This window comes from Emys orbicularis, chromosome 22 (assembly GCF_028017835.1).
Source record: "Emys orbicularis isolate rEmyOrb1 chromosome 22, rEmyOrb1.hap1, whole genome shotgun sequence".
Lineage (NCBI taxonomy): Eukaryota > Metazoa > Chordata > Testudines > Emydidae > Emys > Emys orbicularis.
In genome coordinates, this window is record NC_088704.1 from 17,504,439 (window position 1) to 17,648,617 (window position 144,179).

General features: G+C 41.4%; 1 protein-coding gene across 2 annotated transcripts; it reads right to left on the bottom strand.

Moving 5' to 3' along the window:
• Positions 1-5,731: 5,731 nt before the first annotated feature.
• GNB1 (G protein subunit beta 1) lies at positions 5,732-95,724 on the bottom strand. Of its 2 annotated transcripts, none has more exons than XM_065421172.1 (11): positions 95,646-95,724; positions 48,377-48,484; positions 36,519-36,557; positions 34,669-34,775; positions 29,439-29,502; positions 27,202-27,364; positions 18,891-18,957; positions 15,331-15,532; positions 14,516-14,732; positions 6,594-6,705; positions 5,732-5,921 (listed from the first exon to the last, which is right to left on the bottom strand). In XM_065421172.1, the coding sequence occupies exons 2-10, from the start codon at positions 48,431-48,433 to the stop codon at positions 6,599-6,601; spliced, it is 1,023 nt and encodes a 340-aa protein (XP_065277244.1). In that variant the 5' UTR covers positions 48,434-48,484; positions 95,646-95,724; the 3' UTR covers positions 5,732-5,921; positions 6,594-6,598. The 2 variants fall into 2 exon arrangements, with proteins under 2 accessions (XP_065277244.1, XP_065277245.1); XM_065421173.1 differs by having other exon boundaries at positions 6,590-6,705.
• Between the last annotated feature and the right edge of the window lie 48,455 nt (positions 95,725-144,179).

The following is a 144,179-nucleotide window of genomic DNA, read 5'->3' on the forward strand; positions in this document are numbered from 1 at the left end:
AAAAAAAAAAAAGTAAGTAAGCTCCTAAACTAAAATCCATATTCCCCAAATGAGAAGTGGGTAAATTCAATTTACCCAAGTTTATCCTTGACTACACTAGTGGCTATCAGAATAACTTAATATTATGCTGCAGGCATGTTTCCTTTAAGAAAGGGTCCATTGCCTGGCACAGCCTTTGCTAAGCAGAGAAACCAAGAAGCCCTCTTTAATGGGTGTGGTGCTGGCAGCCAGAGATAGGGCAGAATTTGATGGTCTGATATCAGAATGCCAGGGATCTGCCAATCACATGCAGCCCGCTAAAGCAACATGCTACCCCACCTCCTACCAGGCACCAGGGGAATTGTGGATTATCTGAACATCTGTTCCCGAGGAGCTGGCCTACCTTCATCAGTAAAGCCTAACAATGCCTCATCACATCAGAATAAATTACACAACAGAATTATTAAGGCTTTGGGTTTGTTTTAATTCAATTGAAATATACTTGCTCAGAGTCAGTTTTGATTTACTGCTAAAATAGTTTTAACTAGAGAGATCAACAATTTGGGGATGCTCTGTGTACTTTTACAGAGATATTTAGGAGAGGAATGCATGAGGGGAGTGGAGTATGGTACCTTTGGAACCTTCTAAAAAAATCTCCAGGCTCACTGGAACAGAATAAATTTAACTAACAGATAAATGAAATGTTTTTACTGTTAGCGTTATCTTCAGGTGATTAGGTAGTGCTCCAGCATTTCAGCTACCTTATGGGTGACAGAACAGAGACAGACACTAAGCTGGAGACCTTCAAACCCTTAACACACTATATTCTATACAGGCTCTGTACAAGCACTATTGTTTGGTTAGAGAACTGTTCACTCTTCTCCGTGCAGAGCAGTAAAGAACGGTCGTTGGGGGGCATTTGGACCTTATTTCAGTGATGTGAGGCTTATTACAAACTAATCAATTTCACCCAGCCCATTAGGCTGGACTAATGTTTAGAACGTGATTAATCATCTGAAACAGAGGGGAGGAAAACAATCAAAGTGCTGTAAGATGGAAGTTATCAGTCACTTAGGATGGAAAAAAAACAGTCCCTCCATCTCCTCCCAGCCCCAAACCAGAAAAATGCAGGAAACTACTGATGTTACCTACCTTAAGAACAGCACGGAATCCTTCTGTAAACCTTACAGATCATAATGCAATACATAGATTTGAATTTCAAACATTTACTCAAAATTCAGTCAGGATTTTGCAATTTAGTGGTTCTGTGTTATTCACTGTGCAAGCTCCTGGAGACAAGGGCCATACTGTTTCTATCTTGTACAGCACTAAGCACACTGTCAACACTTTACGTCAGTTTGACTGTTGATATTTAGTGAATCTAGACTGTGGTTTAACTATGCACAAAACGTAGGATGCCACATTCTGCTCCACTGCTTAGATTTCAGCGTGACATTAGGACAGCTAAACTACTTGGCAAAGGGATATTTTCTCAATTATTTCTCTCAATTTCAGGAGATGTTGCTTTCTTGTAGAGTTAAATCCTTTAAAAAGGCACTTGCATGGGGCATGGAGAAGACAATGCGAGAAGCAGCATTCAGGCAAACAAAACCATTGACTTTCCCTCTAGTATTGTGTTCCCTATGCCATTATTGCAGGTAACTGGTTTGAACAGCCCTACTTCTGCAGACTAGCCTGAGCTTGTTATGAAGTAAAGGCCCTATTTTTAGGACAGGGTTTGATTAGAGCCCAGAGAAAACAGCTGCAGTGTCATGCCTTCTTTGTAATATCAGTGTAGGATAAAGAAAGAGGAAGGGATGTTACAGATGCAACCTCTGTTTGAATCCAGATCCAAACTTAGTCCAACTTCGAGAATGTTCAAATGTGAGGGGTTTGGCCCACTACAGAGATGAGGACAAGCTATACAAGAGCTAAGTATTAGTTTCAAGTTGTACATTATTCTCCCCCCTTCCCCCAAGTTATAGTATTCAGAACAAATATATTTGCTAAACAGGAGGAAAATGGCCATGCTATGAAACATGAATCTTATTTAAGCATACATCTATTTTTTCAAGTAAAAGTTTGGAAAGGAAGATTGTCTGTTATATTTGTTACATCTTAGAGGGATCTAAAAATAAGTTGAGATTTCCGATAAAAGGTACTGTGTGTTCACTAACCTCCTGACACTGGGAGTCAGTGAGTCTTGGCAGATATCCCCTTGCCTGCAAAGGGGTTCCCAGCAGCTGCTAGATGCAAAAAGTGAACATATGGGTAGGAGCATGGTAAGGTACATTTGGGCACATGGTGAGGAAGAATGATTGAATTGGTTCCATTATAGACAAACTCACAACTGAAACATCTGCTGCAATAAGAAAATATATCAAGGAAATGGAAAGTAGCTTCAGAATCACTTGGAACTAGAGAGATATTTGGAATTAAATTTAAAGCATTTCTGGCCATAAGCTCATTTTAAAGTGCTCTAGGTGTTCTATGTTTGTTTTAAACATAAGGAAGTACTTCTTCACACAACTTACAGTCAACCTATGGACTTGCTGTTAGGGGATTTTGTGAAGGCCAAAAGTATAACTGGGTTAAAAAAAGAATGAGAGAAGTTCATAGAGGAAAGGTCCACCATGCTCTCGGATGCGACTAAACCTCCGACTGCCAGAAGCTGAGACTGGATGACCAGGGCGGATCACACAGTAATTGCCCTAATCTGTTAATTCCTTCTGAAGTATCTGGCACTTGACACTGTCGGAGACAGGCTACTGGGCTAGATGGACCATTGGTTTGATCCATTATGGCCATTCTTACTTTCTTATGTAATGTTCACAGGCATAGAAGCTCACACTAAAGCTACAATTTAACAATAATTACAGAACCATCATCTTTTCCACACTTGCAGCTTTTTGGGGGGGAAAAAGCAAAAAACAAAACAAAAAAATCCCAAAACTTATTTTGGGCTGAAACATATACTGTTTGGTCTCAGCCCAAGCAATGTTTTGGCTGAGTGGGAGCAGATGAAAGATTTGAGGAAAATCCAGTCAGCTGTTTCTGAGTCAGAAAAGAGCAGAAACACCCTTTTTCCATTTAAAAAAATAACTATGACTTACATTTTGTGCACTGATCATTCAAAACCAACTGTTTAAAAAAATTTTTTTTTAAAGTAATAAACCCAACATCCATCAGGATACAGATTTTTTTTTTTTTTTTAAACAAATGTGAAAGGAAAAGTTTCCCACAGCTTTGGTAGGTACAAAATGTATTTTATATATAGAAATTCAGCCAGGATTTTTTTTATTTTTTCCTGCTGAGCCTTATGTTGATACCTACCTACCCATCTTAATGCCAAATACAGAAATTCAACAGTGTAACTAACAAACAAATCTAGTAGGCCAGATCCTCAGCTGGGGTAAGTTCATAGAGCACTCTACTGAAGTTGAGGAAAGGTACACACTAAGCAATTTTAAAAAAGTTATTAAACTCTTGACTGTTTCCAACCTCAGCAGTTGTATATTTAGATAAATGTAGCATCTTCCACACAAGAATACCAAGTGATCCATGTGCCATAGTGACCTTCACTTGGGAATCTGTGCATAGACAGCTCCCAGCATTTTTTGATTAAGCTCTTGACTGGTTCTCAGAATCAAATAGATAAATGTCTGTCTTAAATATTTAACAATGTAGAAAAATATGTCTGCAGCTGCTGAGCTCCAGATACTTATTATGTCCTTAGAAAACCCTATGTTAGCACATATTTCACATTCCACGTGATGGCTAGACACTAATGGTAACTGTACAAACACTAGTGTTTCTGTTAGCACCCACACGGCACAAAGATTGTAAAACAGTTTAAGTCAGCTCTGCACATTTGTCACTCTACAACACTCAAGAAGAATCCATTAGTGTGTATGCTACTTAATCAGACATGCCATTTTTCCAAGCATCTTGTGTACCGGCTTATACCTGGTTTGCCAATTAGTACTGTGTGCAATAGGGTGGATAAATCAAACCACTTGAAAATGCTGAACTTAATCCAAAAGATCCATCAGAAGCGCCCAGAGCACAGACTCCAATTTTTCTGATGGGCTTGTTTGAATTCACCACTCGTGATCTGTTAGGTGAGGGAGTTTTGTTCTTTAGGCAAAGCAATAAACTGGAGAACAAATCAGTCAGACCAAACTCATGTCAAACTGCTTTATTACATCTTAAATAACAGTACATTTTAATATAGTATCTATCTTGCATCCAGCTTTCTTGAAGTACACTGACTTTAAAATTAAATACAAAAAGGTGAAGAAGAGGGATACAGGGTGCGGAGAAAGCTCTACAGAGTAGTTTCATGAAAGAGAGGGAATTCATCTTTTTTATGCCAAATCCAGGCCTGACGCACAATTACAGCACATTTTTGTACAGAATGTTGCAGAAAAAACAGAATGGAGAAAGCCACTACTGCTGCTAGGGAGGCGCATTTCCGGATTCAGTGAAGATAGGAGAATTTAAGAGAACAATCTGCTGTCCAAACGCTGCTGCTTTTAACATTTTATTTGAAAAGAAAGCCAGGAAAACCTGTGCATTACAAAAATGATTCTAATCAGATGCAAAGAACTCATTTTACAAGAGGAACTGGCTGTGAAGAATTAATTTATAAAGAAGATGGTCTGGGTTACCCCACCCCCATCCACACCCCCAGAATCTTTGACAGCGATCGTTTGAACAGACTGTCTTAAAAAAAAAAAAAAGAAAAAAAAAAAAAAAGAAAAAAGAAGTGACTTCTCACGCTACTCCAAAACGTGCATAGCTTTGTACTTGAAGTCTTCATAGATTTATGCACAGAGTAGCAACAATAAATGAATACAGCGGCAATGGTTACAGTTTTTAAACAGGTTATTTCTTTAAAGAAAAAAACATTGAAGGACTTAGTCCCATATGCACTTTTTAGCATTTCTACAGCATGCGATTCTAAGAGTAAACCCACCCAATATGGCAAACAATCAAAAAAAATTTTTGTTTAACTTAGAAAGTTTAAGATCATTATTTTCAAAACATTGATTTGTACATCATTTCATACACAAAGAATTGACTTAATACCCAAGCGCAGGACAGGTCTCTTTTGAAAAAACAGAGATTCCTGGTTGTTGAGACTATGGGGTAGTGTTAGGGTATATAAACTGCCCTTCCAAGCGGGGACAAAGAAAAAAAAATTTTTTTTTTTTTTTTTTAAATCAGTGGGTTTGGGGGTGGGTGGGTGGGTAGGAACTGAGGATTTGCATTTGTTACCCATAAAAGGTGAAAGGTTCTTTAAACAAGCATTCAATACCATGTACAGCATGTGCTTGGTTACCTTACTTAACATTATTCTATAGATGCCATGTTTTGTGCAACAATTATTTGTGATACTAGACAGAAATAAAAAAAAGTAGGGACTAAATTTACAGCATTAACAACCCCAGATGCACTGGGCTAGGACTCCCTTGTTTTACTCAGTTATTGACCGTAAAGAAATGTATTTAAAAAGGAAATGTGAAAAAAAAAATTAAATCCTTCTACAAATGTGACTTGAAAATTTGAAACGGTGTGAGATAAAACAAAGTTCTCAACTTTAACTTGAAAACTACAGTGAAGTTAAGTTTATTTCACAATTATGCTCAAGTTTACTTTCTGGTCATGCTTTTATGATAGTGTTTCTTTTTTAAATTCTCAAGACAAAAAATGGTCCCAAAAGGAATGCACAATTTCATTTGCTTACAACTACAGAAATTCTTCTTTGAAAAGTAATTGTGCTCTTCATTTCAGCAATAGGAGACGGTAAAAGATCTTGCCCTTTGAAGTTTTGAGGAGAATGGGGGGGTCCAAGTTAGTATGGTTGGATTGGATATGCTATCATTTTAGTTTTCAACCGTTGGAAATGTCTTCCAGTCACGGTGGAGTCCGTCGCTTGTCTGACATACAAAAAGTTTTGTTAAAACTTATGTTCTGACACTAATATTAAGTTCTAAACTGGTTGAACTAACTTCTGTGTCTGGTATAACTGTTTATTCTTCCACACCCTCTACTATATCTTCCCACACTAACATTTACATCCATTATTTTTATTTCACCATTTTCAAAAGTTTTAATAATATTTATCAGCCCAGATGTGAAAGCCATTCACCCACCCCTTACCATGATAATGAAAAAAGTCAATGATACCTATAAAAAAAATTACTTCCCCTAGGCAAGTAGAATTTTACAAGGCTGAATTAAACTGTAAGAAGTTAATCTTATTTCTAGTGTTTTACTTTTCTAAACCAAACTGGAAGCTTGTAGCATAAAAGCAGTTGCAACGTACATTTGAAATTACAAAAAATAATGAAAAGAACAGGAGTACTTGTGGCACCTTAGACTAACAAATTTATTTGAGCATAAGCTTTCGTGGGCTACATCCCACTTCTTCGTATGTAGCCCACAAAAGCTTATGCTCAAATAAATTGTTAGTCTAAGGTGCCATAAGTACTCCTGTTCTTTTTGTGGATACAGACTAACACGGCTGCTACTCTGAAACCTGGAAAAAATAATGAGATTATAAACAAGGTAATTAAGGATGTTTTTCCCCACCCCCCTCAAATACCTACAGGCTTCAGTTCCAGATCTTGAGGAAGCTATCCCATGATCCTGTTGCTACTGCCATACCATCGTCAGTCACACCTAAGCAACTGACACGGTTATCGTGGCCAGCAAGGACACCTAGAAATTAAACAGAATACACATGCATATTACAGAGTCTTGATGAATACATACTTCATTACAAGCAATGCAATAAGGGCTCGTGTGTTTGTATTGGATACTCTAGCGATCAGAAGACTGGAACATTAACTTGGTTTAATATTTACACAAGTCTGATTTTGATAGTTTTCTTTACCCCAAACTTTTGGCACTATTCCCTTGGAAATGATTGAAGTAGTCAGTGAGGGACTCCCAAATGCAGAATATGACAACACGAAGTCTGTTAGCCACAAGATTTTCCACTTGATAGGAATAATCTTCAATAATCATACATCAATTACAAAGTCATCACCAGCTTATCAAAATACTTCTGACAGCACACCCCAAGCAGTTTTGAATTCTATATTTATTAGTGCATTGCTGCTAAATTCAATTACTTCCCCTCCTACAGTATTATAGGCTAATTCATCCTGTAAAAAACCCTAGACTATAAAAAACACAGAGTTAGGCTGGAGCATCTTAAACACATTTAATCTTGCTTGAGCCCTAACCCTCCTCTTAGGTTTACAAGCACACATATTACGAAAAGGCAAACAAAGATCGGCCACCTACCTTCATTAGATTTGCCACTATGGAAGATGCTTCCACTCAACCAATATGTCATTTTGAAAAATTAGACTCAGACTTTAAGGTCAGAAGGGACCATTATGATCATCTAGTCTGACCGCCTGCACAATGCAGGCCACAGAATCTCACCCATCCACTCCTGTAATAAACCTCTAACCTATGTCTGAGCTACTGAAGTCCTCAAATCATGGTTTAAAGACTTCAAGGTGCAGAGAATCCTCCAGCAATGACCCATGCCCCACACTGCAGAAGAAGGCGAAAACCCCCCAGGGCCTCTGCCAATCTGCCCCGGAGGAAAATTCCTTCCTGACCCCAAATATGGCGATCAGCTAAACCCTGAGCATGTGGGCAAGACTCACCAGCCAGACACCCAGGAAAGAATTCTCTGTAGTAACTCAGATCCCACCCCATCTAACATCCCATCACAGGCCATTGGGCATATTTACCACTAATAGTCAAAGATCAATTAATTGCCAAAATTAGGCTATCCCATCATACCACTCCCTCCATAAATTTATCAAGCTTAGTCTTGAAGCCAGGTATGTCTTTTGCCCCCACTGCTCCCCTTGGAAGGCTGTTCCGGAACTTCACTCCTCTGATGGTTAGAAACCTTGGTTTAATTTCAAGTCTAAACTTCCTGATGGCCAGTTTATATCCATTTGTTCTTGTGTCCACATTGGTACTGAGCTTAAATAATTCCTCTCCCTCCCTGGTATTTATCCCTCTGATATATTTATAGAGAGCAATTGTATCTCCCCTCAGCCTTTTTTTGGTTAGGCTAAACAAGCCAAGCTCTTTGAGTCTCCTTTCAGAAGACAGGTTTTCCATTCCTTGGATTATCCTAGTAGCCCTTCTCTGTACCTGTTCCAGTTTGAATTCATCCTTCTTAAACATGGGAGACCAGAACTGCACACAGTATTCCAGAGGACGTCTCACCAGTGCCTTGTATAACGGTACTAACACCTCCTTATCTTTACTGGAAATACCTTGCCTGATGCATCCCAAAACCGCATTAGCTTTTTGCACCGCCACATTACATTGGCAGCTCATAGTCATCCTGTGATCAACGAATACTCCGAGGTCCTTCTTCTCCTGTTGATGAGTCCCCAGTTTATAACAAAAATTCTTGTTATTAATCCCTAAATGCATGACCTTGCACTTTTCACTATTAAATTTAATCCTATTACTCCAGTTTACAAGGTCAACCAGATCTTCCTGTATGATATTCCGGTCCTTCTCTGTATTGGCAATATCTCCCAGCTTTGTGTCATCTGCAAACTTTATTAGCATACTCCCACTTTTTGTGCCAAGGTCAGTAATAAAAAGATTAAATAAGATTGGTCGCAAAACCGATACCTGAGGAACTCCACTAGTAACCTCCCTCCAGCCTGACAGTTCACCTTTCAGTATGACCCGTTGTAGTCTCCCCTTTAACCAGTTCCTTATCCACCTTTCAATTTTCATATTGATCCCCATCTTTTCCAATTTAAGTAATAATTCCCTATGTGGAACCATATCAAATGCCTTACTGAAATCGAAGTAAATTAGATCTACTGCGTTTCCTTTGTCTAAAAAATCTGTTACCTTCTCAAAGAAGGAGATCAGGTTGGTTTGGCATGATCTACCTTTTGTAAAACCATGTTGTATTTTGTCCCAATTACCATTGACCTCAATGTCCTTAACTACTTCCTCCTTCAAAATTTTTTCTAAGACCTTGCATATTACAGATGTCAAACTAACAGGCCTGTAGTTACCCGGATCACATTTTTTCCTTTCTTAAAAATAGGAACTATGTTAGCAATTCTCCAGTCATGCAGTACAACCCCTGAGTTTACAGATTCATTAAAAATTCTTGCTAATGGGCTTGCAATTTCATGTACCAGTTCCTTTAATATTCTTGGATGAAGATTATCTGGGCCCCCCAATTTAGTCCCATTAAGCTGTTCAAGTTTGGCTTCTACCTCGGATGTGGTAATATCTACCGCCATATCTTCATTCCCATTTTTCATCCTGCCATTATCCCTAAGCTCATTAGCCTCATTAAAGACTGAGGCAAAGTATTTGTTTAGATATTGGGCCATGCCTAGGTGATCCTTAACCTCCACTCCATCCTCAGTGTTTAGCGGTCCCACTTCTTTCTTTGTTTTCTTCTTATTTATATGGCTATAGAACCTTTTACTATTGGTTTTAATTCCCTTTGCAAGGTCCAACTCTACATGGCTTTTGGCCTTTCTCACTTTATCTGTACATGTTCTGACCTCAATAAGGTAGCTTTCCTTGCTGATCCCTCCCATCTTCCGCTCCTTGTAGGCTTTCTGCTTTTTCTTAATCACCTCTCTGAGATGCTTGCTCATCCAGCTTGGTCTACAACTCCTGCCTATGAATTTTTTCCCCTTTCTTAGGATGCAGGCTTCTGATACTTCAGGTCAAAGTTGCAGAAACTAATTCCAGGCCTCCTCCGCCTTTAGATCCACAAGTTCTTCAGTCCAATCCACTTCCCTAACTAATTTCCTTAATTTTTTTAAGTTAGCCCTTTTGAAATCAAACCCCTAGTCACAGATCTATTTTTGTTTATCCTTCCATTTAGTTTGTCAGGGGGAGGGATAGCTCAGTGGTTTGAGCATTGGCCTGCTAAACCCAGGGTTGTGAGTTCAATCCTTGAGGGGGCCACTTAGGGATCTGGGGCAAAAATCAGTACTTGGTCCTGCTAGTGAAGGCGGGGGACTGGACTCGACCTTTCAAGGTCCCTTCCAGTTCTATGAGATAGTATATCTCAATATATTAGTTTGAACTGAATTAGCTCATGATCGCTCGAACCAAGGTTGTCCCCTACAACCATTTCTTCTATGAGGTCTTCACTACTCACCAAAACCAATTCTAAAATGGCATCCCCTCTTGTTGGTTCAGCAACTACTTGGTGACAGTGGCGTAGCCGGGGGAGCAATTAAAAAAAGGCGCCACCCGCTGCGGCGCTTTTACTCACCCGGCGGCGCTCCAGGTCTTCGGCGGCGGCGGGCCCTTCACTCGCTCTGGGTGTCTTTGGCGGCCAAGTGCCGACAAAGACCCGGAGCGAGTGAAGGGCCCACCGCCGAAGTCCCAGAGCGCCGCCGGGTGAGTAAAATAAAAGCGCTGCAGCGGGTGGGTGAGTACAAAGGTACCAGGAAATTTACAAGGCACCACTTGTGCTCAGTGGGGGAGCGGCCACTCCCCCCGCTCCTCCTCTAGCTACGCTACTACTTGGTGAAGGAATCCATCAGCTATCGCATCCAGGAAAATCTGAGCCCTATTATTATTATTATTAGCACTTGTCCTCCAGTCTATATCTGGGACATTAAAGTCTCCCATGATCACACAATTCCCATTAGTATTTACTTCATTAAAAATATTAAAGAGGTCGCTATCCATATCCAAATCAAATCCCGGTGGTCTATAGCACACCCCAAGCACTATCCCAGGGGAGGCTCTAGTAGCTTTCTTCCCCAATGTGATTTTTGCCCAGACAGACTCGGTCTTATCCATTCTATCACTTCTTATTTCTTACTTATTAAATTGAATTGAGAGGGATTGAAAGAGACACCTACACTTAAAAAAAAAAGAAAAGTAAGGGAGCTGGTATGACTTTTTATATGGGCATTTAAAGGAAAGAAGGTAAAAAGCACCTATATTCAAGTCTTGCTCAGCTCATTACATTATCAAAATCCTGGCATGGAGAAGTTTTAGTGATGAAAGGACTTAATTAGCCTCTCTTTGCATCAGTAACATTGTTAACATGACTCCGCGCATTCATGCTGTTAATGTTTTCCCATCTAGTTCGCAGTTGTGACATGTTTAAAAGAATTTAGTGCTAGTACATGTTTTAGAATTTAAGTTTCCAAATATTGACTTGGTCATCCAAAGTTTGCTTGATCAATCAGAATTTGCTTAACTTACTGTACATAATATGTAAAAATATGTTGGGTAGTACTGCTGATCTCCACATTAAAACTGTAGAAGTACCAGAGTGTCTCCTATTTGCATCAATGAATTCTGCACTTCTGGAGCAGCAGACACATGATCAATGTACAAGTGGTTAATAGCATCTTTAAAAATTCATAGTGCCATATAGGAAGCCTACTGTCACAGCTGATGAAATGGCTCAGAACTATTCTATTGTAGAAGTAGTGTGGATACCATCATGATTATTAGAGTGTCCAGAAGTAAGATGTCTTGCAACTGGAAAAAGTGAAAGGAAAGAGATCCAGTATTGTGCATAAACTCTGGATATAAGAGGTAACACCAGTACCAGAAGTCAGGGAACTGATAGACTCAAACACTAGAAGTGTGTAAAACTGAGATTATAGTGGTGAGATTTAATGTAGCAGGACCCCAAGCAAAGTACCCGAGGAAGCAGAGTGCTTGAGCAGTTAATTTGTGACCGATGAGTCAACGCATGTTAGGATTCTAACAACTGATTATTAACACGTGACTTCACCATCTGCAGACTGTCCTCCCTTCCTCCTTATTAAGTATTGCTGCTCCTTGGGACTCTAACCACACTGGCGATCCCTTTTCCCATTCAACATCACTCTGCGGTGTGATTTATGCAGGGATCCAATAGGATTTCTGGGAGAGTGGGAGACAGATCAGTTGTGGTGGTGCATCTATTTTCACCCCCTCCCTTTTGCATGTCCCTGCAGGAGGGACATGCAAAAGTCACTGCCTCATATCACCCAAAAAACAACCCCAACAAACCAGGAAACTGCAGAATCCAGGACTCCCTAGATCAGGGGTCTCACGCGGGGTGATTTTCTGTGACCCGCGAGCCCCTCGCAGCCCCCCCGCCCTCCCCCAGTGTTTACCAGAGCAGCTCCGGCCGGACGTGCACCGGGAGCAGGGCATGCTCCCTGCCTGCCTGCCCTGCCCAGCTCCGGGAAGAGGCTGGAACATGGGGAAGGGGGGGGGGGGGGCGGAGGGGCTGTGTGTGGCTGTTGCTTCAGGCAGCGCCCCCAGCAACTCCAATTGGCCGGGAACGGGGAACTGCAGCCAATGGGAGCTGCTGGTGGTGGTGCCTCAAGCAACAGAAACACACAGCCCCTCCGCCCCCCCTTCCCCATGTTCCAGCCTCTTGCAGGGGCAGGGCAGACAGGGAGCCTGCCCTGCCCCCGGTACGCGCCGGGCCAGATCCTGCCCCCCAAACCCCTCCTGCATTAGCATAGTATAAAATCAAAGCAGGAAATGAAACTAGTATTAGTCATTTCAACAGGCCAGCAAGCTCATCACTTCCTCCTAATCAGCTTCAAAGTAAAGAATTGTCACCAGGGACCAAATATAGTTTTCCCCAACAGAAAAACTATAAAATGTAATATGTCACTAAGAGTTCCCTAATCTGCTTGGATCACCCACCTAATAGTTTATCACAAAGAATTATTGTAGTGTTGATCCCAACATTACCATGGAGTTACAAAATTTACGAACTGAAATCCTGGAGACAATCCAAAAGCAACAAGCAACACCTTATATTCATCTGCTCAATGGATTCTCTGGTGGAACAGCAAGTTATTTTATTTCTACAGCACTTGATTTAAAGCCAGTAGTAAGGAAGATAACATTTATGAAAGGAAAATTCTCTGGCTATCAATATATGCAATTTCAGACTACCAATTTGTTTTCATTTGCATGTCTATTTCTGGCCTCAAGTATCAAGATTACAGATTTCAACTGTAAATAACCACCGTGGGAAAACCTTGAATAAAGTGCATTTGGATAGCATAACCATATTATACTTATTTGAAAAATATGTTCCTGGTACAATTAAAATCATAAACAGCACTGAAAAGTGAAGTAACCTGCTCTACACATCAGATGAACTCTGAGCTACTACTGTGCCAATTTCTGCACTGCACTGACAGAAGGTATCAGATTTGTTGGAAAAAGGCAGGGGAAGCAAGCAAGCCATGGGAGCACTGCTTTTAGACTACAATGAAGGGACTAACGTCACATAGAAAGTCTCTGTTGCTGGTGTCTTCTCTATTCTGAGCACAGCCTCCCCCTCAGCAGTGATCAGGTTTGTACCAATTTTTGTTTATTACTTTCCTCCAGACGCTAAACAGAACCTAGTTTTTTAGCCTTGTGCTGGTTCCAAGAATTAGAAATACTTTCTCCATTAATCTATCTAGTTCCTCTTCTTTACATTCTATAATCATAAGCAGAAACTTTGTGGTCATTTATGATAATTTGTACTTTCCCTGTTCTAATATCATTAGTTTATATTTTAGGAACTGATAGTATCTATACTAGCTGGGTTGGTAAATTCAATACCCATTAATTATACCTCTAAATAAAGTTACATAACCTCTTTTCCCTTTTCTCGTTATGAATTTTATAAATACTGCCACAAATGCACATTATCCAGCTATGCCTTAGAGATAATGTATCACATTAGTGAAATAGGTACTGAAACCCATACTGAGATAAGGTGACAACAGCATAAGCTCCTCCCCCCCCTTTGACAGTTTCTTCTTCCAAAACATGCAAAGTCACATTTCATATTAAATACACAAATAAGGCAACTTTAGAAAATGTGGAAGATGAGGTAATAAAGGGTGAGTTTTTAAGAAGTACTATCCAGAACTGTTTGCTATGTGAAGAATTTTGAGGTAATAAATCAGTGGCTACAAATCTCTGTTTGACAGTTACACTACCTAAAAATCAGTGCAAATTCTCAGAGGAATACTAAACAGCTTCAAGCACTGCAGTGCAGCATAGCCACCAACTATTAACCTGAATTGTTTCAGTGAAATACTAATGACAATTATCTTCATATAAATATTACACGGTCGTAGACCCTCCATACATGAAGTGATTAATAGTAGGTGTTTCATAAAGTGTCAAATACTTTTAAACAGTCCAAGTGTAAAATAAGCTCTTTGAAGGTAAAAATATATTTACTTTTCCCAGATGTCATTCTTTTACTGAGTTCTGTTTGCAGAGGGTAGCTTTCTGTTCTCAGAAACCCCATATTCTTCACTAACATTTACAAATCTACCAGCATGTTGACAACACAGGTAAAATACCTTCACCTGGGGTGATCTCACAGCAGACCACATCATTGAGTTAATTACAGTAGGCTAACAGCACTGTGCTAATGTTTGATAAAGTACTGTCAATAGGTCACCCCTTTAGGTGCAGTTGATAGTATTTAAAACCTAATGCACAAACTATTTACCTGCTCTATCAGCTTTCAGCGTGTCCCAGACATTGCAGTTAAAATCATCATAACCAGCTAAGAGGAGACGTCCGCTTTTGGAGAATGCTACAGAGGTGATGCCGCAGATGATATTGTCATGTGAATAAACCATAAGCTCCTGGTCAGCACGAAGATCAAAGAGCCTGCATGTGGCATCATCTGAGCCTGTGGCAAATGCATTGCCATTTGGGAAGAACTTTAAAACAAAACAAAGATATTATAGTACAAGATAATGTGTGTTTTGCAGCTTTTGGGAACAGGGCTTTTTCCATTTGGACAACTACTATGAAATCTTAGATAGTACAAAACATGCTAGACCATTTTCATTTGGTACTTTGGAGTACTCATGTAGGCCAGTCGTCTTACGCCCAGAATTGAGAGCTAGGAACTAAAGATCTACTCCTAGCTTGGTTTGACGCCCTTTGTGTTCTTTGCCATATCCCTTTGCCTCTCTGTTTCCCTATCTGTAAAGAGGAGCTAAAAGTACCTTATTATCTCCATCACAACAGCACTAATGTTTTTAAAGCCTTCTGAAGATGAAATAATAAATATTACTATCAAAAAAACTTTAGTAACGTACTATTTAAGCACCTAACAAATTGCCATTTACTGCAATAAACTTTATGCAATACAACAAATTGAATGTAGTTTTGTCAACTGTGGAAAACATTTTGTTTTGGAAAAACTATGCTGTAATACTCTAGGATGCACTATGTGTTAAATTCTAACAGCTGACTGCAAAGTATATATCATGAACTTAAATCTCATCCCCCCAATTCAGAGTTCATACGCACACAGATGGCATTGATGTCTGACTCGTGGCCAGTGAATGTTTGCCGACACATTCCTTCTCTAACATCCCACAGTTTGGCAGAGGCATCACAGGCACCAGAAACAAAACACCTGGCATCAGGAGCCAAGGACAAACTCATGACATCCCCGGTGTGTCCAGTAAATGTGGTCGTCTGCTGGCCAGTTTCAATATCCCAAAGGGCGCTTGACGGAAGGGGGGAGAGATAAAATGACAAAAATTAGAACCATCAAATAAAATTGATTGTTTAAAACAAAGTCTTGCAGTACATTACTAGAAGTTCAGACAGGGCTGGTTAGCCCAGATTTGGCTGGTTTGTCACTTGTTTTCTCTGGTTTAATTTTTGTATTTAAGATAAAAAGGGAAAAAATTAATCCCAAAGTATATGGGAAGAAGATGCTCTCCTTTGAGACATTTTGGTATATCATATGCAGGCGCTCAGTCTTTGCCTTAAAAAGGCACCAGTACTTTCAGATGGAGCCACATGTTATTTCTGGTTACAGAGGATCAGCTTCTTGGCTGGGTTACCAGCAATATAAAGCGAGCAAAGTGACTAATGTTCATCATTGTTGATACATGGAGTTCTGTAACATGGCAGTGTTCGAACACTAGTGTAGAGCTGTTTTAGAGTAGCACCCACTATCGCTGCTATAGTTAAGGTTGAGTCAGTGTTTCCATTAATTTTAAAAAGCGGCTTTTTGAGGGTGTATAATTCAGCCAGAATAATTCACTGTTGCCTCATGGCTGTCAGTGCCCACACTTTTCCATTGACAGCAAGATCACTACAGTGACAATCACAGGATATAAAAAGGGGATGAAATACTGACTGCATCATCCACAAAAGCAGCAGACTTTCCAGAGATGTTTAGAAGAAAGCATTTAGCTTGTCTGGTCTCTTTCCCAGTAGGTGAGCACAATGTAGATTCTGCTTTGGCTTAGAGCCAGTGCAGAAGCCAATTTTGTGTTTTAGGGTTCCCCTGGCTATGTAAACCATACGTTCAGTAATTAATTCTGTATCAGCTTTCACTAGTCAGTTCCAACTATGATATGAAATTTTGCTTAGTGTTCCAGCACAAATCCATTTGCAGCTAGAAAACATCATGCCCTCCATGTCGGTCTCCTCTTTAGTTCCCCATTCTAGGAAAGCGCAGGCTTAGAGGAAGAAAACTACTGGCTTCCTCCTTCCATAAATGAAGGGAACCATCAGCACAAAAGCAGAAGTTTTTTCTTAATAGAACCAGCTTTCATTATGAACCACATGTGTTCCAGAAATGCATATGTAGAAAGAACAAGACAAAAAGGAATCCCTTGCCAGTGGCTAGGCCATAAGAGAAGGCCAGAATTTGTGTACTCAACACCCTACCAGGACTTTGAAATATTATTATATGCAACAGTCAAAACCTGCTAAAGCTATATAATCTTGTACAAAGAGCATCACTTTAGCAATTCTTGGTGTATTTAAAAAGGATAATTCATGTACAATCAACATCCATCTTAAGCAGCCACTCAAAAAGGCCGTTTAATAGGAGGGTCCTTATGGGACCAACACAACTGTAGTGAATGTCTTAGGAAGACTTCAAAATAATCACCTTAAGTACTGCTGCCTAGTGGATGTACTACTATTTTCCCTTCAAGATTTATTTATTCAACATGCAAATTTTTTGGTTTACATTTAATTTTTTGGTAAAATGAATATTTATTGGTTAAGCAGGTATTTAAACAGGCCGCACTACAAGCAGCACAGAAATGCTGTGCAAGTCGAGAAACAGAGCTAACTTTGGGGGAATCTAACATTACCTTTCCAGTTCTGATGGATTAAAATTAAATCCATCTTAAGTAACAATTCAGTGTAAGAACAGAACACAGACTGAATTTGCTGAATATCTTGAGTCTTGTTAAGCCTTATTCTATAGATCTGTAACCTAAAAGGGCTTTTTCTTTTGTTGGTTATGGCAGAAGAGCTAAAACTACATAAAGAGTATAGCCCACAAAAACTAGATTTCTTTGCTAGTGAGACTAGAGCAGGAGTTCTCAAACTGGGGGTCGGGACCCATCAGGGCATCATGAGGTTATTACATGGGGGGTCGTGAGCGGTCAACCTCCACCCCAAATCCCGCTTTGCCTCCAACATTTATAATGTTGTTAAATATATAAAAAAGTGTTTTTAATTTATATGGGGGGGGGGATTTCGCGCTCAGACGCTTGCTTTATGAAAGGGGTCACCAGTAAAAAAGTTTGAGAGCCACTGGACTAGAGCATAACAACCTCTAGAAGCAAATGCACTACAGACGACTCCTATAGGAGAAAGCACCGTAAGTGTTTTAGCTGATCTCTGAAAATGGACTATGGAGTATACAAATTACAACAGAACATGATGTTTATATTAAGCCAATGGATCACAAAATAAGAATATTTTTCAAAGACTGATAAATTTTTAGTTTTGGAACTAATGTTTTGTTAAATGTTCAGCGATACTCCTTTAAAATTCACTTCTGCTAACTTTTTAAGACGACTTTCTGAAAGCTATTCAGAATCTTACAGATTTAAATAAAATTTTTTACCAATGTGATTCAATATTTAATAACTTTTTTCTATAATGGTACTACAGAACTTAACGGAAAAAGGTCATTAATTCATTCAACCTATCCTTCCCCTGACAACCAAATATCTATGGTTCCATATTATCACCAATAAGAATTAATATCATGGACTTCAAAATTTGAAACAACTAATCAGTAACAGAGTGCAAAAAAGAAGTGCAAAATGTTGGGGGTTTATTAAATGGCACTGGCATAAAATTAACTATAAAACGTGCACTAATTGTGACTCTTTACTGCCTGTATACATCAAGTTCACTCCCCAATAATTTGATAATGGATTTTTAAGAAGTATACAAGACAACTAAACAGACATTACCATTCTGGGGGAGCTATTTCCTCTGTTCAGACACTGGTTCATAATTATCCGTTGTTACAGGAGACTTGTTTAAAGCTATAGCTCCAGAATGTGTCAAAATCCATATTTCTGAAACTTTAATTCTTTCCTCAGTGAGCCATAATTGCTCTGGATGAGCTCTTAGAGACCATATGTAAAGAGTTTTAAATTTTAAAAATATTGCATTATTTTTCTTAGAGATGTTAATAAAAAACATCAATGATGGAAATTACTTAGCACATGGGTCTATCAGTACCTAAATGGTAAGAGAAACCCACGGTCTGACAAATGCAAAGGAAAAAATTCAAAGTCTGGCTTTTCACACACCTAATGCATTTTATTTAAAAAGGGGATATTCAAAAGCATAGTTTGTAGAGCTTAACAGCAGTATTTCCATTTGTGTGTTATTTATCCTAAATTGCAAGCCATTAGGAGTTTTTATTTATGTGTCCTATGAGAATTCTATACCAAAGATTGCTTACATAGGATTCAAACTGCACTTCAACACTATTGCTATTACTAAGTGTTATGACAAGTTCCCCCATAATATATTATCTGTATTTTTGAATATGCAGCCATTAGTACAAACGTTACAGTTCGACTGCTTACCAAGTGGTGTCTCCAGAGCTCGTAACAATTTGATTATCATCCAGGAAACGGCAGCATGACAAGTAACCTGCAAAAAGTAACACATGGCTGAACAAAGCTGCAAATTCTTGTCTACTTTTCAGATTGAGTTGGGCATGTAGTGAAGCCTCCTCTCCTGCACATACTGGGCATGTCTACACTGCAGTCAGAGATGTGACTGCAGCACATGTAGACATAACTCAGATAGCACTGAAACTGCAGCAGCCTGGGATAGCCGCCCAAGACCATAACCTGGGCCCCAGGTGGGCTTGTATATAGCCTTTACTACTGTGGCTTCATGGACACTGGTACACGGCTAACTAGATGTTTAACACATGCTGCAGTCATGCCTCTGACTGCAGTGTAGATACACTCAGAAAGGAAACCATCAAGAATAGTCAGAAATTCCACAAGTAGTACTGATCAGAGTAATTGGTTAAGGACCACTTTAATTTACAGACTGAGTCTTACAGCAATCTAATGTTTGCTGAACTGCTTATCCAAGCAAAGAGTAAAACAACACTAGAAAACACAAAAGGTCCATTTGGTTGTTAAAGAAAAAAAGAGACCTAAACGAACAGATGATACTCTTTCACATAAGACTAGGGTTGAAAATTCTCATAGCTCTTATTTGGGACAACCTGGGCTGTGAGTGTCACAAGGATTCACAGTCCAAGCAGAAGAGAGTGTGAGAAAAGATCTATCTTGTACTAAGACAACATGAAGAAAGGAAACTGGTGGCCTTATACACAAGGGTAACAAGCCCTCATGACATTACTTGGATCAATCTAACTCTTCTCTAGGGGGAAGCTGCTCTCTTTGGGACCAGCTGTGACTAGAAGAGCCCCAGCAGAAAGAGGAAGAGCACTCCCTGAGGCATGCAGGGGTGGGCCCCTCCTCCAAGGGCTTTACCCATTCATTAACCAGCCAGAGGAGAAAGGGAGCTGACTCATCCCTTGCTCTCCCTTTTCATTAATTTAAATCATAGCTCAAACCACAGGGAGCCTCTTTTTGCTTTATTTCAGCAGCTCCCCACTCCTTCCCCGTGACTGTAGTTTTAAAAAAAATGGCTACTCACCTTCTCGTAACTGTTGTTCTTCGAGAGGTGTTGCTCATGTCCATTCCAATTAGGTGCATATGCGCCGCGTGCACAGTTATCGGAAGGCTTTTCCCCTAGCAGCACCCGTCCAGTCGGCTGTGGAGCCCCCTGGAGCGGTGCCTTCATGGCAGTGAATATAGGTTCCTGCCGATGCGCCACCTCTTCAGTTCCTTCTTGCTGGCTACTCTGACAGAGGGGAAGATGGGCGAATCTTGGAATGGACATGAGCAACACATCTTGAAGAACAGTTACGAGAAGGTGAGTAACCATTTTTTCTTCAAGTGCTTGCTCATATCGATTCCAATTAGATGACTCTCAAACCCTAACTAGGAGGTGGAGTCGGAATTAATGGAATTGCTGATTGAAGCACCACTCGGGTGTGCTGGGTAATAGCATAATGAGAGGTGAAAGCGTGAACCAAGGACCACGTCGCCACCCTGCAGATCTCCTGGATGGGGACCTGGGCCAGGAATGCTGCTGAGGAGGCCTGCGCTATTGTGGAATGTGCCGTTAGTGCTGGGACCAGAACCGTTGCCAGTTCGTAGCATGCCCGGATACAGGACGTGATTCACAATGAAATTCTACATGACGAGACTGGGAGGCCTTCCATTCTATCCGCAACTGCCATGAACAACTGGATTGACTTACGGAATGGCCTTATGCGTTCAATGGAAAAGGCCAGCGCTCTAACGTCCAAGGAGGGTAGCCTTTGTTCTCTACTATCTGCGTGAGGCTTAGGGACACAACCTTTGGGAGAAAGGCTGGATGAGGCCTAAGCTGCACCTTGTCCTTATAAAAATAATGGTATAAGGGGGATGGGAAGTCAGGGCTTTAAGCTCCGATAGTCTCCTTGCTGATGTAATGGTGACTAGGAAGGCCACCTTCCATGAAAGGTGGAGCAATGAACAAGTCACCAGGGGTTCAAACGGGGCTCCCATTAGTCTGGAGAGGACTAGGTTGAGATTCCATGCCGGGACTGGTTGCTTAACCTGCAGGTATAGCCTGTCCAGACCTTTCAGGTAACGACTGACCATCAGGTTGGTGAAGACTGAATGGCCAGCCGCTCTCAGGTGGATGGCCAAAATGGCTGCCAGGTGGACATTGAGCACTGATACAGAAAGGCCCTGCTGTTTTAAGTGCAGTAGGTAATCTAAGATGAGCAGTATGGGCGCCTGCATCGGGAGAGCGTGGCCCTGAGAACACCAAATTGCAAACCTTTTCCACTTGGCCAGGTAGGTAGTCCCAGTGGAAGGTTTCCTGCTGCCCAGTAGGACCTCCCTAACGGGCTCAGAACATATCAGCTCCATCGGGTTTAGCCATGAAGCTTTCAAGCGGTGAGGTGAAGAGACTCGAGATTGGGATGATGAAGATGACCATGGTCTTGGGTGATCAGGTCCGAAAGCAAGGGCAACGAGATTGGAGTATCCACAGACAGCTCCAGGAGTGTGGTATACCAGTGCTGGAGAGGCCAGGCTGGTGCTACCAGTATGACTGCAGCCTTGTCCCTGCAGATCTTGAGCAGAACGTTGTGGACAAGTAGAAATGGTGGGAACGCATACAACAGCTAGTCCATCCAGAGGAGGAGGAACACATCTGTGAGGGAGCCCGGACTGTGATACTGGAAGGAACAGAACTGAGGGCATTTTCTGTTGCTCTTTGTGGCAAACAGGTTGATTTGGGGAACTCCCCACCTCTGGAAAATGTTGTGTACTACATCCAGTTGGATAGACCACTCGTGATTGTGGAAGGATCTGCTGAGATAGTCCGCCAACTTGTTCTGGGAACCTGGGAGAAAGAAATGCTTCCAGGTGAATAGAGTGGGCTATGCAGAAGTCCCACAGCTTGAGGGCTTCCCGACATAGGGGAGAGGAACAAACTCCACCCTGCCTGTTTATATAAAAAAATCGCAGTTGGGTTGTCCATCAACACCCCTGTGCACTTCCCTTGCAAGTGGGCTTGGAAGATCTGGCATGCCAGGCGGACTGCTCTCAGCTCCTTGACATTGATGTGGAGTGAGAGCTCGTTTTGCAACCAGAGACCTTGGGCTTGAAGGTCTCCCAGGTGAGCACCCCATCCCAGCGCTGACACATCTGTCACTAGGGACATGGAGGGCTGGGGCTTGGCGAAGGGGACTCCCTTGCATCCCTCCTGTGTCTTGAGCCACCAGTGGCAAGAGTCAAGAACTGGCGCTGGGAGGGTGAACACCTTGTCCAGACTGTTGTGCCCTGGCCAATAGGCTGATGCCAGCCAGGCTCGAGCCTCAGCCTTGCATGCTGTACCACATATGTACATGCTGCCATGTGGCCGAGGAGCTTCAAGCAATTCCTTGCTGGGGTGGTGGGGTACCGCTTGAAGCTTTGCATAATTTCTGTCATTGTCCGAAACTGAGCCTTCAGCAGGGATGCCCCGACCTGGCCCGAGTCCAGCATTGCTCCGATAAACTCTATTCTCAGCATCAGGGATAGAGTTGATTTGCGCTTGTTGAGCATGAGACCCAGTCTGTCGAAGGTGGATCTTATGAAGGTGACCTGGCGCTCCACTTGGTCCCTGGACCGTCTCCTGAGCAGCCAATCGGCAAGGTACGGGAATACCTGTACCTGCCTCTGGCATAGGAAGGCAGCAGCTACGACTGACATACATTTGGTAAACACTCATGAGGCTGCTGACAGGCCAAAGGGGAGGACTGTAAATTGGTAATGGTTGCAGTTGACCACGAACCTGAGGAAACCTTCTGACAACTGTGCACATGGCGCGCACACACCTAATTGGAATCAACGTGAGCAAGCACAAAAAGAGCTGTTTTTGCAGATGCTGCAGGTCTTACTGATCGCTTGTTTTGGGGTCAGGAAGAAATGTTTTTCTTCCTGTTGTGGCCAAATTAGCATAGGCCTGGTGGATTTTTTCACCTTCCTCTGAGCATACTCCATGCATGGTCAGGTTAAACAGGAAGAGGATTTAGTAATTCATGATAGTACTTGGCAGGGATGTTAGTTTGTTGCAACTTTCAGCCAGTTTCCAGTGCAGTGAGAAGGCTAAAAGGAATGGCTCCCAGAAGTGAAATGCCTGGGATTTTGCTGAGGGGGCCTTGTGCTCATGGGATAGGGGGAGACCTGTGGCCTTTGTGAAGTAATGTCCCCCCTTTTAGTCCGATCTGTACCCTTCACAGGGTGTGGTGGTCAGATTCAGAAGAGCAAGCTGAGTCCTAGGGTAGGCCGAGGAAAGTCTACCCTGAGTTCTGGATTATATGGGAGGAGCCCTGTAACCTCTGCATTGGAACCATTTAAAATACAGGTGACTACGAAGGTAGTGTCCCTCCCCTCCGTTAAGTATAACGGAGTTGCAGCCTGCTGCTTAAAATCCATCCATGTCTGTCCTCATTCACCGCCAAGTCCAGAACTAGTTGTCACCCCCAATTACAGTTTTATTGCATCAGCCCTGCTTAACCCTGCACTAAAAGAGCAGTTAATTAAAACTGACCCTCTAAGATTTCACACTAACAAATGAAACCAATCACCTCTTTTGATGCACCCTTTCTAGGCCTCTACAATATAGTACAGTCTTTCACCCTCTGTAGAGACCACATTCACCCTGCCATGAACCCACATACTGCATTTTAGTGATCTTACTAATTTACAGGGCCATCTCTAAAGGAGGTCACTGAACAGCTAAGATATATTGAAAAGATATTCTTGGCTTTTTATTGCTCAAATCTTTTTTTAGGATTTTGACATGCACATAGGCTGCATCATGGATACCCAACAAAAATGTATGTGACAGCTAGTTCCATTTTCCTTTATAACGGATATTAAAGAAAAGTACTTTTTATGGATCATGGTTTGCTTGGTTATCACAACTACTAAGTATCTATTTTAGTGGTTAGTCAACATCTCTCTATTTCAGACAGAGTACACAACTCCAGTGAACCAGGTAACTAATCTATGCTTTGAAAGAAACACAAGAGATACAAAGAAGTTAAGTGCCATCTACAATATGGTTTAACGCATTTTAGTTATTCTTTTCATTAAACAGAAGCTTGGGAAGGTTTGCCTGATTATAACGATTCGTGTATGAATAACCTTGGTTTCCTTCAATGAACAGTTTTCAGAGGGTTCCCTTTACACTGTATAGGTAGAGGCTTGATCAGGCAGAAAACCAGCAAGACACATAGCCCGCCTGATGTTTCCTCTTAGAGCTGTTAAAGGTTTTTCCGGAGCCATGCTGGCAGCCTCTGGAGTAAGAGGCCTCTGTTTTGCTGCATCTTGGGATTTTGTTCTTTACAGAAACAAAGGCAGCATAAAGAGGACACACAGTTTCAGGGTTGCAACCTTGACAGATATGACTTATTACAAGCTGATTCCCTCCCTCAGGTTGCTGGGTGTATTATTACTGAATCTGCAAGTGAACAAAGGCCTTCTGATGTAGCACTGAGTATGTCACATACTAGGATTATAAACACATAGCTACTGAAGTGACTGGCACTATATAACATCTAAGATAAACAGAGTCCTGTTATGGGCAGTTGGGCTCTCCAGAATCAGCACAGGCACTCTTTGAACCAATGTTCCAGATCAGACCTCAACAAGGCAGGATATCAAGCCAATTTACATCCTATTTCTGAGTGGCTTTCAGCTTCTTTTCCTTTTTCCTCAACCGCACATTCCTTCAGCAGGTAGAAGTCACTCTAATGAATTACCATTTCAACTTCTGCTGTGATATGGGATGTTACTGCTACAATGCTCTTGGACTGTAGAGGGGGAAGAGAAAAATCCTGAGCTCATCCCCTCTGTTTTTAGCTGCCTTGGTGGATCTTCTTATTTCAAAGAAAATGGAGCCCTTATATGGGTACCTTTGTTCTCACAATCATAGCTCATTATCCAGTTTAACTTCTCTTTATCTCTAGTTATCAGAGTCATTAGTTACTTTGATGAAAAAGGTTGGGGCAGATTCTGTGCTGCACCTCTGAAGAGAGAGAACCCCAGGAGGGCCGAATGTAGCCCTGTAGTCTCCAGGATTCTGGCATGGCCCTGATATAGGTTAGAGAAGCCCCAGAACAGCTGCAGTGCAGAGTACTCTGAACACTTTCCCTCCCTTCTGTCCCCTTCTACCTCCAGCAGAGGGAAGCAGTGTAGGACAACCTACACCAATGTAACGCTGGGGGCAATTCCCCAGCATCCCGTTAAACTAGCTCTGTGCCCTCCTTCTGGAGGCTGAGCCACTGAAAAGGAGCCACTGAGGATCCTAGAACACTGGGCACGACAGTCCTAGTTTTTAGTGATGAAAAAGATTTTTAAGGCTTTCAGATATTTCTATGGCCAGCCTAACATCTCTACAGACTTCCAAGAGTAGTAAGATACAAGTCACTCTGGGATTTAAATCTGAAGTTCAGGGCAGAGGTTCTTAGATGTCAGTACCCTGAGCAGCCAAGTAATTAATTCTGGGGACTCCAAAGGAATTATCCAGAATCAGTGACTGAACATGTGGGGACAGCAGGGTGAACGTGGGTAAGTACCTGCAAAAAAAGGAAGACCTTGAAAAACAGACCATGGTTTACACCAGGGGTCGGCAACCTTTCAGAAGCAGTGTGCCGAGTCTTCATTTATTCACTATAATTTAAGGTTTCGCGTGCCAGTAATACGTTTTAACGTTTTAGAAGGTGTCTTTCTATAAGTCTATAATATATAACTAAATTATTGTTGTATGTAAAGTAAATAAGGTTTTTAAAATGTTTAAGAAGCTTCATTTAAAATTAAATTAAAATGCAGAGTCCCCCTGGACCGGTGGCCAGGACCCGGGCAGCGTGAGTGCCACTGAAAATCATCTTGCGTGCCACCTTTGGCACGCGTGCCATAGGTTGCCTACCCCTGGTTTACACTGAAACTCAAAGAACCAATTCTTCTGCCTTCCAGAATGATTAAGGTAATTTAGAGATCAAGACTGGACACAATGGGCTTGATTTTCAGGAGGTGCTCAGCCCCTACAGCTCCAGGTGAAAGGGCAGCATCTCTGAAAAATCAGAGCTCAGATCTTTGGGACCTAATGAAAACCCAGCAAGATGAAATTGTCTAGTTCACAGAAATAAAAATTGGCACCAGCAGCCAGTCTGAGATATCTGATAGCACTCCACAATAAAACAAATGCATGACCAATTCGTTTTTTCTCTCCAATTTGAGTTTGTAAATGTAGTGTCCTTTCAGTATCAGGAAAGAGCTTGGATACAAGAGAGAAAAAAAAATACCTTTAAGCAGATATGCTATACTGTAACAGTTTTACTTTCCATAAAGAAAAACAAAAGTTGCAAAATGAAGTAATTCCCTTTTGTAATCACTAAATCTTCCCCTTCATGACCTCCAAAGACTAAATATTTGGCCAAACTACATTAAGCTTTCTAGGATATGGTTTTACAATAAGTGCCCTCTCAAATAAACCAGCACCAACAATGAGGTAAATAAAGACTAATTTAAGACTGCGGACAAAGTGTAAGAAGTTGAGACTCATGTATCTAAGGAAAAATTTTGTCCAATTTTCTGCCACAATGTTTATTACATATAACAAGAGTTTGATTGTTTTAAATTTATGTAATGCTGCACTTGGCAACGTGTTTTCTGTAAGGGACCATTGTCTCTATTTGGGGAAGTGAGCAATAAAGATTTATGAAGCTGTTAGAAAGATTGGTGAAGCTGTTATATTAATTATTTAGATGTTTAAAGTGTTACAAAAAGTTGTAACAAATATAGTGCTTGTGAGCAACAAAAGAACAATTTTTGAAGAAAGATTAAAAACTAAAGATGTATAAACTGGCAAGGTGATGACTGTGATTTTGGCTTGGGGAATGGGAGGAGGGAAAGTCATCTATTTGAAAAGTGAACACACAAGGGGGAAAAATGTATTTAACCAGGTGCAAAAAGGTATGCACAAAAGCAACAGGATCACCCAACGATACTTAACTTTCAGGTTTAATATTAAAGAAAAATTTCTTGATAGAGACTAGTCTATGGAACAGTCTTTCAAGGGAAATGATTGAAGCCTCATTGCTTGGGACATTTAAAATAAGACTGGACTGTATGCTGTAGGAAACCAGTCCTCTGGCATTGCAGGATTGAGTAGATCACCTAATGGATCTTTTCCATATCTAATGTTCACGATTCATCATGCGTTCAGCTCACAACTAGTTTATCCTTCAGAACTGATGCTCACCTGTGTGACCAGCCAGCTCACGGCTGACACGTACATTTCCTTCACGAGTTTTCAGGTTGTAAATGGAACAGATGTTATCAAGACCACCGCAGGCCACATAGTTTCCAGAGGGGGCATATGCACAGGTCATCACCCAAGATGAACGCAGGGGAATGGCATGGACCTGGAGCACAGACAGAATACATAATTCATCTTTAAGTCAATTGATCATCAGGAGGTTCTTATTTACATCTTCTCTGTAACTACACTACTCTCTTTTTAAAGGTAGCAGGAGGAAGAATAATGAAAAAGATGAAAAGTCCTTGTACTCCAAGGGCCAACCTTATTTCAGGAATAATTTGCGCATTTAACTTGTCAAACCAAATAGTGGCTTAATTAAAACTTCAGAGCTGCACTCTAGCAGAGAATCCAGTTTAATCGGTAGCTCTGCTAAAAGCCACAAGAGTTAGTCAATGATTTTATGATTATAGACCGAGCACTATGTTTTAGCTTGAGAAAACACACTGGTGCTCAATTTATGGTAGGTAAAAAATTGTTAATTCCAGGATTATATACTAGGAAGGAACAATGAACAGCAAAAAGAGGAGACTTACTTTGCCCCTCCTTTAATCCTGCCTTAAAAAACCCACTTCAACACTTACCAAATAAGTTAGCAAACCAAGGCCTTTCACTATTTAAACAAACTCCCCTTTTGCTCCCCCATGCTGTATACTAGCCTTCACTGAGTAACCAGTGTCTTATTAATGCTAACCCTGTCCTTCCTTCTCTAATCCCAACCTACTGTCTTGTTATTCCTCTTGTTGCACTGTGTTTGAAGTAAAGTTTGTAAACTCCTTGAGGGATGGATCATGTTGTTATATGTATTGTGGGGCACTGTGAAATATCCATGATTTCCTCATATTTCTTGACTACGGATTAGAAAGGTGTTTGTCCCTCTATGCATACAATCTCCATCTATAGCGATTACAAATCCTGTGGGTAATGGGTGTGAAATAAAAGTCCAAATAGCAGAGCAATGCTCCATGCTAAAAATACAGCCAACTAATTGCAAAACATGCATCTTCTATCGTGAAGCTAATAAAATGCCTCAAGATGGTTGTTCAAATCTCATCAGTAGGATAGAACACATTTACGATCCCATTCTTTGTTATTACTAACATCATGCGCAGCATAATTGCAATGAGCACTGCTTAGCCACAATGTGGCACTAGAATATTTGTAGACAACCTGTTTTCAGCTGTAGACACACTATTTTCAGGCGTAATCTACTCAACTATTAATCAAAAACTTTCTAGTAATAAAAAGATGCCCTCAAATCTCCTGGATTGGAAAGTCTCTCTTTCACTGAGTGGATCTTGTTTCAGGGGGGATGATGTACTTGTAACTAGAGCACTTGATAAAGAAATCTATTTCTGACTCTACCAAAGACTTCCTGTGTGACCTTAATCAAGTAGCAACATCTCTGTGATTCAGTTTTCCTAATTCTAAAATAGGGACGCAAATCCCTGCTTTCAAGGGACGTTTAGTGTTAATTAAGGTTTTCAAGAGTTTTGAAATCCTAATATGGAAATCACTGTAGAAGTATTTTATTTCCTATTTTGGCATTGTCTTTTTCAATTAAAAAAAAGCACTCTGCTAATTTAACTGCCATTTACCTGCTGAAAATTTTTATTTGAAAGTTCTCCACAACCAGTTTTGTAATTATTTACAAGCATTGTTTTTTCACCCTTCATGGAATTTATTATAGCGCTGATAACAGTAGCCCCCTGGACACCGACCACAGCCATGGTAACCCTTATTCATGTCATGTTACTACAGTCAGAAAGAGACCGTCTCTTACCTGCATTTTTGTAATTCTCTGCTTTATTACAGAGCCCAAACTAGTATGGCTGTGCTTTGTCTCACATAGCACATTTCTGGGAAACGTTTGCTAATTAGCTTCTACTCCCGCAGCAGCAAAGCAAAAATACACTCACTGAACAATGAAATATTTTTAGTTTTTCGGAGGCTGGGTAAACACATTTTATAAATAATATATTTATAAATATATATTACACACAGACAGTATTTAGGTCTCTAACCACATTGTTTAAAATCATAATTTTAGAGGTCAGCTGTTAGGCCTAAACTAAGTTTTGGCTGTATCCCTTTAAGAGCCAAGGTAGGTAAACAATATTCCTTTCCCTTGTATTTTCAGTCAAATTTTAATTAAGCAGCAGTTGGTCAATTACTCTCACCTTGTTTGTGGTATAGCTATCCCAGATGATAAGTTTGCCATCCTGGGAGGCACTAACTAGAAGCCTGGAGAGAAAATAAGAACAAACAAACAATCATTGCAGGCAAATAAGAAGAAAACAAAGCCAATTAGTTTCAAATGGAATGTTATCAAAACTACTAAGATGTTTACATGAATGCTTTAAAAGCTACTATATAAAGTACAATGCAACATCAATATTCTCTTAAATAACGTGCCTCATAGAAACAAGAGCAGATGTACTTCATGTTAAGTGTTAAATATTACAGCAGTTAACAACAAAACAACGCAATAGTTGTTGCAATGTTATGTGGTTAAATCACACGATAGGCAGTCAGGAGATCTGAGTTCCATGCCTGACTACCACTGACTTTTGGGAAAGTCACCTACCGCTCTATGCCTTCCTTTCCCCACATTTGTAAGATAGGCATGGTATTTTTTTAAAATTTTATAATTCCCCCACGCCCCTCCCAAAGACAGCAAGAAGTTCACTCTTCTCTGATTGTCAAAAGATTTGGAGGGTGGGGGTTGAGAAAATGCACAAACAGTTATTAGTAAACGGGTTATTCTCAGAAGTTCATTTTGTTTCCACAGACTTTGCATTGTCTTCTGTAGACCTTCCTTATTAAAGGAGTCTGGGAAAAGGACCTGAGAATTCTTCCTCCCACCCTTTCCAACGGATGATCTACAGATGCACAAATCAGGTGAAGGAGAAGTAGCGAAAATAATCCCTAAACAGCACGGATGTCTCTTGATTCCTTTGAAACCTTGGAAATCACAGTGATAGGCACACTAAAAATAGGCAGACCCAGCTAATTATTTGGACCATTAATAGAAGGCCATCTTCCCAATTTCTATTTATTCTAACACATGGTAAAAAAAGGTTGGTTCAGGATGAAAGCCAATAAATACATAAAGATAAATAAAATCCAGTGTCTGAGTAGAGTTAAAACCTAGGCCAACAGAAAACTTAGTTTACAGAGAAATACTCTGAGTTGAAGGGTAGAGTGCAGGGAAGGAAGGGGCGGTTTTCTTTTGTTTCCTTTGGGGGGAAAAACAACTCTCTCCCTTCTCAATGGAGACTGACTGAAATACACCATTTTGTCACGGTTGTATTCTTGGTATAGCTTAAAATATGAGCTTTTGTTTCCAGGCTTCTTTTATTTTTTTAAAAGAATAGGTTTTCTAACTCCAAGAACAAAAAAAAAATTCAGATTACAGGAACAATCAGACAAAAACAGCCGAGTGTGCCTTTTTCTGTATTAGGGAAGCATATGTAAAATGGAGTTCAGATATGTAATACTTCATGCTCTGAGTCCTGACCCTACACATTTTCTTTCCGACTTATTACTCGGGCTAAGAGTTTGGCTATTCATCTTAGAAAGTTCAAAGTATTGTGCCAAAGCACCACATCATTTCAATTTCCATCTTAGTATCTGTATGTGCAAACCTAATTCAAGTGAAAAGTCCAACTCTCAACACACAAGTACTGTGTGATAATACCTATCACTAATGTAACAGAACACTGGTCGTTTTCTAACTTTCAAAGCTGCTACGTCACAAAGGCTTCTTAGGATAAAGTGTCATATTATTTATTTTAAACACACACAGTCGTGAGAAGGGCCCACATCTCAAGCCAAGTCTCTCATTTAAAATCCAATATCTTTAAAAGGAATGTGCCTGGCTATGACAAATCACCTGGCCAAACACACTGCTCTTAGCTTGATATAATATCTTCTATTCACAAATCTGACTACTCTATTTTTCAGATTATGGTGTCAATACAAGAGCTACTTTAACAGTACAATTACAAACTTTGGGTTAGGGACTTCTTTCATACTGTGTGTACACAATGCCTTACCCTTAATTGGGGCTTCTAAGTGTTTCTACAATACATGCTCAGGGTCTAACTGATTGCCATATTTCGGGTCAGGATGGAATTTTTCCTGAGGTCAGATTGGCACAGACCCTGGGAGTTTTTCGCCTTACTCTGCAGCATAAGGCATGGGTCATTGCAGGTTTAAACTAGCGTAAATGGCAGATTCTCTGTAACTTGAAATCTTTAAATCATGATTTGAGGACTTCAGTAATTTGGCCAGTGGTTATAGGTCTATTACAGGAGTGGGTGGGCAACATTCTGTGGCCTGCAATGTGCAGGAGATCAGACTAGATGATCATGACACTCCTGTCTGATCTTAAAGTCGATGAGTCTATGAGAAGGAGCTGTGGCTGCCTTAGGCTACTCTACTGTGTACAGGTAAAACATTGTTGCGTCACTTGAGTCTGAGTTTTGAACCTTTAATCCAATTTAATGAAAACAACCCCCTGGTCGGCTTCTCGAGATTGAGTTTGCTGATAAATACTACACTTACCTTCAGCAGATAAAAGTATTACCTGATTTATCTACATATTAAAATGCCATGTCATAAACTTTTGAGCCTTCTACTTCCTCAGGGCAGGAACCGTGTATTTGTACAGTACTGAACACTTCTATCTCTTAATTAAAATTTCATTTAAATGACACGAACTAATTTCAAAAGCGTTGTTTCCAATGGATTCCATTTCAAGTAGCATGCCCTGAAATTTGTTACAAATCTTCAAACTAAAACTAACAGGAAAAAGAGATGGAAAGGTCAGGGAAAACTATTTTAGTAATCTCAGTTGTTACTTACATCTAATTTATGGTAATACAAACAACAATTTTCAGACAAAAATATGATTTTCAACTTAATTATGTCCCTTCAAATGATAGCATAATCAGCAAAATATTCCTATTGCATAGTAATCTTTTGAATCTCTCCTTTATTGTTAGGGATATCGGCGCCTCCCAAGAAAAGGATAAAGCTGTTTCAGAACTTGGGGGGGGATGCATCATGTGTCAACGGTCTCTAGTTGAAACAGCTTCGCCTGGAACTTAAAATGTAAGTATCATGAGTAGTGGTGGCTGTTTCCTACATGACTTTATAAATATGCTAACAGTCAGAGTTATTTCCTGAAAACTGTATAAACAGACTGATTGGAAAGGGAGAAAATGCAGTGGGATGGAGATTGTTTGAAGTCAACTACTCTTTTTAGAAATCTGAATGAATTTAGTGTTCATAAAATGTGGAACTAAAATGCACTGGGTTTAAACTGACAGTGATGTAAGTGCTAAACTGCCTTCAACAATATAGCTCTGCAAAACCACCATCATAGATGTACACTATAAAGATGAGACTACTGTAGATAGGTAGCTTTAAGGCTATATACCTCTTAAGGAGTGCTGATATTATGTTGGTGTGAGATCGCTTCAGCCAGAAGACGTATGTAAAGTCTTGTTCACAAATCTCTTAGGTTGTTGTATAATATATTTGAAAGGAAAATTAAAAAAAACAACAACAACCCAAACACAATTGTTTTTTTTTTTTTATAAAAGTTACAAAAATATCCACCTGACCACCTTCACTTTTTGAAAGAATGTTAGATAAAAATAGGACAAAACATATAGGTCTATGATCTTGATTGTGACATCAGAACTAATTTGGTGTTTCCTCTGGCTGGATAACACAATCCTATTGCTAAAAATGCTTAAGTTACTGCAGGTGGGGGGATGCGCCGGGTCATCACCCACACTAGCCCCATCTCAGCTGGGGCTGCCTCCGACCTGTGTCAGGTGGCTGTAGCTCCCAGCCCTGGCTCCACAGGTGAGTCCCTCCTGACCCGAGTCAGGGAGGTTCCAGCACTCCAGCTGGAGTGTCCGGTTTTTAAATTTTACGAAGTTGGCAACCCTAATTTGCCATATAAAGTGCAATTTGCAACATTGGAAATGAAATGACAAACTAATACAGTACTCCTATGAAATAAAATGAGATTATACAAAACATGAAACTTCAAATGAAACTGTTACACTGTGTTTATTTGTTGCTCTGCCAACCTTGAGCAATTCAGAAACTGAAAATAAAAAGAAGTACCACTCCTTTAAAAATATTTTCCTCTACACCGCCCCTCCCCCCAATGTTACTACACTAAGCACTTTGCTACTCTTGCACTAGGTATACAGTAGAACTTCAGAGTTATGAACTGACCAGTCAACCACACACCTCATTTGGAACTACGCAGTCAGGCAGCAGCAGACACAAAATAAGCAAATAAATTAATAAAAAGCAAATACAGTATAGAACAGTATTAAACAAACTACTAAAATAAATAAAGGGAACATTTAAAAAAGATTTTGACAAGATAAGGGAACTGTTTCTGTTATTGCTTCATTTAAATTAAGATGGTTAAAAGCAACATTTTTCTTCTGCATAGTAAAGTTTCAAAGCTATATCAAGTCAATGTTCAGTTGTAAACTTTTGAAAGAACAACCATAACGTTTTGTTGAGAGTTATGAACAACCTCCATTCCCAAAGTGTTTGTAACTCTGAGGTTCTACTGCATAAACAGACCTAGGATTTTAAGTTACTTAAGAATAGTACTACTTATCAATCTTGTGTAAACAAGCTCTGTACTTAAGACTGAATTAACAAGATCACATTCATTAGATTAGGCTCCCTTCAGTAATTTCTGTTGATTAGAAATGTACTTGCTATGAGCAGATTAATTCACATATTTACAAGATTAAAAAGAAGCTAATTCACCTATTCCTATGATGAGGGAATACCATATCTACTCATTTTAAGATGGACAATTCACTGGGGTGCGTGCTTTAAGATTCTTATAAAAATACACATTATAGTTGTCATTTGTCATCGACAGGGATACTGTTAGCATCCATTTTTTAACTGTCTGGAAATCACAGAAGGACTAATATCCTCGAAAAAAATAAGTGCCTATTTTAAAATGCTTCCTCTAAATCACTGACAAAAGTATTTTCAGGCAAGAAGGGGTTGATATTTTGTGACTGAATTTAGATTACGATGCTAAAAATATGGAGATGAAAAAGTGACATTTAGTGTTGCTAAATTCTCTTAGTACCAGAATAGAAGCAAAGGTTATGAAACTTCAAATGAAGTAACCACCCCCACCTGCACCCAAGATCCCTGGCTCTTCAAAAAGAGCTCTGGTATTTTAAAATTCCATTTCTAGCAGAAAGGACTTCAGCTGGATTATAGGCACGACCTGAAATGATGGGACTGAATTTCTAATCATCCTATATGAAAAACCAAATTGAACTTTTCCACGAGAGCTTAATGAAACCCAAAAGATCATCCTTCTGTGCCAGTGACACTCACCTGGAATCAGTCCCCCAGTGCATTGCATAAATTTTAGCCAAGTGCCCCCTCAATGTTCTTCTAGTACGCATCTGAATTCGACCCACTGGATCAATGTTGGCTGTGATCTAAATAGACAAGTTATTATAGACCTTAGATTCTGCATTTATCTTACTCACAGAATATTCAGATACTTCATTAATGCAGAAACACTTAGAGTAGTCTATTGCAGAAAACCAAAAGGATGCAATGCACAAATTTTGAACATGTTCATTGATTTAGACAAACAAATTGACTAAGAAATGTGTTAGTTCTATGCAGTATTTGCTTGGTTATTCTCTTATTTACTATTCTTCCCCAGGCCCAGCTCTTTATCTGAGCATTGAAGGCAAAGCGCTAGCTAAATATAATTGCACAATATTCCTCTGGAAGAACATGCATGTTATCCAGGCCCAGTGGGAAACTGCATGCATTAGAAACTCTCAGAACCCTGGGCAGGATTATATTCAGTTTCTATCTTCTGAAGCCTCTAGCTTTAAGATTACTACAATCTTGTGGCAGAAGGTTCCCCCTGCCCCCCACAATAGAGATGCATTCTACAGAATAACACAGCTTTCTGTTTTTAAAGAGAAAGTGGCGTGTTTGTATTTGAGGCTTTAACTGCACCTAACATTTTGAAGATAAACTCCCAATTTAGATCTAGCATAAACTGCCTTTTGAACAGAAGATTTTCAAATTATAATATTAATATTTTATCTAACTTTTAAAGGATAAGAGTGTATTCTGGAATGAGTAAGTGAATAGCAAAGTGAGGAAGAAATCAATATGCTGTCATTATACTATTACATTTAATATAAATAGTTTCTTTGGCCTGGAGCAAAGCACTGGCTAAAAATATAGCATATAGCGCATTTCCAGTAATATACTGAATAAACGAACACACATTACAGTGAATCCAAAACAGTTTACAACTCCATTTTACAGATAATGTCTGCATACTTGTCCTGTCTCCACTTAAAAAAATTATTTAGCAAAAGCATTTGAGTAAAGAACTCTGCTTCATTTTGAAAACTGCTAGAACAGATTAATGTTCAAACTAACAGATCGGGCCAGATTTAAAATTCCTACACAATGCCCTTCCCTAGTATAAATACAGTAGCTTTTTACAGGATTTTGCACATGGGAAATATTTTAGATATTAAACTTAGCCCATTTATTTTACATTTATGGGCAACTCTCTTTGCCACATATAAAAATTTCCTAAGTAATTTAAATGCTCAAAGAAGGCCTCTTGCTCACTGCCTCTCACTTGCTTGATGCTACAGTGCTGAAGTTGTAGTACTGCATTTGTAGTATTACTCACTTCCATGGCAACAAACTGACATCAGACACAGGATTTACTCTCAGTTCAAGCAAAAGGGATTAAACTGGGCGGTGAAAGGTAAAATCTGATTCAAAACACATCTGGAACAATAGCTCCTGGCAAAGGCTTCTGTATAAATGGCCTTCCAGGTTGCTCCAATGTGAGGGTCCTTCAAATTATAGATCCATCTGTATAATACTTGTATAAAAAAAAATCAGGGAAAGGAACTCAGTGACCTACCCAGGAAAGTACTACTTGATCCTATTACTGGCAGTAGTTGGCCATGCATAAGCAGTAGGATCTGTGCGTAATCAAAAAAAAATAAATAAATAAAAAAAAAAAAAAAATCACACCATGCAAAGAGTGAAAGGAAGCTAATGTTGCCAAGAAAAGACTATAGGAAGAATTAAGGTATTGTTCATAATTTATGCACACAACTTTATGTATTTATATTTTCCTTATATACATTTTTGCAATTAAAATGTGAGCATCTGAAGCGAGTGCTTACCTGGGCCAGAGTGGCATCTGCACATGCTTTTCTGGCATCCTGTAACAAGGGAAAATTAGAGACAACACATCAGAGACAGCTTAATATGTGTTGAACCATTTATGCTGACTATTCTACAAAAGTTACTCAGCAGCAAAACTACCAGATTTGGGAAAATCTTGCAGTTATGATCACCCTAAGGAGAGAAATTGGAAGAGGAACCTACCAAGCCAGACTTTGTTACCAATGTGTGTCTATTATTGAGAAGATAATTCTAGCATTTAGTGGGCAAGGATAGGAAGGAATGCTTAGCAGCAAGTTTCAGAATGTGATTTCTGGTGTAGTGTGTTATCCCTGAGTACTTACTGCTGACATTCTGTGCATCTTATAATGGATGGCCAAGATCCAGAATGCAAAGTACAGGGGGAACTTGGACTCAACAGGTGCCTTACATAGGGGCTATACACAATATATATTTCCAACTCTGTTTAAGGAACCTAAAACAATTTGTTATATAGAGCTAGAAAACACTTCAGAATAAAAAAAAAATAAAACTAAAATAGCCTGAAAGTACATTGCTCTTCACCTGGCCAACAAATACTTTAGTCAATGCTTTAGAACATAAGAACAGCCGTACTGGGTCAGACCAAAGGTCCATCTAGCCCAGTATCCTGTCTACCAACAGTGGCCAATGCCAGGTGCCCCAGAGGGAGTGGACCAACAGGCAATGATCAAGTGATCTCTCTCCTGCCATCCATCTCCATCCTCTGACAAACAGAGACTAGGGACACCATTCCTTACCCATCCTGGCTAATAGCCATTAATGGACTTAACCACCATGAAGTTATCCAGTTCTCTTTTAAATGCTGTTATAGTTTAGTGTTTGATGCTCCATACCTTGTTTTTTGGGGGTTTTTTTTTTTACAAGCAGATACTAAAAAAAATGCAGGAAGTCTCTTTATTGGCGCCAAACTTTTGTTCTGTTTAAAGAAGTTCAAAATTAATGAAGACAGGAAGACATGACATTAATTTCTTAAGCTAGTTATGTACACAAAAGTCTGGATAACTTGTGAGTTGTTCTACAATGGTCATTTATATGGATGGAGTCAGCTCAAAAGGAGACTCAGCTATTTTATTCATGTTGTGAAAATTTATGATTGCTTAGGCTTCTCATTGAAAATACTTCCAAGCACATACTAGTAAGAAATGGTGGCGTTTACCATTTTAATTAACAATCTGGAAGAGGAAATAAACAGCACATGAATTAAATATGCAGGTTATACAAAACTGGAATAAGTTTCATTCACCAGCCAAAGGACTTAGATTAGAAGCAAAGGCTGCCCAGGCAAATTTGGGCTGTCTATTCAGAAGCATTAGTCACATAGTTCTCTTCCTACATGGCTCTACCGCAATCATACTGGACTACAGCATTCAGTTCTGGGCACCGCATTACTAGTAATATTGAGAAATTGGTAGGAGTTCAAACAAAATTGACCAGGGATTGATTTATAAAGAAAGACTACTGGCTACGTGTAGCTTGGCTAAAAAGGGAAAGGATATAATATTCTACAGTTATCTGAAAGCAGCGGCACAGGAGCCGGCAAACAGGGCTGCTAACAGGGGAGTTTGAGTGGGAGTTTGCAGGGGGAGGTGGAAGGGGAGGCAGGAGGGCACGGTGTCCCGTGTGCTGTGTACCCCCAGGTGCAGTGGGCAGAGACAACAGCTGCCATGAGTCAAGCAGCGGGGGACACAATGCAGATGATTGCATGTGGCAGCTGCGGTATGTACATGGTCCTAGCGGGGGTGCCTGACCAGAGGTATGTCTGCATGAAATGCCGCCTAATAGAGCTGCTGGAAGAAAAGATCCGAGGTTTGGAGATGCAGGTAGATACCCTGGTAGAGTTTAGAAGGCGGTTTGAGCAGCTAATGGAGCAAAGGCAAGGAGTGGCTGAAGGGGAATGCTCAGGGGTACAGGTGGAAGCAGGCGCTAAGGTCTGTGAGGGGGGAATGTCAGGGGGAGAACAAGGGCAGTGGAAGCATGTGACCGTGAGAAGCAGGCCAAGGAAAAGGAGGGTCAGTGAAGGAGAAATAGAGCTCAGGAACAGGTTTGGGTGTTTGGATAACGAGGAAGGGGTGCAGCAGTTTGTAACTGAAGGGGGAAGGGTGAGGAAGAAGAGAAGAGCGGCTAGTCCCATAGAAAGAGGGGAGGAGTTGATGGAGACAGCACCAAATCTGGACCCCGGAACGGTACAGGGTGGCATAAGGGGGACTATAAGGGAAAATAGGAACGGACAGGGGTTGCGACTAGAGGGAACAGGGGATAGATTAGTAGATCGCACTGTCACCAGGCAAAGGCAGGTTTATGTGATTGGGGACTCCTTACTGAGGAGGTTAGACAGGCCTGTGACCAGGGCGGACCCAGAGAACAGAAGGGTGTGCTGTCTGCCGGGCGCTAAGATACGGGATGTGGACCTGCGGTTGAAAAGGATCCTAAAAGGAGCAGGTAAGAACCCCTTGATCATCCTTCACATAGGAACGAATGACACGGCTAGGTTCTCGCTAGAGAGAATCAAGGGAGATTATGCCAGGCTGGGGAAGACGCTTAAGGAAATCGAGGCTCAGATCATTTTCAGTGGGATTCTGCCTGTTCCTAGAGAAAGGCAGCAAAGGGCTGACAGGATTGTGATGATAAATAGTTGGCTAAGGGAGTGGTGCTATAAGGAAGGCTTTGGGATGTATGGCCACTGGGAGGCTTTCGGGGACAGACAATTGTTCTCACGGGATGGACTTCACCTAAGTAGGGAAGGAAATAGACTTCTGGGAGGGAGGCTGGCTCATCTCATCAAAAGAGCTTTAAACTAGGAATTCGGGGGAAGACGGTTGGGAGATGTCCAGTTAATCTCCATGCCAAATTACAACATTGAGAAAGAGGGGACGAGACAAGAACGGATATAGCCGGGGGGATGAGATTGGACATAAGGAAGACAGGGGGGGATGGATACTAGACTAATAGGTCATACTGGCGGTACGGTGTCCGTACCAAATTGGATAACTAATGTGAGGGAGGCTAAACGGCATAAATTAAGATGTTTATACACCAATGCGAGAAGCCTAGGTAACAAAATGGAGGAATTGGAACTCCTGGTCCGAGAAATGAGACTGGATATTGTAGGAATAACCGAAACGTGGTGGAACGGTAGTCATGACTGGAGTACAAGTATGGAAGGGTATGTGCTGTTTAGGAACGACCGGAACAAAGGTAAGGGTGGGGGAGTAGCATTGTATGTCAATAATGAGGTAAACTGTAAAGAAATAATAAGTGATGGAATGGATAAGACCGACTCTGTCTGGGCAATACTCACATTGGGTAAAAAAACTACTAGAGCCTCCCCTGGGATAGTGCTTGGGGTGTGCTATAGACCGCCAGGATCTACCCTGGATATGGACAGAGAACTCTAATGTTTTTAGGGAAGTAAATACTAACAGGAACTGTGTAATCATGGGAGACACTAACTTCCCGGATATAGATTGGGGAACGAATGCTAGTAACAATAATAGGGCTCAGATCTTCCTAGACGTAATAGCTGATGAATTCCTTCATCAAATAGTTACTGAACCGACGAGGGGGGATGCCATTCTAGATTTGGTTTTGGTGAGTAGTGAGGACCTCGTTGAGGAAATGGTTGTAGGAGACAACCTTGGCTCGAGTGATCATGAGCTAATTCGGTTTAAACTAAATGGAAGGATTAACAATTAAATCGGAGACTAGGGTTTACGATTTCAAAAGGGCTAACTTTAATAAATTAAGGCGACTAATTAGGGAAGTGGATTGGACTAACATATTTATGGATCTAAAGGCGGAAGGCGCCTGGGATTATTTCAAGTTGAAGTTGCAGGAGCTGTCGGAGGCCTGTATCCTGAGAAAGGGAAAACTGATCGTAGGCAGGAGATTTAGACCGAGCTGGATGAACGAGCGTCTCAGAGGGGTGATTAAGAAAAAACAGAAAGCGTACAAAGAGTGGAAGAGGGGAGGGATCAGCAAAGAAACCTACCTTATTGAGGTCAGAGCATGTAGAGATGGAGTGAGAAAGGCCAAAAGCCGTGTAGAGTTGGACCTTGCGAGGGGAATTAAAACCAATAGTAAGAGGTTTTATAGCCATATAAATAGGAAGAAAACAAAGAAAGAAGAAGTGGGACCGCTGAAGACTGTAGATGGAGTGGAGATTAAGGATAATCTAGGCATGGCACAATGTCTAAACGAATATTTTGCATCGGTCTTTAATGAGACTAATGAAGGGTTTAGGAATGGAGGCAGCGTAACGGAGGGGAATAAAGGAGGGGGGGTTGACATTACAGTATCCGAGGTAGAAGCCAAACTCGAACAGCTTAACGGGACTAAATCGGGCGGACCGGATGATCTTCATCCGAGAATATTAAAGGAACTGGCGCGAGACATTGCAAGCCCGTTAGCGATAATTTTTAATGAATCTGTAAACTCGGGGGTGGTACCGTTGGACTGGAGAATAGCTAATGTGGTTCCTATTTTCAAGAAGGGGAAAAAAAGTGACCCGGGTAACTACAGGCCTGTTAGTTTAACATCTGTAATATGCAAGGTCTTGGAAAAAATTTTGAAGGAGAAAGTGGTTAAGGACCTTGAGGTCAATGGCAATTGGGACAAATTACAACATGGTTTTACGAAAGGCAGATCGTGCCAAACCAACCTGATCTCCTTCTTTGAGAAAGTAACAGATTTTTTAGATAAAGGAAATGCGGTGGATCTAATATACCTCGATTTCAGTAAAGCGTTTGATACGGTACCGCATGAGGAATTATTGGTTAAATTGGAAAAGATGGGGATCGATATGAAAATCCAGAGGTGGATAAAGAACTGGTTAAAGGGGAGACTGCAGCGGGTAGTACTGAAAGGGGAACTGTCAGGTTGGAGGGAGGTTACCAGTGGAGTTCCTCAAGGTTCGGTTTTGGGTCCGATTTTATTTAATCTATTTATTACTGACCTCGGAACCGAATGTAGAAGTGGGCTGATAAAGTTTGCGGATGACACAAAGTTGGGAGGTATTGCCAATTCGGAGAAGGATCGGGATATCCTGCAGGGAGACTTGGATGACCTGGTATACTGGAGTAATAGTAATAGGATGAAATTTAATAGTGAGAAGTGTAAGGTGATGCATTTAGGGATGACTAACAAGAATTTTAGTTATAAGCTGGGGACGCATCGGTTGGAAGTGACGGAGGAGGAGAAGGACCTCGGAGTCCTGGTTGATCGCAGGATGACTATGAGTCGGCAATGTGACGTGGCCGTGAAAAAAGCTAATGCGGTCTTGGGATGCATTAGGCGAGGTATTTCTAGTAGGGATAAGGAGGTGCTGCTTCCGTTATACAAGGCGCTGGTGAGACCTCATTTGGAGTACTGTGTGCAGTTCTGGTCTCCCATGTTTAAAAAGGATGAACTCAAACTGGAACGGGTACAGAGAAGGGCCACTAGGATGATCCGAGGAATGGAAAACCTGTCGTATGAAAGGAGACTCGAGGAGCTCGGTTTGTTTACCCTAACCAAAAAGGAGGCTGAGGGGGGATATGATTGCTCTCTTTAAATATATCAGAGGGATAAATACCAGGGAGGGAGAGGAATTATTTCAGCTCAGTACTAATATGGACACGAGAACAAATGGATATAAACTGGCCGCCGGGAAGTTTAGGCTTGAAATTAGACGACGGTTTCTAACCGTCAGAGGGGTGAAGTTCTGGAATAGCCTTCCGAGGGAAACGGTGGGGGCGAAAGACCTCTCTGGCTTTAGGATTAAGCTTGATAAGTTTATGGAGGGGATGGTTTGATGGGATAACGTGATTTTAGTCAATAAGTCAATAACATGCAATCGCTGGTAATTAGTATCAATGGTCAATGTGGGTCTGGCTGGAGAATCTTGCCCGCATGCTCGGGGTTCTGCTGATCGCCATATTTGGGGTCGGGAAGGAATTTTCCTCCAGGGTAGATTGGCAGAGGCCCTGGAGGTTTTTCGCCTTCCTCCGCAGCATGGGGCAGGGGTCGCTTGCTGGAGGATTCTCTGCGACTTGAAGTCTTTAAATCATGATTTGGGGACTTCAACAGCTGAGTCAAGGGAGAGAATTATTCCAGGAGTGGGTGGGTCAGATTTTGTGGCCTGCATCATGCGGGAGGTCAGACTAGATGATCATAAGGGTCCCTTCTGACCTTCAAGTCTATGAATCTATGAAAGGTGTAAATACCCTGGATGGAGATAAGTGTAGGAAGGTACAGGGAATTACAAGTAATGGGATTAAGAAAAAGAAATGTTGGCTAAATATGAACTGCTTGTCAGCAAGAGCTATTGGACTGTGGAACGCCCAAGGGAAGGGTTGGAAGCCTCACTTCTGGAGACTTCAAACTAGAACAGACATAGCATGAGAAAACGTAACCTAAAGAACAATCCTGAAATCAGCCCCAAGGAAATTAAACGAGTACATCTTTTCCATCTTTAAATTTCTGTAACTGTATCCATGCAATTTGGCAACAATTTGAGAAGGTTCTTTACTCTATTTGAACTTTCTTCAAAAGCGCGTGCATGCACAGACACAAGGACATGTTTAAATTATATCATAACAGGATTTAATCTTAAATACGTATCCACGGTTCTGCTCTTAGTCACTTGATGACAATATTAAACAAAAACTACAGGGAAATAAGTGAACTCTGTCATACTAATAAATCCATGTCTGTTTATATTTGTGCTGCCATGAAGTCTATACTATAATCACAGGATACTTGCATATTTTCATGGTGCAATACAATATATTCCACTTTTCTAAATAAATGGGAACTTTTACCCAGTACAACACAAGGTTTCTCATTCATTTTCTGCTCTCAAATTCTGTTTATGGAAAGTTCTATTGATCACACCCTGCAAAGAACAGTTACTTATTCCACAGCAATACTGGGGATCTTCTAGATGTTGTCAGTGTGGAACTTACTGTAGATGTGCATATGCTTTGTGTGCAAGATCAGAATTTTTTGAACAGGCATGTCCCAAAGACAAAGGATAGAACAGCCATGACATTCCCTCAGTTCCCTCTCAATCTGAAGCCCATGGTAGATGAGGACTCTGCAAAGTGGGGATGAAGGGGAGTCATGAAATCCATACTGATAACATCTCAAAGAGCCATTCTTTCTTTGAATATGCATCAGTGTGGATTCAACTGCAACCAGCATCCCCTCATGATGGCGAGATTGAGGAGTCTTAGCTGTACCAACTGAGCAGCGATGGACTTATTTCTCTCCTGAACGTAGCATCCGATATAGCAGCTGAATCCAAGGCATAGTGTTTGGCAAATGTCACAGGGTTACTCCACGTTGCCGTCTTACAGATTTCCAATATTGGCATGTACATGAAACAGTTAGGGCATGTTACTTGTGTTCTGGAGGAGTGAACCTTGATGTTTGGTGGGAGAAATACACTGTCCTCCATTTTGATATTCTTGGTGATGAAGTCACCTGACCTTTAGAATGCCCTGCTATGGCTAGATTGACAGGCTAGTTCAGACTGTTGCCCCATTCATGTAACAAACCAAAGTCCTGGATACATTAAGCGTGTGCAAATTCTCTTTTCCCAGTGCTAAACATGGCTTCAGGAAGACGACAGTAAGGTTGACTGATTTAGATGAAATTCTGAGACCACCTTAGGAATGAACTTCAGGTGAGGTCTTCGCACCACCTTGTCCCTCTGGAATATCATATGAGACCATAAGTGCCTGAAGTGCACTCACTCTTCTGGCTGAAGTGATAGCCACTAGGAAAACAAACCGTCTTCAGTGTGTGCTGGTAGAAGGAAAATTCTGCGAGAGACTCCAATGGAGACTCAATGAGCCTCTGGAGGATTATAGTGAGGTCTTAGGAGAAGGTTCTCTGACTGCTGCATAAATGATTTTCTCAAAGAGCTATTTCAGGTGAGTTCAGAAGTGCTCAAAACCCAGGGTGGGGTGGGGTGGGGTGGGGTGGGGGGGCTGATCCTTCCTCCCCCAAGCAAGTGGAGAAGAGGTAAGAGTGGCTGGAGATTGCCATAGTCCTTTGGCCGATTCCAGGATTTCTTCATTAATTGGGAGGGTGATCCTGGCTGGTGGTGTCACGCTCACAATATTAAATAGCTCATGAGACTGTTCCTATATGAACGCAGTCCCAATGTGCAGGGTCTCTGCAATTTGAGACAGGAGGTCCTTGAAAGCTTTCTGCATGGGGACTGGTGTCACTGCCCTGAAGAGGATTCCTTGGGTGGAAGCCAGGGTCATTGTTGCCTCCCTGTCATTTCCTGCTCCTATGTACTCACATCCAGTTCCAGTGTGGCCTAGCCATCCATGCCATTAGGCAAGAAGGAATAAGTCAGCAATGGCAAGAAGGAGACTACCTCCTCTTCAAAAGGCAGCACCAAGAGGTGCTATGGAGCAGGTTCACATCTGTCATACCAGGAACGTCTCCAGAGACATGGATTCCTCCAAGGCATCTCTCAGGTCTTTGCTCACCTCCATCACAGGTACCGGTGCCAGGTCTCTCATTCTGCCCGACTGCTTGGGCGATTTGTCCTTAGATGAGTGTTTCATGTCCCTCTCTGGAACTCCCTTTTGGTCTTGGAGCTATGTGTAAGCTTGGTTCAGCTACATGAGTTGGTGTCCCATTTGTGAGCAGGCATAGGTATCTGCTTTAATGCCTGAGGTGCCAGCATTGAGGCAGTCAGTACAGGTGCTGAGTCCATCAGTCCTGGGGTAGTCAGTGCCACGGTCTGGTGTGCAGCAGACTTCACTGACGTTGAGGTGGTCAGCAGTGATGCTGCTGACACCACCTATTGGAGTCCTCTTCACCCACCTTCCTTCCACTGTTCAATCCCAGAGTGTGATGTGTGCTCGAGGGAGTGCTGGCCAACACTGGTTTGTGTGGTCTTGCCGTGGTCATGACTGTCACCGCTGGGTCTGCAGTAACCTGCATGAACCACTCTAGCATATGTAGCTTGAACTGAGCTTGTAGATGCTGGAGGAAAAGGACTTCCACACAGAGCACCTGACCAGGATGTGCCTCTCCCCTTGGCAGAAGAGACATTTGCTGTGACCCTCCTTGATGGGATCCATCTGTCACAGGATGGGCAGGTTTCAAACCCCGAGGGTTTGATTCCACCATGGAATGTGGCAAGCTGGTGTGAAGCGTCTTGTCCTGCTGTTCAGCAGGGCGTGGTGTGGTCATTGAGGGACTTTTTTTTTTTTTTTTTTTAAATAAAAGGAACATCCTTCAGTTAACTGGCTTAGGATCTCTGAAAAGAATAGGGTGTCAGACACTCACTTGTCTTGTTGCCATAAGCAGTAAGAGGAAAGTGTGAAAGAGTCGCAGCCACTCCATCCTTTATGCCCTTGTGCAAGAGCATGAGGAGGCCAGAGGCATATGCACAGCTGCCAACACTGCTATTCCAAGAATCCAATCTTGCATGCATGAGTACCTACTCTGGGATTCTCACTGACAACATAATTGAAGAACTATTGAATATGTAATGCATTATGCGTAGAGACTTCTATTCCCTTGAACAGCGATGCTCAGATTTTATGATCTAAAGTTGTTTGGCCAAAACTATTGTACGTAAAGCGCCCAAATCCCTTCCAAAAATTGTGTTCTTTAACAGCATAGTTTAACAATATACAAGTTGTATACTTTACAGTGATGCACTGTTGCCCTTTTAACAAGGAGGCTCCACAAAACTGTCCCTCTATGTTGTTGTAAGTCTTGAGCACAGTTCGAAACACAGCTGTGTGTGACTTAGGATGGGGTCAGAGATTGGAATTTCTTCTCATTTACAAAAATGGTTAAAAATAACTATGAAGGGAGGCAACAACACCTGGCAAACACACTTTCATTAAGTGTACTCACTGGAAAGGTTTACACATTGTTCCTAAAAAAATATACTGTACTATGCCATCAGTGTTCAGGGGTGGGGAGAATCTTGACATGAGGGAGACATGTATTCTAACCCAACGACTTTAAAAAAAAAAAACAAAAAAAAAACAAACCCACACTTGTTGAAATCTGGTGCATTAAAAGGCAGCACATTTGCTCTTCAGAAATAATTTTATGAGCCCTGGGACTATACTGACTCTGGTGGGATAATTAGCAGCATTTGAAGAGGGTGAATTCTATTCTAGTCAAGAAAGATACCCTAACCTCCTCTTCAGTTTTCTAGCATGGTTTTACAAAGTAACCCTGAAATCCCCCTGCAGTAGCTGACATACCATTTAAACTCTTAGTAAAATGTGCTACATCTAAGAAAAATGTAATCCTACTCTTATTTTGATGGCTTTAAAATCAAACTGCAGAATTACATTGGTGAGGTCCAACCATGCAGTTTACTGTACAGTACTGATGGCATCTAATTTCAATGTACATTGATATTTATTGATGTGAACTCTTGAAATTAAGGTCAGGAATTACAATTACTCACATCCTCTCCCTCTCAACTCTGGGACACTTGTCTTTGCTGCTCCCTCATTTTAAATTAAAAAGAGGTGTGGGGCTGAAAGGAAGGAGTTCACAATGTGGAGGAAAAAAAAAGTGACCATATCAGCCCACTTAAAACCAGTTGTGCTTGTGTCTGTATATTTCCACATGAATGCCAGTTTTCTGATTTAGCAGCCCTGCTATCCCAAATAGCAGAGACATGAAGACTGGTGTACAAATCACCAACCCAATAACATTTCAAATTATATTAAAATCACTTGAAGTTTGGGGTTTCATTTTACTGTTCTTATATTAATTTTTAACTGTATAAGTGATTAAAAAATCTTTTCACACTTTTTAAAGAAGTTACTCGGTTTACAAACAAATCACAGAGCCATGCAATAGCAGCAAGTTACACATAGCCATAACAGTATTATGAACTCAGTTACATAGGTGTTTAAGTAGGTGCGGAATATGGTCCCTATCACAGAGAGTTTACAATCTAACAAGGGCACTATAGACAGAATGTACTAGTGTTGTTTCCAAAGAATTAAAAGACATTGGGAACAATTTTGTTCATGTTAAGTTTCATAAAATCCTTTTGAAAGAAACCTACAAAATGTCCATTTGACAATAATCCTTTTTTGGAAATATTAAAACACTTCTCTTTTATTTCACTCAGCATATACATGGTGAGTAGATGTGCCAGCAAGTCAGAAAGAACCAGAGTATATTTATTGTGATCTATAACTTAACACCAATGAAACAAGATGACCTAGTTTTATGCTTGTGTAAACCTTTGAGCATAAGCAGGAAGTAAAATCTAGACAGTAAATAAAATATAATGTAGTACTTCAGCCAATCTTTTTAAACTACTTTCTGAGGAGGGTTGTGAAGAAGTTTATTCATGGTAAACTTCATGGCGAGCGATGAATTATTTGTTTAGTACTAGACTCTACTGATCCAAAATACTAAACCAAGATATTATCTATCTGAAAGCTTCATAAAAATATCAGATACTCAAACCTGATGCATTTGGACAGCTTAAAGTTTCAAGAGAAACATATACTGGCCTTAAGGACTGGTGTAAGATACAGAAATACTTTTAAATATAATCTGTACACGCTTATATTATTCTGTGTGACTCAATCATAAAGCTTACTGGAAATTGGAATGGCTAAAAGCAACTTTCTATGGAGTTACCTGTGCTTACGTTTATAAGATATCCCATACATTAACTTCTGAAATATACTGTGAAAGATTCAGCCTAATAAACAAGTCATTTTTGTCCATCTCCCATTCTGTTCCTAAAAGGACACAACTGGCATAAAGATCACTTGCGTTAACCTAAATACACATACTGATTTGATTTAATACATACTCTGATTTGGTTTTTCAGTTGCTCAGCCTCCTGGCGTAACTGGTCAAGTTCACTCATCTTCCTGTGCTAAAGGTGGGCTTCACTGCCACCTCTGAGACAATCAGAAATCTGAAATACAGACACACGAGGATTTATTTAATAAAAAAAAAAAAAAAAAAAGTTTGATAAATTAATGGAGCAGAATGTCCTTTCAACATAGCTAGAATTCAACCCAGAATTTAACAATGACTGGTAAAGTCAGCTTCAGTGGGTCCACATTTCTCAAATCTATTCAGAACAAGGTACAGTCACAACCCTTCATATCTACTGTTTCGTTCTTTATGCCCATGACTAATAAAATATGTGTAGGATTGTTTCCTCTCCTTTCCCTCAGGTCCTATTGCATTTTTCCTACCAAAAAATATCTTCTTGATTGCACTTTGCACAAGCTGTCACACTCCATGAGCGAAATGCTGATTTTTTACAACACTAATTGTGATAAACCCTTTTTCCCTTGGGGTGAAATTCTGTGTCAAGTATCAGTGGAAGATTTGTTTTTAATCAAAGAAAAGATAAAGATGTCTCCAATATTTATAGACTGGAGTAACAAACTGAGAAGCCAGGAATAGGACAATACAATAAAGTTTCCTGAAATTTGGTGATTGTGAGGAATACTGTCTGGATAGCTGAGTAAACTGGGATTGTTCAGGTCCCCATGAGGCAGAAGAAACCAAAGGGACAGCAGATTTGGGTGAGAAGCCCTGGAGATTATTCTGAAGTACCTGTCGGGGAACTTCATTTAGTTTTCTCTTGCTAGGTATTCAAGTCGTACTGGAATAGATATTTGTAATGTTATGTGCAATTTCTACTGTGAATATACTTTCTGTTTATCCTGTGATGTAACTGAAAAGCAAATATGAACTTACAGAAATTAGATTAAATATATTAAAATGTTTCGTTTTATACAATTACATTTGTTCTCACGCTTGTCACAGAGCCCCACTGTAGTGCTTTTCATGTAGTACATAATTGGGGTGGGGCTAGCCACTACAGAGGACTAAACAAAACAAGTTCCACTTAATACAAATATCTAGGTAACACCATTTCTCTGTTTTGAGATGTATTCTAGATACTGTTTCATAAAAAAATTCACCCAAAAATCTGTGGCTACCATGACTTATACCTGCTTTAGGAGTTCAACTAAATTACTTCAGAACTGTCAAAAGAAAATCAACTTGTGGAAAGCAAATGAGGTATTTTAGAAGCTGTCTTGATCTTCCATATTTAGTATTGTCCATGCTGCTGCTGTTCATTGTTTGCCAGTCATATACATTTGATTACAAATTTGATTCCTCTGTTCCTCTACTGTATGGCCATAATAGATTATGCATATTTTATGCATGTATTATCAATGGACACTGTCTTACTTTTAATTGCTACCCTTTAGGACATCATTACCTCTTTCAGCAAATCAAATCTTCGCGTTCCTGAACTTTGAAAATGACAATAGATATAACTTCTTATACTGTTAAAATCAGTGTATAGAAATTGTAGTAATGTTCAGAAAACACAAAGCCCTCATCTCCAAAAGAAATTCTGGCAATTGTTTTAGAACAGCAATGAATGGTTGTCTACTAGGATAATGACCTCAGATCTCATTCACACTTTCTATAACAGTATTAACACAGTTTCATTCTGTCTACAGTATCAATTACACAGTTTAATGAGTTGGAGAACCTGCTGCTGACAGCCATTTTCTGCAATAGCTGGTTTTCCTAGTATAGATCCTGAGTTATTGGCTAGCATACATGCCTCTGGCTGCTGCATCCTAGGAGGAGACTGTCTGTAAACAATCTAGAACAGACAGAGCTAAAACACCATCCCTGAACCACCATGAACTTCCCACAAAAGGCAATTTCGTTACAAGATGTTACTCAAACCATTTAAATATCTTCTGCTAAGTTTACAATACTTTGCCTTTAATAGAAATATTTTCCTAAACAAAACTATCGTTTTCCTTTAGTGTTCTGGCCTAAAAATTCATAGTTACCCCCAAACTGAGTTTCTTTTAACGTGGTAGTAACTAGGCACTAATGTAAAATTGCAGAGGTACAGTAGCAATTCTAATGAAATTTACATTTAGCTGGGGGGGAACAAGGTATATGGCTGTGTCAGAAGTTTAGAGCCAACATAAGAGTGCAACATAAGCTCAATTTTATAGGCAGATTAAATCAATAAATTAACCTTTTAAAAATACTTCAATAGCATAAATATGACATTATTGCTGGGCTAAATTCTTAAATTAGAGCACTTGTTAAAAGACTTATTTTAAGAACAGTGTTTAGTTGTTATAGTTTTTATATATGTTATAGCAAATCTTTCATTTAGCAAGGCTGCTAAATTTGAGCTAATAAACTGCTGTCATATTTGTTTCTCCCTTTAAGGGCTATTTTAGCATGTATGAAAATCTAAAGAACAGAGCTGGTATTTATTTTTGAAAAAGTAATTTGGTAACTAGAACTGATCCTTCACCACTAAAGAACACAAATGCTGTGCTAGCAGCTTCAGATATTATTCTATTGGGATTTAATCTGCCTTAAAAAACAAAAACAAAAACCTCATAGGTAGCCCTTCCCAGGAGGAAAGATAAAGGTAATTGCAAAGTCCCCTGCCAATAAGCGATGAGATGGTATAGTGAAGGCAACTCAACAAGCAAAGAGATTCAAATTCACCAGTAAAGAAGTGGAAAATAGATGACGTGAAAGTAAAGTGCTAATGCTCTCTAAATAGGGTCATCCTTTTGCTTTCTTACAGCTTTCTATCATCGTAAAAACTACTCTAAAGTACCTCAGAACTTTAAACAGCTCCCAGAATCTATCAAGACAAATATCAAATGTCCAAAACTTCTGACACCATTACTTACAAATATACTGTTCTCCTCAGCAGTCCAAAATATACTTACAATAGAAACTTGAGTCAGCTCCTACCAAAAAAATCTCCAGTCATACTGTTCCAGAGCCCAGACGCTGTGTTAATGTGGAACTAGGTCTCATTCTCCCTTCAGATTCCAGGGTCATAGTTAAGCCCTTGTAAGACTGTTGGTTCAGCTTAGTAGCCCATTCAAATCCAGTTAAAACAAAACCTGCTGAGAACCTTATGTTGTCCACTATCCTTCTGACCCATATTCACCATTCTGTTTTCTTTGGAATATTCTTTCCCTTCAGAATATTCTCCACTCTGAGTTCAGTACTAGGGACTCATCTGCTGAACCACACACCAGTCTTGAGAACAGAGCAGTCAATGCTCATTTTGTCTCTGCAGCTCAGCTCTCTCTGCTTGGAGTTGTTTGTACTGCAATTTTGACAATGAAAATCACTTCAGAGCAATACAGGCACTTGACTAAACAGTGTTCTTTAGCATACAGGGCGTCAAATTTGTCACGTTTCAGCTTCGCCACAGATCAGTTAGACTTCAATTACAACAATTTTAAGTTATTGTTTAGCCCCATTTTAGCTGGTCAAGAATATAGAAATATCTACCATCAAGCAGAAATAATAGTCTCTGGTATTGCACCTTTCAGACAACTCCTCACCTATATGAAGTGGTGGTGTCCTCATTTTACAGGTGGGGGAAACTAAGGTCCACAGGTTAAACAATCTGCTGAAGGTCACAGTAGCTTAATGACAGAATCAAGAATAGAACCCAGGTCTTCTGGCTTCCAGTCTCCTACTCCAGTCACTAGGTCCTGCTGATGCCACTGCAGCTTTATCTTTAAAAAGTCTGGTATGGAAAATACAGCAGCAGGCAAAGGACTAGCTACATATCTGTCCCCGCTACAGCACATGGTGTAACATGGTTCCAATCTTCTACTCATGCCAGAAATTATAAGATTATAAACAATGGAATTATATTCACTTACTTACTGAAATAATGGGGGTTTTTTTTCTTTTAAAAGTCTTGAAAAAAGACAAAACGGATCCCAAGATCAGAATAATGTTGAGGAAGTTCACCTTACAGTGACTGAGCCTGGTTGGATCATTCTGGATCATTTGAATACATTCAGCAGTTTTTAAAGATATACCAGATGTGTTTCCTTCATGCTTGTGCCTTATTGCTTAACGAGGCGTGCAATGAAGGATACTACTGCAGATGTGTAAACCAGCTGAAGTGGGACATTACTATGAAGTGCCATATAGCCATTAAATATATAAATGTAATAGTATGAAGTGAGTATAGCCCAATATGTTAAATAGTTAGTTTAGTGGACAAGTCTACAGATGTTAAGACACTCCAAAATATGTACATGCATTTCTTTCCACAAAGAAAAGTCTTCATTAAAAAAGTTAAGATAAGAAGGGTCCAGTGATGGAATCTCCTTTAACATACTTTAATTCCTACATGCACCACTTTCACTGACAGACGCTGCCCACCCTTCTATAGGTCTCACAAACCTCCAACACATAGGTATACTACACAACGCCATACTCCTAATGGAGTCACTCTATGCTGTGAAATCTTGATTGCAACCTTATATTTTCTAACAAGAAACCATCACATCATACATTAACTTACCAGCATATGAGTGTTTAAAGATGTGTTAATGTTGCTGAATATGAGTTAACGTTTTTGTGATCATGAGGAATGTGGTGTGTACATTGTTTTACTGTTAATGATTAGAGATGTGACTTCTTTACAGGAGGGGGAATCTGACAGTAAAAGTGGTGAATGATGGGAGATGGGGAGTTAAGAGTTGTAAGGATACCTAAACTTGACATTTCCTGACCTTTAAGGGTTGGGGTGAGTGGCTGGTCACCATCCGTAATCTTAACTATTTTTTAAGATATTCTCTTTGTGGGAATCTTGATTGAAGCGGTTATGTAGGTCATGTGGAAAAGAGGAAACAGACCCTTTCACCATTCAATATAATATATACATGTAAATAGTAATGATAAAAAATACAAAATGTATAGAAGGTCAGATCTTTGATACACAACGTGCTTAACAGATAAGACTTGGTTCTACTATAGTAAAGAGCTGGGTTCCATTTCTAGCTTTTCTCGATGTCAAACAATTTTCTCTTTATATTGAAGACACTCCTAACTTCACTCCTCTTTACTTCTTTCTCTGCCTGCCTCTCTTCCTGCATCCCAAAAGGTGCATTTAAACAGGGGTACCTCCTATGTATCCTATGAAAGAGCACAGCAGCTTTCCAAATCTCTTCATACTTTTTCCAAGGTTCACAGGCATTGAGTCAAGGTCTCTACAGGAGCCTTTGCCTCAGGGTCACATCTCTCTTTAGTACACTTTTCACTGTGCAGTTTAGACAGGTACTCCCGCAGAATTCAGCCTTCCTTATCTACAGTACATCTAAGCTCAAAAGTGCCTTACTTAAGCACTTTGTGAGCTTAGTGAAAACCTCAGCATGTTGTTTCCTCAATATAGGATCTAGAGTACTAATGAACACTTCACCTTACATCCAAAGGTCTCAAAGTGCTTTACAAACAATAAGCTACCTTGTATGAGTGTACAGAGGTTATTGCCCCCATTTTACAGACAGACAAACGGAGGCAAGACATTTAAACAACTTGCCAATGATATTTAGCAAGTGAGTTGCATAGTCAAGATAGTACCAAAGAGTCCAGATTTTTACTCACATGCCTCTAGACATACTGCTTCAATTAAGCAAATACTATACGATTTCATGGCACTCCACAGCTAAAAGTATAAAAAATGTGGATGCTTGTCTGTTTTACAACACAATATATTGTATTAACACAATTACATCACAACAGTGAATTAAACACATTCCTTCATTCAGAGTTAAAAATCAGCCAGTATACATTACAAACAACTCCAAATCCCAAACTTGATTTCTAGCACAATGTCACAAAAACTGTTTAACCCACATTTCCCATTTCCTCTGCAGGCCCTCTTTTGGTTTAAATATTAACAGGAAGTTTAACTCCTGCCAACATGACTGAGAACTCCCTGGCTAACACTCAGGAAATGAAAAGCCTAACCCAGCCATGGGCATCAGAATACAGAGGTTCTTCGAAACAGATGGTTTAAGATTTATGGGTGAGCCAGCCAGCCTGCCAACCATCTTTGTGACTTTTCCATTCCCTTTTTACCAAGTCTCACAAAGTAAATGTTATGCTATCATCAAACCTCAGGGGAGGGGGAATATATACCTTTTGTGCTAATTTGAATCAAACATCACAATATATTTTTGTGGCTCTATACAGAAACAAGTCAGCAGAGCTTTTTGAGGCTCCAAAATAAATTAGCCTTTTCTTTAAAGGCAATTAACCCCAAAATGTAAGGTTATTAAACTGGAAGGGGCATTGTGTGGAAATTAGTTATCCTTGCTCTCCATACATGGACCAGTACAATACAAACTGCCATGCAAAAAAAGCTTTAAAAAGCACTGAACTGGCTACACTGCTATGTAGAAGCTGTCAGCTTGACTGGGAAGACATTATTGTACTTCAATTTCTGTGGTTTTGAAAATTTTTTGCTCCTGAATCAATAATTCTGTAGTCATACAAAAAACCATATACATACATTTTGTTTTCAAAATTATCACCTGGGGGGAAGGGTGGGTAAACAAACAGGTATTATCCATCAATCTCACACTTACCTCCCTTTCCCTTGAATGTGCTACCGTGTCCTCCAGAACACCACACACCACTTCATCACACCTTCACTGAACTCATTCAAAATCTCCTTCCATAAGCTGAACTGCTTAATTGAGTCTTTCTGCTGCGAGACTAAATCCCCCTAATCTTGTTGACAAAAATATATCTTGGAGTTAATTCTTTTTTTTTTTTTTTAATAAGATACATTAAAATACACACTTGACAAGGTAGTTTATTATTCCTTGCAACTTCAAATGACCCAAGTCCCTCATTTAATTTGTTCAGTTACTTGCACCACATACATTGTTACTTCATCGCCCCTTTTCCCACATTCAGAAGCTAGATAAGACATCATATTGGTAACTTATTAATGTAACATATGGAGGCTTTTACCTCTTATCACAAGAAACTATTTCAATACTCTTGCTGCACCTCAAAGTTGCATTTTTTAAACACTAAGAGGAAAAAAATGTGCAAGCAATATATTTAGGTATTGGAGACTTCTGAAGAACCACCACCTACGGTGTAATGGATTCTTGCCATTTCTCCTACAGAGGAAAGAGAAGTTACCTTCGTGTGTTTTTTGCAAAATAAGCAACAGGTAAGTTATCTATACAGCTGCAGTAGTAGTGTTTGAGCATTAAAATATCCAACTACGTACTGTAATTTGTAGCCGTTTAAAAACTTTACAAACACCAACAGGAACACAAAATAATTATTGTGAATGGGGAAATAAGCTCAATAAAGAGTGCCCCAGTACAATGTTTCTGCCCTGAAGATAAAGCTCACTCATCGTAACCAACAGTGACACACTAATGAAAGGAGTGATGTATTGTTTAAGTCCAATCATACTAGCACTATAATTTTAATTTACGAAATCTAAATAATTTTAAATGCACTATACTTAGCTCAATCTAATACACAGATTGACATTTACCTTAAGTTTTGAGTTGTGAAAAAGTCTAGCAGCTCTATTTTAAAATACATCATTCTTTAATCTACTTGGCATAGGCTGCAATAGCCTCTTCAGAGGTTTAGTGTGTGGTTATACTCTAGAAAGTTGGGGGGGGGGGGCGGAGAGAGGAGGAGCGATAGTGTGGCAAAGTTTACTGCATCTCACTTATTCAATTTCAAATTTTCCTCATCTTACAAAAAAAAATTCTACACATCACAACCAGTTTAAAAAAAAAAAAAAATTGTGCAAGGCGAATGATTCCCAGTTTCAAAACTTCAGTAGAAAAACAGAAAGTACTGACAGTATCATTTTGCTTGCAGTTATCTTTATTACTGGTGATGATGCAGGAGAAGTAAAATAATCCAGCTAGACTGTATTATTGATGGTGCTAATCATATCAATGTATAAAGGTTAATAATTAATGCCTGCCACATGACTGCCAAACACAAACTGGATAGTTCACCTCTTAAAATTGTTATAAGACATGGTGCTCACAAAACTAATCTCATCTCCTGAGAAGAGCTGTTTTTAGGGGCTACTGAACATTGGTGAAGTCCTAGGAGGCTGTTGTACTTTTTGAAACATACAAGAAGTCACACTCAGGGGGCCTATATTATACCCACTAGACAGATTAGCAGATGCCATTCTAATCTATCATATGCTATAAATCCTATTAGTAACACCTGTTCCTAAAGGGACACCAACATTCTAGGTCACATCTCCATCTAAAAATTGTGTCCCTACTCAGGGCCGGCTTTAGGACCTGCAGGGCCTGATTCGAATACCTGGCGGCACTTCACTCGGCTCCGGGTCTTCCGCGGCACTGAAGGACCCCCCCCCCACCGCCGAAATGCCGCTGAAGACCCAGAGCGGACCGCCGCCGGGTGAGTAAAAAAAAAAAAATTAAAAAGGCGCCTAAGGTGCGGGGCCCGATTCTGGGGAATCGGGGGGAAATCGGCCTAAAGCCGGCCCTGCCCCTACTGTTCTAAGTTACCGCTAAGATTACGATCAGAGAAAATGAAAAAAAATATTTTTCTTTAATTTTGTGCAGGTGATAGCACTTTTTGGGTGATCAGTTGAGTTCCATTTTTGTTGATGGCACATTCCTTTTCACACTCCCTGCAAGAGGGCATTTACCAATATCAACAATAATAGAGCTGATATGGAACAGGAAGCAAGCTGTAGCTATATACAGAAAGAAAGGGTAGAAGAGCAGGAGTCAGACTGAGTAAATTCGTTGGTGAAGCTTTAAGATCCACACAAGAGATGTTCTAAACAAAAGGGAAGAGCCATAATATTTCAGGTTTTCATTAGTTTCAGAACATATTAAGGTGTATTCTTCTAAATACACCTCTACCCCGATATAACACTGTCCTCGGGAGCAAAAAAAATCTTATTGCATTATAGGTGAAACCGCGTTATATGGAACTTGCTTTGATCCGCTGGAGTGCCCCCCCCCCCACCCCCGGAGCGCTGGTTTACCGTGTTATATCTGAATTAATGTTATATCAGGTCGCATTATATCGGGGTAGAGGTGTATTCAATTTTCTGACAACAATCATTACAAAAATCAACTTGAGAGCATTCCTTTAAGGAGTTCTGATCCAAAATGAAAGAAGTCTCACTTATTTCTCAGGGCCTCCTGAGATTGGACTACAACTACAAGTTACTCCTGGGAGAATTCTGCGTCACTGCGCATGCGCAGAATTCATGTCCTCCGCAGATTTCTTTGCTACCCCGCAGAAAAATGACTGCCAGGGAAGCAAAGGGATGCTGCAAGAGCAGTCACGCACCACTCCCTAGATGTGCAGGTACATCACTTCAGGCACCTGGAGCAGCCGGTGGAGAGGTAAATCACCGCAGGGCTGGGGACACCCCAGCCAGTGGCTCCTACCCCGAGCCAGGATCAGCTGCTAGTCCGGACTGGGCTGGAGGCAGGAGAGGACAGGACTTCCTCTTCCCCTGCAAGGAGTAGCTGGGGCTGTGTCAGACCCTCCCTCAGAAACCTCCCCCAGCTGCAGGAAGCTCAGCATCCTCCTCTGCTTCCTGCCCCCATCGCTCCTCAGCTGCAGAGGGAGGGGTCACTGTAGGGGGAGCTGCTCCCCCATCCACCTGGACCTCCCATACCCAGACACCCAAGCCAAGCCTCACCCCGTACACCCCCAGCCTTCCATACCCGAACCCCACCGAACCTCAACTCATGCATCTGGAGCCCCCTGCACAGTTAGACCCCCCACTAAGTTCCCTGCACTCAGACCACCCCCCACTGAGTTCCCTGCACTCAAACTCCCACCCTGATGAGCCCCACCCTCCTGCACCACCCTGAGCCCCCACGTCACTGACCCCCAACTAGTTGCACCCAGACCCCCACCCCACCAAGCCCCACTCCCCCAGCACCCAGACCCCCCCTCTGCTGAGACCCCCACACCCAGACCCCTATGCTGAGCCCCACCATTTTCACCTGGAAGCCCTTGCAGAGTCCCATTGTCCCTACATCTGGAACCTCTCCCTCTCCTCCCACCCCCAGCCTCAGTGCATCCAGATCCCCCCACCCCACTGAGCTGCCTGCACCCAGATTGTCCCACAGAATCTTCTCACCCCACACTGAGCCCCTCCACAATCGGATCCTGCCTGGTTAAGCCTTCCTGCCCCACACCTGGTGTACCTGGCGCAGAGGGGCAGGGCCCCAGGGTGTTTCTGAGGCAGGCCCAGGCCTTGTGCTGTGTCAGGGTCAGGTGCAGCCTCACCACTGAGTCTGTGTCCATGGGGTGGGAAGTGCAGGGTGATCTCCCACCTTCATACAGCCAGTGGCCTGTGCTCCCCACTGCCATGCTGGAGTCTCTGCATTTATTTATTGACAAATAAAACTTGCAGAATTTTGCAAAAATTTCAAATATTGTGTGCAGAATTTTTTATTTTTTTTGTGCCCCAGAATGCCCTCAGGAGTAACAATACACTGATGATGCTTTAGAGAAGATTCATCTACACCTGAGATGAACACAATCTCAAAAACCATATAAGTCACTATTCATCTCTTCATCTATAGGAGGATGTATGTGTGAAAGACTAGTGTCATGGAGGCACAGGCAGTTCTCTCAACTGTTCTCCAGTCTTGCTTTTTTAAAAAAAGAAAGTGAAGTCAAGCTATTAGGGTTGCAGAGAAAACCTTCAAAACATGGAGCAAAACCAATGTAGCAATTCAGTGGGTGCTAACTTAGATGAGTTTTTTTGTCGTTATCTCTGGTGCTGCCTGATTGTGTACTTACGGTTCCAAATGAGGTGTGTGGTTGACTGGTCAGTTTGTAACTCTAAGGTTCTACTATATCTACAGATCAATAAGGCTGGCCATAACTTCAATTTCTGTCATTTACAGCACTTCTGAAGCAATTTTTAGGAATATTAAAAATTACATTTTATCAATCAAATATAATCTTAACTTCACACAGAGGAGACATTGTCTGATGTGTTCCCTTCTGTGCTCCAATGGCATCAGCCTTTGCCAGCTTATTTGTCACTTTCTCACACAAACATTCCTATGGCTTTCATGTGCACGGAATGCCCTCCCTGAATTGATCTGTAAGTCCACTACCCTCTTCTGAAAATCTTTCAAGATTCACCTTTGCCACGATGCTTAAAAATCGCAAATTAATTAATGATGGTTTAAGGGACAGATGGGGTAGTTGGCAATTACAAGTGTATGTATAAGCACTGTATTTGATTGCATCCCTCTACCTCCACCCTTCCAATATCACCTGTTCTTGATTGGGTGCGTCTATTTTATCAATTTACTACATGACAAAGCAGCTTCTCATGTTAAATAGAAGTCATTACAAGAATTAGGCACTACCTATAAAAAGATACTGAACATTCATTACATCTTCAAGACACTGCATAAAATTAATACTCACAACACCCCTGTGAGGTAAGTGGTGGTTAACCCTATTTTACAGATAGAATAGCTGGAACAAACAGCTTAAGCCACTTGCCCAGGCCACAAGAAGAGACATTGTCAGAGGCAGGATAACAAGGCAAGAAGGGATTCTGGCTTTCAGTCAAAATTCCCAACCCATACTGCATTGCCTCAAGTTACTTCAAAGGCAAAAGGAAAACCAGGGCTTGATTTTCAAAAGGGGCTGATTCCCCCACAATTCCCAATGTAGTCTAAAAATCAAGGCCTTAAATTTATTATATCAGGATTTTAAAAATTAAGACTAACACAATGGGTCAAAAGAACTCGAGATAAATTCATCTTTAAGAACAAATTTCAGGTGACCCTAAGAACACACAAACTTTTTCATTGGCAGAGAACAGCCAATTCTAATTATATAATTTAGATTTAAAAAAAAGCCTTGTCACACTTACACAAGAATAAAAATTATGTTCACAAATATGTAAGCACCCACTAAAATCTGCATTGTGAAAAGTTAAAACATTGTTTTCAACATTAGCATTATGTGTATCATGCCTTAAGTTCCAAAGCACTGCTAATAGTAACAATTAAAGTAGTAAGAAAAGCTTATCAGCACTTAAACAAGACTGTTACTATTGGTCTTAATTGAAAACAAAATATTGGGAATTACAAGAAGAGGAAGAGGTAAGACCTCAAAATCACCAGAAGTAGTACTGAGGAAAAGAAAAGGATTTACAGTTACAAAGTATTTCAATTTCCCCCCCATACTCCCAGTTTAGAGGGTATTAACTGTTTGTACAAAGAAGTTTTGAGGGGGTTTTTAAGACTGCGTACCTCCAGCACCATATAAGACTAACTAGTGGCCTTCCTCCAGGTGGATGATATTGACATCCACCTTCCTTTAGAGCTATTTGCGTGTTTAAAACATCACTGTCTTCACTATGCAGGGAGATATCGGATAAGGGTGTCAATGCAGATAAAGTAGATCTTTAAGCCTGCTGTGTCAGGATAATAGGTGATTATACTAAGTATAAAGCAGGAAGGCAAACTGAAGTGCAGTAACCTGAGATTAAAAAGCTAGTTTTGTAACAATCTTAACTTATTTTAAGATGTTTACCCACAATCTTTAAATGTGTTTTTCTGCTTGTATAATAGACTATTAGCTAGAGAATTCACTTCTGGTGACCAACACTAAGATTAAGCTAGTGAGGATACGGGTCATCCTCATCCAAACTCTAATTTAAAGATGAAGAATTTAGGAGGGATTCTGAATCTGCCATCAAAAGCAGAGTATAAATATATTTCCATGAAGATTTCTCTGTCTCACATTCAATCATTTCACATTTTAAAAAGAAATCAGCTGGTTTATGATCGCATCTTCCTAAAAGCTGAACAGTTAGTTTTTGGCATTGAATTAGGTGAGAACATTTAAAAGTAAACAACCCTAACTAAAGTGGAACTATAACAATGATGCACATCATAATATGTAATGTTAATTTTCAAATTAAAATCCATTTACTCCAGCAGTTCCCTGAGCCACACCTTCCCTAGTACAGGACAGAAGCCACAGATCATTCATACACTCTGGATAAAAACTAAGTTATTTGCCAGGTCCACATTAACTATAAGAAACTCAAAAAAGTTATATGAATCTATTTTGCAGGAAGTTTAGTTTAATTTTTGGAGCAGATACTCCATGAGTATCCTGCGATGGCTGCAGGAAGCAACCCTGGTATTGGAAAATTTATTTTCAATGTAACACTGCAGTTAGTACTTAAGAACAAACCAGACAAACCATGAAGAAAAAAAGATTTGCAGTGCCACAAGATTCCATTTTTAGATAAAATATAGTCTTGTAAAAGCAACATTAAGAATTACAGGTGAGCTCATTTTCATCACCCCACAGCACTGATTCAGTGAGGGTGTTCTTGTAATTCAACTGCCGGAGGCCCTGTCTGAAACAGCATTTCTACTCCTAGTAAGTGGAGAGCTTACACATCTCATCATCAAAGTCAAAGGAATGGGTTTTTAAAAAACAGTAGAGAAAGGAAATAAAACCATAGAAGGAGAATGTGTTAAACAAGGTTTAGGCAGTTAGATCATTGCACCAAGATGGCTGGATGACAGCCAACAGTGCAGAGCATGGTGGAAGTAATGTCCCAAAATACCCAAGTCTTTCGCCTCCAGGAAAGGAGATGGAAAAGCTGGGACTAAGAACAAATACACTGCTTCTGGAGGGTGCAAAAATACAAAAATAGCAGTTTCAGAGATAAAACCTCTCTACTGAAAACTGAGAGAATTGCTTTCTCTCCTATCAAACCAGTTTTGTTTCCCAGTTTTTCAAAAATTAAGAGAATCGTTACACTGGTAACAGCTTGACCAGATTGTCTACTAGAAAGTCATCAATATTGAGGTATCCATTAAATATAAGTCTTGGTCTTTTCCTTAGAGATCCCCCCCCCCCCCCCCCCCACACACACACTCCCTCCCATCACTTTTCCTTGGGAAAAGATATTTTGAAGAATGCTTTTAGATTTCCATCATTTTCCATATTACCCCAAATATACTCAAATGGGAAAAAAAATTAATAGAAAGAACTTGCTTTAAAAATTGTATTAGAAAGAGTTTTTAAAAACTGACTCCAATGATATACTGAACACTCTAAGCCATCAGATGTATGAACAGGTGCTTCTCTAATTCTGCTTACACCCTCCTGACACAGCAATATAAACACATTCAAACACAGGATTTAGGAGCCAAACATGCTGCATGGTTGTCTGAATACAAACCTCCACCCTTTCCTAAGGTTGTTTTTTATGTACACTGGCTACCTCCCAAAGACTGGTATTTGAGTTTTATCATGATTAAATTACCCTGAGGGAGGCCTTTAAAAGCAGTCCACACCTGAACACTGAACATTTAGCATAATCATATGAAATATTTTCAACTCAGCAGAGTACTACATTTATAGGGACTGCACCAATTAACCTCGAAGGCCTGTACAAGGTTGAGTTGGCTCCTTTAAGGTGGAGTTTTTTGGAAAGCAAGAGCAGAGAACCTCCACCTGTGCCCAAATACAACCTACCTGGGCTGCAAAGGAACCCAATGCTTTCGGCAACTCTTTAGTTTAATATTTCATTTTTTGGGGGTGAATATTAAAGCATAAAAGCAAATCAAAATATAATGGCTGATCTCAAGAATTTAAGCACAGAATTTTTTATTTCTTGAAATACCTGACAAGCTAAGGATTTTTATTCATTCGAGCTAGCAAAATATTTATCTGAAGTTTGTAATATTGCAACTGAGCCCAGAATAATTTCAAAAATTGTTGTCTTCCATTTAAATTGAAGTTATTTCACTGCTGCCTCGACCAGCTAATGCTTGTTCTCTAGTGATTTAAAATAGAAAGCACGTTTCCTAAGCATCTACTGAAAAGTCATCAGTGCCTCAATATTGTCAGCAAGACACAAACAAGTCCACTACTCTTCATTTTCTTTAATACATATTACATCTAGACAAAATATTTTAGAGTAGAACAAAAAGTGTCTGTATTACAGAATTCTCCAGTAGCAATGAGAAATTCACAACAACTTGCCCATCAAATTAAGGTGATGTTTATCTAAACAAGTGTTCTATTATGAGGAAGTGAAGATATTGCTGCAGGAAAATAAAGTTAATTTTTCAACAACAGGAACTTATAGAACTGATCCACTCCGAGCCTTCAACAAATTTGTATCTACCTGAGTTCTGACTTGTTTTTGTCTAAGTTCGCTCATCTCAGGAGCATACTGCTGCAATACTAACTTGAAACAGGTCACTTTTAACTGCAAATGGTAGAGAGTTTGATAACTATGCATGTATTTATGTCTGTACTACCAACTCACAGATGTATATTATTCATTTCCCCTTTTACCCAGCCTCCAGATAAACCCACAAAGCTGTAATTTAATTGGAAAGGTTGCTGTGTAACTATTTTATCTTTGTCTCGCCACCCACCCACCTTTCTGTATCTGTCATTTATGACCTTATACAGACAGTGTCTTCAGGAAATGTATTAAAGCCCATAATTTAAATAAAATCATTCTAATATGAACATAATTTTACTAATTTAAGAGTGTGTCTAAAAAGTAAATTTATCTCATTGTGCAGTACACTACTGCAGTTGATGCATTCAGCCACAATACCACATGGCTCTACAAACAGGAACTACAGTAGTAGATAAGTCATGGGTGTGGTCTCACTCAAGACACCAAATAGAATATTAAAGTTTGCTTGTCAAATATACATGGAGCTAATCTATTTTAATTCAATATTAATTCTATATAGAACTGTTTACTTCTCAGATTCTCTTCAAAATACAAACTCAAAATTTAGAGAAAAAAAATGTTTTATGCTGCTCCATGTGCCTGAACAGCTTCCTACTTACTGTATACACCAAGCTCTTCCAAAGTCTTGACACTTCCTCTTCTATGAAACTTTGTGCTTATACCTGCATTTGGATTGCATTGTGACATACCATAGCCATGTAGGTGCATGACCATGTGTGTGTTTGGCAAACTCACTGTTTGTATAACATATATACAGATGGCGCACACAATCTGTAGAAATGTAACCTCTATAATGCGAATGCCTACTTCAAATCAAAACTCAAATGGATAGTTCTGAAGGAGTAACATCTTCAATAGCTTTATATCTGTTCCACAAAAAGACTTTGCAGCAGCTGTATGAACAAGAACGCTCCAGATGAAAGTGTACATATATTCCAGTTTTGTGTTTATTAATTTGCACTAAAGGAATAATCAGGAGCTATGAGCAGTTACTTCTAGTATGAATTATGATTAAGTAGACCAATACCTTGAATAAACTTTTTACTTTCATCTCATACATATCCAGTAAATCTTGCTTTAACGTACCAGCTAACCATGGCTCAGTTAATTTAACCAACACTGTGAGACTTAAACAATAGTGAAGTTTTATATAGAAATTATGTAGGGCATCACAAAGTATTCCTATGTTCTAGGAGTCCACATAAAATAACCTGATCAAAAATCAATTCCAATGTGGCAGAACAAGTATGCAAAACACACAAATACACACACACACACACACACACACACCTGTTTCAGTTAACTGTTTTTCCACTGTTAGGGCAACTCGAATAATAATATACAGAAATTCAGCCATTCCAAAGATTTCCATTAGTGTTGATGTGGGGATACTAAAACCAAACTTGCTTGTGACAGCTCTGGTGGGCAGGGTTCAAGTACATTAGATTAGTGCTGCTTTATTTGTTTTTCTTCTTTAGCAGGGTACAGAGCATAATGTCTGACAAAAGCAAAACTTAGAAAAGATAAATTAAGAAATGTAGAGTGTAGAGTTGAAGGACATGCCAGTTGGTCACTTCCGCAATCTTATTACGAACTTATCACTAAACACATTTTAGGTTTTCACAATACTAAATAGAAGTGCTAACTTTTGTTAATACGAGAAGAATTTAAACCTCACTTTTGCCTGAAATAACATTCTGCCGGTTGAAGCATCTTGCAGGCTAGCAAAGGCTGAACAAATTGAGCTAACATCTGATATCTTCAGTTAATCCTCTTCCCTTCACAGAGAAAATAATTTAAGTCAACGAAACTCATGCCAGAGCTTCCCCCTTTTTTCAGGGGAGAAAACAGCTTTTGTGTCAGAACATCACACTACGCAGCAGATGGTTAAAAGGAGTGTTTTTCTTCTGAATAGTAAAGTTTCAAACCTGTATTAAGTCAATGTTCAGTTGTAAACTTTTGAAAAAAAATCACCATAAGATCTTGTTCAGAGTTGGGAACATTTCAGTTATGAACAACCTCCATTCCCAAGGTGTTTGTAACTGAGGTTCTACTATACATACAAGGCTTGAAAAGTTTTGACTGTGCAAAACAAGTTTTTTTGCTTGCTTGTTATCTTATAAGTAATAGGAATGTCATGTCTGGTCTTCCCTAGTTTTGATGCAGGATTGGAAATCTCAAATGTGATTTGAGCTCTCTCACCCCTTAACTGATAATAAAGGGTGTGTGGAATGGTCCTCACATTACAGGGTGACACTAACAAGAATTTCTCTTCCCCCCACACCCCCATGTTTACTATGTGTTAGAATCAAGTGTTCAAAAACCCCAAACTGGTGTTATTTCCCCCCTTTAATGATTACCTGTTTTCATAAAGCACCATTTAATTAAAGGAAGGGTGGTCTTGTGTTTCAACTACAGGAATAGGAATCAGGATGTCTGGGTTCTAATTCCCCGCTTTGCCACAAACTGTTTGACCTTGGGCAAACTACTTAAGTCTCTCTATGCCTCAGATTCCTTGTGTGTATTGGCGACACCTTTCCTGTCTCCTACATGAGTTGATGTAATGGGTTACAGATGTCATTCAATATCTGTCAGGTACTATAAACTCCACAGAAACTACTATAAATACCTTTAATGGTGCTGCATAAATAAATAAAAATTAAAGGAGTAAGCCTTGCTGTTAAAAGGCTTGGAGCAACTTTTAGGAGCTGTATTACTGCAAAGCTGACATACCAACTGCAATAGAACAATTAGCCTAAGTAACTAAGAACAACAGATTAAAAAATTTTATTAGAGTGAATGTTTAAAATGAAATATACACGAGTTAAGAGGCAAAGTACTGTACATCTGGGGTCAGGCTTGGGTTATGGGGGGTTACAGGTATCGTTTGCAAGAATGTAAAGATACATACATATTGCATAACCTGCATAGACCCAGATTGGGGTGCAAGAGTTTTTAAAGTGTCAGTGGATAAGTGGGCTCGGGTACACCACCCACGGAATGAATAAGGAGTCCAAGTCAGTATCAGTGTAGCGGATAAGTACATGGGTGGGGTGTGTCCCTTGGTCTGTCAGGGAAGGAAGTGGGTTATTTCCCTGGTCGGCAGTCTCGGTTACTCAGTGTGGTATTGACGGTGTCCTGTGATGTGTTCCGTATAAATGTCTCTGGACCACCTGATGGTGTCAGACACCATGAGCTGTCTCATGAGCCGGGCGTAGCGTCCATCGACTCCGCACACTCTCAGAACCGGCTCGTTGTGGGGGTCCCAGGAGCCCAGGGCTCCCACGATCAGGGCGTGTATCTGGACCTCGTAGCCCTGGGCTCTCAGGGTCTCGGCCAGCGGGGTGTACTTCGACGTCTTCTGTGCTCGGGCCTCGTGGAGGGCCGGTAGCCGGTTTTCAAAAGGCACCGTGACGTCTACGATGAGGACCTTCTTCTTTTCTGCGTCCATCACGATGATGTCGGGTCGCAGTCTGCTGTCTGTCCCGGGGATGGCGGAGTCGAGGGTGATCTTTCCCAGGGACGGCGGGATGGCTTTCACCAGCCGGTTTTGGATGGCGTTGTGGCGGTGCCACCAGGCTCCGGAGTGCTGTTTGCATCCACACAGTACGTGGGGCAGGGTCTCGTTTGCATAGCCGCACCTCCTGCAGCGCTTGTCCCAGTTGCTGTGGCGGATGGCTCCGTTGAGGGGGACGCAGTTGAGTCGGGCCCTGTGGACGAACCGCCAGTCGGCGAACCTGGTGAAGCTGCCCCCGGGGAGGAAGTGGTTGCTGGCGTCCCACTCGCTGGACACCTCGAACACCTTGCCCTGGTCCGGCTTCCACTTGAGGTTCTCAGCGTAGTGGCAGCGGATGGGGTCCTTCAGGGTCCTTTCCAGCATAGCTCTGGCGGTCGGGGTGACGATGGTGTGGTCCGGGGTCTTTAAGCGTGGAACCAGTATTCCCAGCTCCCAGCGCTCCTCGCACCACTTTAGTAACTAATATTTTATTAATAAACCAATATGAAACCTCCAATCTCAGTTAGTAATAGCTCTCAGCCCCTGAATTTACATTCTTGAAGTAGCATTTTGGCTTCTGGAGTATTTTAAGTTTCCCAACAGGGTTACTTGTGGTGATAAAACTGGCCTGCCAGTTCTGAACCCAAAAAGAAGATTAAAAACCAAAACATGATCAGAGCTTTAGCACCCCTTTGGGCGGCAGAGCTCAAGCGGGCTCAGCCTTCAGTCCCCCCTCCTGGGGTCATGTAGTAATAAAGAGGTCGCAGTGCAATGAAGTTTGAGAACTCCTGCTCTATAGCATACAGGTGCAGACTATTCCCCTTAAGAACATTCTTCCTAAGGTATCTGGGTTATCTTTTTAAGTTTATAGCTTTTGCTCTCTAACTGCAGTAGGTGTTCAATTTTCTTCTCCTCCCCACCGCCAATAGTTGTAGATTCCTTTTAGGACAACCTCTTTGGCTGCACGATCCTTCAACTTCTCCTTGGTTTAAGCACCCTTCAGTTTTGAAGTCAATGCAGGAAGAGTTTCTGGAGTTTATATATAGACCTTCTTGCTTGAAGAAAAAAGTTGTTTTTTCAAACTGTAGGACTGCACTGTGTATACAAGAATTCCCAAATTGTTGGTTTGTTCACAGCTTTCAACAACATTAACAGTTTTATGAAATAGCTGTAAGTTGGAAGGACACTTTGGGCATTAGTATGCAACAAGTTCATCCAATTTTGATTCAGAATTCTCTGTTCAGTACAGATCTCCATTATAAGAGTCTTACCTGTCCACTAAATCGGCTAGCCATCTATGGTTTATTTGTTTCCAAAATACTTTAGTTTAAAGATCTTAAAACTAAATTTATACACACACTTCTCCCATCATCATCCACTTGCCACTTCCTTCTTGGAAACATTTTATTCAATTCACAGCATATCACTGAAGATATTGTTGTAGAATGATGTCTGAAAGTTCAATACTTAGGAACAATGCTGCTTTGTAACCTTGGGTTCCAATTAGAAAAGCAAAACTGCACATCTACTTCTGGTTACTGTAAATGTTGTTGTACTCAGACAGATGTTTTACAAAGGTTAGTGTGGCTGGACACCTATGAGATATATTCATCTCCACATGCTTTTTGTTTTTCCATTAGTAGCAGTATTGCCAGGCTTGAACTTGAAGCAGATATTTTGCTTAGCAGACAATTTTTCAAAAGCCAGATGGAAATACACATCCAATAGAATATTAGTAAACTTTCATTATGCGACAGACATGTGATTTATTAACTGCTTAACTAGCTATATTTCTAGTCTTTTTTTTAAATAAAGCAGGTAGAGTACAAAAAGAAATAGTGAACTACTACATAAGTTAAAGCTTAATATATTGAATTGAATGAACAAATGATTTTCATAGTGCAGAGTTTTATTCACATAACCCTCATTTCTTGCAATGCAAGTGTCACGGTCATTAGATTTTTAACAGGGGTCACCAGTAGTAATTTTAAGTATAACAACTGCAAAGTGGATTCTAATATAACTTCTAGTTTTACAAGTCTTCAGGCTGAAGATTCCTGTGGGGGTTGTTGTCTGAAGGTGAATTTTTTAAAGAACGAGTGAAATCCCTGTATCTATTTTTGATATACCAGAAATGGGGGTAGGAAGAGTGGAGAATCAGACATTTACTAATGGCTGTGTTTTATCGTTCAGTCAGTCAGCCCTTGGTGAAGACTTTTCTATCATTGTACATTCTCTGCCATGCCTGACAGGTCTAAGGGCTGATATTGGAACAGTTTTCATGAGGAGAAATTGTAAACTCTCGCTGAAACAAATATACTGTGAAATCTTCCTATGAAAGTCTCTTATAATAAGACAAGAAAATATTACTGGCCCCAAAAGAAAGACTTACTTTTAGTCTCTCCCCACAATTTTGGTTGTATTCTGTAAATACTACATCTTCATTTACCTGAAATAAACATCTATATTTTGCTGTTATAAAGTCAGTCATCAAAACATAAAACTATGCATGTGCTGCTGCCTTGTTAACATAGCCTTGCACGAAACTGCCGCCAGTCAAAAAAAGCAGCAAAGATGGAATTCACTCATTTTGCTTGTTCAGTGACTTAACTGTTTCAATCCCCAACAAAAACTACACTAGGATGCAGTTACTGTTGTGAATACAACTCAGTAAATTCGGGGTAACATATCACGTGACACCATTCAATAGCAATTTGATTATGATTACGGTACTTTAGTGTTTGTGGTCCCCAAGGCTGTTGCTACAGAGCAGAGTTAAGGTGCCAAACAAATCATTTTTAAAATTTTAATTTGTATATCCATATTCACCAGTGCCCTCTCACAGCTTTACCACACACTGTAGCAGCACAAAACAACTAGAGTGCACTGGCTAATTAAATTAGGTTTACAGAGTAGTACAAAGTAGTTGGTAGTATGAACCCCAATTTTGCCCTCCTTCATTCCCAACATTCCCTAGCACACAGAAAGCTTAATTAACTCTCTATCTTGTCCTCTGTTGATTAGACTGGTGCAACAGGGCAGTTTTGGAAAATTAGGATTCGCGAGCATTTTTGGCCTTTCCCCCCCATAATGGAATGTCTGTCACGGGATGGTGCATAAAATCTCCTCCTGCAGAGGCACTCATGAGGAGCTGCCCTCTTCCAAAACACCCACCACATTCCATTGTTACTAGCATCAGGGACACCAAGCTGCCCCCAAAGGCCTGGGTGGCCCCTGTACTGCCAAAACACTTGGGATTAACACCTTTTGCATTTCCTCACCAATTTTAATTATCACCTAATTGTTGCATCAATACTGTTTTTAAAGTATATAAATATACTGTATACTTATATAAATAATATTAATATGGACTGTGTAAGGTTGCTTCCTTAACTGCTTCCCAACATTTGTAATTGTATCTTGTAACTGTGCACATTACATCGAGGTTTGTGCTGACAAATGTTAAAAAGCTAATGACTACATTTAGTCCACTTATAAAATTAAATTCATAAGGATCCTGTAGTATTAAAATTTTTACTCAAAAAGCATTACTACTGCTATCTCAAGAGACTTGATCACCAACATCATACATCTCTCCACTGGGCAAAATTACCATAATAAGAGAATTGTCTAGTCTTTTACTAATATTTTTTTATTACATATCTTTTAAAAAAAAATCTCTAAAAAGTTAAAGTTCCTTGCTCACAATACAACTCTCTCCCTACCTTAAACTTAGGGAAGCCTGCATGAAACAGAGAAAGAAAATGTTCATGATTACTAATGGAAACTGGAAAGGAATCAGAATGAAGAAAAGCCACACCCTAAAGCTGCACACAATTACATACTGCATCCAAGTTAGCTTTTTAGGTCTTTGTTACTTTATATATATATATATATTCATCTTAGCAAAACCAGAGAGTAATGTGTCTTACTGTGGCTTGGTTTTTCTTTAGATTTCTAAGATTACTGGAGATCAATATAAAAAGATTTACTTTTCAAAAGAGAAAAAATATTTGAGAAGTCTTAAGAGTGGATGGAACACAGCTGTAAAATAGCATATTTTGGATCTATTCTACTTAAGCTCTAACATATAGCAACACTAGCTGTACATATGGAATGCAAAGGCTGTTATTTTGTTAAGCAAGTTATATTACACTATCATTTTAGACAAATAAAAGGGTTTAAAGTATTTCAGAGCTGGAATTTCTTTATGCAGTTACCAAAACAAGAAATGCCCAACTGTTAAAAGCAAAACCACACTAGAAATTAAAGGTTTTATATTGAAGTTATATGTAAAATACTCAGCATTCTACACTAATGTATCTAGCTGACGCACTGCAATTTCAAACATACATGAAGAATGAATTAGGTTTCTGAAGGTATCAATTCCTCTTTAGGAGAAACCTAACTTCATAGCAGATACATGGAGAAATAGATCCTGGAAAAGAAGCAAGTAGATTACCACTGTTGAGAAGAGACCTCTGCGACGATGGTTTTTAGGTGACTAGATACAATACATATTTAGCAATTAGTGAAGGAATGAGCCTTTTGCCTGAAATTTCCTTTAGGAACACTTCCCTCAACCCAGTCACCCACCCACCTCCAAAACTGGCACCTTTAAGGAGACAGTAAGTTAATACCTCACACAAGACTAAGGAAAGTCTAGTACACTTACATGGATGAATATCAGTTGTTCAGAGGTGTAGACATTGGAAGTAACTGGGCACCAGGACTGAGGGTATGAGTTAAGCCATCATCATCAGATAAAGATGCTCAAAGGCCACATGTCTTCTAAAATATACTCAAGTGTTGACAAGTGGTATTTTGGCACAGAAAACCTGTTCAGCATTTCAAACATGAAGCTGGAATCAGAGATTTGACTACCTTCACTGTGATGTTGATATTCTGTGGTTGTCATTGTAGGTTGCAGTGACACTTGAGAAGACTGGATGGGTCAGTGTACAGAAAATAGGGTCTTTTACTTCAAGGTTGTTGGTTCAAAACACTGCCAGCGAGTTGCAATTCAGACCAGCTCAGTAGACAATTGTCTACACTACAAAAATATCAAACGGCACGAACTGCAACTCTTTTTGCAGTCCTAGAAGAGAGGCCAAGGGCACAAATGTCACATGGAAAGTGAACCTCCCTCTCATTCCGGGAGCTGGCATCTCCAGGTCAGGATAGAAGCACATCAGTGTCAAGGGGAAGATGGATGAAGTGGCAGTTTGTACTGCTGCTCATGATTAGCCTGATTTGTTAAACTGCAATTGTGTCTCCCAGCTCCAAAAAAATATAGGTCTACGCTTCTCACAATTAACAATCACACCAAAAATACTTGAAAAAAAAAAAAAAAATCCTTTCCCTTAGGATCACAAGGGAAAGTTATACTAAAACTCCAACACAACAGAACAGATAAGTAACGCAAGCAAAGAAATCTAACCATACTTGATTAAGAGAAAATCTAACCTCCTTACATGAAATGTAGAATCCACGTTTCCAGGTAAAAAAACGTTAGTTGCACCCTCAGATTCAACCAGTCTGAACCAACTGAACTTGTAGCAGTCTGTCCAGACAACACCAGACAACAGTTCACTTAGTAATTCCTTGTCAAGACTGGAAGAACCAATTTTGGCCATAACAACTCTGGTCCAATTTTCAATGGATGCAAAGAAAATTGCTCCATTTCACAGTTTTTTCCCCCCTATAATTGTAATAAAAAGATCTTTAGCTTCAAGACTGCTTGAAGCACATTTAAAAGAGAACAAAAAATGATGAGCCACTAGGAAACCTGGGATAAAGAGAAAAAAAATATACACTGTGGATTGAAAAACTGTAAAACTGCAATGTGGGGGGGGGGGGGGGGGGGGGGGGGGAGGGAAGTAAACTTGTAAAGGACACACGATTACCATATCATGAAACAAGGTTTAACTGGGGTGTATTATAAAGTATCTGCATGAACATGCAGATGTACATGGTTGTTTGACAACTATGTAAAGTGAAGATTAGAAGCAATTTAATTTTTAGAAAATTTAAAGTATAGAGACAACATATGTTTAGAATTTGTGTCATCTCTTATTACTAGATCAGCTGAATCAATGAGTTAATGGTTTTGGAGAGCTTAAAGAAAGGAAATTCCAACAGCAGCATATTTTCTTCTAAAAACAAAAAATATGCATTAAAATCAAAGGAGTGGAAGCAGTCTGTGTTGTTGATCCAAGCAATTTACAACTAATTCCAGCTGTGACAGAGCAACCAATGACATAATCATAACCTAGCAAATACCTACAGTAAAAATTTAACATTTCCCTCCTAACCAGTTTTCAAAGATAAACTTATTTGTAGCAAAAAGTTGCTTCAACACATTTAAACACCTACTTCATCAACCGTTTTGGAATATATTGTACATTTAGCATTAACACACATCTTTGCTAGGCTAGTGAAATACGGAGCCCTTCTTAAACTATGTGCCCTCCATTAGACAATTCAATGAATTAGAATTTACACAAGATTATGCTGCTACCATAGTCTTCATATCCTTCCTTACTTGATTGCCTCGAATACTGAACACATTAAACCAGTGAAATGAAGAATACAGGCTACGACTGTTTCGTGAAAGTGCTATTGCTTTTTTTTACTGAGGCGGCTGTAAAAGCGATCTTCAAGAGATAATGTTGTATTTAATGCACTTTGTTCCTTTAGTGACGTAAAACTGGTTTGACCAATACTAGAACCCTATGCACCAAGCCAAATTATGCCACAAAAGAGTGTTCCACATTACTCAAAAGCAACAAAATAAGATCTCACCCAAACTATATTCTACACTGAAAAGTGTAGAACTTCCAATGGTAGCAGAAGCTAGATGTGTTGCAATCAACTTACACAGCTCTTGAGAGGAAGAACAGATTCAGAGACTCCCTCTCCTCTTGCCTAATATTGACCCCACGATACAATTAACAAGTTGGACTAACACCAAAGGGAATATATCATCCAGTCTTCGCTGACTATTTTCAACAGTGATTTGAATAAACATTCATCCAGACAGAATGGTCGTGTTGATTCATTTTCTGAAGCCACAATAAGGAGTGCCCTCCTAAAAGCTCCAACAGCTGATAGCTGCAAGTGTAGCTAACTGGGTGAACACAGTCAAAAATACACAAGATGAAGTTCCAGCCCAGGAGATCACTTCTGTTGGGCAGCACGCTCTCTTTGCCCACAAAGCTATTGCTAGCATAGAGTACAACTTTAATGCCTTCAGGTAGTTACATTTTGAGGATGATTCTAGTGGAAAATAAAGCATTTCTTCTCAATAGCTCAGGGCCCGTATGACAATCGGGCTGCTTATTGAGAAGTACAGGGAGACTAAACTCATGGAGGCTCAGTGTCAGAAAAGAAGAAGAAGAAAAAAAGACAACCTACTTGGGATGGAAAGTTGGTGGTGCCTCTGCTGTTTTTAAATTTGAGAATGTGGGTAACGTGTGAGCCGATTTAATATGTTTACATAGACAACCGTTCTAAAACTGTATTCTGATTAAACTAAACTCGTATCCCAGGACATTCACTTCTTTAGAAATCACATTTCAAAGACGGCTTTTCAATTCCATGTTCAGAGACAGTCTGGCCAAGGTCTGACTCTTCTGTAGGGCCCGTCTATCAATATAGCCCAGTTATAACATTTATTTCAATTCCTTTTTGACTGATTGCTGCTATTTTAATCCTCTCTGTGTAATAATGGAGCTGTTGCTGAAGGAGAGAAAAATCTATTCCTTGAAGAGCTGAAAGCTCCAAAAACTGCCCACTGAAGGAGGTAAAAGCCAATTAATAGGGGAGCAAAAAAAATTGCGAGAGTATATGAAGTTATTCCCTTTAGATGCTCTATAGAACAGACAGGAATCGAGAAACTACCCAAAGACAGAAATCACACCGTTCTGTTCAAAGACATTAAATCCTGTCACTCAAGAATGACTGACAAAACTAATCTGTTCTTTGTTTCTGGAAAGTAAAAGGGAAGCCCAGAACCATGAATGATCTGAGAACTGGTGTGAAACATGACATTCGTGGAAGTACTTGCAGAGATATTTCCCTCCAATCAGATTCTCACTAAATAAGAAAACAAAAGTTAAGATTAGCTGCTCACATATGGCAGCTTCCCAAGATGTAGAGCGAGAACTTTTTGGTGGATATGTGGATCCTGAGCACTAGAGACTGGCCACTTTTTAACTGCCTCTGAAACTTCACACATAAGAGCACCAATTCCATAAAAGAACTAGTTTCAGGGAAACTATTTCACTCTTTGATGTGCTGATAATTTATGGAATGGGTATGAACATTTTTTTACACCTCTTAAATTTGAGTTGATTTTGCTGTAGTGAAAGTGAGAGGAGCCAAGCTTACTGTGGACAAAGCATTGTTTGTTTCCTCACACACAGTTCAGCCAGCACAGTTTATTCCTGACCTGCAATATTCATATTGTTCTAGAGAAGGGCTTCTACTAAGCCTCAGTTGACTATCATGCTGACTTGCATGAATAAGGCTTACTCAAATTAAAGTATGGACATTTTGTTTTTGCAAAGATTCCTAGACATCTTTAAATGACAAGACTCAGATGCAACAATCCCACTTGATTTTTAAATATTAAACACCTTCAAGGTTCTCTGTTCATATATTAGTTTCCCCAGCTAGGCTAATAATGTTCAATGAATCATGAAAGAATGAGATCACCAACCTGATGAACCTCATTCAGTGTTGCAAATACAATTTTTATAAAAGTAATGATTGTTTACACAATGGCAATTTAACTATAAGAAAAATTGGAGTGATCAAGTTTATTTTTCTCTTTGCTATAGGTTTTTAAGTGGCCTTTTAGAAGAAGTGTTCATCACCGGACCTGTGAATATCAGATAATGAAGTAGGGTATACTCAAGTCATCTAGTACATCAATCTTGAAAGACAGGTAATTTGCAATTTTCTTGAGGTTTCATTAAGAAAAAAGGATGTTCATTCCCTTGCTTACCGAATTCTGGAAATGTTATCACCTCTCATGCTTCATAATCTTCTCTGAACTGATAAGCAATTCTCTGTCTAAGTGTGGTCAAGTAGCAAAGAAATTACTTATTTTAACCCTTCACAATAATATACTCCAAATAAAGCAAACCTATATAGATATTTGACAACAGTACCATAGGACAAACTAGCAAGAAGCAGAAAATTAACGATGTGCCATACCATACTTTTATCCAGCTGTTCATAGTAAATGTAGTATGTATAGCAACCATTCTGATCTAATAAGAGATGCCTTCAATACTGAGGTAAAACAACTGAATACAGCAGCTATATCAGAATATTTAAATTGATACATTCTTCAGCAAAGTTCAAATTTGTATGGTAAGTTTGTTGCATCCTCACCTTTAACAAATTCCTTTTACACTGATTTGTGCAAGACAAACTCTGGTATTCTTATTTTTTGAGATACTACGCTTTAATTACAACTCAACTCGCCCCCCACCCCCTTTATGGTCACACTCATTGCAAAGATGACCTTACATTTCAGTAACAAAAGACAATGGCACTTTAAAGAAGCAAGCTACTACCCCTTTTTCTGCTCTGATGATCCATCCAGTCAATTTTCACTTCTGGCCCATTAGTACTAATAGCGTACTGAAGCCAGCATTTCCTATAGTACTTATAATTGACGTTACAGGAACATAAAGCAGAATACCAGGTGGGGTGAAAGGAACTGCAGAAGAGAAGGAATACAATAATTTAGGAAGATTTAGAATAAAAATGTATTATTGTTAAGTATTATCAGTGTTTGCTGTTGTACAGTACAGAAGATGATAAGAGTTCCTTCCTCAATGAGTTTATAATTAAAGAGATCACACAAAATGCAGAAAGTTTCTACAGCATGTGTATGTGAGGGTGACAGAATTTTTGATATGGGTGGATCAAAGCGACTATTCATCCACAAAAAGATTAGCAGAGGACCATACAGAATGGGCTACCTCCGTTACAAACTTCCAGCAATGGAGATGCCACTTAAGGGTATGTCTTCACTACCCACTGGATTGGCGGGCAGCAATTGATCCAGCAGGGATCGCTAGACACGATAAATCGATCCCCGAGCGCTTTCCCGTCGACTCCTGTACTCCAGCGCTGCAAGAGGCGCAGGCAGAGTTGATGGGGGAGCGGCAGGCGTCGACTCACCGCGGTGAAGACGCCACGGTAAGTCGATCTAAGTACGTCGACTTCAGCTATGTTATTCACGTCGCTGAAGTTGTATAACTTAGATCGATCCCCCCCCGTGTAGACCAGGGCTAAGATGACAAAATTTTTACTTGGAATAACAAAATAAGAGAGAGAAAAGATTGCTCATGCAGCTATATCAAATATATGCACAAAAAGCCATAGCATTATCCCTGGCTGTGCTGAACTGAACTTTCATTTCACTACAGCTGTTAACGCTAGTGCAACTCTGTAGGTGGCAGCAGGAGAGGGAAATACTAAACAGGGTCCTATTTGTTTTTGTTTTAAAATCACCATGTTGTCTAAGTACGCTCCGAGGCCTGGTCTACTCTTAAAAATTAGATCAACCTAGTTACGTAGCTCAGGGCTGTGAAAAATTTAGTGCCATAAGTAGGACAACCTAACCCCCAGCGTAGACCCAGCTAGGTCCACAGAACGATTTTTCCGTGGCCCTAGCTACCACCTCTTGGAGAGATGGATTAACGAACGTTGACAGAAAACCCCCTTGCAGCGAGGTAGGAAGTGTCTGCACTACAACACTACAATGGCACAGCTAGTGCCATAGCTGTGCCGCCGTAGCGTAGATATGACCTGAGTAGGTAAGGATCACACAGCAGTAAGTCATTCATCACCTGAGACATGCATTCCTTAGTGTTCCTGCCATGGAGCTGCTCTAACATTTATCTCCTAAAAATGCCTGACGTAGCTGAGGCCTCAGGCTGAACACAGAATTAGCAATGCTGTTTCAGCCTAGAGGCCTACAAGAACAACCTGTGCAGGTAAAAAGTATGATTAACCACAACAGAAAGAACTTGACTATTTATTCCTAAAAAAGGCCTCTTGACCAAAACTTTACTTTCCAAAATAAGTATTTAAGATAGCACTATCCGAAAGTATCAAAACTAACATCCCTCAAGAGTTCAAAATACCGCGGTTGCAAAATAGCAATTTCATATCTGACATTTTAAACTCAAGTCACGGTTCATATCATCCCCTAATGTGGAAAAATCTTTGGAAGGGTAAAAAAGTTCTGTGCATTTCACCACATGGAATGCCCAGTGTTAATGCCTCATGGGGTGGACAAATGCTAGTTGACACAAAAGTGATGCAAGGCGTGGGCTTGCAATCATATCAAGGCATCATGAAGAGGTTGCCCTTCCACGTAACAAGCTCTGAATGTGGCCACTCTACCATTGGTTCCTGTCTGCTACTAGTCCCACTGAGGAGGGAGGAAGCTTTGATACTTCAGGGTTTTGCGCCATATAATCCACAGGATTTCAAGGGAACAAGTACCATCCAGAGAAGCCTCTGCTCCCTCCAGAACCCCAGACTTGCCATACTCATGAAGGGGGCTCCTAACAATTTGGTCATATCAGCTGTGCTCCCCTCCTGCAATAGTCAGCCCCAAATCTCACTTTTGGTCCCTTATAATCTCTTCTAATGTGCAACATATGGGGCCTTAAGTATCTGAATACACAAATCCATCTTCTTAGTACCTAAAGTTCAGAATTAGTCTATGGACACAAGTAAAACATTTTTACATCTGTTACTATTAATTCCAATTTTTTAAGAACAGAATAGGAAAGCCAAACAATAAGAACCGAATGCCCCATTTCCTTCTTTGGGCACATGCTATTTTTAGTTGTATCTGCTTTTTCCATGCACATATATCCAATGCTACTATCACTCCATGTGGGCTGAGACACGCTCCCTGAAGCTCAATTAATTTCAAGCTCCATTCCTTAAAAACCAGATGAAGTATTGGGCTACATGCTTTGAGAAACAAAACTCTCACACTGAAGATTCCTTGCAGGAAAAAAACAAAGCAATGAGTTATTTGGTTAGTTTTTCACTTTCTGTGTCCCTTTCCCAAATTATGGTTCACGTTTTTTTGGCTACATGACTCCAATTCTCCAGCCCAAATACAAGCTAAAGAAGAAGTCTTGAAAAAAAAAATGCAGTTCCACCACAAAGGGATGGCAAGATTCTGAGGGATCATGCCACTGAAGTTCTACCTATGGGCACATGGAGGGCGTAGAATAGGCCGAAGGAGGTACAGGGAGGGACTTGGCCAATAGATTCACAACTATGTAGATCCATTGACTACATCCTCAACCAAGGGGTGATGGTGGGTTAAAAACACTTAAGTCTGGCCGACACTAGAGTTAAGTTGATGCAAGACAGCTTACATCGACATAACTATGGAATTGTCTACACTTAAATTTCACTCCTGCCAACATAACTGCCCTGCTATGCCAACTTAATAATTTCACCTCCACGAGCAGCACAGAGCTAAGGTTGATGTGGTCATGTAGACACTGGGTCACTTACATCGACTGTTACGGGCTTTCAGGTGCCATCCCACAATACCTCACACTGACTGTACAATCAATACAAATGCTCCTGGTGAGGACGTGCACTGCTGACACAAGGAGCAAAGCGTAGACATGCACAAGCGGTGCAATTACTGCGGCAGCTGTATGCCAACGTAAGTTAGGTCGGCTTAATTTTGCAGTGTAGACATGGCCTTAGAAATGTTACCAAAACCTCAAGTCTGCAGCAGAAAATGTGGATTGACTCTGCTGCTATTTTATGATAGGGAGGAACTGTGCTCCCAACTGCTTGTGAAAAATCAATTTGAGCTTTGAGCACAATAATGCACTTGTCCCTTAACAAAAAAGCTTTCCCCTGCTGCTTGACCTTGATAAAATCATAAATCATGCTGTTGATGACATTACCACTGCGCTGGAAGTGACATCAATATGAGAATTAGGACCTTCATGATGGGATTAAATTGGAGAAGAGTGGTTGTATTGGAACAATACCTTGTTTAAACACAGATATCGGTTGTCAAAAATAGGAACATTAAAGACATGAAAAATTAATTTATATTTAAATCTAGAGCATAAAGACTCACCCAGCATGCAATCAATGCTAAAAAATAAATAAATAAATAAATAAATAAATAAATAAAAAAGCGATAGCAAAATTTAGTTTATTTCTTTTAAATGATCACTGTCTATTCTGTACACTGTGCTAATTACCGTATATACTCGTTCATAAGCCGAATATTTTGGTAAAAATGTGATGCATCAAAAAGCGATGCTTATAAACAGGTCTACACCAAAATTTGAGAATTTTAAACTCTATGGAATCATTGAATTGAATATCTAATACATTGTCCTTTTGTTTACCTGGAGCGTCTGCAGGCATGGAGCCCCACAGCTCCCCATGGCCGCGGTTCGCACACCACTTCCCGCAGCTCCCATTAGCTGGGAACGGCGAACCGAGGCCACAGGGAGCTGATGGGCTCCAGGCCTGAAAACGCTCCAAGTAAACAAAACGTCCTGACCCACCAGCGGCTTACCCTGACGGGCCGGGAGCCAAAGTTTTCCAACCCCTGAAATATAGGGTCGGCTTATGAAAGGGTCACACAGTTTTTGCTATTTTTACCTTTCCATTTTTGGGGGTGGGGGTGTTGGCTTATAAACGAACGGACTAATGAACAAGTATATACGGTAAATACTTAGTCTCAAAATATAAAATTAAAAATTAAGATTTTACAATTTACTTTAGATATTTTAATTTGCTGTGTAGACTATATCTAAACTAGCATAGTAATCCTTTTCCCTTTACAAATACATGCCTGTTAATCAGGAAATTGAGTGAAGTTGAGAAGGATAATTTATTGCTCCTGTTCTCATCGTATCATTTAGGCTATGTCTACACAAGCACTTCTGTCAGTCAGGGGTGTGAAAAAAAACATACCCCTGACCAAACAAATTTCACAGACAGCAGTGCAGGGGCGGACAATGCTATGTCAGCGGGAGACTCACTCCTGTTGACATACCACTTCTAATAAGCGGCAGTAGGTTTAATTATGCCAATGCGAGAGCTCTCTCCTGACGGCATAGAGCAGCTACACGGGAGACCTTACAGTGTCGCAGCTGTATCAGTACAGCTGTGCAATTGTAAGGTCTGTCGTGTAGAACAGCCTTAAGGTAGAAGAGCTTAAGAAGAGCTCTGTGTAAGCTCGAAACCTTGTCTCTCTCACCAACAGAAACTAGTCCAATAAAAGATACTACCTCACCCACCTTTTCTCTCTAAAGTATACCAAGGCAGCCATTTAAATTGTATTAACTTCTACAATGGTACTTTTAGCAGTGTGAATTAATCCACACAAATAAGATTCCAACAATCCAAAAATATGAGAGATGGTCAACCTAAGCAAAGAGTTCTTAAGATTCACACTCCTTGAGAAAAGAGTTTAACCATTGTACCTAAAAAACATCTAGGCATATTTTCCATGTGCAGAATTAGTGGAAAAAGTGTTCTGGCCACCAGCCCTTATCCAGCAAGGCATTTAAGCACATGTTTAAAGTTAAACATGTGAGTAGTGTCACTGACTTCAGCAGAACTATTCACACTTAAATGTCTTGCTGGACTGGGGCCTTAGTGCTGTAAAGGAATACAAGCTGTATTGAAAATTAGTTCGGTTACTTATATTCCACCATAGATAAACATTATGCTTTACCATACAGATAAAGGCAAATTCCCTGCTTCAAAAACCTTGTAATATTAGGGCCTGATCCTGCAAATCACTTTGGCCATGTCGATTCTTACCACTGACTGACTGCCTTTAACGGAACTATGCAAGATGATCCCCTTGCAGTATTACGGCCTTAAGACATACTGAAAAGGACTCCAACTGAGGGAAGGATTGAACAATGGTAATTGAACTGCCTTCCATCCAGCATACTTACTGCTCAGTCCTGGCTATACACTAATATGGTAGCTGTAGCTTGTTCAACTGACCTGAACATCACTACCCTTGCTCTCCCACCCATCCTTACTGAATATAGGACTAGGAAGAGAGATTTCAACCCCTCCAAATATCTTTTGTGCAAAGACTTGAATAGACAAACTTATTCTTATTTTTTAAAAATTACTAGTGTATTTGAAGATGTCAGTGATTGAAATGTAAAAATTCAGAAGCCCAAACAATTAAGCTAGTATGCCAGTCTTAACAGAAAGAGAAGGACACTAAGATTTAAGTACTTGTGGCACCTTAGAGACTAACAAATTAATTTGAGCATAAGCTTTCGTGGGCTACATCCCACTTCTTCGGATGCATAGAATGGAACATTCGTGGGATGTAGCCCACAAAAGCTTATGCTCAAATTAATTTGTTAGTCTCTAAGGTGCCACAAGTACTCCTGTTCTTTTTGCGGATACAGACTAACACGGCTGCTACTCTGAAACTAAGATTTAAACCATTCCAATTGATATGTACTGATTTACTACTTATTAGTTCTCTGAAGACAAATATTCACGCTGGACACCAAAGCTAACATATTTTTAGATGCACCCACTAAATGATCCTCAACAGGGATTTAAGTCGGACATGATTTTTCCAATTTTATAACAAACCTTGCACATTCTAAGCAGCATAACTGTTCTGTAACTCTTTCAATGTCATAGTCCACAGTAAGCATACATGCACAAAAAATTCTCATTCCATCAGCTTTTATGATGCCAGTTCATATACCCTGATTGCTTGTAGTCTCCTAGTTATCATTACATTTTGTCCTGCAAAGTCAATAAAAAGCTACATCAGAGCTCAGGAAAGTGGCAATGGAAGCAGAGCTTTTTTAACCTATAGGCCACTATTTCACATCCAGTTCAAGTTGATAGTCACCAAAAGTTATAGCCATCTTAAAGGCAGTTCAGTAACCCCTTTGTGAAATGTACAGGTCTCAATACAAATCTTGGTGGACAGGTGTCCACGTCCCAAAATCATAACTGCCATCCTTGTCAGCAGTGGTACCAAGGACTGAACAGGAGAGTAATAGAGTCTTCCAAGGCACTTAATTATGGGGGGTGGGGGTGTTTGGGAACACAGAATGCTTCTTCTCTCAGCAGCCAATGGGTTTGGGGGAGTGGGGCTGAAGGGTGGTGTTCAAAATTTATCTGATGCCTTCCTGTTATAGGCTGCTACAAAAGATAGAACCTCTGAGTAGAATCTGGGGACAACACCACAGTAGAAGTTGCAACAGCTGGAAGGTGGGGAGCCTCAGCTTCTCACCTGGGTATTGTCCCTCTTGGACAGCGCCCCCATCCCAGCCTGATTTTTGGTATCAATCTTTGGTTAACAGGTTTATTCCTCTAGGTAATACATGTCTAGGGAAGAGTGGGAGAAGAGAACATAGAAGACACAGAAGCATTGAATGCAATGTAGAGGGGGAAAAAAATAAGGGGAGGAGGGAGAGAGAAATAAGAGAAGAAACCAACAATGAGAACATCACAGGGGGAAAAAAAGTCAGATTTATTTTAGGGAAAAGAGAAAGTGTACAGTGAAGCCAGGAAAGGAAAGATGGTCTAACAGAGCAACATGGTAAATTGTTAAAGGACTAGGAAACAAGAGATTGGTGTTCATCTCCCAACTCTTCCATAGACTCTTGCTCTGCATTTGTACAATGGAATTCCAAATTCCGTTGCAGCCTCTAAGCACTATTGTAATACAAATAGGGTGTTTTTTTTTAAATACAGTAAATAGAAAGTTATTTGAAAATATATTCTAATTACTTATAGTACAAGACAGCCAGCACATATTCCTTTAAACTGTAAGGGGGCATGGTTTCAAGGCCCAGCCTGGAGACATGCCATTTTTCACTCTAGATTGTAGACTTAGTCCTCAGGCTAACAGGCATCAAGGAAATTCGAGACCTGGCTTAGTATATGAGTTCATATTTATCTTTGTGAAAAAAGAGGTTGCAAGTGACTAGAAACACTAAAAGATAATATAAAACATTATATTATATGCAGGCCATCCTCTTATATCTGGAGATTTGCCAGGATGCTTTGCCACAAAACTTCGAATGTGGCTTGAAACATCTTCCCTATTATCAAGGAATTTACACAGCTTAAAAAAAAACCAAAAAAAACATTTTCTCAGGATATTCTATTCAATGACAAAGTGGAGGATTTGAGGAAAATGCTACAAAATTGCATCTAAAAAAACCTTATGATTAAATCTTATGTATACAACACTAAGAAGCAATAGCAGGTTAGAGAACACTCAAGTAGCCACATCTACAAACTACTACACCTGGGTCTAAAATATGTTTGTATTAACAAAGGTGTTTATATAAAGCATTTCCCTACAGTGCTGGAAATCCAAGTACAATGCTTTGCTGAGAATTAGAAAGTAAATTGACTATGAAAGGAAAGTGAAATTGACTAGTCTAGCTTCATTGTCCAAACTGAGTGAAAGATAAATTCGATTTTTAAATATTTGAGTACACTTTATTTTTCTCCATTTATACTATGACGATGACACAGGTAATAAACTTTTAAACTAAACGAATAGAATTTTTACCCCAACAATGTCTCTTTCAACAAAAAGACTTCACTTTCTAACAATTTTATGCAGCTTCTAACTAATTCAAATTTTCTACAAAGAGCTAATAACTTGTCTAACAAAACCTGCTGTAGCTGCAGTGATTGTAGTTTGATTGTCCATGAAGTCCCAATTCTCCCATAATAGTTGTCAGAAGCATTCAAAATATGAAAGAGCTATTGCAGAACACAATTGGAAGCTTATTTACGGACATTAACTGGATATTTTTAATCAAAAAAGCTGATCAACATGTTTGAAGTAATTTAATTTTTCTGCTCAGTTGCTAATCTCTGTAAATGTCCTAACTGTGCTGTTAACATTTTCGATTATTTGTTAAGCAGCAACAGTGGGACTGGTACTGTACAAGACATGGAATTTACAAGCTAAGCACACTTATGTTCTGCACACTGGACTGGACCTTTCTGCATTAAAACCCTGATCAGTGCCTATTCTGCAAAACCGGCAAGCTTCAAGGTCCAAAACTTGTGAACCCAAGAGGGCTGAGTATAAATTCATCTCATTCTAAAGATATACACAATTTGTTACTAGCCCTGACAAGTAATACTATCTCAAACTTCAAAACACAGCGATTCTTAAATACAATCTTATTTTCCCATATCATCGCCATACACAATTACAACTACTTCAAATTAGTATAAAGCAGTATTCTAATTAGAAGTTCATGATATATTGGCTGCTAAAATCATACATGCAATGAAGAGGTGGCAGAAAAATAATGTCATATTTTGAAATACTTACTGGGCCACTGGAACTCCTCTTGAAAGTGAAAAGAGGAACTGCTTATGATGTCAGCAGCAACACTAGACTAAAAGGGCTTCTGAGAGTGTGCTAGGCAAGGGAACTCCCACAGAAAAAATAAATATGAACCGCTAAAGGGTTTTTTTAAACCATTGAGAAAGTTTAAAGTGCAAGCGAGGACCAACCTACAAAGAATTCTCTAGTCATCCAAGTTACACTTTTGAGCCTGATGAATTCAGCGTAAGGTCCAGGGAACAACAAGACACCCAGTTTTTCAATGTCTGCATCCAAATAGTATGAAGGTGTAGATAAAAGCTGAAAATGACTGCAGTTTCTGCCTTCTGTCATACTGACTTTCATTGCCTAGCAACACATGTTCCTGGGTCAGCAATACTTTGACTCTAGTGTATGGCTCCAGCTTATGAAATTTATGAAAATAACTACATCAATTTAAAAATTAGAACACTGAATTTATGGGTCATTCAGCTACAAGTCCAAGAAATATTTCTTATCTGGTTTTAAATAGCAAAGGGAACAGTCATAACAATAAACAAGTTATCAGGCACAGAAGAGGTGCATACTGATTGCCAGGCAGTGTGTCAGCCAGTGCTTATGAAAATTCAGGACTTCCTAATCTGCAGCATAATTAAATTGTTATAAAAACCATCAAGCAAGCTGTTGGTGATCTTTGTACAGACAACACTTTCGCCTAACAGACAGTGGTCTCTATCCACTAAGATCTTCAGCACCCCTAATATTCATTACCTCATGAAGAGTGTGTTACAGGACTATCACCAATGCAACATATGGTTATCCTTTCTAATAGTTTAATAAAGTACAGGAACTTTTACTTCCTTGCCTGGCATATTATAATCTGATTTGGAGTCTCGGTGATTTCAGCAGGATACAATCACAACAGGAATCCTTGCCCCCATTTGTCTGCCTTATTTTGTCAGACCTATGGAAAGTAACAAGCCCCATTTTTTGTTAGATCACTTTGACAAGAGCATCTTCTAGGACATACATCTAATGGGAATTTCTACAATTTAAAATTAGCTATGAGAATTAGATTTCTTTTTAGATTCTTACAGCGTACAAGTGCCTACTTTGATACATTTTACTATTTTATTTATTGAGTATGACCAGAGCTGGAAGATTAATTTATATGATACCATCATAAACCTCAGTGTGACAAACTTGATGCTTATGTTGATGCATTTTAAATACAGCAAAAGTCTACTGTAAATATAGCACAATATTTTGCACCAAAACATGCCATATATCGAACCTCATGGTCTGAGTGAATGCATTGTCAGCCCAACAATTTAAAAAAAAAAAAAAAAAAAAAAAAAAAAGGTATACAGAGGACAAGGAAGAGGAAAAGAAATCATCTTGAGCCTGTCAATATAGTTTATTCTAGTGAGATCAAAACAGAACTTATGGCATAAGTCTACAAAAGAAAGCGTGCAACAAAATATCACAGGGTTTCATAATGCATACATAAATAGGGAATCAAGAGCCATGATATAGCCATAGTTTCTATGAGTTCAAATCTTCAAACTGATCAATGTTCTTGTCTGCCCTTAGATTTTCCACTTTTAAAGCCTTAACGGCAATATATTTAAACATTAATTCTTGCAGAATACCATGTAGTTCACAACCATAAAATAACCTATATTAAAACAGCTACATATTTTCCCCTGGTAAAAAATGACTGGGATAATCAGAGTTGCCACAGGCATTCAAATGACAAATTCAAGTTGTCCCAAGAATGTGCCGACCATTACTATTGGTCATTTAAATTCAGTCTCTAAAGCAGCTACCTTGTAATTTTAAAGTGAACAACTGTATATTCTTCTGTCAGAAAAATCTGTTAGTAATCGGTCTGAGCTTCCCACAAAGCACAAAAAAAACCACCCACAGTAAATACCTGTGTAAAGAGCCATACACTTTTAGATAAAATTCTAGAGCACCTCTATTTATAGACGTCATTTCAATAAGGCTCTCAGTTGTTGCAACTTATTTCCTCAAAACAACAAGCACGCTAGTACCCCAGAAGTGAAATTTACATGAATTTGCTTATAAACAAATAAGCAAACAGAACACGAACGATAGAGATGTTTGGAACATAAAATGCAGAAAGTTTAGAACCAGCTAACAAGCAAAAGATCTTACATAGTTTACATAATAGATGAGAAGTATAGAAGTATTTGACTTTAGGGAAAAAATGAATTCTTCTTTATGCAGAGGGGAATATAATTATAAAAGCAGGTAGCAGTTAAGATTATTTAGAATATGAATAGTGTGGTTTACAAGAGCAAAAATGAAAGGGTACATCACAACCATGACTGTTAAGAAGAAACAGGCAAAACTTTCACGTCAGTGATGCCTACTCACCCTTGGTTTGTTGTGATTCTTTACCTTATAGCAGCCTTGCAAAATTCAACTCACTCAACTTTCCTGGACCAAGTAAATTTTTGATTACTGAATGAGTGTGAACAAGCAGCTTTGGTGCCTTACCTGCTATAATGCTCACAACAAGTTTGTAAGGCCGCATTAAGGAGTTTGTGGAACTGCATATTTTGCTATTACAATTTTTTTCCTTTCTTGAAAGAATTGTAGATGATGACAATATATTTTAATTATGATCCTTCATACTTGTTTTCAGCCTTATAGCATCTCCCATTGTAATAAAAGCAAACAACTAAACATTCTAATTATGGACAATCCAGATTTTATAATTAGGAATGCTGGTGGATGGCGCAGTAGATTTCAGAAGGAAAGCAAAGGAAATTTTTCTCAGAGGAGTGTGGTAGCATTAGATATTCAACCATAAATACAACTGACAACAGCTGGAGCACAAATCAGAATTACTCCCAGCAACAATAGGACACATGTAAAATGCTGTTCAGCTATCCAGAATTCAAGTAATCCTTAGCATGTGTCAAAGATGCTTTCTTTTCAGACAGTCACCAGAAATTAGAGAAATTTTGCAGGCTAAAAATTTAAATACAACATTAGGTACTTTTTACAAGGCAAAGTTTTAATACTAAAAAAAAATTTACCTAGAGCAGTGCATGGTATTTCCCCAAGACTAAGATTTACACAGTCAGACATGGTTTCTTCTTTTATCCTTCTTTTCTCCTGCTGCTTATCCTCAGCAACTGGCTTTCCCTTTTTTAAGTTATAAGTATTCTCTATGAAAATGTCAAACTGAAGACAATCTTGTCCTTGTCACTTTTGCTCTGTTATAGAGCTAGCTGCACCTCTGTCCCCTTTCTGGTCTCTGAGTACACCCCCTCAGGTCTTAGGCCTTGCATCTTTACATATGCTGGGGTTGAATTCTACAATTCTCCCACTCTTGGGCTTTTGTACACAAACATTTAATTCATGGCAAGCTGGGGTGTGAATCTACCCTGCACTAGCACACTGAGCACTGTCAATGTGTCATCAAGCTCCACATGAACTGTTCGGTAATGCGCTTTGATCTAGTTCTGTGTCAGAGAGAACTAGATTAAAGTGCATTAACAAACTATTAACGTGCGTCAGCAGGATCCACATGGACAGTTAGTCCACAGCAAGCTAGCATGGAGTAGATTCATGCTCCTATTGCCACAGACAAATTGTTCACATAAATATGACCTTAGACCAGGCCCTGAGCTGCAATAACCTGTGTAACAGTGCTTACTCAGAAGGTCTGAGTCCAGGAACCTGCAATTCTTCCCTTCAGAAATATACAACCATTGGCAAACAACAAAACACCTTTTAAAAACAAACTATTATTTATTTTGCAGTAGGAACAGAGCACGTAGACAAAAAAGGATTAGAAAACAACGTACCTCCATCTCTACCTTATCATGCTCTGATGGTAACCTAAGCAGGGCTAGCTTCTTTAGACTCCCATGATAGATGTTTGTCTCTCAGCCTGGCTGCCCTGCACAACTATTTATCCCCTTCTATTGAGGGGGCATTAGCTTTTAAACATGCCTTAGTTCTTTGATCTCCTGTGTTTGCAGGCCTCTTCCTCCCCTAGCATTTGTCTCTTAAGTCTGAAGCGTTTGCTGAGAAGTGACTTATTGGCCATTCTTTTACCTTCCTGCTTGTTTTTTTCCTGATACCCTCATATTAAACTAACCCAATATATTAATACAGTAAACACCAGAACATATAATATTAATAAATTACAGAGCAGCTCCAAATCAGTTACAGATTTGGAGAACCAAACAGAAGTCAATGTTCAAACTAGCATTTGAAATTACTGTGACTGACTGGTGAATGATTATTTTGGAGTCTCACCACCAATCATGTTTATGCTTCTATGAAGTTCCAGAAATTTTACTATGATTTACATAGAAGAATGATTAAGGAGATCCCCAATTACAGTATGGATGGGAAACAATGAGCATATACGCAATGCATAGCAAATAGGCAGTGTGTCTTAAGATGTTCCCAGGTTATAAAATGTAGGCTATGTGGTTATCCTTTAGCTAAACATCGAAGACTTTAATGCACAGGAACTTAAGGCACGGGGGGAGAAATATCAACCAGTGCCCTTTAAGTTTAACACACTAGACTTCCAGCTGAGTCTTCAACCTAAATAAAAGTAATTCTTAAAATTGAAATATTTTCACATCAGAGTAATCCAATTTCAATACTGCAGTTCAAAAAATGTCATAAGCACCAGGGTCAAATTACATATACAAATATTTAAAAATTTGGATATACCATGTGTTACCTCAGGTTCGCAATGCCGATTTTATTTTTTTAAATGGGTAATAGAAATTTGTCCTTCATAAACCAATAAATTTTCAAATGGTCCTATCCAAATGCCTGTCTTTCTTCAAGACTAACCTTTCCTCTATGTCCACTTTAAAACCACAATAAACAAGGCCTTGATTTTTACAGTGCTGTAATAAAAATATAATAATCTACTTTTGCATCTAATGGTAATGTGAATTACCTTAGAAGGCTTCCCAATGCAAGCAAAAAATGTATATATTCAAAAATATGCATAAATGTTTAAAAGTAATCAAAGACACAGTTAACAGTCAGCTCAAAGCTTTTAAAAATCTTTTAATATTGTGCTAAACTACCAATTGGCTCAAGTACGTACAGATTGTGTATATATTTTTGGTTAATGCAAAAAAAAAAAAAAAAAAAAAAAAAAAAAGACCAAACACATTTCAGCTGAGAAAGCTGAAAAATGAACATAGATACACCACATACCCTTTGGAGATATATTAAATTATGATCCAACATTAAACTGATCCATATATAACTTTTTTAAAGTAAATTTGAAACTTTGGTTCCAAGAAATAAAACCAAATTTTCAATCTGATAAACTATTTTTTAGCCTTCACTTAAGGCTATGGTTAGAAAACACCCTTGCTCTCCACCCTATACTGACCATCAAAGTAACAGAATCTAACCACCACAAGCAAGTCACTTCCAGGGTTATCAACGGTCTCCCTACCACAACCACTAATATGTTATGGCAAGAAATGTTGGCATTAGTCAGTGTAAGCATGGGGGGGAGGGAGGGGAGGCAGAAAGAGTCCTAAGAAGTTTTGTCTAATAGTAATTCAACCATATGACTACATGATTTTGCATTTCCATTTGTTAGTATCAAACTAGTTGCTAAATGGGAGTCTCAAAACAATATGGTATGCCATATGGCTAAAACTGGATATTAAAATTGAGAATATCAATTACCAATCCACTAATGCTGAAAGCCAAAATCCATGGACAGTAAGAATTTAATCCAATTCAAAGACTGCAACGTGAGCCAAGCCCTACCTACGGTCATTTTAGCAGAAAGCAACAAAATACAAATTTCAATCACAAGAATAAACTCAATTAGTAAATGCATCACCTCCTTAATACTTCTATACCCTTAACCTGGAAGTTGCAGGGAATCAACCTAACAAAGAAAGATAATTTATCTTGCTTTGTTAAGGATATATTTCTGGATCTCAGCTTTCTGAAGGGACTTAACTTAAAACCCTTCTTAAAGGAACTACATAAAAAGCACAAATTTCAGCAAAGTTATATATACAGTTTATATCCCTACATTCTGATTTCTTATAGTTACTGGTATCTAATTTCACACTGTGGTTGAGAAATCATAATTCAAAACGTAACTGCTAAGGAAGATCAGTTAGTTGCTTCCTACATGACCTAATTTAAACCTTTAGAACACCAGGAAGTTGTTTTACACACAACAGCCAGCAACATCTTGTTTGGTTTGGGGGAAGGGTGTCTCACACACACACTATATATTTGTTGTTAATGAATATATTCCAAAGCAATCACATTTACATGTTAGGTATACAACAACCAAAAGTCAAACTATTCTTCATATTCCACAGTAATTGCTAATTTCCAAGGATATTAATGCACGAATAAGGAAAATAAATTTAAAAACTGGAACAATGAAAACTAAGATTGCTTTACTAAATGTTCACAATTGGATAAGGTTATGCATTCAAATGGTGGGAAACACTGCTAGCTTTTTTTACCTTAAGAAATTGTGAATTCTCATTAGGTTTTGTGGCACCTTTAAGACTAACAGAAGTATTGGGAGCATAAGCTTTCGTGGGTAAGAACCTCACTTCTTGCATCTGAAGAAGTAAGGTTCTTACCCACGAAAGCTTATGCTCCCAATACTTCTGTTAGTCTTAAAGGTGCCACAGGACCCTCTGTTGCTTTTTACAGATTCAGACTAACACGGCTACCCCTCTGATACTTCTCATTAGGTTTAACATTCCATCTTCAAGTATTTTCCTCAAAGTGAGGGTATGGCCTCAAAGCCGTTCCAGCTGGATTTACAGTGGATTCTGAACATGAGGCACCAACAAAGATTTCATGAAAGGATGCTTGCTACACAATGACCTGGCAGCTACAAGGACTAAGCAGGGATAAATACAAGTGATCTTAGTCGCCCAATACAGTAACCTACTTGAAAAATAAAGTTCTTGTTCTTAACATGAAAAACCTGAAATACTAAAAATACTAGTGATGCTAGTTTCAAATTCAATGGCATAAAAAAATAAATATTCAAAACTGAAACTTAACACTGACAGGTTCTTAAAGAAATGTCCTTTAAATGATTTATTGAACTAATTATATAGATGTAGTTCATTTCGTCAATATTTATCTTCATTTTGAAAAACGCTAACATTGTGCATTTCCAATACAAAACACAAAAATGGAATACAAAAGCCCAATACAAAAGTAAGCTATAAAACAGATTGGTTATTTAGAGTATAACCAATGGCAAATGATGGATTATAGAAAAATAAATCCATAGAGCAGCACTAAAACTCCTGATCCATTATCAAGAGTTTAGAGGTCATCTGAACACAAAAGACATATTATAAAGCAGCAAAATATTTGTAGAATAGTGTAATATGTATTTTAAACTTGTTAACAGTCATTTGAAAATGCTTGGGAGTAAATCTATTTTATTAAGTACTAACTAGAGTGTTTATTTTATTGAGGGTGTTTAAATTAGAAAAAAGGTTAACACCAGTATAAATAAAAAAATCATCATAAACTACCAATAGGAAAATTATACATTTCAGGAATATACAAGATGACATTTAAAAAAAATATAATGTAATTTTAAAGTATGACGTGTACCATATAAAACACAGAAAAAGGTTTTAATATCCCAATAACCTTTTTCTTCCACCTCTCAATAATGGAAAGAATAATGACCTAAGTATGACAACTATTTCAGGTCAAATGCAGTTTTAAAAGCCTCCACAAATCATCTGAACATTTTCAAGCAGAAGGGAGCTTCTCCTTTGTATCACAAAAATGACTACTTGGGGTCTGATTATTATTATTAGACTGGTAAAACAAGTCTAATTAATACACGCAATTCATTACAAATCCATTCATACAGGATTTTATATACACATTCTGGATTATGGAAAAAAAAAATTTTTTTAAAGTCTATTTGTGGCTAAAATAGAAAAAAGAAAAACGTTCCTAAATGCCATTATAACGGGCATTAGATGGTAGAACAAAATCACGTTACTGTTTTATCCAGTCACAGCCTATATGAAAATTTCAATAAAACTATTTACTCCTCCCACTTAGTCTATCCTCCCATATATTTGGGGGAAAACCTACAAAAATTAAAACAGGAAGAAAAACGTTTGTTTTACCAGTCCCCCAAACCCCTACCCACCACAAAAAAATAGGAGAAAGCAAGCAAAAAACAAAAGACATCCAAAATACAAGGAATAAGATCTAGTTTGGCAGAGCTATGATGAGGAGGAGTTGAAAATGAGAGAGCTGCCTTGCTGCAAACGCCATCTTGTTGCAGTTATTGGGCCCAGGCACAGAAGGATCCATTCATTCACAGCAAAAAGAAAATCAAACACACACCCTCCGTAAGCTGCAGCCACCAAAAACAACTGCACTATTATCACCTCGCTCCCCAAAAATACACTCTTATCTAAAAAGACTGATGCATAGCACTTAAGAAGAGTTTAGATCTCAGTGCAATCTTATTTTTTTCACATACATTTTACATATAAATCGACAGCACTTTGTCTTGATTCACATCCTTGTGCTCAACAAACAAGCTTCAAAATGTGGAATAAGCCTCCAACGACTAAGTGCAGAAATGATCAAACTGCAAAATGTTTTGTCTCTCATTTCATTTTCAGTTTTAAATCCCTTCCCCTTGAGTTCAGTCAGTTATCTGTAAGAACAATTTTGCTGGATTTTTTTTTAAAGCTTCCTTTTATTGTAAGATGTTCTTTCCTCTTTGTTTCTAGTGTGTAGACAATACCTAAGAATGTGGCAGTTAACATCATGGAAAGGATGCCTTATTTGAAATGAGTCCCAAGTAGTGACTTGTTCAGAGAATATTGAAAAACCACATTTGTTAAAATTTCAGCTAATCTTCACAAGTGATGAATTGACATCTTGGAATAACCTCTATGTCATCCTGACTCTTTTCTAGACAAGATTTTTTTTTAAAAGTCTTGCCTATTCCCTAATTTCATATTCATTACTTAAAATATACACATGACTGTACATCCTTTTTCATTTTTATATGCAGTTTTAGAATTGAAATTTAAAAAGCTACTTTGAAAACACCTTTAATGGGTAAAAAATGTACTGAAAACCTTTTCATAACTAAACTGTGAATTTGGGGGGCAGGAGTTGTTTTTAATATTTTTAACATTTCTTCCATGGAGAAACTCCCTTATTCTGCTGTAGCAAACATCCTCCATGATCTTTGATATTACACTTACAGGCACACAAAAATATGCAGCACCATAACAGATGGAGGAACAACAAATATGCAAGCTAGATGAATCCCTTAGCTATGTTTTTTAACAAGACTACAGACCATACCCACCCTTCCTCCCACAGCAAAAAACAGGGTGAACCCATCCTCCAAGCCTCAGATGTTCCCTTTTCTGGGCTAGGGGCTGCTAAGAGCAGTCTTACCCTGTTTGTCTCACCCTTGTCGCCTCAATTTTCCACCATTACAGCACAGACACACACCACAGCATTTTCTTGAGACCCCCCCCGCAACACTCCCTCTGTAGGGCTCGGTTTCTTTGCCAACTCACCTTTATACCTTAACACGCGCGCACACACACACACACACACAAAGAACAGCACAGTGCCTAGTGTAAATCACTCCAGCCTAATTGCAATTAAAAATGGAACCCTGCAAAACCCCGGGTTCTCTTCCCTTCTTGTCTTAAAAAACCCTTCAAAAGAAAGACTCTCTCCCACTCCTACCCCCACCTCTTCCTCCTCCAGCAGCTACAGGGAGACTTGCTAGGGAAGCTGAAGGGGGGTATTTTCAATCTCTCTATGCTAGTAGGCGCTGGATAAGCTGGGGGCAGGGGAGATCGGGGGCACGGGACGGCTGCTAGTGAAGGGGAGGAATTGATGAGGGGGGCAGAGAGCAGGAGAGGAAGAAAAGGGGGTGAAAAGGGCGGGGAGACCCAGGAAGAAGGGTCATGGGGAGTGGGGCAGCGGCAGCCAGTGAGGAGGGAGTCTCCGCGGGAAGGGGTTCCCCAGGCCCTTACCTGCCCCTCCGGCCGCTGCTCATTAACGGGGCCGCTGTGTCCGCCGCCCGCGGCCCCTGCCCACTCCAGCTGCGTCCCCACCGGGCTGGGGGAAGCCACCCGCGCTGCGTCTGGCCGATCCCGGGGAGGCGGCGGCTCGTGGGGGGGTCCCTAGCTCTCGGCTCCTCCTTGCGCGCTTGGTCCCCGCTCAGCTCCCCGCAGCCATCGGGAAGCGGAGCCAGCCTGGGCGCGGTAACCGCCCCGCCCGTGCGGCCCGGCCGGGAAACCCCGGCTGCCGGTCCCGCCCCGCCTCCTGGGCCGGCCCCCGGCCCCGCCCCGCGCCCAGAGCGGCTGGGGAGGGTGAGAAGGGCACTGAGGAGATGGAGCATGAGGCGGCATGGGAGGAGGGGAGGGCAGTAAGAAGGGCAATGGGGGAGGAGGGGAGGGAAGTGGGGTGAAGCAGCACTAGCGGTGAGGGCCAAGTGCGGGAGCCGGGGAGGGAGAGAAGGTGAGGGGCACTGGGGTTCGGGAAGCAGGGGCCACAAAGGGAGTAAGCATGAGGGGGGCTCTCAGAGTTGAGGAAGAAGCGTTATTTGTGGTGTAAAGCTCCTGGTAGTTTTAAGCGCGGGAGCTTTAACACTACACTAGCCATCCCCAGCACCATCCCAGGATTCATGTCCACCAGACAGAGCCAGCCCATCTCACACAAAAGCTTTTTAATTAGCCTCTCATAAAACAATGGGGGGAGAGGGCGATAAGGAGGGGATGAGGAGAACGGGGATCAGGCCAAGTGAAGTTTTCTAGTTATGCAATTTATTTCTGTCTTCGGAACCATGAAACGCAGAGTGGTCAGTTTCACTTTCTGGTTCCCAGGCTCCATACTGCAGCGTTTCATTTGTGTATTTGGTCCTGCCTCAGCACAGGGGCTGGACTTAGCTTCTGGAGGTCTCTCCAGCCTTGCATTTCTATGATTCTATAGGGGAAATGTTTAAATCCAAGGGTAACAGTCTCCGTGTCAGGACAACCTTTCCAGCAGTTTAGGTTTTGTAAAGGGTCACCAACTTTTTTTAAAAAGTTAAATTTTGAGCCTAGCCTAAGCAAAGGTGCCCTTGCAAAGAAAACAATTCCTTTTATTATAAAGTGAACATAATTTATTCTCATGGTAAGTATCTCCCCAAAAGAAAGTTGGGGTTGAAGAAAGAAAAGGACATGACAATAGTCAGAGAGTTTTTTTATTTTTAAAGATATAAGAAACCTATTCACTTTCAGGATCTTGGAGAAAAAGCTACTAAGCAAGAAGTTGGAAGTAGTTCTCTGTTGGTTTCTGAGTCCCGGTGGTAAACTAAGCAGTGACATAATCTAATATAATCAAACACAGATATCCCTGTAGGGTTTTATTTGTATTGCAGCAATGCCCATAGCCCCAACAGATTGGAACTCAATTGCACAAATCTATAGTAAGAGATAGTCCCTACTCCAATGAGTTTAAATAAGCAAAAGCAAGGATAGAGAACAAAAGTATTATTCTTATTTTACAGCTGGAGATTAAGGTACAGAGAGATTAAGTGATCTCCTGCATCCCAGTTTAGTGACCTAGCAACAAGACCTGCTTTCCTAATGGCACAAAAGTAAGTATACAGATACACCAGTCTTTTTCCATTAACAGTCCCACATGCATTTTCCTGTACTTTATTACATTAAGTCACATGTGAGGATTTCTCTTCTTGCCTAACTAGTTATAATGAAGCCCATAAAGACCAAACAAACTCTTTAAAATATACCCAGTAAAACCCACAGAAAAAAGGTGGCTTAAAATTCTGTCTGTATGTGTACTGATAAAGCTAAAAAAGAAAAATAAGACCAATTGCTTAATAAACCAAAGAAAATAAGTTGCTCCTTGTAGCTTCAAAACTTTCCTCTGTAGGTCAGTAATTGTCTCCTTCTCCAGGATTTAAATTGCCAGGTATGTGAGGAAGTGCATGCTGGGAAATGTGTTTGTTTAAGAAAAAAAAGTGACCCCTCCACCCCCCTCAGAATTGGGTGGTTATGAGTAGTTACTAAGAGTAAGGATAGTGTTGGTGATTATGATTCAAGAGAATGAGTTACTTGATGTGTGTTAGTATAATGTGAAGTAACTTAGGTAACTATGTCTTTGTTTATTTTTGTTTGTATAATAACTATTCAAATGTGTTTTGAAAAATCCTACATCCTGTGTTTGAAGTTCAGGACTCAACCCTCAAACTTACCAGTAACAAAACAGGAAATGTTATTTAGGTGTCTAGAGCAGAATACTGAGCATCACAACTCTTGGGTTACATTCCCAGTTCTACTATTGTTCTGTTGTGTAACCTCAGGCAATTTGCTTATGCTCCATTCCTAAAAGCATTTATGGGTGTTTATCTCTATGGACAGGTACAGTCCCACTGAAGTCAATGGAACTACTCATGTGTAAAGTTGGGCATGTGCCTAGAGGTCCACATTCCACAAGATTGCGGCCTTGATCTCTCTTATGCTTAATTTCTCCCATCTGTAAACTAGTGATGAGATTTAACTACTTCAGAGGCTTATTGTCTGCTTTACTGGCTGTTGGTAAAGTATTTGAAGTGTAATTATAAACACAACTACTGCAATGTTCCAGTCAAAACAGCCTCTCCTCTGAGTAGTAGGGTTTCTTAAAGGGTATGTTTCATAACTGTTTATAGATATATACATGGGATTTTTTTAAACGCTGAGATTAAAATGTAATTTTGATACCCTAAAATTTGTGTTGAATGAAGGGGAGACCACCCAGTATTAAATATACAAAAAAGAGATGGCATATAGAAGCTAAAAACATGTACTGTTAAGCAGAGTTCAGGCCCAAGTGCTCTTGTGGAATTTCATCAGCTTTAATTGCCAAAACAGCTTGCCCATTTCCAGTCTGACTATGTCTAGAAGTGTCTTGGCAGATTTAAAGTCCAAAAAGGTATTTTGTCTTTAAACAAGGCTCTGAGCTTGTTGAGAAATAGAAAACCACCTTTTAGTCTTCTCAGTGGTATTTTTCCCTGGGGTTAAGTCCCATCTCCTTCCTTGTATTGCTAGACTTAAATATATATGGCATGAATCACTTGTTATAACCATATAATAACAAACCAGTGAACATTTCTTCCCCATAATTTCAAGCACCTGTGACACTAGATGATACACATTCCTACTGCTTTGCCCTGCTTTATATGTCTGCTCCATTCTCACATGCTACTCATAAAGGGAAATTTACATAAATCCTGAGCTTTTAGAAAAGATGCCTTCAGAATTATAGACTACTCCTCAACGAGGAATCCATTTCATTTTTACCTTTTTCAGTATTGTATGAGAACTATCGACTAAATTCTGTGCTATGTTAGATGTGGGCTATGCAACCTACTTCAGTATATGAGAGGTTTGGAAAGGGAGTTGAACAGATAGAACCTAGTCCTAGTGTCTAATTACAAGTTCTTCCTCCCTAAGTGCATACTCACAATGCAGCTTTGGAGCAGTTCCTGTTAGAAATGTTCCTAGTCCAGTTGCTTAATTATGACTCACCTCCCAACAAAAATTATGAATAATATGAAGTTATACTATTAGCCTGAAAAGAAAAAAGGGAGGACATTGTCCTGTTTGTTTGTTTGTTTGTTTATTTATTTATTTAAACACTTACTAACTGGAAAAGTTAGTTCTATGCATTTTAAAAACTGTCAAAATGGTTTCTCTTTGCTGTCTATACATAGACAATTTGAAAGTTAAGGTGTACACATAACATCCATTTTGCAACACAGCAAATGCCTAATTTTTACATAATATATTATATAAAATGAAATGTGCTTAATACTATAACCCAGGACAAAAGTATGCTGTAGTCTCCAAAGAAAAGTGAACATATTATAGGAATCTAGTAAAGTTTAGCTGTCAGATGCCAGCTGAAACAATAGTTAGAATTTTGAAACATATTTGCTAGTGTAGCTATGGCCTGGCTAACTAGGCTTCAGAAGAAACTTCCTCTGTGAGCAGGTTATTCCATAATTCTCCATTATGGAATTTCTTGCACTTTCCTCTGAACCATTTGGTATTAACTGCTGTTAGAGACAGGATACTGAACTAGCTGGACCTTCAGGCTGATCTGGTATGGCAATTTCTATGTTCCTTTGAAAACTGCTTCAAACATGGCTACAAGGCTTCACATGGTTCTAGACTGAGGCTGTTTTTTACTATTACGTTCCCAGAAACCCTATGATCTTGGGAAGCAAGAGTCTTGCAGGTTGCACTCTAACATAAGATCAGTGTGTTACGGAGAATTGCACATTGCTAGTAAAGCTGTGAAAAATCATTGTTCACTTGCACAGGAACTATAAGCCTTTTGTGTGGAACACAAAGAAGATGGTTGATAAAATGAGAATATTCAATTTAGTGTAGTATCACTATGAAACATTTGCAAGTAGGGAGCAATTGTGCCACACACAATTTTTGTCAGCTGCCAGTTCCAGACTTAGAAGACTTCCCCTTTAGACCAAGATAGTATTTGATTTCATACACAGTGAAGAGCTATATTCTAGCTTTTAACGCCCAGGCTTCACTCACACTCTTGCAGTCATGTGATTGCTGCTGACACACAAAAATTGAGGTCCAAGGGTTAAAAATATCTGTGCAGACATTAATGTGTAAACATTAACTTTGGAACCATTGTGTACCAGAAATGCTGTCTCCGCCCTGCCCCCCGAAGGTCTTGCACTGAAAGGTGGAGTTGTCAAGTGGTTAGAGCAGGGAAGTGGGGTAACAATTACTGGGTTGTTTCTTGCTCTGCCACACTTACTTATGATCTTGGGCAAACCTTTTCACCTGTCTATGGCTCAATCATCCCATCTGTAAAAGAGTTACAATAATACTTGCCCACAGGGGTGTTGTGAGACTTAGTGTTCATAAAATGCCTTGAGATCCTGCATGAAAGGTGCTAGAGAAGTGCAAATATTTTCATTCTAGTGCTTATGCTTGGTTAGGATTGGGTTAAAAATAAATGGACTCAGATATGACAGTTTCTTCTTTTGTTTGTTAGATCTTGTTTGGCTTAGCAATATCTTTGATTCAGCAGGTCTCTCATCTTCACCAAAGTTACATAATATTTTAAAAGTTGCAGGGAATTGAAAGTGTTATTTACCTGAAGGTTATTTTATATTTCAGATTTCCAGGTGCCTAGAATTAATACACTGGGTCTCAATATTAAGCAAATAATTTGCAACTTTTTAGAACACGTAATGTTAGTCTACCTATAACTAAATTCCATATCTTCTGTTCCCAGCATGCTCTGGGGCTTCTTGTGCAAAATTTGAGAAAACCTCTCTACTTTGATTGTCCTAAAATATGGTCAGGAACATATCTGGGATCATTCTTATTCAGTAGGTTATTACATCTAAGCTTAACCTGCTTCATTTTTACAGAACTAATATACACTGATTATCTACATCCAGAGCAAGTGAGTTTTGGGCCAAAAGCTATATATTGAATGAAGTAGCCGAGAGAGAGAGGTGTGTGTGTACGTACGTGCGTGCGTGCACACGCGTGCCTGGGCACAAAATCTACTTTCTGGCCCTTTAACATGTTGCAAATGAAAAAAAGATAAGTAACATTTTTGATAGATAGGTGAAATATTATCTTAAGTCAGTAAGTAGAATTTACAATACTTGCACGAATGATAAAAGCCCTGATCCTGCAATAAGCTTTGTGCTAGACCGATTGCAGAACTTGGGCCTAATTTATTATATCAAATATCTTGCATATTATAATGAACTTAATTCCATTATCATTGCAAACAATTAATAAAGTAACATTTAAAACCCATTACAAACTTTAATCTGGATACCCATTGTTTAATGTTGCAGATGTTATGGATAGCAATTGCTATACAACTTAATGGTAAAATGGAATTATTCTATTTATACATATGCTTAGAATTTTATTCCTAGGGCTTGACTGTCATAAGGGCTGAGCGCCTGCAGCTCTCACTGACCTTAAAAGGAACCACCAGGAGCATGCAGTTAGTGACAGTTTCAGTAGGGGCTCCAAAACTGGGCATGTGATTCAGTGACAACTGAAGTCAGTTGACTTCCATTGGATCGATTGATTTCAGTGAGCATTGACTAAGGTCTTTTGAGAGAAATAGTGTTATCTCAGATGACAGGTGTCTTAAAAATATAATTATATGACAGAAAGATTAGGTGTAAAAGCAATTTGCAAATCATCTAATAGGGCTGTGAAAAAAGAGTATTGTTTAGATAGCAAATTACCAGCTAAAATTCAACCAACTTAGTTTGGAGGATACACTTATTTCCCTATACCAATTATCTTCTCTTTTCTATTGCCAGACATTTAATTAAAAAGAGACATTGTAAAAATTAAATATTTCTAACTTCAGATACCCTTTCAGGGAATAATCTGAAAGAGTGATTTAAGAGTGTTGTGTGATTCTGGAATATGAGATGGTCTCTTGGTTTATTATTTTGGTTGTTTTTAGAAATTGTAGTCCCCTAAAATTACTCAGTTGGAAGTCAAAAAATAGAAGCCTTAGCAATATGTACTTTTCTGCTACTCATGCATTATTGTTGTACGTTAAATGGAGCCATAGAACTTTTTCTTTTTTCTGCGTTGTCTTAGGGAATGGTATTTATATCTGTCTGGTGATAATCACCTGCTTTTCCCAGAGTCTAGGAGCAACTGAACTCATCATAAGATTCATACAGCATTTTACTTGGATATAATTTGTAAAGTTGAAATCATTCAGATAAAACAACAATACTATTTGTATGCAAAAATTAATCACTTTCTAAGAAACAGGGAAAACTGCTGACAAAATACTCTACAACAAAACATATTATATTTCTAAACAATATGTAATAATGTCACTTGCAAATAATCTCTTTTGTGAACTTTGGGGACTAAATTAAGTCTTTGCTCTTCTTGTTTGACAAAGATCATTCTCTCTTGGAATATATGATATATCCCTCCTTCCTTCTCTCTTACTTTAAATGAGTTTCTCTGACTCCTGCATACTTGGAAAAGGATAACATTCTCACTTTAATTGTTACACAGAAAAGACCTAATACAGATGTCTCTGAAAATGCTAGATAAGTAAGTACTGCTAAGGATTGTTCATTGAACATTGTTGGTGTACTTGAACCTGTACAGTATTTAGGGAAAAACTGAGTCCCTGCCTGCCAGGTGTTCAGCAGGGCTATTATGTTTTGGTTTAGTGAAAAAGTAACCTTTATTAATCTTTTAAATTAATAAAATTTGTTATACAACACTTAGGGCAATCTAAAATGATTTGACTGAATTCTTTATCTTTCTTTCTGTCTAAAAATGTATATAAGTTAAACATGAGTTGGCGAGTATTTTATATGTAATTTAAGGAATGGCAGAAAAAGTAGAAATTTGGCAAAGGGACTAGAAAGAGAATTTGAATGGACTATTAATAGCCAATCAAGTATCACTGGCTGATTAGTAATAGAGGTAGTAAATATTTCTATTAGTGCTCAAAAACCCCAATTAGGGGCCTCCTGGTGCTGGGGATGTACAAATACAGATAAGAGGCAATCCTTGCTTTCATTTGCAGTCAGGGACTGTAAAGAACCCAGATTTTGGTGATGAAAGAGGATTCTGGAACTGGAAGATTTTAGAAATAGACTGAGATCGATCTTTAAAAGGGAAATATCAGAAAAATGGCTAGGTAAAAATTACATATTATTCAACAGTCCTGCTTCTTGTGGTATTCAGAATCTTATCTGCTTACCTTACTGTTAAAAATAAGATTTTATTACTTTTTAACCAATTTACATTACAAAGCCACCACAGCAGTGGGAGAACAAGTTGGATTCTATTCTAGCTCATGCAACACCTTGAGAATTGTTAACACATTTCCTGTTGCAAATCTTTATTAAATAGTGATAGTGCATAAGCCAGAAAGAACCCAGCTTTACTTTCAGATCCCAGGTTGAGTTTGCAGGGCTGCAGCATTAACTTCTATGGCAAATCATGCTGGGACTTCCACTGGTTTGGAGGGGATCCCTGCCCAACCCCAGCTCCCTCGGAACCTGCTAATGACCCAGTCAAGTGGATGATAGCATATGAACTTCTCTCTCCCCTTTATGTACACCTATCACTTCAACTTTTCTCCATCAGAAATTTAGGAGTGGATGAACCCTCCTTAGCTTATAGCCTTTAAGGTCAAAAGCTGCAGATGAACTCTCTAATAAAGGTCCCACCTGAAAGTGCACTCCAATTTGTGCAGTCCTATTACTGGATGTGTAGATTATTTAATGTGTGTGACCTCCTCCCTACTGCTGTTTATATTTTCAATAATTTCATTTAATCCATGTACTTATGTGTTCATGCATATTTATATTTGCACCTAATACCTTGTCTAAAACATGTTTAAAAATCCCATAAAGCAAAAATGTTAATCTTACACTTCAGTCAAAACACAGTCAGGCTTGGACTTAGTCTTAGTCTGATCTCTTCCAACCAGCAGTTTCATAGCCAGTGTCTTTTGTCTGAGATACTGTACACAAACAATTCTGGGAAAAGCTCAGTGCCAAGGAAATTATTGGCAAAGGTTTACAGACCTATTCAGATTTTGTTAGTAGCCCTAGTAGGGGTAGATTGGTTATTTCTAATGATTTTTAATGTCTAATACACTAAGGCCAAATTTTAATATAATACAGTATCTAACAAAATGTTAGTTCCCTATCCTGGCATGTAATTTTCTGCAATTCCTGTACATAGCATCTGAATTGGCACAACATAATGTGGCATTGTTTTATTTCCAGGGAGTATTCTTGGTAGCTATATGTACTGATTAAATGTTTATACATATCTGTGTTTATATATAACAGGGAGAATAGGTCCATCAATGGCTATTAGCCAGAATGGGAGGGATGGTGTCCCTAGTTTGTGTTTGCCAGAAGCTGAGAATGGGCAACAGGGGATGGATCACTTGATGATTACCTGTTCTGTTCATTCCCTCTGAAGTACCTGGCATTGGCTACTGTCGGAAGACAGGATACTGGGTTAAGTGGACCTTTGGTCTGACCCAGTATGGCCTTTCTTATGTTCTTATATAAGTTAGGTGGAAGTGCAGATAATTTATAATAAACTAAGGGCAGAATTTGCCTGTAAAGATATTTCAGCAAAAGCTTTGTAAAAGGTTAATTCAAAATCAGATGTTTTGAGTAAACTCCTATATACCTAGATTTACTACATATATCTATTCGCTTACGAAAATATTTATTTTCACCTCATATAGGGATAACATTTATTAATATACTACGGGGGAAAAGTTTCACTTGGGGTAACATATATTGTCATAGAGTCCATGAGCTCCTTTCATGATCATACGTTAAAAAAAAATCTATTATAAATGAGAAATTCAGAACCATATTCCCCACCATCAATACAGGTGGTAAATATCCCAGGTCAGATCCTAAGCTGGTGTAAATTGATGTAGTCCCATTTAAATCATACAACTATCCCAGTTTACAGCAGCTAAAGAACTAGGATCCTCCCCAGAGTGATTTCTATGGGAGTTCCCAATTCCAGCAGCCTCCTCCCTAATCTTGCTATCTGCAGGCATTGCAGTGGGCCACCATCAGACTCTTCTGATGGTTGTATTGAAACAGAGCAAGGACTGTAACATTTCCTGTCTGTTGTGTTTTTGTCTGTGTGAAGGCAGATGTGCAATTCAGTGGTCTTGTAAGGGGATTGATGGAAAAGTTAGCCTTGATTTTGATCTGCTTTGAAATCTCATCCCATTTGGTCCAATAACAAAAAAAGAAAAAAACAAATAAAAAAGAAACACACCCAAAAACCTCACTCTGCCAGAATCGTTAACTTGCCTTTCCTCAAAACTACATGAAACTTTGAGTGTTTCAGCATTTTAACCCAGAACCATACATTAGCCCCAGCTCCATTCAAAGGGATCATGAACCTTTTGCCTACGCTGGAGCTTTGTAGGCTTGCTGTTCTTTGCCAACTCTTATTAACAATGCAATGACAATCATGGCTGTTGGTTTCCAAGGAGGAGCTCAGGTAGCAAATTGTCTAGATCACATTCATTTTTTAGATTTATTTTTAATTCATAGTCAATACTCAGTGAGCACAGGAGGAGGAAAAGGTGGGAGTAACTAGCTCCATCTCCTTAATTACATTCATAAGTTCCACGGTTTCTTTCAGCTTGCCTATTGCTATGGAACAAAAAAGTTATTTTAAATACTTTCTGAGACGGGAAAACAGAAAATTAGCAACAGTATTGTGGCCAGGAGGGAGTCTTCAGAGAGGATCTTTAAGGAGGAAAGTGAGGTGCGGGGAGAGGAGAAGCTAGTTAGGAGGGTTATAGCATGATCTAATAGTAAGAGCAGGAAGGTCAGGGAATCAGGATTCCTGAGTTCTATTCATAGCTTTTCCCTGACATGTTACAGGGAGTCACTTACCTGCTCTGTACTTGAAATTACTCATCTGTTAAATGGGTACATCTGGGAAATGGATCCTAGCACCAAACGTGTAGCTGCAGCATCAGTGTGGATGTGGGTGTACGGAGTCTGGGTCATGCACAGCTCAGCAATGTGGACTCTCAGAGGCAGGTTTGGGTAGCACATGCCTATACGCATGCTAGCTCGGACCTGGATACATGTTGCAGCGTTGATGTATTTTAAAAAATCACAGCGGTGTTGAGAGGCTCTTCATAAGCCACTCTGCGATCCTTTGAAGAAAGGCACTATATAAATATGCAAAGTAGTATAAACAAATGAGAAAAGGTGCCTTTTTCCCAAATAGATGTGAAAGCAGTGTAAAGAAATGCACGATTTTGGTTGACAGTAGCCTAAAGTCTGTTGCATGAAGAAGGCAGTGGGTATGGCTTGGAGATCTATTCCCCAACCACAAGATAACATGGAGAATAAAGACAACTGAAGGACAGTAGTATTCCTGTAGGCCTCATCCTAGTATCTTAATGGGCAAATGAATTACCAGTAAGTACATGTAAAATACTCCTGTAGATATGCATATCCCCTTATACATCTTATTCCTGGTTTGAGATTAAATAAGGTACATGGGGACAGTGCATATTGCTCTACCTCCACGTGCTCTAGTGGTCCTCATACATACAGTTGCAATTCCTGGCAGACCTAGACCAAGCAGCTTTTATTTCAAGGGGCAACCCTCATTCATCATCTAATAACCTTCCCCCCCACATTAAATCAATGTAGTCAGCATCCCATACTTCAGCTATATAATGCCACCCAAAAGTTCATGTATAGTGCCTTTCATGAGTAAATCTCAAAGCACTTTACAAGAAAGTTAGTGTTGTTACCTCCATTTTACAGATGGGGAAATGGAGGCACAGAGACATGAAGGGTCTTGGGCAAGGTCACCCAGTGGGCTAGTGACAGACCAGGACCCAGGTCTTATGAGTCCCAATCTAGTGCCTTGTCCACTAGGTCACATAGTTTTGCAAAGAGCCCATAATGTGATACAAATGTATGATTCTGCAGTGTGTATTATTTTGTACCACAAAATAACAGAGGGTGCCTGTTAAACCAAGCTTTGTTCTGTATTTTTCATACATTTGTCCATTTTTCCCTTTGAAACATAGGGGATTGCCCAAGCTGGTCCTACTCACTTGTGCTTTGCCCTTCCTCTTTTTCACCCCTTTCCATTTTCCATTTGTTCAAACTGTGCTGGAAAGTCCCTGTGGAACAGTCTTTTTGTGTGTTTCTCTGCAATCAGAATTGTGGCCAGGCACTTCTTCCGTGTACTGATGATTATGCATCGGGGTCTTGCTCTGTTTTTCCTTCATATTCATGTGTGTATCCTTAGCCAGCATTTTGCCCTATACTTTTAAACTCAGTTGGCCAGATCTTTGCCTCTAGAAGAGCTCCTTTGCCCCACCCCCGCTGTGCAAAGGGTCTGTAAAGCTGCTCTAGCTGGATAAATGGATATTTTCTCATCATAGGGGAATCTCCATGTGGCATAAAGCCAATATAGCTGGCTCTATGCTCCCTCTTCTGCCCCTCCCTATGCCCCCTAGGGAGCATGACCAGAGTGCTGCTGTGCTTTGGTGATCCTCAACCAGAGTACTGATTCCTTGGGGACTGTTAGCTGGTACAAATTAAAGCAGCCCGGTGGTTGATCAAACTTGTGCTGAGAGCTGAACCAACCCCTGGCAGCCCCAGATATTGGGAGAGTGCAAAATTGATGTATAGACACCTTTTTCTATCACCTCGGGTTATGCATTGAGCTTAGGTCAGCTAAATCTGGGGATTGGACCCTGTAACTATGCCCTGTCCTCAGCATATGTAGGGAAACTAAAGGAGAGGGTGTGAGAGTAGCCACAGTCAGGTATATAGAAGCCTGTCTCACCTTACCTCCCACACACAATTACTGTAAATGTAATAATGATGCTGGATACAGCAAAGTGAATCCCAAGTGATAAGTGGCATTATCATCATAATGATCAGACCCTGTGCTATATATTTCTGTGTTTTCTGCTCACTAAATGACCTTTGTATTACCATTTCAGTGGCATGAATTCAAACTCACGAAGCAGCTGATGAGTAGACGTTAATACTAAATATTTTTTCCCTTTTAAGGGGCTTTTCCTCAGGGGGATCATTGCCTCATTGAACAAGTAACAGATAAACAACGGGTACCTTGGAGATGCAGAGAGTTTAGGATCCACTTTGAGGATTCAGCCTAGCTACTGAAATTTCCATGATGTCAAATGCATCCGTCCTGCAGTAAAGTGTGCCCATGGGAAATACCTCCAAATACAAAGGAGAATCCGCTTATCAAGTTGCATGTCAGTTTCCTACAGAGCAGTCTTTACTTCTTGACAGAATGCAGTTTCAGGAAATGGCCACAGCCATCATAGGGAAGCTGTTACAAAACATGCTGGAATTATTGACGAGAGCGCTGTTCCTCCAAATAGACCATGTCTTATTTTATTGCTGCAACTGCAATGTAGCTTCCGTGCTGCTGCAGATTCCAGGATCTAGACATCAACACAACCAGGTTTATAAAGCAAAAATATTTCACTCAGTGTTCAGATAAGAAGGATCCAGTGCACAATTTGAGGGGTTTATTCCAGTGTCCATTCATTAATAATCAAACAAGGCCCATAGAGCCTTTGTGATACAAGAAAGGGCTAACTAACGGAGACTCAGAAAATAAATGCTTTCATTTTATTGTAACAGACAGTAACATTAATGTATTCACTAAGGGCTGATTCCTGTTCCCCAAGAGCCAGTTTTGGTGCAGGGAAACTTCACTAGGGCTGCAGCTAGGATGGTGGTGAAAGGGATTTGGAAGAACATCTGGCTTCTTGCATCCCATTCCATGGGTGGCCACGGGTAATGGATCATCTGGTTCTGGCAATGGAAAACAACTCAAAGCTAAGAAGGAAAAACTCCTGCCTAGCTAGCCATGTGGACATTTAAAAGGCAGTTCCAAAAGAAGTTGCCGCGAATGCTACATAATGTGCGTAGATGTTTATCAAAGCCTTTGCTAGTGCTCCACCTGGTAGACTGTTGTTTAAACTGCCCTGTGAGCCCTAAGGCTGAGGGTACAACATGGGAATGAATAAAGAACTGGTTAAATGAGGAGTGCAAAGAGCTGTTGCAAGAGGAGCTGTGGGAATCATTAGACACCAGGTCCCATGGTATATGAGCTTAGTTACTTTTGTTCCCTATTGTGAACATTTTGGACAGAAGAGCAGTGCATACTGGGAAAGGTAGAGAAAATTAGTTCAAAGAGTGCATTAAATCAGGACCAATTAATCCTTGTGATTTGAGCCCAGCAGATTGGGGGAGCTCAAATGCAGCAGTGATTATGAAAGTGATCCGCATACTGCATTGCCTCACTCGACTGGGGCAGGAGAAGTTAGGATGGGAAATTCATGGAGATCTTGGGAGGAACAAGAATGAAGAAGTCTGTTTTGGGGGCAAGGCAGAGAAAAGAAGATTAAACGAGCTGAGGAGCCCCAGTGTTTGGTTCCAGGTTCCATTCTGTCTTGCTCTTTGTTCTTGCAGTAAAATGACTGCTCTGTGTATCTCAGTGAACTCAATCCCTCTGTGAACACTGGGGTGAGTCCTCCAAATGACTAAATGAGAACTTTCCCCATGGCCTCCAGGATCTGATTACAAAACATGGCCCAACTTTCAAACCACTTGTCAGCAAGGATCCCAGTTCAGCGATGCCCTCTCTGGCAAGCACCTGTTAGAAAAAAATGGCTGTTAAAAGCCAGGTTTCCATGCAACAAAACAAAACATACACAAAGTAAAATTTCTCCTAAGCCACAACCCAGGGGAACAGCTAGAAACAGTTGCCTAGCAGAGCTGGCTCTTTAACTAAAGGTCGAACGAGAGAGTACTGGGAGCCTGGGGAAGACTTTAAAGTGATTGTTTACTCAAAAAGGGGCCTTCAATGCAGGTTCCACAGTATTCAAATAAAGTGAAGCCCTTTTAAAAAAGCACATGGTAAACTTGGCCCATGCTTACCTCTCCTCCCCCTCCCTGCACTCCTCTCCCCCCTCTATCTCTCTTTTCATTTAACCTTTCTCCCTCTTCAGACAATGACAGACCATTGAGCACTACAGTACAGAGATTTGGACACCCAACTCCCATTATCACCGGGGTAGCCGTGTTAGTCTGGATCTGTAAAAAGCGACAAAGAGTCCTGTGGCACCTTATAGACTAAAAGATGTATTGGAGCATAAGCTTTCGTGGGTGGCATGCGTCTGACGAAGTGGGTATTCACCCACGAAAGCTTATGCTCCAATACGTCTGTTAGTCTATAAGGTGCCACAGGACTCTTTGTCGCTTTTTCCAACTCCCATTGACATTCATGGGAATTGGGGATGAAATATTCTTTCCATTGAAGTCAACAGGAGTGTTGCCGCTGGCTTCAACAGAGACAGGATTTCACTCTGGGTGTTTAAATCCTCTAGGTGGCTATGAAAATTCCATCCTATATGACCTGTGGTGCAAATGGCAAACAGCATTAAGGAAAGGAGGCTGGAGCACATGGTCAGCTTTATGGATAAGACCTACCACAAACTGAGTGATTTCAATTATTCAGGGTTGGAATGATTTAAATCAAAGGAACCTCTTGGTAGTAATGAGGAGCCCATTTGAAGGGATTTTTAGCTGTATTCTTATACATATTTTTGTGATACTTATAGCTTGCTAAAAAATAATAGCGAAAATAAGCCAAAATTTATGAACTGTTGGGAGTGTGAAATCCCAGGATAAAAGCTAGAAAGAGGTTCCTTATAATGCCACTGAATGGGCATTGGCTTACCTTTTCTAGTCCACTCTTGCACCTATTTAGTCAATAGCAAAACTCTCATTGATTACAATGGGAGTAGGGTTGGGTTCATATTTTTCTGAGTTGAAACACATGCTCCTTCACAGAACGAATCCCTAATATCTCACCATTGTCACACTACCTGGCTGTTATATGTGAGTGGTATCACCCTCCTAACTGAAGATCTCTGCTGTCTCTCTATTATCTCTTTGGTTTTCTCCCAGGAATCTCAGCACAGGGTTTGCTATTTTAGTGGGTAATCTTGTTTGGAGATAATCCCATTTACAGGTTATCCCTCCTGCAAAACAATCTTGTTAATAGTTCCCCCACAGAGCAAACAAGGAAAAGGGCAGCTGCAGGAAGGTTGGTTGTGGAATTAAGGCACAGGAAAGGGTATGTCTACAGTGCAAATAAAAACCCACGTCTGCCCATGCCAGCTGACTCTGGCTCCAGGGTCTCGGGCTGTTTCATTGCAGTATAGGCTTCTGGGGTTGGGCTGCAGCTTGAGCTCTGGGACCTTCCCACCTCACAGGGTTCTAGAGCCAGGGCCGGCTCCAGGCACCAGCCGACCAAGCACGTGCTTGGGGCGGCACCTTAGAAGGGGCGGCCAATGTTGGGGTGGCGGGGGGCGCTCGCGGTGTTTTTTTGTTTTTGTTTTGTTTGGCCGGGCAGCGCGGGGGGTGTTTCGGCGGCGTGGCGCTGGGGGGGAGGCGGCGCTCGGGGGGCGGGGTTTTGGCTGGCCCGGCGCTCGGGGGTTTCGGCGGCCCAGCGCTGGGGGGGGTTCGGCGGTGCGGCGCGTGGGGGGGGGGGGGGGTTGAGCGGCCCGGCGCTCCAGGGGTTTGGGCAGCCCAGCCCGGCGCTCGGGGGGGGGAGGGGGCACGGGTTTGGCGGCCCGGTGCAGCGCTCCAGGGGTTTGGGCGGCCTGGCCCGGCGCTCGGGGGGGCAGGGGTTTGGCCGGCCCGGCACTGAGGGGGGTTCGGCGGCGTGGTGCTCGGGGGGCGTTTGAGTGGCCCGGCGCTCCAGGGGTTTGGGTGGCCTGGCCCGGCGCGGTGGTCTGGGGGTTTGGGCGGCGCGGCGCTGGGGGCGGGGGTTTGGGCGGCCCGGCGTGGCGCTCCAGGGGGTTGGCCGGCCCAGTGCGGCACTCCGGGGGTTTCGGTGACCCGGCGCTGGGGGGGGGGTTGGTGGCCCGGCCCGGCGTGGCGCTTGGGGGGGGGCGGGGGTTTGAGCGGCCCGGGGGTTTGGGCGGCCCGGCGTGGCGCTCGGGGGGGGCGGGGGTTTGAGCGGCCTGGGGGTTTGGGCGGCCCGGCATGGCGCTCGGGGGCGGGGCGGAGGTTTGGGCGGCCCAAAACCTCGGGAGGGGGGGTGTTACGGCGGGGCGGCGCTCTTCTTTTTTGCCTGGGGCGGCAAAAAAGTTAGAGCCGGCCCTGTCTAGAGCCCAGTTCCAGCTCGAGCCCAAAATGTCTACACTGCAAGGAAATAGCCCCTTAGCCTGAGCCCCGTGAGCCCAAGTCAGTTGGCACAGGCCAGCTACGGGTGTCTAATTGCAGTATAGACATACCCGGAGTCATAGGAGTCCTCGGTTCTAGTTCCAGACTTTGTGTGGCCTTGAGGAAATTACATCTGAGGCAGAGAGGTTAAGTGAACAGGCATAGTAATACTCCTCTGTAGGGTTGCCAACTTTCTACTCGCACAAAACCAAACACCCTTGCCCTGCTCCCTGTCCCGCCCCTCCTCCGAGGCCCCGCCCCCACTCACTCCATCCCTCTGTCGCTCGCTCTCACCACCCTCACTTACTTGCTTATTTTCACTGGGCTGGCTCATGGGGGTGGGGTACAGGAGGGGGTGAGGGCTCCGCCTGGGGGTGCGGGCTCTTGTGTGGAGCCAGAAATGAGGAGTTCAAAGTGTGGGAGGGGGCTCCCAGCTGAGGCAGTCGGTTGGGATGTGAGAGGGCGTGAGAGCTCTGGGGTGGGGCCAGGGATGAGAGGTTTGGGGTGCAAGAGGGGGCTCTGGGCTGGGGCAGGGGGTTGGGTGCGGGGGGTGTGAGGGCTCTTGCTGGAGGTGCAGACTCTGGGGTGGGGCTGGTGATGAGGGGTTTGGGATGTAGGAGAGTGCTCCGGGCTGGGACCGAGGGGTTTGGAGGGTGGGGGGGGATCAGGGCTGGGGCAGGGAGTTCGGGCGTGGGGGGGAGGGTGAGGGCTATGGTGTCTCTAGCCCAAGGGTCAGCAACCATTCAGAAGTGGTGTGCCGAGTCTTCATTTATTCACTCCAATTTAAGGTTTCGCGTGCCAGTAATATATTTTAACGTTTTTAGAAGGTCTCTTTCTATAAGTCTATAATATATAACTAAATTATTGTTGTATGTAAAGTAAATAAGGTTTTTAAAATGTTTAAGAAGCTTCATTTAAAAGTAAATTAAAATGCAGAGCCCCCGGGACCGGTGGCCAGGACCCAGGCAGTGTGAGTGCCACTGAAAATCAGCTCATGTGCCGCCTTTGGCACGCGTGCCATAGGTTGCCTACCCCTGCTAGCCTCTGTTTGTCACAGGGTGGAAATGGATGGCAAGAGAGAGATCACTTGATCATTACCTGTTAGGTTCACTCCCTCTGGGGCACCTGGCATTGGCCACTGTTGGCAGACAGGATACTGGGCTGGATGGACCTTTGGTCTGACCCAGTATGGCCGTTCTTATGTTATGTTAGGGTTCTGTCTGGGGGTGCGGGCTCTGAGGTGGGGCTGGAGATGAAGGATTTGGGGTGCAGGAGGGTGCTCCAGGCTGGGATTGAGGGGTTTGGAGGGTGGGAGGGGAATAAGGGCTGGGGCAGAGGGTTGGGGCCCAGGAGGGGTTCAGGAATGCAGGCTACGGGCAGCGCTTACCTCAAGCAGCTCCTGGAAGCAGCCGGCATGTCCCCACTTTGGCTCCTACGCGGAGGCGCGGCCTGGTGGCTCTGCACTTCCCCATCCACAGGTGCCACCCCCCCAGCTCCTATTGGCCGTGGTTCTCAGCCAATAGGAGCTGCGGGAGTGGCGCTTGAGGCAGAGGCAGCGTGCGGTGCCCCTGGCTGCCCCAGGCGTAGGAACTGGAGGGGGGACATGCCAGTTGCTTCCTGGGAGCTGCATGGCATGGAGGCTAACAGGGAGCCTGCCAGCCTCGCTGCACGGCGCCGCCAACTGGACAGTCAACAGCCCGGTTAGCGGTGCTTACCAGAGCCGCCAGGATCCCTTTTCGACCAGGTGCTCCCATCAAAAACCGGACACCTGGTCACCCTACTCCTCTGCCATACAGAGGTGTTGAGAAGCTTAATCAAGTCATGCTTGTGAAGTGCTTTGAGATCCTCGGATTGAAGGAGCTGTAGATACAGAACCATTATTGTTGTTACTACTGAACTACTCCTTGCAGCCCTAGACATGGGAGCTGAGACCCAATGCCAGGAGAGTGGGGTGAGAGAAACTTGCACTGCCTCAGATCCTGCTCCACCTGTTTTATGAAGAAATAAAGGACATCACTCTCCAGTCTAATCAATCTGGTCTCAAAATTCACTGAAGAATGTAAAAGAAAATAATATTTAATAGCAACCAGGCATAAATATCAAGGCAAATGTCTAAGAGCTTCATTTAGCAGAAAAGGCTGGTTAGTTACTTGGGGGAACTTTTTCTTGAAGGCAAATCAAACAATCATACAGCAAAGAAAGAAGCATGTATCATTCTTTATATAGTGCAATAAATGTGCATTAGACAGACAAGGTGGGTGGGATCTCTTGCCTATTGGGCCAGCTTCTGTTGGTGAAAGAGACAAGGTTTCGAGCTTACACAGAGCTTTTCAGACCTGAAGAAAGCTTGTCTCTCTCACCAACAGAAGTTGGTCCAGTCCAATAAAAGATATTACCTCATCCACCTTGTCTCCCTAATATCCTGGGACCAAAACAGCTAGCATGTACAGTGCTAACAATACTGCAAACATAAATGTGCACGGCATTAACAAACAGATGTGCATGACATTTAGCAGATAAATATAGACAACATGGCCCCTACCAAAGGGTGTACAGTAATGGATAGTGGCCTGATCCCTGTAATGGGACTACTCCCAGTAGTAAGAGTATACAGAATCAGTCCCTAGGGCCCTATTCTTACAATGTGCTCTGCACAGCCACAAGGCTCCTTCCGCATGGAGCTTATTGTAGGATTGGGGCCTATGTATGAAAATTCTTGTCACAATTATGTACAGCTTGTGAACAGTACCATATTCTGGTACAAAGGGCATTGATGAGATGTTGACAGTTAACATTACAGTGTGATTTTTTTTAAAAGCCTGTTTTTATGCTATCTGGAAAACGGGAAAATGTAAAAAACAAACAAACTTCTAAGGATACATAAAGACTTCGAAGGGCTGTAAAATCAACATTTAACATTAGAACAAATTCAGTTTTAGAGTATCCAGGTGTGTCTGAAAATTTTTTATTTTCACAGTTCTAAAGTCTGAAGATTTCTGACAAACTGTGGGTGGGTGTGTAAAGTTTTTGGCCAAAACCAACACATTTTTGGATTTGGAGTTTAATTTTTCAGTGAAAAGTCAAAATTTTCAACAGAAATAAGCTACTTTACACAAACATTTTTATTTAGCCAAAAATGCAATTTTCCATTAAAAACTGTTCTGATGGAAAAAATTTTACCATCCTAAAATCTTAAACCCACCCAACTCTCAAACCAAGAATTTCTAAACAGGACAAATGATCCATTAACAAAACAGATACTCAAACTGGCATTAATTACTCCCCATCTCAACAACAATAAATAATTGATCTCCACAGACAAACACAAACTAAAAAGGAAAACCACTGTCAAGCTGTATGATTAGTTATTTGTCCAGAAGCCTTTAACTTCAAACTAGCTGAACAGATTTGTTTCAAATTTTGTAATAAATTCCCTTTTAAACTTGACTATTGTAATGTGGGTTCCACAGTAGGATTGAGGACATTTTTACCTCAGAATTCTAACTGCTGAAAAACAGGGAGTTTATACTATACTGCAAGGGACATACCAACACATCCCCTAGCTACTAAAGCCCAACAACAGAGCTATAATATTGCCTCTGTGTGTTTAGGCTGAGTTATGCTGCTATATTACTGATGCGTATCATGCTAATCCAGCGGAACATAAAGACCATTGTATTTTCTGTAACTTCTACCACACTGGTACCAGTAGGGATTTGCATTGGTAATATAACAGCAGCAAAGCAACCCAGAGAAGTGTTAGATATGTCCTTTTTTTTTTTTTTTTTTTTTTGTAACTAAGGATCCAATCCTGCAAATAACTAAAATTCCCACTGACTTCAAGGAGAATCTAAGGCTCAGAACTTCCCAGAAAAGACACAGCACCAGGAAGGTTTGAGATCTAAGGATGTTGTTCATTTCCCCATTTTAAAAAATGCTAGCATATAATACAGTGACTGTCTCAAACACTTGAGTTTACAATAGTGTTACTGCAGTATTTTGTTATTTGTTTGTTTTGAGGGTTGATTGTGTATGTATTTTATTTACTTTGGATTCAACAATTCCAACTTTTTTATTTAATACAATTAAATAGTTACATTTTCCCACCTCTTCCTTTTGATTTCCTTAATCCTGTGGATTTTGGGTTACCATCATAATGTAACTAAAATAAAAGCACTTTCATAAGTTAAAAGGACAGTTAGGAATAAAATCATATTTAAAAATAATTCTTATCTGCTTTACTAATAACATCGTAGACTATTAGAATTTTAAAGAGAGAATGTACCTTTCACCATTTAAAATATTGGCTTACTTTTTGCACTTCACTCAGTTTGCATGATTAAAATAGACTGGTCAGTTTCATTTTCTTGGTCTCATGTGCTAGTACAGTGGTTCTCAACCAGGGGTATGCAGAGGTCTTCCAGAGGTACATCAGCTCATCTAGATACTTGCCTAATTTTACAACAGGCTACATAAAAACTACTAGTGAAGTCAGTACAATTAAATTTCATACAGACTATGACTTGTTTATACTGCTCTATATACTGAAATGTAAGTAACATATTTTTTTTCCAATTTATTTATTTTATAATTATATGGTAAAAATGAAAAAGTAAACAATTTTTCAGTAATAGTGTGCTGTGACACTTTTTTATTTTTATATCTGATTTTGTAAGCAAGTAGTTTTTAAGTGAGGTGAAATGTGTGGGTACGCAAGACAAATCAGACTCCTGAAAGAGTACAGTAGTCTGGAAAGGTTGAGAGGCACTGTATTAGTGTAAGGGGGTTTAATTCTTCTCAAGAAACAGTTTTCATATAAATAAATAAATAAGTGAAACAAATGACATCTTTCCAGTCATTTTTGTAACCCACCCCCCTCCAAAAATTAACATGGGGGCCTCAACTAAGAGCACTATGTTGCTTTTACTAATATGCATCAGTCAGCATATATGCATCTGAGTACAGCATAGCTCTGTGACATTTGGTATTGACTGTGTTGCTATTTATTATTTATTAAGCTCTGTCAGCATGAGCATTTGCAGTGCTGTTGTGGCTCATTTATTTTTTTTCTCATTGGCATGCATGCATGAGTGGGTGGTTTGGTATGGGTTTTAAACACATGCTGCCTCTGAAAGGCACTTGAACCCTGATGCAAGCAGTGGCATGTTGGGCTGGGGGGGGACTCCCCTTTTTCTAAATGTGAAAATTCATAATATAGCTTTCAGGTTTTGAAGTCCTGCCCATCTTATGTTTGTAACATGCTAGCGAAAACTGTCTTCAGAAATGGTAGTCAAGAATTATTCTGGCACAGTGCCTCTGTGCATTTGTGTCGACTGGATTGTCTTTCTGAGAACCACACTTGCTCAAACTCAGCTAGAGACTTAGTGCTGGTTTACACTACCACTCAAGTCAATGTAACTTACGTCACTCAGGGGTGTGGAAAAGACATCCCCCTGAGTGACATAAATTACATCAACCTAAGCGCTGTCCACACCAGCACTATGTCGACGGGAGACACCAATGTAGCGCTCTAGTGTAGACTTGCCCTCAGTCCATGCCAACACTACAGACTGCTCTGTCGGTCAGGGGTGTGAAGAGGTGTGATCCCTGAATAGCAGAGCTGTGCTGCCAGAAGTCCCTAGTGTAGATGCAGCTATACCAACAAAACTAGTGGTGGTTTCTACTATGCTGGCACAGACCGCAGCTTTGCCAGTATAATTGTGTCCCCATTAGGGGCATTTTGCTGATATAATATACGAAAAAATGTATACCGGGTAAGTGCTCATAGTGAAGACATGGCATGGGAAGAGACTGTCTAGGAAGGAGTACGGCAGAAAGGGATCTAGGGGTTATAGTGGACCACGAGCTAAATATGAGTCAACAGTGTGATGCTGTTGCAAAAAAAGCAAACGTGATTCTGGGATGTATTAACAGGTGTATTGTGAGCAAGACACGAGAAGTCATTCTTCCGCTCTACTCTGCGCTGGTTAGGCCTCAACTGGAGTATTGTGTCCAGTTCTGGGCACCGCATTTCAAGAAAGATGTGGAGAAATTGGAGAGGGTCCAGAGAAGAGCAACAAGAATGATTAAAGGTCTTGAGAACATGACCTATGAAGGAAGGCTGAAAGAATTGGGTTTGTTTAGTTTGAAAAAGAGAAGATTGAGAGGAGACATGATAGCAGTTTTCAGGTATCTAAAAGGGTATCATAAGGAGGAGGGAGAAAACTTGTTCACCTTAGTCTCTAAGGATAGAACAGGAAGAAATGGGCTTAAATTGCAGCAAGGGAGGTTTAGGTTGGACATTAGGAAAAAGTTCTTAACTGTCAGGGTGGTTAAACACTGGAATAAATTGCCTAGGGAGGTTGTGGAATCTCCATTTCTGGAGATATTTAAGAGTAGGTTAGATAAATGTCTATCAGGGATGGTCTAGACAGTATTTGGTCCTGTCATGAGGGCAGGGGACTGGACTCGATGACCTCTCGAGGTCCCTTCCAGTCCTAGAATCTATGACTCTATGAATCTATGAATGTTAGAGCTGAATGCAGCATAAAAGCCTAGAGAGGTAGATTTTAAATGGCTCCAAAACCTGGTTAAAAATCAGCAGGTGAAATCACGTCCCTATTGAAGTCAATGGGAATTTCACCATTGACTTTGGTGGGCCCAGAATTTCACCCAGTTACCCCAGTTCTGCAGTAGCAGTCCTTACTCAAGCAAAACTCCCACTGCATTCAGTTAGAGTTTTGCCCAAGTTCATAGTATGGACAGGATCTAAACTACACTTCTGGATTGTCTATACCACCTGTTCTGATCATGTTTGGTGTAGAGATTTTACAAATATCCAGACCCAAATTGTGTCTGTGGCTACTATAAAGCAGCACCGCAACCTGGGGTATTTCCAGAGGGGAAGAAATATCTTGTCTTCAGCACTCCTGAGCTTCCCCCTAGGGCTGTTTAGTTGAAGCATTTGTGTGAGGCTACAAATCGTGTTAAAGGCATATTAGGATGTAACCTGGACAGACAGGGCCTAAATGTATTCTTTGCTGTTCTGCATTTAGAGAGGTGGTGAGGGAAATCTGCTGGAGAGGAAGTTGAACTTCCTGTATTGGAGTTGTACTGGAGCCTCCCCTGAATTCAAGACAATGCAGCAAAGGCCTCAAATATGAATCACTGGAGTACAAGGCAGACAGGACTTGATTGCCTGCCAGAAATGCCCTTCTGAGTTTCTAACTGTGGTTGGGGAGTTATGTGTTTGTAAATTCATGTCCAACCTATATCATTTTTGGACTCTTATCAGCTGCCTCTTTCTCCACCCCTGCAAATGAGAAAAAACTCCCCCTGCCTAGTTTCATTTCTGTGAATGTTGCTTCTGATTTGTGAAGAGGCTAATTTGGGCATCTGGGTTATAATGGGCACATGTATAAATGACTGCACAGGCTGAGCTATGAGAAACAGGAACTAAATGGCCTACTTGCAGGATCAGGGCCTAAGTAGGCAAGTGACATACAGTACAAGGCTGTGGTCAGAGGGATGTGTCAAATGTACATGATTGTTATATACCTGGATTCATTTGCAAATTTATTTTTCATAATTATGCATAGATGAAGTAAGTGCTAAGCTAAACTATCCCCATCTGTCTCTCATGCCCTCATGAAGCTGATTTCTTGTCATGGTGCCTTAAAAATGCAGTAACTCATAGTACACTGATTCCTTACAGATCAGTACAAGGAGGGTCATCCATGCGTAAGAGATCACAGAGATATTTATGTGAGATGCTCAAAGGAGGGAATGAGTATGGTTTTTATCCTTATGGTATGGTAACACACACTGGCTGCTTGGTTATACTATCATCGAGTCACACCTACAATTCACACTAAAAAGTAAGGGCTAAGATCTGGTTTATGATTGACTCTTGTGGGAGCAAAATCAAGCCCTGAAGAAATATAGTTTTCTCCATTGTGTAGAGTCACAGAAATTCAAGATGGGAAAACCTGTCCCATTTCCAGGCTGGAACAGCATTGATCCCTATACGTTTTTGTTACTCCAAGCAATTTCTTGGACCCATCAAAAATCCGATCGCTTTCATGAGGGATATTTATATAGCACCTTCCACTCAGAAGCATTGCAAAGTGCTTTGTAGCTCATATGCATTTGTTTTTCCTATTTTCAAATGTTTCATTCATTTCTGAATGATGAAACAGCAGAAGTGGAAGTCTCTCTCTCTCTCTCTCATCTCCCCACCCATTGTCTGTTTCCTCTTGCAAGTCCTCTCACCAGAGGGACACAAATTAGCAACACACTGAACCAGCCCCTGAAATCACAAGGCTGTGTTGAACTCTCACTGTATGAGCTGATGCAATGTCAGCCTTAGTGGTGCAATAAAAAAATATTGCATAGATAGCACTGGCAAAGCACAGAATTGAGCAGCTCTGTTTGTGAAGATAAACAGTGTGATTAATTATCTGTCTCATGTCACATTTCCCATGGACCACTTTCCACAGCTGTTTATTACACCACCATGTTCAAGAGAAATACCACAGAATACCACAGTTAAACCAGACCTGTGAGTTATAGTATATACTCTATAAGAGCATTATATCACTCTAGTTGATAAATAGGTGGCAATGAAACTTTAATTGAAAAGTTCCTCAACAAAGCATTTTAGCTGGGGGAATGGAAAGGGAATAAAGCACGAAAGACTCATTCAATCAAACCAAAGGTATTCTAACTTATTAATTTTTGCATTGCAGTAACACCTAGAGGCCCCAGCAGAGATCAGGACCCATTATTCTAGGCTCTGTACAGACACACAGTGAGAGACAGCCTTTGCCCCAAATCACCTACTGTCTAAATAGACAAGACAGTCAAAGGGCAAGAGAAATGAGATATTATTATCCCCACTTTACAGTTGGAGAACAGAGGCATGGAGAGGGAAAGTGATTTGTCATGAGATTATACAAATAGCTTGTGGAAGAGCTCAGAATTGAATGCAGGTCTGCTGAGTGCCAAGATAGGGTCTTAACTGCAAGACCATCCTTCCTGTTAATAGTAATGTCTTCTCCTGGGATGTTTTGTCTTCTGGTTCTATTTTTTAGAGTGTAAGCTCATCAGGGCAGTCTTAATTGCTACCTGTACAGTGCCAAGGACAACACATAATAAATAACAGTGTGTGACACTGTCCACAGTTATGTAATGAAAAAGTCTCTTGTAGGGAAAGAAGTGTAGTCTGGTGGTTAGAGCATGGGACTGGGAGTCGGGAGTCAGGAGTTTGGAGCCATTTTCCCAGCTTTGTCACGGATTTACTTGTGACACTGGGTAAATTACTTCAGTCCTTTGTGACTCTGTCTCCCATTTGTACAGTTAGGATAAACAACTGATTCATGCGGAATAGGGGGGTTGTTATGAATTAGTGTTCATAAAGTATTTAGAAATACTCAGATGGATGACATTGTGGAAATGCAAAGTATTAAAATATCGAACAGGCAAGTGGCGGTAGAGAAGAAGCTAGGCTTGGAATCTGATGTGAAAATTTCGTTGATTTCTTAGGGTCCAAAATCCATTTGTGTGAAGAGAGCCAGCAAAAAGGCTGTGAATCACTGAAGCACAATATTTTGAGGGCTTAAGTGAGACTTAATTGATGCACAGGCCTTGGCCCCCTGCACAACGTGAATTTCACCCTAATGATGTATTTGTGCTGAGAGTAGGTTTTTTTGCATCAAGAAAAATGAAATAAAGAGTCTTTGGCCCTTGGAGTTTCATGTTATATCCTGCTACAAAGAACTTTACCTGATATCGCTAGTAGCAAATATGGGGTTAAAACAGAGTGAAGGGTCAGGCTTGCCATTTTACAAATTAACAAAATTGTAAAAATGATCAAACTGAATGAATTTAGCCACTCTTTCCCCCTCTATCTGGAGTACAGTCCTCCATGTTCTTTACAATGAAAAATTACAGAACAGATATTTCCTACTTTCCTTCCCATATTTCACATGACCCATCTCCACTGAATTTCATGATCTCAGAGCACCACAGCCATGTACAGACACAGTTGTGGAGATTAGATATTTCTCAAGGCTGCGTGTTGTTTGATGTGTGTATGTGAAACAGCAGAAAGTTCCTAGTCTGACTGGTAAAGCTTTCCTGGGATTGGAGTCTCTTCCTCCTGCCCATCTCATGAGAGAATGAGCACCAGTGTCTGTTGGCATTTTGTGGCTGAGATCTATATCCAGGAGCAGGAATGCATGTTTAGTAATGGGTTCTGCTACTAACATCAGCAGTAAACAAAGAATATTTGCAAGATGAAAGCGTTCTTAATCTCTGAGGATAGGACAAGAAGCAATGGGTTTAAACTGCAGCAAGGGAGGTTTAAATTGGACATTAGGAAAAACTTCCTAACTGTCAGGGTGGTTAAGCACTGGAATAAATTGCCTAGGGAGGTTGTGGAATCTCCATCATTGGGGATTTTTAAGAGCAGGTTAGACAAACACCTGTCAGGGATGGTCTAGAATAATACTTAGTCCTGCCATGAGTGCAGGGGACTGGACTAGGTCACCTTTCGAGGTCCCTTCAATTCTATGATTACTATGTTGCAAGGCTGCTGAAGTGGGAAGCTTCATTGAAGTGAGTGCCAGCATGGTCTGGCCCTGAAACTAGATTGAACTATTGTATGTTTCATAGGGTTGCCAGGTGTTCAGTTTTCAACCAGAATGTCTGGTCGAAAAGGGACCCTGGCAGCTCCGGTCAGCAATGCCGACTGGGCCATTAAAAGTCCGTCCGTGCAGTGGGACCCGGGGCTAAGGCAGGCTCCCTACCTGCCCTGGTTCCACGTGGCTCCCAGAAGCAGCCACCAGGTCTCTGGGGCCCCTAGGTGTATGGGCGGCCAGGGAGGCGCTGCCCCCGCCCAAGTGTTGGCTCCACCACTCCCATTGGCTGGGAACCACAATCAGTGGGTGCTGCGGGTGCAAGAGCAGCGCACGGAGCCTCCCTGGCCACCCATGCACCTAGGGTCTGCAGGGACCTGGCAGCTGCTTCCTGGGAGCCGCGGTAAGTACTGCCAGGACCCCACACCCCAATCCCCTGCCCCAGCCCGGAGAGTCCCTTTCTGCACCCAAACTCCCACCCAGAACCCAAACCCCATCCACACCCCAACCCCCTCCCCCCAGCCCTGAGCCCCCTGCTGCACCCCAAACCACAGAGCCCACACCCCCAGCCAGAGCCCTCACCCTCCTTCCACACCCCAACCCTCTGCCCCAGCCTGGTGAAAGTGAGTGAGGGTGGGAGAGAGCGAGCGACAGAGGGAGAAGGGATGGAGCGAGTGGAGGCCGGGGCCTCAGGCAGGGGGTGGGGGCGGGATGTTCGGTTTTGTGCAATTAGAAAGTTGGCAACCCTAATGTTTCAGGGTGCTTTGGGAACTTTAAAAACAAGCCACTTTTGTGTTATCATAGATGGTTAGTACTTATAATAGAAGAAAGCCAGGATACCTATAAGGCCAGTCAAGGAGGGCTGAAGAACCCCAGAAAGAGAGCTGTGAGCAACACTAAGAGGGAATAGATGAAGCTATGTGAAGCAAAGAGAAGACTCTAATGGTGACCTTCCAAGATCTGGGAAAATGCATTGTTGCAGCTATACGAAGAGCGGAAAAGAAGTTGAGACTGGGTTCTCAGACCACCACACCAATGTAGCTGTGCTCCTGTAGCGTTTCTAGTACAGACACACTAAGCTGGCGTGAGCGGCAGCGCCGTATTATTGCCTAGGGCGGCAAATTTGCAGGGGCGGAAGCTCCCCTCCGCGCCCCGCCCCCCTGCTCCAGCTCACCTCCACCTCCTCTGCAAGTGCTCCGCCGCATCCTGTTTCTCTCCCCTCCCACCGCTTGCGCCGCGAAACAGTTGTTTCGCAGGGCAGGGAGGGAGGGGGGAGGAGGGGGAAGGCCGCGCGCTGGGGGAAGAGGCGGGGCGGGGGCGGGGATTTGGGGAAGGGATCCAATAGGGGAAGGGAGAGGGCGGAGTTGGGGCGGGGACTTTGGGGAGGGGATTGGAATGGGGGCAGGAAAAGGGCGGAGTCGGGGCGGGGCCAGGGCGGCAATTATTTCCCAGCCTAGGGACGGCAAAATTATTAATCCGCCACTGGCGAGCGGCAGTAGCTATGTTGGCAGGAGAAGCTCTCCTGCCGACAGTGCTGTCTACACCAGCGCTTAGGTTGGTATAACGTACGTCGCTCATGGGGGGGGGGCTTATTCACACTCGTGAGTGACTTAAATTATACTAAAGTAATTTCTAGTGTAGACAAGCTCTAAGGTGTGGAGCTGTGGACAGATCAAGGATACCAATATTCAACAGCCATGGGTAGCTGCTTCTTCAACATGAGAACATTTGATGATACCTCAAACTCTCTGTTGAGAAATGCAACTTGCCATCTCTCCATTACGGATGTTAGATTTGCACTTGCTCTCAGATGGTGCCAATACATGTGAAAAGAGGAAGTGGGGTAGAGACCCAGGCAAGCAGCTGGGTGCAACATTATCAGACAGAGGATATTTCCCAGGCTGGGCCATGTTTATAATAAACACAGAGATGCTCACTGAGTTCTAAGCAACAAATGTGCCTCTTGGAAAAGGGAGATGACTAAGTGGAGAGGCAGGTGCTCTATCTGGGATTTGGCTAGCATATATGGTCCAAGAAAGAGACTAAACTGAGTGGTGAGGAACTTGGATTGGTGGCTTCATCACAGCAGGGAAAGTACTTCTTTAATCTGCCCACATTACAGTCAGGGGAGTTTACTTAAGATTTATTTACACTAGTGTAAAGGAGATCAGAATGTGGCTTATTGTCTACACCGCTCCTACAGCTTCTTTCTTTCAGAACACTTTACAGTGTGTTGGCCAACTGTGCTTGTCTGAGGCCTAGTCTACACCTCAGACTTAGGTCAACCTAGCTACATCGCTCACAGGTGTGAAAAATTCATACCCCTGAGAAATGTAGTTAAGCCGACCTAATCCCCAGCATAGACATTGTTACGTTGACAGAAGAAATCTTCTATCTACCTAGCTGCTGCCTCTCAAGGGGGTTCATTTACTACACCAATGGAAAAACCCCATTCATCGCGGTAGCGAGCATCTACACTACAGCGGCACTGCGCTAGCTGTGCCACTGTAACACTTGTAGTGTGGACATGTCCTTCCTCACATCACCCATTGACTTCAGATGCGGCAAATCACATGAGTGGATCAAACAGGATTTGGCCATGTGCATGTTATGCAATAACACCATTTCACTGCAGCTAGCTCTGAGGTGGAACATGGCAGCCTTCTTTGCTAGTGGAACAACACAGGCTTGTCTTTGTATTTATTCTGGTAAGTGAAAAAATTACTTCTTTATATGAATCTTGTCAAACTCTGGCTGGCCCTTAAAAGGGAGTCAGGCTCAGCTTCACTCATGATGCAGCAACTGTCCCCCAGCTGATCCCGAATGGGTGGCTTAATAGCAGTTGTTGGACACAGCTGGGTAAGAGTCATAAGGCCTACAGAGAGATAGAACTCAGCTGGGAAGGAGGGGATGTGAGAAAGAAGGTTGGGTGTTCTTGCTCTTGGGAAGGGACTGATAGGAGTCAGGTGGAAGGAGAACTGGGGAAAGCCACAGGGAGAGAGTTAGCTCCTGTCGTGGGCCCTGAAATAGGGACAAGACTGCAGGGGAGGCAGCCCTGAGTGTTGGTGTTCAGTTGAGGAATGGAACATCAGGGAAACTTAAGAGGAACAAACGCTCAAGCCAGGATGAGTGGAGGCTGCTTTAGTTAGGTTTTTGTTTGTTTGTGGTTTTCTGTCTTCTGTTGGGGGATGTCTGGGAACCTGCTACTGAGAGTAGAGTGGGACTGCAGAGGAGCCCGGGATGGGTGAAGATACTGTGTTGATAATTAGAGTTGTGTGGGATGCTGGTTATATGGGACTGCGATACCCCAGCAGGAGTGAGACTTTAAAGAGGTCTGTCTGAAGGGCAAGGCACGAGATGAAGCAGACCATTGTAAGGATGGAGTGGTTGGTGGCAGGGCATCAGATGAGGAGAGCTTGCTAATATCCAGCCTTGGGGGGCATGTTGTCCGATGAGTCACTCTTCTACAATCTACATATGAAATGTAAAGGTATGCAAGAGGTATGCATTCAACCTTCTCTCTCATACAAAACTCTCTGACTTCATTTCATGCCCTGTTTAGACCCCTAGTGTTTGGAGAAAGCTACATGCTTGCCAGACTGCTTCAGTCCATTACAGGACCAAGTGGATATGGCTACAGTGAAGAGCTGGGAGTTGAGGGCCCTGGATTCAAGCCCTGCCCTTGACTAGCTACTCCTGGGGGAATTCTGTATCACTGCTTATCCACAGAATTCATGTCCCCCATAGATTTCTTTGCTTCCCCGTAGAAAAATGACTTCTGATGGGGAAGCAAAGGGAAGCCCGCAATAATGATCATGCGCCCCTCCCCGGCAGCGCAGTCAGGTTGGTTCAGGTGCTCGGAGCAGCCAGTAGAGACATAAATCACCGCTAGGATGGGGTGGCGGGGCCTGGGCAGTCAGGCGTGTGAGAGAGAGAGAGACACTGTCCCTCTTGTTTGCTATTGCAGCACGCTTGGCATGGAGAGGTAGGGCTTTGGGGTGTTTCTGAGGAGGTAGGCATGGGGCAGAGCAGAATGTAGCAGCCTGCCTGCTTAATGAATTGTTCCCATTGTTTTTGTGAATTCCCCCAGGAATATAAAACAGGTGTAAAAGTTTTAAGGCTCCTTTACATTGCCAAAGTGGTGTAAAGGACAGTATGGCCTTATAAATGCTTATGGTGCTTTAGTGATTAGAACTGGTCTAAATTTTTTGACTGAAAAAAATTCCTATCAAAATGTGCTCCATGAACTGTTTGATACTGACCTTTCTGGAGATGGTCAGTAACCAATATAAATTGTGAGTTTGATTCCCCAGTCCTCACTTGCTCTTCAGTTGCCTATGATGTAACACTGAGCATATGGCTGCATATATTTGTTGACTAATCATAGAATCGTAGGACTGGAAGGGACCTCGAGAGGTCATCTAGTCCAGTCCCCTGCACTCATGGCAGGACTAAGTATTATCTAGACCATCCCTGACAGGTGTTTGTCTAACCTGCTCTTAAAAATCTCCAATGACTCAGATTCCACAACCTCTCTAGGCAATTTATTCCAGTGCTTAACCACCCTGACAGTTAGGAAGTTAATTATCTAGACCATAACGAGAAATAAAGGTTCAAACCTAGCTACATTACTGTTTAGGGTTACCATATTTAAAAAATAAAAAAAGAGGACACTCCACGGGGCCCTGGCCCTGCCCCTTTCCCACCCCCGCCCCAACTCCACCCCTTCCCCAAAGTCCCCGCCCTAACTCCGCCCCCTCCCCTGAGTGCCCCGCATTCCCCCTCCTCCCTCCCAGCCACGCGAAAAGGGCTGCCCGAGTGCTACCGGCTTCACGGTTTGCCGGGCAGCCCCCAGACCCTGCGCCCCCGGCCGGCGCTTCCCCAGCTCAGCTGGAGCCTGGGAGGGGAAGCGCCCAGCCGGGGGCGCAGGGTCTGGAGGCTGCCCGGCAAACCGTGAAGCCAGTAGCGTTCGGGCTTCGGGCAGCCCCCATGTCTCCGGACCCTGCGCCCCCGGCCGGGCACTTCCCCTCCCGGACTCCGGCGGCTGCTGTGCTCCCTGAACTCCTGGGCTCTGTAAGCGCCGAGCTGCCCAAGCGCTACCGGCTTCGGGCAGCCCCCCTGCCTCTGGACCCTGCGCCCCCAGAGCCCAGGAGGGGAAGTGCCCGGCCGGCGGCTCAGGGTCCGGAAGCATGGGGGCTGCCCGAAGCTGGTAGCGCTCGGGCAGCTCGGCTCTTAAACAGAGCCGAAGAGTCAGGGGAGGAGCACAGCAGACGGAGCCCGGGAGGGGAAGTGCCTGGCCGGCGGCTCAGGGTCCGAAAGCATGGGGGCTGCCAGAAGCCGGTAGCGCTCCGGCAGCTCGGCTTTAAACAGAGCAGAAGAGTCAAGGTAGGGAGCACAGCAGCCGCGGGAGGGGAAGTGCCCAGCCGGCGGTATTTTTCCCGGACATGTTCAGCTTTTTGGCAATTCCCCCCGGACGGGGGTTTGATTACCAAAAAGCCAGACATGTCCGGGAAAAAACGGACGTATGGTAACCCTATTACTGTTAGACAAAGTGGGTTTGGAGATTTTCTTCCCCCCCACACTCCCATTCTCCATCCATTGTATTGTAGTTTAAATAAATTACCAAAATAATTGAGACTAGCATGATTATATTGCATTATTTTGACAAATAAAATATGCAGAATTTTAAAATATTGTGTGCAGAATTTTTAAATTTTTTTTGGTGCAGAATTCCCACAGGAGTAACTGCCTCTGGACCTTTAGGTGGGTCATTGCACATCTCTGACTTGGTTTAGCCCTCTCTAAATGGGGGTGATAATATTTACCTCCTCACAGTCAGTCTGGGAGTGAGGGAGTAGTCACAAATTCATGCAGATATTTTTTCACTAGTGTTTCTCTCTGACCCTTCGTTTATCTGTAGCTGTTTCTCTCTCTATTCCCCTTTTCACACTCTTCCTGATGCAGAACGTGAATCCAATGATGTTTTTGTACCAAAATCTTTTTGAGACTGTTCAAAATGGGGCAAACCAAGTCTTCTCCCTAATTACCACATGGAGCAACCCTAACTAGCCAAACCTCAGTTATGCTCAACTCTCTTCCTCCCCACCATCACGTCCCCTGCTACAATCACTTACTCTGAAAATCCCCTTGATTACCCAGACAAAGCATTCAGCGTCCTCGCCCCCATGCCATTTGGATAACTGAGCATGAGCTGTGCTAGTTTGCCCTGGTGTGGCTGTGTCTCTCCAAGGCAGGATGTTTATCTCACAGTACAGACTGGGGGCTCTTGCTCAGCTGCTTTTCACCTTCAGGGATGCAGATTCCCTTGTGATGAAAGTGTTACTAAAGTGGAGCAGAGGCAAGAGGAAGAATGCAGCTTTCTGGAGGTCCTCTGTCGGGGCAGAAATTTCACAATACCCTTCAAAATACTTCATTAAATAAGGTTTCAGAGTAGCAGCCATGTTAGTCTGTATCCGCAAAAAGAACAGGAGTACTTGTGGCACCTTAGAGACTAACAAATTTATTAGAGCATAAGCTTTCGAGGGCTACACTGACTCCTCAGGGTAGCAACTGAATGGCTGTAGCTCGACTTTCATGCTTAGGCACACTGATGCCATCTTGTGGAAAAACAATGGGATAACAGTGATTGTGTATATACAAGGAAGGATTGTTCTCAGGTCCATGCATGGCTTATTTATTTTTAGGGCCTTCTGGCTGGTTAGTAGCATTAATGCTGCTAGTCTAGTGTCAATAAAAGGAGCTGTTGTGGCCTTCATAGCTACACAGCTATCTTCTACCTGTTTCTCAGAGTTCTGAGTATTCCTCTGGGCTTCGCACCTTCTCTCTCTGCTTGTGCTGTGGCAACTGTCTTTCCAATTTGGGACACACATTCTGGGAGAGCTGCTGCAGTGCAAACAGCAGCACTTCCTATCCCAAGGGCCTGAACAGAGCTGTAGAGCCCCCAGCACCAGCTAGACTGAACTCCCATGCGGCAGGGTGGAATGCTAGCCGCAGAGGCTACTGAGCAGTCCAGTAGATTATATATCACAGAGCAAGGGCTGAGCGCCCTCAGAAAAAGACAGATAAACCAGATACACAAGTTGAGTGAGGAGTGTGTTTGGATCCAGATCTGCATTAGTCTAGAGTCTAGTTCAGATTTTAGGCTGAATCTCAGGAGATTTGAGCCCCAAAATGTCAGCAATCTCACTTGATCATCTGCTATCACAAAATACGAGCCATCTGGTTAGGCAAGTTGCCGCTACTCCTGGGCCTGCCTTTGAACTTCTCTCCCCTCAGCTTCTTTCCTCTTCCTGTAGTTAATCATGTTGTGTGCTAAGGGGGTTAGACACCTGGATTCTGGGGGCTATTACTCACCCTCACAAGTTGTTTCCGTTTGTTTGGGTCTCTCCATTCTCTGTACATCTCTATTAGCCAGATGTTCTGACACAAGCTTTACTGCCGCTTTGGATGTCCTTACCCTCCTCCCCCTGCCCCCCGCTTCTTTCAGTTCTGCTCCCTGATTCCGAATAATAGAACAACTTAGATCTTATGACTGCCTCTCCTTGCCTTCCCTAATCAAATCATGTCCTCTATAAGCCTTCTAAAAATGGTTTTCAGTAACCAATTTGCTTAGAAATTAACTTGCAAAAGCCCTGCAGGGATTTTTGCAAGCACAAAAAGTGGGGCTGGCTTGGTGCATCCCAGAGCTGCGTTTTATTCAGAGTATTCCCCTACCCCTCCAGTGACTCCTGCAAGTTAGGCTGCTGTTGCCTTTTTGCAAGGCAATAATGTCTTACAAACATTTAGAATAGAGATAAATTCAAACCTCAAATCCCAGATGGGGACACTCTTGAAGTTTACATTTGTGGCTGTAATATGTAGATAAAAATAGGTGAGATTAAAGCTGTAGAGGAACATGGGACAAATCTAAGAACAGAACAAGGAATGTTTCAGATGTCCTGTGTATTCAGTGTATAATGTTCCTTTTCAAAGTATGTTACTATTTCCATATGCACTGGGAACCAGGTACCTACCATCTAGAATTCTAAATGAAGGAATAAAGAAAGCACGAATATAAAGTCTTAAAAGGGAAAGAAAGCTGAATGCATCTCTTCCTCTTAGCTTTCCCCTCCCTCCCAGGGTGACATACTTTGTACACTAAGGGCAGATCCTCAGTTGGTCTAAGTTGTCATAGCTCCATGGTTATAGTTGCTGTAAACAGAATGAGAGTACAACTGTCTGGGGTGTTCTTAGACACGCTTTATGTTAAGGATCAATATATAGTTTATAAAAGGTTAATAAATGATTAACCATTTATTAAAATATCTATTGATGGTTACAGATTCCTTACTACTATAACCTTTAGGTAAGGTATTTATATGGCACCAGCATCATAGTATTTCAGTGCTTCACAATCTTTAATGTATTTATCCTCACAACAACTTTGTGAGGTAGGGAAGTATTATTATCCTCATTTTACTGCTGGAGAGGAGGCCCACAGGTTAAGTGACTTGCCCAAGGTCACACAGCCTGTGGCAGAGCAGTGAAATAAATGTGGGTTTCCCAAGTCCCAGGGTACACCTTAACCACTGGACCATATGTAATCAGCCTTCTACTGATGCATTGAAAACCATCTATAATGCATTACTGTTCATGTCTGTAGCAGACGTATAACATCTATTAATCATTAATAAACCTCTGAATAGAACCTTCATATGAAGCATGATTGCTTCCTCTAAGTGTTCATAACACACCCCTTTCTGTAGTACAAGAGTGCAGAACACTGTTTGTTTATCTCAGGGCCAGGAGAAGTGAAAGCGGCCAGATCCACAGATATTCAGATGCAAAGTGGAGGAAGGGAGTTCAGTACCTGTGGGCACCTGCTGACACAGCCCAAACTGCCTGCATGTGAAAGTTTTGTCTTAGGCAGCGTCCCTGATGAATACAGCTTTTGTGGTAGGTCATAAATAGGGACAGAAACAGTCCCCGAAACTCTTCAGCCTTTTGATGGCCTGAAGATCAGGACCTTACACTGGATCCACTGTAGTACAGGGAGCCTCCAATTCCTCACAAAGCAACTACAAAACACTGCTCAAGCTGAATCCTCCACTCACTTACCTGAATGGTAGCATTTCATACCCACTTTGCAAAGCTGTAAATGACCACATAAAGTGCAAGGTGCAGGTCAGTCAGGCCTGATATGTTCTCATCAGCCTATCTGTATATTAAAGGGCACACATGACCCCCCCATTACTGTAATATCTGAGCACCTCACAATCTTTACTGTATTTATCCTCACACCCTTCTGTGAGGCACAACCTCTCCCCTCCCCCCCCAGCACAGAGGAGGAATTGAGGTACAGAGAGACTAAGTGACTTGCCCAAAGTCACGCAGGAAGTCCGGGAATTGAGCTTGGGTCTCCCAGGTTAATGTCCTAACCACTGGACAATCCTTCCTCTCTTGTGGAGAGGAAGTGGCCTGTGCCCATTGGCAGACTGCCTGCCATCTGAGTATATATTGGGCTGTGTGTCCGTCTATTATCAGCCTATTATTTCTTGTTTCATTTATAGGCTATTGGAGAGCTCAGTGTATTTGAAAAACAAAACAAGACAAAACAAAAACACTCACACCCTGAAGGGAAAAAAAGGAAGTGCTGCAATGCTGAACCACTGTACTGCTGGCTTTGAAACAGGAAGCTTTTCCACCCTTCCTCTAAGTACCTGAAACACGTTAACTAATAAGCATTTGTATTCTAAAAAAGATGCAAAATGTCTCACAAAAGACCTCTCATTTCCCCTGTCCTTAATGACCCATCTTTCCCCAGAAAGTCAAACTACACTTGTCATGAGCTCTTGTATTTTATTTCTTAGTATTCATATCACAATTATCTGTTAAAATTGAATTGAAATTTTTTTATGCCACACCATAAGAGCTCAGTAAGGAGTAAGGGAGAATCTGAAATAGAAACTTTTCCCAGTGGTGTTTTGATGCACAACAGACCAGCCTTTTTGTGCACTGGATTTGATTTTTAAGATGTAGTATTCCATAAAGCATTTATTGCCTTCTCCATTTTTATAGAGCATAATTCCCCTAAGATGCCTTCTGTTTCCATAATCCACTCTCGATCTGATTCAACAGCTTTACTCACAGTTTGAAGCTTAGTTGCAGGCAAACTAAGGCGCCTGAGACATTTACAAAAAAAAAAATTAGCAAAAGGCTCAGTGAGCAAGGATGTTTCCAGCAGATAGGGATGATTAGAAGCAGAATCAAGGGAGAGCTGACTGCAAGAATCTGAAAAATGAATGTATGCCAGCTATTTTTATTTATATTTAATTTAAGGGAGCCGGTTTTGTGTGTGTCCCACTCACCAGTGTTGTCAACTCTGATTTTCTCACCAATTTCATATTTGTTTCTGTCTTAAAGCCCCCGCTCCTGGAGTTCTGTGGTCATTTGAGAATCTCCAACTTATGCTTTTTTAAATGAAAGTGAAGACCCTTACGTTTTTAGCCTTCAAGATTGCTGAGAAAAGCTTGAAAGCACAAAAACCTTGCACTTCTTTATTTTTAAAATGTTCATGACATAAGCCAATCACATGAAATACTTGGGATTGGCAATACTGTATTTGCACAGAGCTGTTGGATTAAAAGAAGTCTCTTGCCATGAATTACTGCAGAGGAAGACTTGGGTTTTTGTAACTTTGCGTATGTCTACATAGCACCTAGACACCCGCAGCTGGCCCTTGCCAGCTGACTCGGGCTCCCAGGGCTCGGGCTGTGGGGTTGTTTCATTGCTCTGTAGACTTGTGGACTTGGGCAGGAGCCCAAGATCTGGGACCCTCCCTTCTCACTGGGTCCTAGAGCAAGGGTTCTCAAACTTCATTGCACTGCGACCCCCTTCTGACAAAAATTACTATATGACCCTAGGAGTGGGGGGACTGAAACCTGAGCCTGCCAGAGCCCCGTCGCCCCTGGGGGGGGGGAGGGGAGGACCAAAGCCGAAACCCAAAGGCTTCAGCTCCAGGCAGGGGGCCTGTAACCTGAGCCCTGTTGCCCAGGGCTGAAGCTCTCGAGCTTCGGCCCCAGGAAGTCTAAGCCAGCCCTGGCGACCCCATTAAAACAGAGTCGCGATCCACTTTGGGGTCCCGACCCACAGTTTGAGAACTGCTGTCCTAGAGCCTGGGCCCCAGCCTGAGCCTGGAAGTCTGCACAGCAATGAAACAGCCCTGCAGCTTGAGCCCCGCGAGCCCAAGTCAGCTGGCAAGGGCCAGCCGCGGGTATCTAGTTGCTGTGTAGACATACCCATTGAAGGCTCCATTGGCAGCTTCCCTGGAGCCAGAGAGCTGCACCTGAATTGTGCCTGTGAAGGAGGGGGGAAGTGAGGAGAGGGAAGCACAGCAGTAAGGACTAAATCCTCATCCCATTGAAATCAATGGGAAGATGCCTTAAGGGATCCTGATTTTCAGAGGACATGTGCTCAGCAGAGACTTAAATGGGACCAGAGCTTGGCCGTCACTTGCAAGTTGCTGAGCAGCCCCTACTGCTATTAAAGTCACTGGTAGCGGAGAGCACTTCTCGGGAGGTGCTCCTCACCTGAAGGCTCGGGTCCATTGTACTCTGATTAAACAGGAGTAAGTTGCCTGCACCAACTGCTGTAACTATGCTCAGCGGAGTCTAGCTGGCAGCATCTTGACAGCTCATGTTATACCCTACACAGATCCATGGAATCACCCAACTGTGCTTTTTTTGTTGGGTGGATGGGAGAGATGCAGCTGGAGTTCACACGAACTCCACTGGGCGGTGCTGAGCAACTTTGGGACATAGGTGCTGGAACTAGGAGTGCTGCTGCACCTCCTGGCTTGAAGTGGTTTCCATCATACACAGGGTTTGCAGTTTGGTTCATTGGCTCTCAGCACCCCCACTATACAAATTGTTCCAGCACCCTGCTTTGGGATGTCACAGCAGCTTAGAGGCAAGTCCTGGAGTTTCATTCTTTCTGAACATGGATTCAAACTGCTCCTCTGTTCTGTTCTGAGGCAATGGGGGATGGAACTGAAGATCAAATTGCTACTTTCTCATAATTATAGCTATTTGCCTTTTGGAGCAGTAAAAAGCTTCTGCTTTCCCATTTTGTTAAAAAGCACACGCCTGATTCTCCCCTCAGTATAGTACCGAGCTCTGGTCAAGTGGAGGTAGTCTCTTGGTCTATCCAAGGCCGTGATCAAGTGTCTTGATGTTTTTGGTCTTTTGGCCTCGAGATGAAAACCTTGTCTTTGTTTCTGGGACCTTGAAGTGAAAAAATTCTCTAAATGATGCGAGTGTTTGGAGTTACTCCTGATTTAGGGTCTGATCCAAAGCCCATTAAAACCAATGGGAGTCTTTCCATTGACTTTGGATCAGGAGCTTACACTGGTGTAAAAGGCCCCTTGGACCAAGACAGCTGAGTAATTTCACAGTCTTCCAAACAGTCCTGGATTCAAACCAGGGCCAGCTCTGGCTTTTTTGCCGCCCCAAGCAAAAAAAAAACCGTGCAGGGCGGCCGGAGCAGCGAAGCAAAAAAAAAAAACCCAGGGTGCAAAATTTCGGTGCCACTCACTTAGCGGCTCACGGCTGCCTCCCCCGGCCGTGCTGGCAAGCCTCCGGGCGGGCGGCGGCTGCACTCTGGCTAGCGGGACTCCCTGCGCTGCAGACGTGCCCCGGGCAGCGGAGTGCGCGCCCCGGCTAGTGGGGAGGAGCGGGAGGGAGCGGGGGGGAGAGAGAGAAGGGGGGCAGCCAGGGCTTCCTTCAGCTGGGGCGCTCACCACTCAGCCCCTCCCACCGCGTCTCCTGCCGGGAGGGCTCTGCGCCGCTCCCGCCTGCAGGTGAATTGAAACTTGGCGGGGAGGGAAGGACGCGGAGTGCCGGGCTTGCTGCAGACCTGGCACCGGCTGGGGCAGACGGAGCAAGCAGGGCGCTCCCCTCCTCCGCGCCGCCGCCCCCTACAGGGCGGCCGGAGCGGCGAACCAAAAAAAAGAAAGAAAAAAAAGGGCAGCCGTGCTACCCTAGGATTGGGCAGAATGCCGCCCCTTAGAATCTGCCGCCCCAAGCACGAGCTTGCTCAGCTGGTGCCTGGAGCCGGCCCTGATTCAAACCAGTGGCAGAAGTGAAAGACTCCATATCCCATTACCAAAATTCCCTGAGCCAGCCAGTCCCAGAAGCACAATGACATTTAATATAATTTCAACATTAAACCCACCCCCAACTCACAGCCTTCATGTAAAGCAGAGACTGCACATCTTCCCGGGAGGCTGGCTTGTGTTTGGATTGTTCCTTCAGCTGCACATTTACTTTTCCCACTTACATTCTAAGTAAAACCTCCCTCAAACATTGATCACTTCTTTGCTTGATTCAGTGGAATCTCTCCTTCCAAAGCACTTGCCATTTTCTCTGTGTGGATCCCCAGTTTGTCCGCATTGTGGCCACCTACTCGGTCAGTTGGAGCTAGCTTTGTGTGTAACATTTCAGGCAACTGCATTATCACTGAATAACTATTCCATTAAAGGGAAAAAATGAATAAACCCCATACAGATTAACACATGCTCCTGCTCTGAAGCCCATCTGTGTGCAAGGCTGAACCTCATTAGCTGTAACACTCCTCCAAGGAGCAGCATCAGCAGATTTCAGTCTGAACAGCAGGAGTAAACTTATTAGTGGCTTTTCATATCAAATAGCGCCAATCCCCCTGACAATTTACTTAAATAAACTTGCTTTTGAACCACTCCCTTTATTTGGCATTAGCCTCGGAGGCTTCTTCTCCTGGGACTGGTATCCACCTGTCATTTCAATAGCCATTTGAGGAGTGCTGGCAGATTCTGGAAGGAACAGGTGCTGAGATGTGGGGCCTGTCACTTATTCCTCTTGGCAGAGGCTGATGACCAAGAGAATATTTTCATAAGAAGATTTACAGCAGCTAAAGCTATCTTGGGTTTAGCAGACTAGTAGTGTCATAATCCTGAATACTGAGCAGACAGCTTTGCCTACACTATAAAATAAGATTCCTTGTCCTTTGGTTGGATTTGCAGATGAGTATTTCCTGAGGGTGGAGGGTGCATGTTAAAATGGGTGGATGTTGTGTGAGACCTGGCCCTTGACTTGTTATACCAGCCAACTATTCCTTTTCAAAAGCCCCATCCATATTTGCAAAGTGGCCAAACAAGAAGCTCTCTTCTGTGGCCTATTTCTGATCATACACAATACCTTGTACCTGAGAATTTCAAAGCACTTTACAAATATCAATGTATTACGCTCCATAACCCTTCCTTGGGGGAGAAGGTCAGTGTCATCCCCAACTGGGGAAAAGGAGGCATGGAGCTGAAGCTCATGCATTGAGGTAAGCTTCAAAGGTGAGACTAGAACCAAGAAGTCTTGCCTCCCAGTCCTGTGCTTTAGTCAGGATTGAACCTGCATTGGGAGTGTAGGTAGAAAGAACATAATTATCTGAACTAGAATTTGGCTAAGACCCAAAGGATTGTATCCGTAGGCAGTATGGAGCTGATTCTACTCCCAGTGACTCTAGGCCCTATAAACACAGGTGGCATCAGTGGGAGATTTAGGATATATATATATATGGAGATATACCTATCTCCTAGAACTGGAAGGGACCTTGAAAGGTCATTGAGTCCAGCCCCCTGTCTTCACTAGCAGGACCAAGTACTGATTTTGTCCCAGATCCCTAAGTGGCCCCCTCAAGGATTGAACTCACAACACTGGGTTTAGTAGGCCAATGCTCAAACCACTGAGCTATCCCTTAAAACACAGCTTAACAAAATCAACTAGTTCTAAACTTTTTTTATGCATACCTGGGACTCAAGTCATAACTCTAATCACCTCCTAAGTGATCTCAGTCAGTTAGCTCAGCTAGTGCACAGTTGAGATGACTGGAAGCCTGGACTTGTTATTAGCCCTTTTCTTTCATTCAATTTATAGTCTACACTACAGCAGGAGGGCCAATGAGGAAGTGTTATGTAGTGGCTAGAGCAGAAAAATGGGAGTTAGGACTCCTGGGTTCAATTCTTGCTTTTACTACCAACTTGCTGTATAAATCTTGGCCCAAACTTTCAAAAGCACTCTCTAATTTGGGGGTATCACAGTGTATAGATGCCTGATTTTCAGAGGTGCTGAGCACCTGCCAATTCCAACAGAAATCAGTTGGCACCCAGTATTAGAGGCTACTTTTGAAGACATGGGCTTTAGCATCTTTGTGCCTCGGTTTCCCAATGAAGGGAAGAGAAACCTCCTTATTATGCGTTTGTCCTTTATTGTACCAACTGCTATTATTATTCGTTATTTGTATTACACAACTGCCTAGGAGCCCCAGTCATGGGCCAGGACCCCATTGTGCTAGGCGCTGTACAGACACAAAACAAAAAGAGAGCCTTTGCCCCAAAAAGCTCACAATCTATACACATATTTCTAAGCGGCATGTGTGGTAAATGGGCTTTGTTCTTCGCCTCAGATGAGTTTGTTATGCTTCCTAGAAGCTCTTCACAGCACTGTGTCAGGTAGGTAGGTAGATATTATTGTCCCCATTTTATAGGTGGGGAAGCGGAGGCAGAAAGGACACATAACTTGCTTTCAGCTGGAAGCAGCAGTGTCATAGCTGTCAGGAGTTCCTCGCTCCCAGTCCTGTGCTCTTTCTCAAACTACAGGGTAGCCCTGCATTCTGCCATTGCTGAACACAGAGGTCCTACAAACCTCTAGGTAGGTTTTGTTCGTGTCCGTGCCCTGCAATTCCTCTGCTGTCAGTGCGTAACAAGTTCCTTAATATGTGTGCTCGTAAAGCAGAGCAGTTATGGCACATTTGTCCAATTACTATATAATCAGTTCTGGCAATTACCATACGCTCAGTTCTGGCATGTCGGAGCTGCTATTCACTCCCCCATGATGAAGCAATCTGCCCCAGTCTCTCTCATTTATGATGACAGCCTGATTTGTGCAGCTTTAGCAGAATGGGAGGGGAGGTTACCCCAGGCTGTGGTTATACAGCTGCAGGAGAAGCTGACAACAATAATCAGAAAAAAAACAAAATGTTTTTTCCTTCTAAAAAAGATGTATTTTCCCCTCCCCCTCACACAAAGGAGAAATCCAAAACTGTTATAGAGCTGAGTGCACCCCAACAAAACTGCCACAAATATCCACTCAAATAAATCATTGAATTTGCTGGACCTGTGTCAGGGCCCATTGACTTCCTAGGAGTCTTTTAGTGAACAGGATTAGAGGCAGGACTGTTTGCAGAAACAGCCCGTTGTACACACCTATTAGAGAATTTTGATGGAAAGTGAACTGTGAATTTGCGAATGCAAAGGATTCACACTGGAAGTGTGATCCTAAGAGCCATGTTCAGCCAACCAAGGCTCAGAAACACCACCGTATGATCAGTCCATTCACTAAAAACTAGGCAACTCACCTTGAATTTCAGATGCTCATGCACAAGCTAGAGGCCATGAATCATTCCAAAGTTATTCTGGTAATAAATTTTCAATAACCAAGAAATTAGAGAAAATTGTCATCTGCAGATAACTTGGGAAAAGCTAAATATTTGCTGTAAATTATACATTCAGCTTGAGATATGAGCTTAGGCCAGATCATCAGCTGGTGTAACTATGATGATTTATATTGACTTCAGTGGTACTATGCTGACTGAGGATCTGCCCCAGTATTAGGGGAACCTTTCTTCCCAAAGCTCTTTCTGAACTATGTAAATATACTCTGATTTCATCCACTGTTAAATGCAGCCACCTCTGGGCTGGAAGCTAGGCAGACAACCAGTGCAAGCCGATCACAAACAGGTTGCAGAAAATGTGTGGGAGAGGAAATATTGCTCTAATCAACACAACCAGGGCAAACTCTGCTTTTATGAAAAATGCCAGGGCATTTTTAATCAAAGCAAACAGGACTTTGGCTTTAAACATCTGTTCTGAAAATGCCCCACAGGATAAACCCTATGAAACTCAATCCCCTACCTTGGGAAGATAAAGGGCTGAGCCCTATTATTATATGTATCGTGGAAGCATCTCAGACATGGGTCCCACTGTTCTAGGCACTGAATGAACATACAAAGAAACAATCCCTGCTTCAAAAGACCAGACCTGCTGAGGTTAGAATGTGAGTTCCAGGCAGTCTAAGTATTTCAAACCTGCTGCTTAATCCACAAAGGCAGCTCCTCCTAGATAGTAATGCATATATTATTGATGAGGAGAATGTATTTTGCATAGTGAGTAAATGGTATCTGAGGACAGTGCAGCAGGCAAAGGCAGGACAGGGGATGTCTTCTCACTGCCTCTGACTCCATTCAGTGTCTACTGATGCTTCACTTTGGATGTTGCACATTTATCACTTAATGTTTTCCAAAGATTATATTGCAGTGATCATAAATACCACTATGAATATACCACTTTGATATTGTTAAGGAGCTTTACTATAATGGGACATGAACTTGAATTTTATGACAGACTCTGGGTATAATTTGCACTGGGCTATAAAGCTCATGAATTATTGAGACAATTTACTTCCCCTGCCTGCATTTCCTTCCTGAGCGAGCATGTGTTATTGTGCTGCAAGCTGCTGACAGTGACGCAGACGCAGACCTGCTCCAGCAGCATCTCTTCCCATCCCTGGCTCCAGCACAAGGCTGGCAGATCACAGCTGTAAACAACTGGCAAAGCCAATCAGATTGGACAAGTAAAAGGAAAATTGTATACTGAAAAGGAAAAAGAGTGAAGGTTCTGGGAGCTCTGAAGAGCACCCTTCATTGGAGCTGGGGGAATCTCTCTAATAAACACAGGATGGGGTTTTACCCTCCATCTGAGACACCACATGTGGGGAGAGGGATGTGCATGCACACTAATGATTTGTAGAAAATTTTAGTGATTAGGAAAATGGCTGGACTGCAAACTCAGAAGTTTAACACCCTTTAGCCAAGCTGTGGATAAAGCTAATCTGTGGAACCATGTCTGCCACTTTTTAAAAATTAATTATTTGCATTACATTAGCACCTAGAGGCCTCAACTGAGACCAGAAACCCATTATGGTAGGTGCTCTACAAACACAGAGTAAGGGATTCCACTGCCCTGGACTCATTAAACAAATGAGACAGGAAGGGAGGAGAAACCAAGGCACAGAGAGAGAGAGGAAGCGACTTGTCCAAGGTCAGCCAGCAGGTCAGTAGCAGAGCCAGGAATACAAGCCAGACGGTGTGAGTCCCAGTGGAGTGCCCTACCCACTGGCTCACACTACATCTCCTCTTCCTCCCTCCCACCTCCTTACACACACACACACACACTCTCTCTCTCTGTGTGTGTGTGTTCTGTCAGGGTGTAACCTCTTCCTGGGTGTTTGCACAGCATTAACTCCACATGCCCTGATCCTGACTGAGACATCTTAACAAACACATAGCAGCACAAGCATAGGCAGCAGTAGACATCTCGCTTGACTTGGAGGGAAGGGCCGGCTCCAGGCACCAGCTTGCCAAGCAGGTGCTTGGGGCGGCCACTCCGGAGAGGGGCGGCAGGTCCAACTATTCGGCGGCAATTCGGCAGACGGTCCCTCACTCCCGCTCGGAGCGAAGGACCTCCCGCCGAATTGCCGCCGCAGATCGCGATCGCGGCTTTTTTTTTTTTGCGCCGCTTGGGGCGGCAAAAACCCTGGAGCCGGCCCTGTTGGAGGGTGCCCTTTTAGGGCAGGCTGCATTAGGAAGTAAAACCAGTTCCCACACCAGTGCTGTAGGGAGTTACCCAGTTCCAGCACCCTTCCAGAAAGCATGATTGAGAGACCAGGTGGAATGTGGTCTCCATGGTCTTGCCAAAAATGTCCCATCATTGCTAGCACCAATACAGCTCCCGCATAGCTCTAGTGCAGAGGGGCTGCTGGCGCTTTAAACACTATATCAGTAAGACCTAGCTCAAGCAGTTAAAACAGCACGGTGGTTAAGAGTCTGGCAACCGCCAGCAGCCTGTCTACACTAGGGGTTCCAATACTGCTAGCACCAACGGCGCAGAACTAGTGCTAGCAACAGTGGGAAAGGTTCACAGACGTCCCTAGCATAGACAAGGCTAGTCTCGCTTCCTGTAATGATGAACTAAATAGTTTTGTCCTGTCTACACTAGCACTTAAATAGTTTTTAACACTAGTTGAGAGGCAACAGGAGGGGTTAACCCCTGTCAGCAATGGCTGATTTTCGTAGCGTAGATGGACCCTTAGAGCTGGGTGAGAGGTGAGTTTTGTATAGCATGTTTCATCCTTGGCTTTTCTGCTAAAACTCCCAACAAAGGGGCCACAAGTGGGCTGGTAATGTCCATTTTGTAAAATAATTCGTCTAGAGACACATCTCTTGTGCATGCACAGGAGCTGTAAATGATAACAGTGTCTGAACAGGTGCCCAGCTCAGAACATCAGGAGCAAGCAGAGCCTAATCAGAAATGAGTGCCTTGGGCCCATCCCTAACACAAACCATCCTAAGCATAGAGCCAGCCAGCTAGCTTGCTCCTCCTTATTTCTCAGGGTTCAGATTGCTCTGGCCAAATACAATTAAACCAGATTTATGGCTATTTAAAAAAGAAAAATCTGCTAAGTCTGAAAGCAGCCCTGGCTTTCTTTCATTGAAACAATAAAGTCCTTCCCTTGTATTAGAGAAGAGCAAGGTCCAAGAGCCATAAAGCAATGTCCTGTTGGCTGAACTATTTTTATTTCTGGTCATAAGATTATGAAAACATTATGTTTAATACATCCATTTAATGCTACTGCTTTCCCAACCTCGTGTCCTCAGGCTCTGCCATTTATTTTGCTTCCTTTTCTCCCGTTTGAATTCACAACACAAAGGGACCATCATCCCAAGAGTTTTGTTCTTTCAGCTGATGCACTTGCTATGCGTCTTTCTGTCTTTAAGTCCATTTGGAAATTCATTGGCTATAGAGCCCATAATGTGCAAGTAGACACTGACAATGCTGCATGGTATTTAATCGTCCAGACTCCTTGTATTGTGTCTTTAGATCCTCCCATTGGTTCATTCCTCCTATCCCCAAAGAGAAAAAGGAAAGTCAATCTTTTCTCTTGTCTATTTTTTCTTGAGTGGTATGACTCTTCCTTCCCTCCACACCCAAAGGCACTAGCTTTTTAGTCCATCTAATCTTCATTCATCAAATGGAACTGGAGTTTCTAATCCCCTCCTCATGAAGGAAGAGCCTCTGGGCAGTGCACAATTTTTGCTGGGAATTATTTAACACATGACTAGGAATCTATAGCATGTGGGCAAAGGTTCAAAAGGAAAAAGTGCTACACACACACAGTGCAATGCATGTACTCAGGTTAAAGGGATGCTGCCAAAGGGCTTAGGGTTCAGATTGAAGCTACCTAAAATCTTTAAATATGGCGGGGGATGTCACCTAACCAACTAGCCAAAAATAAATAAATAAATACATAAATCCAAAGCTTTGTCTCCAATCAATTCTAAGAAAGCTGTAAATATTGATACTCTGTTGCATTTCTCTACAGCTTTGCATTGGAGGGTTTCTAAGGCTGTGTTTACACTAGAGAATTTTAGGAAAAATATTAAAATGGGGCTCCCATTGGCTTAGTGAGAGCCCTAGTGTAGACAAGACCGCAGGGGCTTCTAGGTACTTAAATTTGCTGTTTCTCTTGCTGACCGCCATTGTCAGCAATGGGTATCTTTGGAGCCTAGATAACTCTCCAGGTCCTGTAATTTCCGGTCTTCACCAGGACTAGCCACAGTTCCTTAACATGGTGGTATCATATTTTGGTCTTGTCCACATAATCAAGATCAACACATGTTATAACATGGCAAGGCCACTGCCACTCTTAAGCACCGTGATGTACAGTTGTATGATCCCCACATTCAGTGAGAACTGGATTTCTCTCCCTCATCAGGACAATAAATAAAACTTTGCACTCACTAAAATAAACTCAGCACCTTTCAGCTGATGATCTCTAAGCACTTTACAAACATTAGGTAAGCTTCATATGAATTGTGCTTTCATCACTATAAAGTAGGTAAATAAATTCTTCCTATTTTTTTTAGATGGG

What these genes read in the sequence shown, in the direction of transcription:
- GNB1 (XM_065421172.1), bottom strand. Translation starts at nt 48,433, where the DNA reads ATGAGTGAACTTGACCAGTTACGCCAGGAGGCTGAGCAACTGAAAAAC. An exon ending in AGCTCTGGAGACACCACTTG is followed by an intron (nt 15,533 to 18,890) that starts GTAAGCAGTCGA and finishes CCTTCCGTCAAG; the next exon opens with CGCCCTTTGGGATATTGAAA. An exon ending in GCTGAAAGCTGATAGAGCAG is followed by an intron (nt 6,706 to 14,515) that starts GTAAATAGTTTG and finishes TTTAATTTCTAG; the next exon opens with GTGTCCTTGCTGGCCACGAT.